This window comes from Natator depressus, chromosome 24 (genome assembly GCF_965152275.1).
Source record: "Natator depressus isolate rNatDep1 chromosome 24, rNatDep2.hap1, whole genome shotgun sequence".
Taxonomy (NCBI): Eukaryota; Metazoa; Chordata; order Testudines; family Cheloniidae; genus Natator; species Natator depressus.
In genome coordinates, this window is record NC_134257.1 from 3,301,733 (window position 1) to 3,428,316 (window position 126,584).

Consider the following 126,584-nt stretch of genomic DNA (forward strand, 5'->3'; position numbering starts at 1 on the left):
TCAATGAATTCCTGCTTCTGGTGTTTAGAGTGGCGAAGGTTTGTTACTGGTACCTGCAGCCAAAACAACATCTCCCGCAAAGAACAGAGACGGGACTGAGTGGGGAGCGGCGCCAGGAGCCTGAAGCAGGAAGGGCCGAGGGGAGTCGCGATCAGCCCGAACCACCAGGGACGGAGAAAGGATATTACGAAACACGTGAGTCTGAAACTAGAGAGATTGAACGAAGCCGCCGTCAGCCACGTGAGCCTGAACCGCGCGGGGATCAGGGGGGTCACTATGAAATACGTGAGCCTAAACCTAGAGAGAATGAAAGAAGCCGCCATCAACTAGGTGAACCTGAGCCACGAGGGGATGAAAGGAGGCGCTATGAAACACGTGAGCCTGAACCTAGGGAGGAAGAGAGACGCCACCCTCAGCCACGTGAGCCTGAGCCACGAGGGAATGAGAGGAGTCACCGTGAGCCATTTGAGCAGTCACGGGAACCTGAGCCACGAGGGGATGAGAGGGGCCGCTATGAAACATATGAGCCTGAAAAAAGAGAGGAAGAGAGACACCGCCGACAACCACGTGGGCCTGAACCACAACAGGATGAGAGGAGTTGCTACAGAATGCAAAGATCTGAACGTAGAGAGAATGAGAGAAGCCACCGTCGGTCACGTGAACCTGAACCACAAGGGGACGAGCGGAGCCACTATGAGAGACGTGACCTTGAAACAAGGGAGGTAGACAGGAGCCAACGTCACCCACATGAGCATGAACGACGAGAGGATGAGAGGAGCTCCCATCAGCCATATGAGCCTGAGCCACAAAGTCGTGAGAGGAGATGCCTTGAGCATGAACCACGACAGGATGAGAAAAGTCACTACTGGCCCGGAGAATCTGAACCACAAAGGGATGAGAGAAGTCGCTATGAAACATGTGAGCCAGAAGCTAGGCAGGAAGAGAGGAGCCGCCGTCAGCCACGTGAGCCTGAACCAAGAGAGGATGAGAGGAGACGCCGACAGCCACGTGAGCCCGAACCTAGAGAGGATGAGAGGAGCCGCCGTCAGCCACGTGAGCCTGAACCTAGAGAGGATGAGAGGAGCTGCCATCAGCCACGTGAGCCTCAACTAAGAGAGGATGAGGGAAGCTGCCTTCAGCCACGTGAGCCTGAACCTAGACAGGATGAGAGGAGCCGCTATCAGCCACGTGAGCCTCAACCTAGAGAGGAACAGTGGCGCTGCCGTCAGCCACGAGGGCCTGAACCAAGAGAGGATGAGAGGAACCGCCGACAGCCACATGAACCTCAACCGAGAGAGGAGGAGAGGAGCCGCCATCAGCTACATGAGCCTGAACTTAGAGAGGATGAGAGAAGCCGCCAACAGCCACGTGAGCCCGAACCAAGGGAGGAGGGGAGCCGCCATCAGAAATATGAGCCTGAACCTAGAGAGGAAGAGAGGAGCCGCCGTCGGCCACGTGAGCCTGAACCAAGAGAGGATGAAAGGAACCGCCGACAGCCACGTGAACCTCAACCGAGAGAGGAGGAGAGGAGCTGCCATCAGCTACGTGAGCCTAAACCAAGAGAGGATGAGAGGAACCGCCAACAGCCACGTGAGCCCGAACCAAGGGAGGAGAGGAGCCGCCATTGGCCACGTGAGCCTGAACCAAGAGAGGAACAGTGGAGCTGCCCTCACGCACGTGAGCCTGAAGCAAGAGAGGATGAGAGGAGATGCCGACAGCCACGTGAGCCCGAACCAAGGGAGGAGAGGAGCCGCTGTCGGCAATATGAGCCTGAACCTAGAAAGGAAGAGAGGAGACGCTGTCAGCCACGTGAGCCTGAACCAAGAGAAGATGAGAGGAACCGCCGACAGCCACGTGAACCTCAACTAGGAGAGGAGGAGCGGAGCCACCGTCAACCACATGAGCCTGAACCAAGAGAGGATGAGAGGAGCCGCCGACAGCCACGTGAGCCCGAGCCAAGGGAGGAGAGGAGCCGCCGTCAGCAATATGAGCCAGAACCCAGAGAGGATGAGGGGAGCCGCTGTCAGCCACGTGAGCCTGAACCAAGAGAGGATGAGAGGAACCGTCGACAGCCACGTGAACCTCAACCGAGAGAGGAGAAGAGGAGCCGCCATCAGCTACGTGAGCCTGAACTTAGAGAGGATGAAAGGAGCCACCGTCAGCAATATGAGCCTGAACCAAGAGAGGATGAGAGGAACCGCCGACAGCCACGTGAGCCCGAAACAAGGGAGGAGAAGAGCCGCCATCAGCAATATGAGCCAGAACCTAGAGAGGATGAGGGGAGCCGCTGTCAGCCACGTGAGCCTGAACCAAGAAAGGATGAGAGGAACCGCCGTCAGCCACGTGAACCTCAACTGAGACAGGAGGAGAGGAGCCGCCATCAGCTACGTGAGCCTGAACTTAGAGAGGATGAGAGGAGCCACCGTCAGCAATATGAGCCTGAACCAAGAGAGGATGAGAGGAACCGTCGACAGCCACGTGAGCCTGAACCGAGAGAAGATGAGAGGAACCGCCGACAGCCATGTGAACCTCAACTAGGAGAGGAGGAGAGGAGCCGCCATCAGCTACGTGAGCCTGAACTTAGAGAGGATGAGAGGAGCCGCCAACAGCCACGTGAGCCCGAACCAAGGGAGGAGGGGAGCCGCCATCAGCAATATGAGCCAGAACCTAGGGAGGATGAGGGGAGCCGCCGTCAGCCCCGTGAGCCTGAACCAAGAGAGGATGATAGGAACCGCCGACAGCCACGTGAACCTCTACCGAGAGAGGAGGAGAGGAGCCGCCGTCAACCACATGAGCCTGAACCAAGAGAGGATGAGAGGAGCCGCCGACAGCCACGTGAGCCCGAACCAAGGGAGGAGAGGAGCCGCCATCAGCAATATGAGCCAGAACCTAGAGAGGATGAGGGGAGCTGCTGTCAGCCACGTGAGCCTGAACCAAGAAAGGATGAGAGGAACCGCCGTCAGCCACGTGAACCTCAACTGAGACAGGAGGAAAGGAGCCGCCATCAGCTACGTGAGCCTGAACTTAGAGAGGATGAGAGGAGCCACCGTCAACAATATGAGCCTGAACCAAGAGAGGATGACAGGAGCTGCCGACAGCCACGTGAGCCCGAACCAAGGGAGGATGAGAGGAGCCGCCGACAGCCACGTGAGCTCGAACCAAGGGAGGAGGGGAGCCGCCGTCAGCAATATGAGCCAGAACCTAGAGAGGATGAGGGGAGCCGCTGTCAGCCACGTGAGCCTGAACCAAGAGAGGATGAGAGGAACCGTCGACAGCCACGTGAACCTCAACCGAGAGAGGAGGAGAGGAGCCGCCATCAGCTACGTGAGCCTGGACTTAGAGAGGATGAAAGGAGCCACCGTCAGCAATATGAGCCTGAACCAAGAGAGGATGAGAGGAACCGCCGACAGCCACGTGAGCCCGAACCAAGGGAGGAGAGGAGCCGCCATCAGCAATATGAGCCAGAACCTAGAGAGGATGAGGGGAGCCGCTGTCAGCCACGTGAGCCTGAACCAAGAAAGGATGAGAGGAACCACCGTCAGCCACGTGAACCTCAACTGAGAGAGGAGGAGAGGAGCCGCCATCAGCTACGTGAGCCTGAACTTAGAGAGGATGAGAGAAGCCGCCAACAGCCACGTAAGCCCGAACCAAGGGAGGAGGGGAGGCGCCATCAGCAATATGAGCCAGAACCTAGAGAGGATGAGGGGAGCCGCCGTCAGCCCCGTGAGCCTGAACCAAGAGAGGATGAGAGGAACCGTCGACAGCCACGTGAACCTCAACCAAGAGAGGAGGAGAGGAGCCGCCGTCAACCACATGAGCCTGAACCAAGAGAGGATGAGAGGAGCCGCCGACAGCCACGTGAGCGCGAACCAAGGGAGGAGGGGAGCCGCCGTCAGCAATACGAGCCAGAACCTAGAGAGGATGAGGGGAGCCGCTATCAGCCCCGTGAGCCTGAACCAAGAGAGGATGAGAGGAACCGTCGACAGCCACGTGAACCTCAACCAAGAGAGGAGGAGAGGAGCCGCCGTCAACCACATGAGCCTGAACCAAGAGAGGATGAGAGGAGCCGCCGACAGCCATGTGAGCGCGAACCAAGGGAGGAGGGGAGCCGCCGTCAGCAATACAAGCCAGAACCTAGAGAGGATGAGGGGAGCCGCTGTCAGCCACGTGAGCCTGAACCAAGAGAGGATGAGAGGAGCCGCCGACAGCCACGTGAGCCCGAACCAAGGGAGCAGGGGAGCCGCCGTCAGCAATATGAGCCAGAACCTAGAGAGGATGAGGGGAGCCGCCGTCAGCCCCGTGAGCCTGAACCAAGAGAGGATGAGAGGAACCGTCGACAGCCACGTGAACCTCAACCAAGAGAGGAGGAGAGGAGCCGCCGTCAACCACATGAGCCTGAACCAAGAGAGGATGAGAGGAGCCGCCGACAGCCATGTGAGCGCGAACCAAGGGAGGAGGGGAGCCGCCGTCAGCAATACAAGCCAGAACCTAGAGAGGATGAGGGGAGCCGCTGTCAGCCACGTGAGCCTGAACCAAGAGAGGATGAGAGGAGCCGCCGACAGCCACGTGAGCCCGAACCAAGGGAGGAGGGGAGCCGCCGTCAGCAATATGAGCCAGAACCTAGAGAGGATGAGGGGAGCCGCCGTCAGCCCCGTGAGCCTGAACCAAGAGAGGATGAGAGGAACCGTCGACAGCCACGTGAACCTCAACCAAGAGAGGAGGAGAGGAGCCGCCGTCAACCACATGAGCCTGAACCAAGAGAGGATGAGAGGAGCCGCCGACAGCCACGTGAGCGTGAACCAAGGGAGGAGGGGAGCCGCCGTCAGCAATACGAGCCAGAACCTAGAGAGGATGAGGGGAGCCGCCGTCAGCCCCGTGAGCCTGAACCAAGAGAGGATGAGAGGAGCCGCCGACAGCCACGTGAGCCCGAACCAAGGGAGGAGGGGAGCCGCCGTCAGCAATATGAGCCAGAACCCAGAGAGGATGAGGGGAGCCGCCGTCAGCCCCGTGAGCCTGAACCAAGAGAGGATGAGAGGAACCGTCGACAGCCACGTGAACCTCAACCAAGAGAGGAGGAGAGGAGCCGCCGTCAACCACATGAGCCTGAACCAAGAGAGGATGAGAGGAGCCGCCGACAGCCACGTGAGCGCGAACCAAGGGAGGAGGGGAGCCGCCGTCAGCAATACGAGCCAGAACCTAGAGAGGATGAGGGGAGCCGCTGTCAGCCACGTGAGCCTGAACCAAGAGAGGATGAGAGGAGCCGCCGACAGCCACGTGAGCCCGAACCAAGGGAGGAGGGGAGCCGCCGTCAGCAATATGAGCCAGAACCTAGAGAGGATGAGGGGAGCCGCCGACAGCCACGTGAGCCTGAACGAAGAGAGGAGGAGAGGAGCCGCCATCAACTACGTGAGCCTGAACGAAGAGAGGATGAGAGAAGCCGCCAACAGCCACGTGAGCCCGAACCAAGAGAGGATGAGAGGAGCCGCCGACAGCCACATGAGCCCAAACCAAGAGAGGATGAGAGGAGCCGCCGTCAGCCACAAGAGCCTGAATCCAGAGAAGATGAGGGAATCTGTTGTCACCCACGTAAGCCTGAACGTAGAGAGGATGAGGGAAGCCACCTTCAGCCACCTGAGCCTGAATCACGAGAGGATGAGAGGAGCCACCATCAGCCACGTGAGCCTGAACCTAGAGAGGATGAGAGGAGCCGCCGTCAGCCGCGTGAGCCTGAACGTAGAGAAGGTGAGAGGTGCAGTATTCAGCCACAGACACCTGAGCCACCACATGAGGAAGGGTATTTGCCTCCGTCTAGTGAGCCTGAAGCCCGGGAGGATCTGGGGACCCTGCATGAGCCGAATGATCCTGAATCAACCGATGATTACAGGAAATGCCCTGCAACACATGAGCCTCCACCCACTGGAGATGAGGGAAGCCAGCTTCTGCCCAGGGAGAGTGCACTGCCAGGGGATGAGGGCAGCCCCCAGAAGAGACGTGAATCTGAACCTAGGGAGGATGATGGCAGCCAGCCTCAGCTCTGTGAACCAGAACACAGGGAGGGTGATGGGGTCCTCAGGCACACACCAGAGTCTCAGCCGCTAGAAGAGGCGGGGAGCCAGGAACAGCCACATGACCTGGAACCACGAATGGAAGGGAACCGCCATCAGCTGCCACAAGGGGGAGAAGCGAGCCATGTCCAACGAGACACTGAACATCAACAGGGCAACGGGAGCCGCCACCAGCCAAGGGAGCCTCAAGAAGAGAGTGAGAGGAGCAGCCATCAGGCCAGGGAGCCTCTGCCACAGCTGGGAGAAGAGCCCCAAGAAGATGAATGGAGCCAGAGCCATCCTGAGCCTGCAATCGCAGAGGAGGAGCCGGGTAAGACAGATCCGGATGAAGCCAAGGCCTCACTGCCTTGCAATCCACTCTATGTCTATCTGCTGGAGCAGACGGTGGAGAAGCAGCTTTACCTAGCACCGCCGTGCCAGAAACGGCCATAGTGTGGAATATGTAGTGGTGCCCACTTTCTCCGGTGGAATGTGTGGGTTTCTGTCCATCTGCCTTTCCTGTGACGCTTCCAACACCTCGTCCCTAACCTCTTTCTTCTCGTCTTTTCAGGATTCCTTATAGGCTCAGGTGCATGTGAGCAAGTACTGGCACAGATGTGTCCAACACAAGGGGCTAGCGGGTGCTTTGCCCTTGGGTGAAGTCCCCGCTTGGTTTCACATGGGTCTTGGGCTTCACAGGCTAAGGAACAAAAGTGAGTGAGCTTGATGCCTCCATGACTAGAATAAAGAGTATTCCAGGCTCTATCTAGCCACCTTTCTAATGTATCTACTCTAGCCTATCTACCTAACACCGTCTCTAGGTGTCCATTATATGTATCTCTCTCTCAACAAACACACCCGTCATCTGTCTATCCACCCATCCATCCATCAGTTGCGCCTAAATCATATCTACCTCCCTATGTGGTCTAAGTGTTTATTGGATCTATTGGGTCTTTTTGTCTATCTGTCAGTGTGCTTATGCTGCTCTCATCGCTGTGGTCCTGTGTCTGACTATCCTGTTTGTTAACTGCTGTCATGCAACACAAAAACCTGTATGTATCTTTCCATCTAACTTGCTGGGTCCTGTAGGAGATTGGAGACCGTTTCGGTTGGGAAAATGCAGGTTGAAATGCAAGTCTTGGAAGACCACCATTCTGGAAGCATTGAGTGACAGCCCTGCACAAGCACTGGCTGAGCAAAATCCCAGCTTCGCTCTCCCACAAGCCTTGACGCAGATGAGTAGCATTGGGGTATCTAGAGGGGTCTCTTGTTCACACTGTTGTATTGCATGAAAAGTCACAATAAATGACAACTGAGTTCACTGGCTTTGTCTGTCAACCTTGTTTCTTGTTGCCCCAAAGGACAACACACAGTGGAAGGTTTTGTCACCACATCGAAGCTCACAAGTATCATTTAAGGCCAGCCCCCCTTTAATTTTTAATTAGCTCCCCCAGAGAACAGCCAATGACACAGCCCATGCACCGCCCCCGATGGAGTCTACTCTTTTATTAAGACTTGGGGTAAAACTTTCAAAGGCACCTAAGGGCTAAGGTGTGCAGGTACCGGAAGATGAACGATACTGACAGGTGCCTAGGGTAAGTTTCAAAAGCTCCTAACTCCCATTGAAATCAATGGGAATTAGGCACCTACGTGCTTTTGAAAATCCCAGTAGGTGCCTATCTGTATCTTCAGGCAGCCATGTTCCTTGGAAAACCTGGCCCTAAGTGACTTAGGAACCTAAGACCAATGAGACAAACTGGGCCACGTTTGTCAGCACAATGATACTGCAGCAGGAGCGGAAAGAGGGCATTGCAATTAGTGCATGTGGTGCAGGGGCCCTGTAGGGGGAAGCAGGCAGCTAATCCCCCCTCCCCCAGGTTTTCGGGGGGTGGGAGAACAGAGCAGCAGAGTGATGGGCCAGCCAGGTACCCCGTGGCGGGGTTCTCAAGCCCTTTGCCATCATGCCCCCACTTTTCACAAAGCAAAAGAGCTCAGCCCTGCCCCTCCTCCCCTGTGCTTGAGCTGACATTCATAGGGATTGGCTGTTTGTGATACATTCGAGTGTGAGATGGGGTACGGTTATACCAGCCGCACCTTGCAGTGAAACGAGGGAGCCGACTGCTGTGAACAAAGCTGAGCCAAATGGAAAGTGGGGCCGACCTGTGAGTCCCCCTTGAGCCCCTCCGCCCCCCATGAACAGGGGCTCAAGGGAGAAAAGGGAAAGGGTTGGGGTGATGGGGGCTCAAAGGGAGGAGGGACAGGCTGGGAGAACAAGACTCAAGGGGAAAACAAGATGAGGGGGATGGGCGGGGGGGGCAGGGCTCAAGGAAGGACTGGCTGGGAGGACAAAGGGTCAAGGAGAAGAAAGGCTGAGCGGTTCAGGGTATCAAGGGGGTGCCCCCATTCCCCAGCCTGCCCCTCCTTGAGCCCCTTCTCCTCCCACCCTGACACCTCCTTGAGCCCACACATGGCCTGGTATTGACACCTCGGGTTATAAAGGAAGAACAGGGGGCCACCTTGCTGCAGGACTAGAACTACCATCTCGGATGACTGCCGTATAAATGGCTAGGAGACTGCAGCCCCCAGCATCGGCTGGAATCTGAATCCTTCTGGGTGGCATCATTTAGGACACAAGCCAGGCGTTGTCTATCCTGGGCTGCTCTTTTCGTGTCCTCTAAGTTGTTAAGTCCCGTAAGTTTTCCCTCTCTAAGTGCTACTCCCCGGAGAGGCTACTTCGTGTTTCTGTAACTTAACTCTTGTATGAGGATAGGTTACTGGCCTGTCACTCAATCCCCAACCTGGAGAGCCATTGGACTGCTTGTCCTTTGGTCCCTACCCTTTGACCTGTCCGCCTTGGGTGGGCCTATGAGGAGTTAAAGCTCCCACCAGCATAGCTCGCAGGGTCATTGGAACACACAAACCTCCCCACCCCATCAAGGTGCAGTCCCTAGGACTCTTTTGGTGCCACTGCAATAAGTTTCTTGTGTTTCTTTGTGTGTGTGGGAACCCGGACGAAGTGGGTTCTAGCTCACGAAAGCTTATGCCCAAATAAATCTGTTCGTCTCTAGGGTGCCACCAGACTCCTTGCTGTTTTTGTGGATACAGACTAACACGGCTACCCCCCGATACTTGTGTGTGTGTGCGTGAACTTACGATGGAAATGATCCGTTCAGCCAGCAGATGGGGCTGTGACTTAACAACATGACGGAAGAGGAAAGGACGGATCACCATGCCCTGCCTTTGTGAGTTTGTCTGAAACTTGATCTAGGTTTTCAAGTCAGAACCTGCCCCCCCCCCTGCATTCAGGAAAAATCATGGTAGGAACAATGGATCTGGAATGATCACATCTCACACTTCAGGGTGTGACTTGGCTACCATACCTGGCACGTAGGACTCCTCGCTCACCCACCCATGTATCTCACAGGCACCCACCCACCAAGCTGGGAGGGTTTGCAAGTGCTTTGGAGGATAGGATTAAAATTCAAAATGATCTGGACAAACTGGAGAAATGGTCTGAAGTAAATAGGATGAAATTCAGTAAGGACAAATGCAAAGTACTCCACTTAGGAAGGAACAATCAGTTGCACACATACAAAATGGGAAATGACGGCCCAGGAAGGAGTACTGCGGAAAGGGATCTGGGGGTCATTGTGGATCACAAGCTAAATATGAGTCAACGGTGTAACGCTGCTGCAAAAAAAAGCAAACATCATTCTGGGATGTATTAGCAGGAGTGTTGTAAGCGAGACATGAGAAGTAATTCTTCCTCTCTACTCCGCACTGATTAGGCCTCAACTGGAGTATTGTCCATTTCTGGGCCCCACATTTCAGGAAAGATGTGGACAAATTGGAGAAAGTCCATAAAAGAGCAACAAAAATGATTAAAGTTCTAGAAAACATGACCTGTGAGGGAAGATTGAAAAAATTGGGTTTGTTTAGTCTGGACAAGAGAAGACTGAGAGGGGACGTAGTAACAGTTTTCAAGTAAATAAAAGGTTGTTACAAGAAGGAGGGAGAAAAATTGTTCTTCTTAACCTCTGAGGATAGGACAAGAAGCAATGGGCTTAAATTGCAGTAAGGATAGTTTAGGTTGGACATTAGGAAAAAGTTCCTAACTGTCAGGGTGGCGAAGCACTGGAATAAATTGCCTAGGGAGGCTGTGGAATCTCCATCATTGGAGATTTTTGAGAGAAGGATGGACAAACCCCTGCCAGGGATGGTTTAGATAATACTTAGTCCTGCCTTGAGTGCAGGGGACTGGACTGGATGACCGCTCGGGGTCCCTTCCAGTTCTATGATTCCTCTAAAGTATCTGGTCCTGCCAGAGGCAAGATACGGGACTTGGTGAAGCAGTGTTCTGATCCAGCAGGACAAACCTTGGGTTATCAGGTTCCTGCCTGATACTGACGTGCTGTGGGATGCACTAAGTGATGATGATGTTACATATATATGACTCTTGTGTATCTTGATGATAAACATATGTCCGCACAGCTGGCCTATCTGGAAACATCCTCATACACAGTACACTGACCAAACACAGAATCATTTGTAAAGCATCCCCTTGAAAATCTGTTTTTTCAGATAAGACAAGACCTGAATCTCTCCTGCCTTGGGATTTGGTGTTGTAGCAAAGAAAAAAGAAATGTCCAAACCCAGCTAGCTCTGGTTTTGCCTTTAGTTGGGACACAAAAAATTGAATTTTCAAAACTGCCTAAGTGAGTTGGGAGCCCAGGGACGAGTGGTTTTGAAAACCTCCCGCAAAGAACATGGCTTTCCACTCAGTTTTCATACACACTGACATTTTTCAGAGAATTTTTCAGGTTCCAGTTTTTTGGCAAAATTTGATGGACAAAAAAAAAGATTTTGGGGGAGAAATTTCCCCGCAAAATTTGATGAAAATGGAGATGAGGGGAATTTTCTCTCCAAAACTGATGAAACCAGACACTTCGGGAAAGGGAAAAAATTCCCCAATATTTGATGGAAACACCCCCTCCCCCACCCCACCCATGGAAATTTCCATTTAGTTAAAAAGCCATTTTGCATCACACACAAAAATTATGCAAAATTTTCATCCCACTCTGCTTTGGGCCGAGTTTTAGGGCCAGATTTTCCAGAGAAATATGCAGCTAACAGCTCTCATTGAGAACAATGGCAGACCCTCCCTTCCACCCACACACCCACCTTGTTCTCAATGAGTGCCAAATGCTTTTCAAAAGCTGGCTCCTTTGTTCTGCTGCCTAACTGGGATCTGGAAAACCTGGCTCTGAATACCTAGACGCTGCGTTTAAAGAAATCAAAACCTCCACGTTGACTTGCATCGTGGAGGAATGCAGACATACAAGCTGCCACACCGTGCAAAAGCTGCCTGGATGCAAATAAAATGTGTTTCTTATAAAGTGTCTGAATTTCTTGTTCTGACATTTACCGATCACAGGCCGGGGAAATCAGATCTAGCATTGCAACATTTTAACCAGTGACTTGGATAACAGCACTTACCATTTTCAGACAGAATTCCACTCGGGCTAGAATTGCTTAGCTGTCCGCAGTGATCTGAGTTTCTCTTGGGTTTGCTCAGTGAACCAGGAAACTAAACCCAAACAGGCTGGGGTAGTTCGCACTGCAGCCAAGTCAGTGGGCCAGATTCTCCTCTCATGTACACGAATGGACACTCCACTGGGCCAGATCCTCTGCTGACGTAACCCAGCATGGTTCCATTGAGCCAACTGACACCAGCAGAGAAGCTTGTAGCCCCGCTGACTTCAGGGGAATTACAGCTGATTGATGCGGGGATAAGAGAGTGGAGAATCAGGCCCAGTGTGTGTATCATGAGCAGAAATTCCCTGATCTGCCCTCTCCCAGCTTGGTTTGATACCAGCTGAGAAACACCAGGTGGGGCAGATTGATTGATTGCTCGGAAGCTACAGAGACGGACGCAGCTGCGGGTGGCCGTAGTTTGGGCAATCCCTGAAAAGCAGCGGCTGGAGCTGTTCCGATGGCACGGCCGGGGTACATTCTTGCAAGGACCCTTGAGCAAATGATACAGGAAACCTGTTTAAAGCTTCTGCAGGGCTAGAAGTGGAACTTGTTCGGGCAGAAATTCACCCTTGTGCAGAGAGACCAGGCCTCTCCTACGTCCTGCTGTGAGGGCGATAAATGGTGTATGGGCCTCGTGCTGGCTCCTCTGCACAGGGGTGAATTAATTTCCCCCTGAGTGAGATAAACAGGGAAAAGAGAAGCTGGAAGGTGAGACGCTGCCACGTGGAGTCAGCAAGACGAGCCAGCAGCTCCGTGCCAAGGACAGGGAGCGGCTGGAGAGCTGGCATGGGCAGACGCAGCTTGCGGAGCAGGTATAAATCCTCTAATCCAAGTCAGAGCATTTCTGGAAGCCAGCAAGGGAGAAGGCTGAGCACCACAGCACCAACATTGGTGACAACTCTGACCACACAGATTTAAAATAAACAACAGGAAATGCTTCTTCACACAACGCACAGTTGACCTGCAGAACTCCTTGCCAGAGGATGTCGAGACGGCTAAAAGTATAACTGAGTTCAAAAAAAGAACTAGATAAGTTCCTGGTGGACAGGTCCATCAATGGCTATTAGCCAAGATGGTCAGGGATGCAACCCCATGCTCTGAGTGTCCCTAAGCCTCTGACTGCCAGGGGATGGATCACTTGGTAATTGCCCTGTTCTGTTCATTCCCTTTGAATCACCTGGCACTAGCCACTGTTACTATCTGAATCTGGGATATATGGCCCATTGGTCTGACGCAGTATGGTTCTCATGCTCAGCTCTGCCCTCCACCCCGGCTAGAAATGGGGTCAGCAGGGCTCATACCATGGTGTAGCAGCTCAGGTAATGGATTAGAATTCAGGAGAGCTGGGCTGTAATCCCTGTTCTTCCACTGACCTGCCGTGTGACCTTGGGCCAAGTCACTTCCAGCTGTGTGCCTCAGTTTCCCCTCCCACCCTATATCTCTTTAGGCCGGAAGCTCTTTATGGCTCGGGCTGTCTGTGCAGTGCCCAGCCCAACGGGGGCCTGCTTTCAGCCGTGGCTTGTGGGTGCTACAGTGATAATAAATCCTACACGAGACCCACATCCTGACAGCAGTTACACCCAGGCCACCCCACTGAAGTCCACAAGTCCACCCCACTGAAGTCCACTGAAGTCCCCGGCACTTGGTTGTGCCAGGGTCCCAGGGTGTCTTCAGGCAGATACAGCTCCGTCTGCACTAGAGGACTTTCTTACCGCTCCCTGGCAGGCCTAGGTAGGCCTTAGCAAATATTATACTGCACTGAGTCATTCACTCTTCCGAGACTCAGGTGCAGCAGGTAAGTAGTGGAATGAACTGGGCCATGTGCACCACCGCCTTCTGCTGCTTAGAAGCACTATTGCTCGTCTGTGTGTCAGCAGCCTTACACTGCCTACAGCTGAGGGGGAGTCACCTGCAGGTAATATAGCAGAGGCCTGGGCTTTTGGAGCTGGAGGGTCTGGATTCTAGCCCTGCTGATGCCCTGAATTTCCAAGTGCCCTCAATGTGCAGCATGAAGACTAAGGCCCAGATCCACAGAGGTGTTTAGGCTCCCAACTCCCATTGCAATTAATGGGAGTTAGGAGACTAAATACCCTTTATGGATTGAAATGCATGGGAGTTGGGAGCCTACATACTTTTGTGGATTGAAATTCATGGGAGTTAGGAGCCTAAATACCATTGTGGATTGAAATGCATGGGAGTTAGGAGCTTACATACTTCTGTGGGTTGAAATTCAGGGGAGATAGGAGCCTAACTATTGTTATGGATTGAAATTCATGGCAGCTTGACGCCTAAACCCCTTTGAGGATCTGGGCCCAGGGGTTATGGGCTCGTTTACCGTATTGCCACACAGAGGCACCCACCCGTTCAGCAGCTTAGCAAAGGGCCCCCCACCGCGTCTCGGCGGCGGCGGCGAAGGGGAAACTCGGAGGAGAGAGAAAGGCAGGAGGGGAAGAGAGAGGAAAAGAAGTTGAAGGAGAGAAAGGAAGCGAAGGGAAACGGGGTGCGGGGGGATGCCGGGGCGGAGCCCGAAGGAAGGAGAGGAGAGCCCCAGCCCAAAGCACATGCCTGGGCGCCCCGCAGCCCGAGGGCAAGTCCGGACCCGCCGGCAGCCGGGCGCAGCCTCCGCCCAACCAGGCGAGAGGGGCCGGGCCAGCCGGGCTGCCGAGGGCGGTGGCCGGGGCTGGGCGCGGCTCAGAGGCTGCCCCAGAGTCTGCTCCTCGCAGCGCTCCGCCGTCCGCTCCCTCCGCTGCAGCCATGGTGAGTGGGGGGCCCGGGCTTGGGGGTTCGGCTCGGCTCTGACCCAGCACAGGGACTGCTGGGGAAAACCAGGGCGGCGTTTTCCGACCGGGCAGGGGAACCCCCCCTTTGGCACGGGGGGAGCAGCCCCCAGCGGAGTTATAAACTCTCCCTGGGAAGGGCCGGGGGTGGGGGGGACTCGGGAGAGGGCGGGGGGCAGGGCCGGGCCCCAGGGGAGCCAGGGACAGAAGCGCCCCTGGAGTTTTTAGCATGTCAGTTGCACACAGGACTGGCAATGGAGGGAGATGGGGGGTGCTGAGCTCAGCCCCCCCCCCAAAGGCCTGTATGGGGTGAAAGGGGAGAGGGTGGGGGCAGGGGGGCTGAGCTCAGCCCCCCCCTCCAAAGGCCTGTATGGGGTGAAAGGGGAGAGGGTGGGGGCAGGGGGGCTGAGCTCATTTCCCCCCCCCCCAAGGCCTGTACGGGGTGAAAGGGGAGAGGGTGAGGGGAGGGGTGCTGAGCTCAGTCCCCCCCCCAAAGGCCTGTATGGGGTGAAAGGGGAGAGGGTGGGGGCAGGGGTGCTGAGCTCAGCCCCCCCCCCAAAAGGCCTGTATGGGGTGAAAGGGAGAGGGTGGGGGCAGGGGGGCTGAGCTCATTTCCCCCCCCCCAAAGGCCTGTACGGGGTGAAAGGGGAGAGGGTGAGGGGAGGGGTGCTGAGCTCAGCGCCCCCCCCCCAAAGGCCTGTATGGGGTGAAAGGGGAAAGAGTGGGGGCAGGGGGGGATGAGCTCAGCGCCCCCCCCAGGCCTGTACGGGGTGAAAGGGGAGAGGGTGGGGGCAGGGGTGCTGAGCTCAGCCCCCCCCCCCCAAAAGGCCTGTATGGGGTGAAAGGGAGAGGGTGGGGGCAGGGGGGCTGAGCTCATTCTCCCCCCCCCCCCAAAGGCCTGTACGGGGTGAAAGGGGAGAGGGTGAGGGGAGGGGTGCTGAGCTCAGCGCCCCCCCCCCCAAAGGCCTGTATGGGGTGAAAGGGGAAAGAGTGGGGGCAGGGGGGGATGAGCTCAGCGCCCCCCCCCAAAGGCCTGTATGGGGTGAAAGGGGAGAGGGTGGGGGCAGGGAGGGATGAGCTGAGCGCCCCCCCCCAGGCCTGTACGGGGTGAAAGGGGAGAGGGTGGGGGCAGGGGTGCTGAGCTCAGCCCGCCACCCCCCCAAAGGCCTGTATGGGGTGAAAGGGGAGAGAGTGGGGGCAGGGGTGCTGAGAGCCATTGAACCAAACTGTAAAACCTGGATAGAATGGAAAACACTTCAAGCCAGAGGGTGCAGCACCCCTAGTCCAGCACCTCTGGGTGGGGCCCCAGCTAACAGGATGGGTCAGGGCTCCAGACTTCTCGTGGCAGGCCCGTTGTGAGGAGGAGCTGGAGCTGATCCGCGCCCACGCTATGATCTCACTCTCTTCCCCTCCTGCCTGCCTCCTCCCTCCCCATCCCCAGACTTTCTCTTCCCCTCCTCACCTCTCCTGCCCGTGTTTCTCGGCTGCTCCCACCCCCACAGCCCTGGGGGCCAGCCCCTGCCCTCCTGACCCAGCTCCCTGTGGCCCGCGGGCAGAGCTGGCCCCACACAGGAGGATATTACGCAGCCGGGTTTTGGGTTAAGGAAGCTGAGGCCTGCAGGGGCGGGACTCGTTTCCTATCCCACACAACCAAAGAAGGGTAAATGCAGCAGCAGGGAGGATAGGGCGAGTGATTCCCCAGGGGAGGCAGATCTCCCCAACCCGCCCAGGCTCCTCCCGCATAGCTCAGACACTGCTTAGCGCTTTCCTGTCCCTGAGTCACCCAGCTGCCTTTGATTGTCCCGGCCTCCCTGTCACTCCGGATCCCGGCTCTCCCCTTCCCTCCCTCGCCTTAGCACCCTGGCCTCTGGGGAAGAGCACAAACCCTGCGCCAGAAAGGCTGGAGGCAGAGCCGGCTCCTGCTCCCCAGCAGAGAGGGGCTGGCAGTGACTGAGTCCCGGGCGAGGCCAGAAGGGGGCAGGCGGCGCGGCTCCCTCCTTTGCCCGAGCACAGGGTCGGTGCTGGCGCAGCGTGGCCCCTTCCCGCAGCTGCAGCCTCCTCCGATGGGTGCCAGCCCTGCTCTGGAGGGACCCCAGCCAGGCTCACGAGGGGAGGGCAGGCTGCACGGCCCGGTCATTCCCTAGAGGCAGGAGGCGTCGTCTCCTCGGAGCCCCAGTCCCGTTTGCCCATCGCTGCCACCGTAACCAAAGTCCGACTGGAACTGGTGCCTTAGAGGAAAGCAGCCCCAGCTGCTATTCTCTGATGCCCCTGAGCCAACCAGCCGGCCCCTTGCCCGGGGCTGGATTGGAAGTGAGGCCCCCTGGATGTGAACCCCCATATCCCATTCCCCTTGCCCTCCTGAGCCAGCTATTCCTCCCTGAGCTAGGGCTGGAATAGAACCAGCGCCTCCTCCCTGGGAAAGGCCCTATATCCCATTCCCCAGCCCAGGCCCCTGCTCTGGGGCCAGGCTAGAATCAGCATCTCTTACAGAGGAAAGGCAGCACATACCATTCGCTGGTCCCCTGAACCAGCCGTCCTGCCCGCTGCCCTGGGAGGAGGTAGGAAGCAGTGCCCCCTTGAGGGGAGAGGCCCCATCACCCACTCACCATCTCCCCCCCCCCCCCCCCCCCGCAAGCCAGCCAGGCCTGCATTTCACCCTCTTCCTGTCCTGTCTCACATGTATCCTCTGTCCACGGTGTTTGGAGCAGGGAGGAGATCCCTGCAGGATCCCACCCTATTCCCATTTCTCTCTTCCCTCAGAATTTCTCCCATGACAAACAAGGGTGGGGGGGGGGGGAGAAAATGCATTTTTCTCTCCCCCACCCTCCCTGGGCTTGGTAGCCGAAGCCAATTAATATTAACGAGGGCGGTGGAAAAAACCAGACACTGCCTACCCTGAAGAATCTCTCTTGCACAACCTCCGCGCAGACACACCCAGCTCCTCCTGCCCTGCAAGGCAACACGGCAGTTCCCAGGAGGCAGCTGTACTGTGGCTTGGAGGAGCCTGGCTCGCTGGGCCTGTACCCAGACCCCACCCACGATTCACCCCCATCCCTGCGCTGGGCTCTTTCCGCCACGGCCGGGAGGCACTTGCAGCAGTTAGGCCCTGGACTGCGCTGGCAGCTGCATCTCCTCTGTGGTCTGTCTTGCCACATCCGTGCCTAGGAACGAGAGCCGGGGAAGGGGCCGCACCAGCCGGCCTGGGGAAATGATGCAGCTGTAGCCGATACAGTCTGAGCAGCAACACTCAGTTCTAACCTCAGACCCCACCCTCCCTCTGGGCCCAGGGAATAGAAGCCAGGAGTCCAGATTGCCTAACCCCTAGACCATCGTCCCTGCCCAGAGCTTGGGAAAGAAGCTCCTGCTTTAACCACTAGATCATGCTACCAGAAGCGGGATCAGAACTCCGGCACCCTGGCTCTGTCCTTGACTAACCCCTGGACTCCTCTCCCCTCCCTTTAAAGGCATTCACAGCAAGCGCCACGAGGGGTCTGTGCGGGGTGGGGCAACTAGCCGGTAGTGCCAGGAGTTTGCCGCTGGGAGAGTGTGTGTGTGTGTGTGTGGGGGGGGTGTCATCAGTGACGTGGTTTTGTCCCTGCAGTCGAAGATCCCCGTGCGCCCGACGGAAACGGAGCGTTGCATTGAGTCCCTGCTGGCTGTCTTCCAGCGCTACGCCGGGCACGAAGGCGACAACTGCATGCTCTCCAAGAAGGAGTTCCTCAGTTTCATGAACGTCGAGCTGGCTTCCTTCACAAAGGTGAACTGCACCCTCCTTCGGGACACCCAGCCCGGGCGGGGCGGGAGGATTCCAGCTACTGCCACTGTTAGAACCCAGCAGCTCTGCTGAGTCGCTGGCGGGGACCCGGGTGGGCGGGAAAAGTGCTTCCAACGGGCTTGGAAACCGGCTGTCCTTTGGTGCCTTCCCCAAGTGCAGCTTCCTTTCCCCTATTACAGTACACGTCTCCAGCTATCACTCGCCCAGGCAGAGCCCACAGGGGGGCGGAGGAAAGAGCTGTGGCCTTTGGAACTCACTGCCACCAGATCAGGATGCAAAATGCATCTCTGTCTAGGCTCAGCCTCCCTTTGGCAATTAACCTCCCTGGTACTGACCTGTGCAGGGAACCAGCATCGCTGGCTGCAGGGGGTTGTGGAGTTTGCCCCCTCTATTTTGTTGTACGATCTCGATCCACAATTCCATGAAGGGTGCTCAGATATGACCATATGGGTCTCGTAACTGCAAGTAGAGATACTGGTAAAAACCCTCCTTGGCCTTCCACAGAACCAGAAGGACCCAGGAGTCCTGGACCGGATGATGAAGAAGCTTGACTTGAATTGCGACGGGCAGCTGGACTTCCAGGAGTTCCTGAACCTTATTGGGGGCATCGCGCAGGCTTGCCACATTGCACTCTGTGTGCAGGCCCCCCCTGGCCACCACCAGACCAAGAAACTGTGACCCCGCCCAACCCACACCTACAGCCCAGCAAACATTCCCGATGCACCCTGTGCAAGACCAACGGTCAGCTGCAGACCTGCCCCCAGCCTGCGTGTCTGTGGGGGGCTCTCATTGCTTTTGTATCAATAAAAGAATGGTATAAAAATTCCTACTCAGTAATTCTTTTTAATCTCAAAAAGTTGGGGGGAGGTGGGGGAAGGGGGCATGATAGGGGACCAGCATAGCTCCAGTAGTTTGAGCACCAAACTGGGAGCCAGGACTCCTGGGTCTTATCCTTGCTGTGCCACTGCTCTTTGGGGTGTGATGTCTCCCCTCTGCCTCAGTTTCCCCACATGTAAAGCAGGGGGATAATGCTAATTATCCACTTTTTGTCAAGTGCTGTGAGTTCTATAGATGAATGAGCACCATAAAAATCCAAATTATGAGAATTCTTTTAGGGATTTTATGATCATTGCATCTGACTTCTTTAAACAAAGGAATACGCAGGTCTGGGGGGAGGGCAATTATGTAATTTTAAAGGGTGAGATAGATCAGTGCAAAATGCAGCAGCTACAGGGTCAGGAAACTAACATTTAGGGTTGCAAAGAGTTTGGGGACATAACTTGCCTACTCATAAGGGATAGTCCACAAACTCTTGAGATTGGACCAGTGAAGCGCCCCCTGGTGGTGCTGTAAATCAGATCAGCAACACTGAGACTTGGGCTCTCTCCAGCCCTGAGCTGGGAGAACAGCTGTTAACAGAGCAGGGACCCTAAAAGGGGAGAAAAGCTGAAAAGCGAGGGTGAGGGTCTGAACAATACGGGGCCTTCTCAGGTGCAGGAAATGCCTGTGATTAGAGAAAGAGGGGAGAGAGAAAGTCCCACAACAGCATGGAGATCCCCCCATAGCTGTAAAGTCACAAACTCGGGGCACCTTCCCCTACAGGAGTGAAGTGAATGGTACTGGGGTCATGTGTCCTCAAGCACATGGAAATGGGTTAGGGCATCAGCTGGGATTGTCCTGGGTGAGACCTGCCCCCCCACTGGTAGAAATGCTCCAGGCTTGACTCTGGAGCGACACTAGAAACCTTACACTTCCTGTTCAAACAGTCCTGAAGAGAGGTTACAACAGCTCAGAAGCTGGAAACTCAACCCGCTCCACTCGCGTGTGCTGGCCCATTTCACAGCTTGGTTTTGGGAACAAGGCCACGCTGACGTCATATGTTCTGAGGCCAGATGCGATCACTGTGATCGCCTAGTGTGTGACCCACAGGCCAGAGAACTTCCCCGCAAATAATCCGTAGGGCAGATCTTTTAGAAAAACATCCAACCCTGATTTAAAAATGGTCAGTAATAGCGACTCTGCCACGACCCTTGGTAAATTGTTCCACTGGTTAATTACTCACACTTAATAATTTACGCCTTTTTTCCAGTCTGAATTTGTCTTGCTTCCACTTCCAGCCACTGGATCATGTTAGACCTTTTCTCTCTAGACTGAAGAGCCCATTATTAAATATTTGCTCCCCCCGAGGGTACCTCTAGATTGTGACTCCTTCGCCGCCTCTTTGTTAAACTAAGTAGATTGAGCTCCTTGAGTCTATCACTGTAACTAGGACATGCCATACAGTGCTTTGCCCATCCTCTCTCAAGGGCACCAGTGGCTGGGGTAGGGAGCAGCTGCTGTCTCTGAAGAGATGTAAGTATTATTTAGCACCAGGCCATGGTTAGCAGCCTCTCAGGGCAGGTTGGGAAGAGGTCACAGATTATCATAACACTCCCTTTCTGGCCTTAAAGGGAGTTATTCCAAAATAGCTATTCCTGATACATTCTGGAACAAGAGCACCCACCCCTGGAGTTCATCAGGAATAATCAGCTTTGAATTCACCCTCCCTTATTCTGGATTAATTTTCCTGTATAGACACACCCAAAATCTATATTAAACACTAAATGGGAAAGGCACCATTCTGACCATGGGAGCTCCGGCACAGCACAGAGAACCTCACCCAGTGGGTCAAGCCCAGAACTTGTCTGACCTAGAACCTCAAGTTTTCCATGCCTCATTCCACACACATTAAATAAACCCTACTCGGCACTTAACAGATGCTTTCCCCTCTTGGCCTTCAAGCTGCAAGGCCGTATTCTCTACCCCATCCCTCCAGGTCATTAGACCCTGTTCAGGACAAACACCAGAAGCAACTAGGCAAGGGGCCATTTCTTGTGGGAAAAATCTTTCATATTTCCCAGTGAATCAGGAGTCCCGCTCCCTCTAAAGCAAAACCTCAATGCTTTATGAGCGTGACTGTCTCTTTAAAGCCTCAAGAGCAGCACTCCTAAAGAGAAGTGCAGTGCCACCTGCTTACATCACTCCACAAAGTGAGCTGGAACAACCAGCTCATTGTAGTCTCTATCGGAACAGCTGAACCTAGTGCAAGGGGGAGTCTGGTTGGTTAATTCACTTTATTAACGTGAAAAGGAGACAATGTTGAGAAAAGCTGCTAAGGACAAAAAAAAATCAACCAAAGCGCTGGGATTCCGAGCCACTTTCCCGCTCCACCAGGGAAGGCACACAAAGCCCATGAGCCGCCTTGGATCAGGACTCGACTGCCCGTAGGACAAACTCACCTCCAGTGACCCTGATTCTACACAGGGCCATGCTGAACTTGAACCAGGCTGCTTTTCCTGCTCTTGGGCAGAGGGAATGTTCTCTTCTGATGAGGGCGATGCTGCCTGCAGGTAACAGGGGGTGCATGCCACATGAACTGCACCTTGTGCCAGGATCCCATGTTATTACTTGTCATGCTCAGGGGAGGGGGCAGGACTTTCACCAGGGCTTCCCAACTGTGGCGTGGGAGGGAAGAGCAGATCTCACAAACAGCCCAGTTCACAGCACTAGTGCAAAGGATCCAGCGGTTCGATTAGGAGCTGGAATGAAGGAAGGGAGAAGCAGAAGCAAGATGAAGGTTTCAGGGTCACAGGACTGAAGGTCTAGCCAGAGGGAAGCCGGAAGTTCCTGTCTCTCCAGCCCGGGGCAGGACCTTAGCGGAACTGGAGTGGGCTGATTCGCAGCCCAATGACGTCTTTGCCGATCTCTGTCACCTGGAGAATAAAAGGGAAGCGGTTAATGGTTAAGAGCAACACAAGCTTGGGGTTCCTGGCACAGATAGCGTCTACCAGTACACACTGCAGGGATTGACTGCTGGGATGGACAGGGACAGCTTGAGAACCTCATCTCAACCACATACAGCTTTGTGACACCAAGCCTCCTCCTATAGCCCAGAATCCTAGTCCAAATGGCATCAACGGGACCAGGACCCAGCCCTATGTGCATTACAAAGAACTGCTGGCACAGTTCTCCTGGCCTGACCCCACACGATGGCTGCGTTAGAATAAGAAGCAGCGTTTTAAAATGAAGTCTTGAGCAGGAGGCTCAGTCTAGAGCGACCCGCAGGGCTCGAGGAAGGCCAGACCTAGTTGTGCTTTGATTTGTAGGACATGCTGCTGTCGCTGCTATTCTGAAAGGTGTCTCAATGAAAAGAAAGATGAACTGCCCAGCTGGGAGTTGAGGCAGGGGCATGCACACCCTGGGCTGCTCACGTCACTCCCCAGAGACAAACGGGTGCTCTCCCACCAGCAGCTCCAGGCGCTTGTGTTCACACACTCCTGTGGTGCCCCTAGACCAAGCTCAGCCCATCCTCAGTGTCTGTCCCTGATCTGAAGGAGCCACAGACTGCGAGTGGCAGGGATACACAGCAGGTCTTTGCCTCCTAATCAGGGGAGGCTCACACTTAGCTCAATGTAAGCCATGTGACCTGTTAGCGAGGGGATTTCACAGCAGCACCAGCCACCCGGCAGTCCTCATCCCCAAGGAGCTTCCCCAACTTTATACACACCGCACCACTCCAATGTGGAGGGGGCCGGCAGCATGGAGTATAAGTGGCAGGGGAAAGGGGGGATGGCGTGTTTGGGACAGACACCAGGGAAAACACCTACCTCTTAAAGTGCCAGGCAGTCATTACAACCCTTGCAGAGCAAACGGGAGCTGGGTGATAAAGGTCTCACCAAGCCCCCACTCAACTCAGATCCACCAGCCCTGGGAAGGATGAAGGGCTGAGTTGAACCTGCTAGGATTAGAACCTGGGGTTCCAGGGACTCTCGATATTTCAACCCTGAGGCCTGAACCACGCAGATGTTCCCTCCTGCTTATGAGCCACCCTCCTGCCCAGACTCAAGGGAAACATTTACAGGGAGCAATAGGCAGGGAGAATTTGTCAGGAGGAGCCAAGGACCAGAGGTGGGGGAGGAGGGGCTGCCACCACAAGCGGTGCCCTTACCATGGTGACTCGGCAGATCTGCCCCCGGAACTCAGGGCAGTAGCAGGCACCGCTGAGCGGGCACTTCTCCACCGGCTTGCCGCGGTAGATGGGCCGGTAGGAGGCGGCGCAGATGTCGAAGGGGTTGTGCATGTCGTAGTTGAGCTGGTAGGTGTCGGTGGGGTTCTTCTCGCAGGCGGACAGGATCTTGCGCGTCTAGGGAGGGAAGGGGAAGCATCAGCGGGGAATGGAGAGCCAGCTGCAGAGCACGCAGGGCAGGAGCTGTGGAGCACACCGTAGATGGAACGGCTCCAACCTGACCACATCTCTCTGCTTTACACACCCGGAAACCCCACACACCTTTGGGGCTGGAAAACATCCTTCCCTCCCAGCACAGCCTCCCTGCCTGAGACATACATTCCCCCCACCCCAGCGGAGACACCTGCCCCAGCCCCAAGCTCATCGCTTCCCACTCCATGGCCTCCCCTGCCCAGCCTGGTCCCATGGGGAGTGAAGGAACCTCAGCACACCAAGACCCAGTCCCCCCTCGCTGTGCCCTGCACGCTTACCTGCTGCGACACTTCGGGCTTGGGGCCCAGCTCCAGGAGCCGGCGAGCGAAGGTGGCAGCTGTCTTGAAGTTTTTGAGCTTAAAGAAGAGATTGAGGGCGGTGCGCAGCACAAGGATCATGTGGACGGGCTGCAGGTTGGAGTGGGTGAAGTAGGCTGCCATCTGCATTGGGGGAAGCCGAGGGGAGAGAACACCGTCAGGAGGGGGCTTTGAGGCAAAATGGAGTTGCATCGTGGGAGGCGACCCCGCCCTAGCACAATGCACTCTGGCTGCTAGAGGGAGCAGGACAAACCCGGCGGGGTGGAGCTGCAGAGGGACAGGCTGACCATCAGTGCTGTTTATGGTATGGGAGGTGGGTTAGTATAAGGCCTGCTTCACAGATGGGGAAACTGAGGCCCAGTGACTTGCCCAAGGCCACCCGGGGAATCTGCGAGAGGGACTGGGCATTGAATTCAGGATTCCCAGTCTCCTATCACCACTAGCCCATTCCCTCCCAGAGCCCGGAACAGAGCCTAGGAGTCCTGGCCACGATAACTGGAGTGCAGTGCAGCGTCTGTACCTCGCAGGTGCGTTTCTGCTGCTCCAGGGTCTCTTTGGGGAGCTTCTTCCTCTCGATCTCCATCGACAGCCCCACGATGTACTCTCGGCAGATGGCAATCAGCTGCTGGGCCTGTGAGGAGGAGGAGGAGAGAGAGAGTCAGGCACCATGTGCCCGCGGCTCCTGAGAAGGGGGGGAATGGGGGCCGGGAAGAGAGGTGCCCCCCACCTCAGCGATCTCCTGCTTGTTATCCACGACGAGCAGCGGCACGCTCAGCAGGATGGAGCGGAACTTCTCCACCGCCTCCTCGAACTTGCCAGCTGTGGTGAGCTGGTAGCAGACTTGCAGGCGCTGGATCAGGTCGTTGAGCTTCAGGCCGACGACAGGGAGGGCATTCTTCAACCCGGCGTCCTTCCTGGAGGTGTGGGAAGGGTGGGAGCTTCAGTGAGAAACTGAGAACCAGGAGGCCAGCCGGACCACGGGGGGGGGTGTGGGAGGACAAGGTTACCCTGATGGGCCATCTGCACTACAACCAGTCAGTGACACATTGGCCTGGCTGAACCAGGTCCACACTGCAGCTCCTCGACCATCACAGCTGTTTGGCAACCACGGAGGGGTCTCCAAGCCTCCCCTGCTGCCTGACTGGTGCATGCTGGGAAAATCTGGGTCGCTATCCCAAAATGCCTCAGCTACCCCTGCAGAGGACGTACTTCCAGATCTAGCTCAGCTGGAAGAAACCAGCAGCAGGTGGCAGGGGAGCACTAACCCCACCCTGTTTAAGCCCTAACAAGGGGAGCTGAGTGCTTCCCGTCGTCAGAAAACTGCCCCAGGATGGAATTCTCCCTAGAACTTGTGCTATCAACAGAGGGGCCGGTCCCACATCCACTCAAGATCCATTGATTAACACGGAGCCGTTTAAAACACGATTCAAAATTTGCTTGTTTACGTCAGGGGAACGGGAAGGCGACACCAGGCAGGGAGTGGGCGGGGCCTGTTTTGTGTTTGAACATGACTCGCCCTCTGGGGGCACTAACCTGCAGGTAACTAGAACCACCACCCCTCCAATAAGCAGCCTCCAGGGAAGAGTCAGGGGAAATGGTAAAGAGGCCTGAAGGGAGAGGCCGGATTCCACCCTACTGCTCACCAGTTGCGATGTGGGTATCCATACATGGCGGGGAGGCAGGGCAGTGCTTGGTAAGTGGTGCGGCCCCGGGCATAGGTCTGCAGGAAGAGTTGCTTGTAGGGGCCAAAATTAGTCACTCCCACCTGGTCGTGGAGGAGCTGAAGAGAAAGAAGGGAAGCACCACACTTATTGGCTGGTCGCAGCATAAGTGCAGCTCCAACCCTGCCCACAGGCTAGACTGGGATCTCATCCTGCCCAGACATTAGCCCCCAGCCTATTAGAACTTCTCCTTTGTACCTGGGGAACTTGAAGCACAGAGAGGAGAAGTGACTTATCCAAGCAGACATACTGAGTCTGCGACAGAGACTGAAAGAGAACCCAGGTGCCCTGAGCTTTAGCTGAGAAACTCTCCTCTTCCTTAGTGAGGTTAATTCAGTATTGCCAGGCAGCCACAGGAAGGCAGTGGGGTGGAGCTCCCGGAGCACTGTGGAGGGATTTGGCCCCATCTCCCCATTAACATCTCACCCCAAGAAGGGACCTCTAACGCTGTCCTTCAGACTGAACAGCATGGGGCATGAGACTACTGCATAATCTGCCTTGAGCACCCCTTATCAGCTGACACCCCTCTGCCCGACTACCCCTCGCTGGAAGGGGTCACAAACAGGAGGGGGAGAGGGGATCTCCAGGACTCTCCGGAGTAACTTACCCGCATGGCTGTCTCAAAGGAACCACCCAGGATGTGATCAACAGGCAGCTGGGAATTGTTACACCAGACCTATGGGAGAGGAGGAAACGCATTTCAAGAGGAGCTGCTGGGGGGTCATGCCTGCCCAATGCTACCCAGCACACTCACATCCCATTCAACAGCAGCAGCAGGGCTCCAGCCACTTCTCCCAACAAGGCACCACCAGTTCCTGACACTGATAATTAACCAGCGCAGGACGGTGAGCAGGAGGGACCAGACCAGGAAAGGCAGGTGCCCGAGAGAGAAGGTTTCAGAGGCAGGTCCTGTTACCTGAGCTGGGCTGGTGCCCTTGGTGGGTGGCACAAAGAATCCATCCTCAGCTCCTCCTGCCAGGCCAGCAGGGACATCCTAGGGAGCAAACGGGGCACTTATTAGCTAGTCAATGCTGTGCTGGTGACTGACAGCTCTGCAGCCTGGCACTGCACGGTGAAAGCTCACCCCTGGGCTGCCCTGCCAATGTGCTTCAGCCTTAACCTCAAGAATGACTCCTAACAGGAGAGAGGGGAGGAGAGAGTCACCTCCATGGCCCATTCTATCTTTGGCCTCAGCTGCAACTGCCAAGAAGGGGACAGCTGGGGCATGGGCTAGTCTGACACCCCTCCACGCATTTCATAGGCCAAACAGCCATCAGGACGCAATCACCAGAGCCCAGTGCCACCGAATCTTGGCTTTCACCTAAAACAGATGGATTTCTAGGGCGGGGGAGAGGGGGGCGGGAGGGGACCTCAGCCTGAACAAAGCGTGAAGCCATGGGGTGATGCTACAGGCAGCCTGATACAGTAGCTCAAGAGTGTGAGCTGCCCCATACATCACAATGGGGCATTGGGTTTCAGAGCCAATGACAACAACTGAGCCATTGACATTAACCCTTTCCCTGTTGATCACTTCAGCAGAAACATCCCACCCGGATCATGTTAGCACGGCCTCTAATTATTCTCCTTGCTTTCCCAGTGCCCATCCCTCTTTCTTAAGGGCCGCTACAACTTGGCTACTTAAGGCTCCCGACTCCTTCCAAGATCACCTCCTGATCCCACAGCTCCCTACCAGTTCAGGGGGAAGGTCCAAATCCTCTTCAACTTCCCATCCGCCTCCTTCCTCCTGTCCTTTACCAAAGGCTTCGTCTCCAAAGCCTTCCCCGGCATCCACAAAGCCATCTGCACGTTGCAACAGAACTAGAGTCAGAACGTGCGGAGAGGAGAGACACACCCACACACTCCCCTGCATTAAGGGCTGCTCATGTGTTCTCACCTTCATCCAGCTGCAGCTCAGCATCCTCTCCCCAGCCTTCAGTGCCAACCGTGTCAATATCAATATCAGCAGCCAACGCCCCTCCTTTGCCTAGGGAAAGGGACAGGATTCACTCATTCACCCCCCTTCAACAGGGTCAGATATTGGGAAGAACAGGCATTAGGCTGGCCATCACAGCCCAGCTCCTATTGTCACAGATCTGTGCCACGTTAAAGGCCAAAGTCATTTGAAGCATAGGTGAATTGCATCCAGGGGATTTCCTGGGAATGGTTTAAATGTCATCTTTAACGGGGTAACAGCCTGCACCAGAAACCCGTGAGAAGCTGGATGTTTAACAGCTGGGCTGCTGGAGTCACGAGAGGGAATTAAAGCATGTCTAGCCCAGCACAGAGTCGGTTCTGTTGTGATTAATTGGGCCTACAAATTTACCCTGATGATGAAAGTTAGTAAGACGTCACAATAACCTATCACAGCAAATGTTGATGGGAAATGGTGCAATAGCCAGACAGACAGACTGAAGAAGGCCAAACAAAAAAGGCATCCTGATAGAATTCCTGGACTGCGTTAAGATCACGCCTGATAAACAAGAACAGAGTGAGACCCGAAATTAATTAATCAAAATTGGTGCATCGGAAACGAGGCCTAAAGGGTGGACAAGATAATGAAGGAACGGGCTATTCCACCATTGCTCCCTTCTGGGGTCCTGACAAAAGAAGACTTTGGGAGGAAAGCTACTACCACAGTGCTGGCTGGCTGAAAGATGAGAGAAGGTGAAGGAGGGACCCGGATCTTCTCTGTGCTAATCCTGAGAGACATCTTGACCAGACCAGGCCAGAGAGCGAACCCAATGACACTGCCACCCTCTAAATCCCAAAGACCACCTGGGATGGGAAACTTTCTCTTCCCCTCCACGAATACATCCTTTTCCTACCTTCCCTACCTTATTTCTTCTCTTTTCCATCTCTCTCCTTTCTCCTTCTGTCTGATAAGAATCTGGCTTAGCTGGCCAAGACTGCATATTTTGCAGCACTGCTGTAAGCTTGTGACCAGAGAAGCCGCTAAAAGCAATGCCTAAACAGCCCCATGCTGATACAAGTTTGCTGGATCTCAGAGGGACTAATAAGACCACGTGCTATTCCTATGTCCTTCCAGCAGCGAGGCTGCAAGTCAATGTCAATACTAGCGATAAATGCTGCATTTTCTATCTTTGCTGTTCTTCTCTCCCCCCTCGGGTGTGTGTTTTTGTCTTGTCTTTTAGGAACCAGGATCAGACTTTAACAGCAGCAACAAGGACAACTTCTCTTTTCCCCAAAAGGACAGTTTATTACCATCTTTAACACCATCTCAGAGACTGTCAAACGGGGTTTCTTTCTAAAACCTCTCTCCAGCTAAGGGGAAAGGGAATAAGGAATGTTAGAATGAACCCTGTTCATTTCCAAGGCTTTAACTCATTTGCTTCTTTTCTGAATCTTTAATACAAAGTTAAAAGAATTTCTAATAACGTGCCTGCCACGGCACTAAGCAGGCTGAGGTCTGTATAGCAAACCCCAGACCTTGTTTAACCCCGTTTACTATTGGACAGTGACTGTGTCCTGTTCACACCTTTGACTATTTGGGCCCATTTTATCTACATTAATACAACAGTTCCCAAGTACGCAATGCTACCTTTGCTAGCAATTGTTCCTTCAAAGAATCCCTTGGAGACAGTGAGCAATGGCCAGTTAGTGTCCAGAGGCATGATGGCAGCAGGGGGCTGGAGCAGCTTTGCATTGGGGTCAATGTCTGGAATCTGAAAAGAGAGAAATCCATAACTACAGACCATGGAAAGAAAACCCTCGGCTTAGCCTCCCCTCCATGTAATGCAAGGTGCTGGTCTCAGCCCTGGCTGGAGAGGGGGCTATTCCTTCAGGGAGGGTGTCAACTAATGCCTCGACCCCATCAGCCCCAGTGCTAACTCCCACTGCTATCCTCTCCTCTTCCGGGTGGAGCCTGTGACCAAGCAGGAAGCAACAGATGATCAACTAACCGTTTCCTTTTCTGGGTCAAACGTCTCCTTCAGACTCTCGGCTTCTTCATCCAAGCCATGGGTTGCAGCGGTGAGATAGGCCAGGGACTCTGAAAAGGCACATAACACATATGGCAGATGGATCCATCATCTGTAGGGCCCTGCGTAAATCATCTTTTTTCCTTTTTTTTAGAAATGTCATGACAGTGTAAACGTAAAGTATTGAATTTCACGGAGTTTGCATGGAATGAATATTACAAGCAAGTTTAGTCAATTTCAAGAAAAACATCTTTAGAAGACCAGGGTTTGGGGGCATGGTCACAGATTCTGTGCCCTCTGTGAAATCATGATTCACACAAGACACTCAAAATGTGTCAGACACTCCATATACCATACACATGCACTGCTTGGAAGGACAGGGGACTTCCTGTACCAGGTCTCTAGGCCTTGCTGAGATGAAAGTAAGACTGGCAGCATATACAGGGGCCCATCAGCCCCCATAGGCAGCACAGGAGGGAGTTGTGGGATCAAGGAAGAAGGACGGACTGTTTTCTAGTGGTCAAAGCAGGCGATCAGGAGTCCCAGGACTATTGGTAGCTCCGTCACTAATTGTTGTGAGACTTTAGATAATGCACTTCCCGGCTCTGTGCCTTAGTTTCTCTGTCTGAAAAGTGAGGGTGATAATGCTGAGCTGCCTCCAGGGGGCACTGTGAGGGTTAACATTTGGAAAACACTTTGAAACACTTGGCTGAAAAGCAGATGGGGAAAGTGTGATCCAACGATCCCAAACGAACAGGTGAAGTGCATCCATACAGTGGGGTCACACCCAGCCACGATGCAGCAGCTAAACCTCTTCCTGGCCCCCCTTTAGCTGTGGTTCTGGACAATTAAGTGGGAGGCAAAGCAGAGATGCAGGAGTTGACATTTATTGGATCTTTCCCGCTGTCCTGCAACCCACAGGGCAGCAGCATAAGATGCTGCTGCTGCAATACTCACTCTGCCCGCAGTTCTTCAGGATCCTCACCCTCTCTGCTACATCTCCGAGGTACAGGGCATTCTGATAGTGGCCACTCATGTCTTTACGGATCTCAGCTAAACCAGAGGATGAGACAGAAACAGTCACCACTCCTCTGTAGTTCTCAGCCTCCTCTACAAGCTATCCCTGCTCCCCTCTCTCAGGTGTAACTTGGCTCCATTATTAATTATTATTCTTTATTTGTATTGCAACAACATCTAGGAACCCCCCCCTCATGAACCAGGATCCCACTGTGCTAGGCGCTGTACGAATACAACAAAACGACCGCCACTGCCTCGAGGGGCTAACGTTCTAACCCCCCTCCCGGGACTCACCTATTTTCATCATCTTGCGGAGCTTCTCCAGGTTGCCCGTGATGAGGTACAGGAAGGAGAGCCTGTCGAAGTTCTTGGTGCGCTGGTAGCACATCTCCACGATCTGATGGTTTCCCTGCAGCAAGGCCACCTCCCCCAGCTTCTCCCAACAATTCTTGTCATCCAGAGCCTTGGCTGCCTCTAGAGCGATCTAACAGAACGCAGCAGACATGGGCACAGATGGAAGGAGGGTCCAGCAGATGCTGGCCTGGGACTCTGGAGACCTGGGCTCAGCTCCCTGCTCCACCTAAGATGTTCTGTGTGACCTTGGGCAAGTCTCTCTGTGCCTCAGTTCCCATCTGTACAATAGGAATAACAGCACTGCCCTACCTCACAAAAGGTGTTATGAGGATACATTAAGGACAGACTCTGAGACTCTCAGATACCTGTGACAGCTTTTCCCTACAGCTCTGATCCAGCTGCATTATAAGGAAATAAAGCAGACACATCTCTGTCCTGGCCCACTCCCCACACGTGGACTTTACCATCACTCTCAACCACAGCTCCAAACAAGTTGCAATCTGATCTTGGTTCCTCTTCAGGAACTCCATATGGTCTGTGCCTCCAATCACATCCTCGTCTAGCTAAGTCCACTGCGGATCCACAGGCCCACCAAACTTTGTGCCCAAGAGTGGGGCCCTCCAGTTATGTCACATTAAATGGATTTCTAACACTCCTCTTTAGTATAGAGGTGCAGCTTGGGGAAATGACAGGGCCCATCATGCACTCCTCCAAGCAACCTTCTATTCAGATTAAGATGGGCCATGGCCCGCAGGGAGCTTTAGACCCTGGGGGCTGGCATCTAAGTGTTAATGATGAGGGCCAGCAGAGGCCTCAGGGTAGAATTTCAGAGGCTGTGCCTGGACCGCAGGACCTTTACTGCACCACCACAAGTTATCCAGAATGCAGATGAGCCTTTCCCCGAGACCACACCACACAACCTGCCATCTGCACCGGCAGCATTTGAGAGAGAGGTACCCATGCAGATACCCCCCTTCCCTGCCCCAATGCAGGCTGGCCTCTCACCTCGATATTGCCACACTCCAGTGCCAGGCTGAACCGGGTCTTCTCATCCTTTACGAAATGCAGCGCCACCTCGGGGTAGCCCTTCTTCTGCAGGTAGGCGATGATGGACTGGCCCACCAGCTTGGCGTTCCTCACCATGTGCAACACCTAGAAGGGAGGCAGCCAGGCAGAGGAATTGAGAATACCACATGGAAGGCATTATCCTATGGCACCAGGTCGTGGAAAGATGCCATGCCCTGGCCCCTCACCTCATCATACTTCCTATTGATCAGCGCCAGCTTGAACTTGAACTCCGTGGGGTCGATGGTGAGGACCCTGGGTCGGCATTCCCTGTCTAGACAGTACACGTTGTTCCCCTTCACGCGGGTGACATAGATAGGCAGGTCCAGAGTGCGGATGATTCCGTGATCCCTATACCAGGAGACAACATATTTGTACGTTACCCAGCATGACTCATTCTAACATCATGCGCCTCTCTGACCAGGTCCATTAGCTTGGGAGAAGCTACAGACTCACATACCTCTGTATATGGCCTTGCCACTAGCGTGGGTTATATAACAACAGCAAGCCCCAGTCTAGGGAACAGGCCACCACAAGGCCGGTGTCAACAAGAAAGAATCAAAAGGTGCAGCTGAGCACCCACAGGCCTCGCTGCAGGACTGCCTCACTCTACAGATCGCAGAACTGACTTTGAATCCGGTGTTGGGGAGAGGAAATACCGAGCAAATTCCTGTTCTGCTTGAAAAGCTATTTGGGCTCCTGCAAGCTAACGAAGTGGTGAGCTAGCCCTTATTTGATAGCTCCGACTGCTAGGGCGTGAGCGGATATGATCGAGGCAACTGACTTTTGCACGGTGGCTTCAATAAACTCCACCTCCATAAAAGCACAAGAGGGGAGACTGAGGAGAGATTTTTAGCAGCGGTTTTGAGAGAGGGAGAGCTGATGCAGCGGGAGGGAGAGGCTGTTCCCAACAGAAAGCTGTTGGTGCCCAAAGTGAGCAGAGCCAGGTTCCAGGAGCTTGTTCTCGATGGTGGGGTTTGCAGAGCAGGCTCTTGCATCCACCCTGGGGAGCTGCATGGAAGAACAGAGGGAGAGTCCCCCAGGGGTTGTTCCTGACAGCAGGAGGTGCAGAGGAGAAGGCTCGCATACCCAGAGTGAACAGAAATTGCCAAGGCTCAGAAACTCAGCAGCTGAGGTGCAGCCCAATCTCGAATCAAGCCCAGCCACATTTGCCGAGGGGGTAACGCCAAGGACAGGTCCTTCAGAGAGCGGATTCAAGACACTCCCCCTTGACTCCTGAGCCCTGCAGGCAGCAGACTCACCCTGTGGTGACAGCGTATTTGATGTGGTTGCTGGTGGTGTAGATGAAGACACCACTCTCATCCCAGGCACCGCTCTTGACACGGATATTCTCATGGATGTTACATAGGGACTCTAGCTTCCGGTTGCAGATCATGATGGCTGGAGAGGAGGAGGAGGAGGAGGAGGAAGTCCAGAAAACCGTAAGGGTTACAAAATTCCTGCTCATTGTGTCTGCCTCAGAGGGCCTGTCTAGACAGCAAATCACTGCACAGCAAAGCAGGGTGTGAATCTACCGCGCACCAGCTGGCTATGCCATAACCTCCCGCATGGGCACTGCTACAGCACACTAGGCCCCGGAGTGCAGCTTGGTGTACTAAAGAGCACATAGCTGAGACAGGCAGAGCTGCTGAGAACCCTAAATGGGCCTAAGTAGGAAAAAGGTACTTTACCATGCTTAGCCAGCAGAGCCACATGGGACATGTCAGCTGACCAGATGACATACTTCACCTTGGAGATCTTAACGGAAGCCTGGGTTCTGTAGGGGGGAGACAGGATTACCGTAAGGGCCTCTTACAGGGAGACTGTCACCATATTCCTCGCCAACTAAAAGAGCTATGTTATCTCTATTGACTCCCACTCCCAAGAACTCTGGGGCTTGATTGTCAGATACCCTAAGGCCCCTTTACACCATTCTGGCACTGTAAAGTGGCATTAAAGTGAGCCTAAATGAAATTTACACTGCCAGACTAGTGTGAAGGGGCCATAGAGTATCGGAGAATTGGGTCCTCTGGAGTTTATCCTAGCCAGGAGAAGGCCTCCGAAAGCAACACAGGCTGAGATATGTAAAGTGACAACTTACTTTAAGTCCAAAATTCAGGTTTTATTTTCAGAGGCAGATTTTACAGAACAAGGAAAGAGTTTCCCATGAAACTTTTGTTTCAGTACAACTTGACGCAAGCCATCTCGCGGTGCTAGAAACCCAGAGGCACCAGTCTTGGGACAGTGTACGAGAACCAGGAAGTGAAACGAACCAAGCTAGTTTTAAAGCACAACACTGAGTGAAATGCAAAGTAAATCTATTTGTAAATGCTTCAGTATTATTAATCTGGGATTCTAAAGTCACTGGTAGCATGCAAGGATGTTTAAAAGGCATAGTTTGTATATCAGCAGGGTCCTTTAAAAACTGAACCAGACGCAGCAGCACTGACAAATATACTGTAGTGATCAATCCTGCACTGGATTAGGGATTTGGCCAGATGCAGGGCCTCGTTCTCTATTATCCTCTACCTCGCATGATCAGTGCAAAGCGCTACCACATTCTGAGGTGGCAACATTTCACACTCACGGTGAACTAGTGTAAATGATGTCACAAGGTGCAAGGCAACAGAGAGTCAGGGACCTGACCTACACCACTGAGTCTTTCCCTTTGCCAGTCTCTATGATTTTGTAGTTGTAGTGATGGACGGGGAGACATGCCCATTTTCTCCTGTGAAAGGTGACAATGCCTGCAGAACAAATTGCACCATTGCTACGTTTATACTTTGCTCCTCATAACAGCTGTTAGCTGTGATTTGGATCAATCTGACACAGCTTGCAGCTGACACTAGGTTTTGGAGCGTATTAATAGCCATGGCCTGTCCCCAAAAGGCACACACTGGCAGGAACAACATGAAATCTCTCCCAGCAGGTGGGACCTTACCGTTTCTGTTGCACATCAAAGAGGGTGATCGAGTCTGCATCCCTCAGTAACAGGTTCCCAGTGCCAGCGTAGAAAATCTCATCACAGTTCGGGACCTGCACTTTCTTGGTAATCTCATTCTTCAGGTTCTTGATTAGGATCTGTCGTGCAGGGAGGGGGAAAAAATCGAGAGAGAGTTAGATAGGAAGAACCAAAAGATTTCCCTGCCAGAATGAAAATCAAGTCTAAACACCAAATTTCTCTCTTCACTGTATTAAAAGAGAATATTTGGGGAAGAGTTGTCTAGCACTTGCAGAAGAAGTCTGGAAGAGGGCCAGAGGAGATTTCTCTTCCCCTAGTAGAAGCCAGGAGGGTCTGGAGTGGGAGCAGGGGGGAAAACATGGAGATCCTTCTTCGTTACAACAGCAAAGTGGTTTGTTTGTTGAATGGGGAAAGGAAGTATTCAAATGTATCGACACTTAGTATCTAGAGGCCCAATGAAAAAAGGAGCCCACAAACCATGATCAATGGTCCATATGCTGGTAGGGATCCTACCCAACCTCCACTTTGACAGGGTGGAGGGGAGCTGTTTTTTCTGTTTTCATGGTGCCATACCAGGGGGAGGGAGAAAACATCACACCCTCCATATCTCTTTGGCAAGTGAAGTTCAACCTTCTGGTAAGATTTCCAAGCACTGTCCGTGAGAGGGTGTATGGGTAGAGAAGATACAGTGGAGAAAAAGTAGAGAGCTCTGTGTAGGGAAAGAAACAGAAATAAAGGGTTGGAGGAAGAGAGGAAGCAGTAGACAGTGAAGAGGCCAATCCAAGGAAAGAAATCAGAGAATGAAGCCAGGAAGGAAGGAAGAACAAAACTAAGAGATGTAGCAAGCTTTCAATGTCTACTCACCAAAAGTAGCTTGATGATACAACTAAACACAACAGAAACTAAATAGTATACAACTATTTTATTTAAATTGCAAGAGGTGTGCATGACAGCGTAAGTATTTTTCACCGTGGCTAGCTGGTGTTGGTGAACATTAAAAAAAAAGAAAGGACAAAAACTATTTTCATTAATTTAAATTTCATTTCTATATTAAGCTTCCTTTTTTACCTAACTTCAGAGCCAGATCTTCCTGACAGCGCCCCACCAATACATTTGAACCGACAACAATTTGATTAGCCGTTTCTGTCTCTCCCACTCCATGCGCACACACTTTCAAATGACAAAACACAGTTGAACAGACCCTGATGAGCGTGGCCCTTACCGAATGCATGCGATCCAGGACTGCAAAGCGGTTGCGAGCTACCCACACAGCTGTCAGCCCAGAGGAACGCTTCCCTTCCGGGGCTGGGAAGAGCAAAACACAGGCAGCGAATAAAACCTCTGGCAGGCTCGTACGGCAACACATTAGTCAGTCTTGTTTGATTCCATCTTGGCTGAGTTGGATCAGCTGCTTCCTACTAACTCAAATTTAACCTGAGGCTATACACAAGATTCATTTCCTCCCCCACCACCCTTTCAGATCTCAGCATGGCTAGCGCCAGCCCTTCTCTCTAGCCAAGGGCCAAGATAAGTGGGTGCCTTCACAGCCAACACCACTGCCTGGCGGAGAAGCAGGTCATCCTGGGTGACAGCGCATTCGATCAAACTAACGAGCAGAGCCTCACTGGCCAAACAAACTGAGAGCAGCGAGGGTCCCGGCTTCAATGTAAGCCCCCCTGCCGAGGTTACCCGGCATAACAAGCTGGAGGAGAATGAATGCACTTTCCCTAGCGTGCAGCTGCTCCCTCGGTTTTAAAATGTTAATATGAACACAGTGCTGCGCGTATCACACGGGAATGGAGAGAACTGTACCACTGGACCCGTTGCAGATGTAGCGAAGGCTTCCGCAGCAGTAATACAGGTGGTGTGTGCTAAGGGGTGGGGGAATAGATAAGCCCGGGAGAGACCTGCTGCAGTTACAGTAAAACAAAGTGATTGTCCTACTCTTGGGCTCCCAGACTCTTTCCTCGTCACCACCCCACTACTCATGACAGTTGTGCGTTAAGGGAGATGCGCTAAGGATATCGGAGATTCAGACAGTCACAAGAGTCAATGAGACCTTAGCGATCATGCTTGTGACAGATCAGTGCCCCAATGAGGGGAAAAGGGGATCAAGTCTCATGTACCCCACACTGTCAGTCCTTGTAGTTAAAAACACAAGGCTGGAGACCTGGATACTATGTCCAGCTCAGACAGGGTCTTTTCTGTGTGAACGATGGTCATATGGCTTTCCCTGAGTTTACACATCTTTAAAGCCAGATTATTACTGGCCTCTCTGATTGGTTCACGTCTGAGGAACTTCCCCCATTAATGTTCATCATATAGAGATACTCAGATAGAAGGTGCTTGAAACATTCCTGTTACCCTACATATTTTCTTTACGATAGAAGGTTGTGTAATGATCTCCTCTGTGGCTGTTCATTTTCTTCCTTGGCCCAAAAGTCCAGATTTATTGACTTGGCTTTTCTCTGGATTTTGGGTGCCCAATTGGAGACACCTTTAAAAGGGCTTCGTTTTCAGAAAGCACTGAGTATTTGCCCTCTGAAAAATTAAGCTCTTTAAAGGGGTCTCAACATCACATGCCCAAACCCACTAGTCAATTTTGAAACTTTCAACCGAAATATGTGAAGTACAATCTGTACTGTTCAATATAGTTAGCATATATTAAGGGACTAAAAAAGGCCCCTCTTTGCTTCCCATCTCTGAGATATACCAGCTGACTTTCGTGCCAGAGACAGTTCTCTCCATTAGACCTGCATAAACCAGTAAAGTTACTAATGAGTGAGCTGGATTCTAGTCTGCCTCATACATCACCCCCAACATTGCCAGCTAAGTACTCATCCTAGAATCTTTACTGCCATGACGACAGAGGCAGGAAGAATCCAGCTGGAGGTTCAGATCCCAAGTGGAAGAAAAAAAATGAATTATGTTTTGACTTGTAAATTGAGCAAATCTGATCTGGAATTTGCAGAGAGAGAATATGAATACTGGGCCCCAGCAGTGTCACTTTTACAGCCGCTTTTCAGACTATAAACCCACTTTGAATACAACGTATCTGGGTGAAATCCATCTCCACTGACGAGGCAGGGAAGCTGCCTGCTGTGTCGAAAGAGAAAATGGAAATGTCCTAATAATTGAATTATAAAATATATATTTGCAGCTGTAAAGTTTGGGATGAACATGAATTTTTCAAGTCAATGTACCACGTGATATAGTAAGCAGGAAGGCCTGCCAAATGACGCACACTACACGAGCTACAGGAAATGTAGGGAGAGAGTGCAACAAAGACTTGGAGAACAGAAGCTTTTTTACAATGGGATAGAGAAGGTGGGGGCAGGACTGAAGAAAGGGAGACTAACAAAGAAAAATGCAACACATTAAACGCCTACCATCAGGGTTCTGGGAGTCTGCGTCCTTTGGGATGGTGTACAGGTCATAGGTGCTGTTCTCTAGGTTACTGGCTCTCTATAGAGGGAAAAGGAAATATACACACACACACACATATATATATACACACACACACACAGCGCGCATGCACCTTCTACTCATTCTTCCATCTACAGAGAGAATTTAGTTGCAAAGAATAGTGGGAAAAAGCCATTTCCCTTGAATGTTGTCCAGGATACCAAGGGGATTGGCACCCTTTTGTGTTTATAGGAGACGGTGAGGAGATCCTTAGCTGGAAAACTCCACACAAACCAGTCTCCAGTCTCCGGCCCAGGTTCCCAGTGATGGGACTGTTCTGTAAGATGGAGGCTAACTAGTGTTAGTTCTAACAAACCCTGAAGACATCATTCACACCCCCGCCAGTCCAGCTTCCCTTTCGGGGCTGGCTTACCGTGCAGAGCAGGACAGCATTCTCAGCTGGGTTGTACGACATGTTGAACACTGGGAACTTGGAACCACTGAAGAAGAGACAAAAAGATAAGAGAAAGCGAACAATGGTTCACGCCCCTGTGGGATGGTGCTTGGTTTGTTGCTGATGTCCCAGACTGCATCTTCCTGGGATAGCACAGATGTCTGAAGGGCCCAAGACAAGTCAATTCCTGCCCATTTCCCAGCCCCCCAACACTCATGGCACAGTTCTCAGTCATTGGCCTCTGCTGACAACAGAGACAATTAGCATTAATGGTGACAGTGATTTACGTGAAGGACACCTCACCCCACAAGGAACTGGACTGAGATCCATCACTCTCGTCACAGAGGTCACCGAATGGCCATTACCAATTTTGGAACAGCCTAGAAGTTCGAGGCTCTATAGCCTGTTATCTACTCCCCAAGCCCAGTATCAAAGGTTACGTTTGCATTTGACTGAACAATCAATTTGAAATCAACCTGAGGGGAAGGAGGAAGACAGCGCAGCTTGCGTATCTGCAATGGATTAACCGGGAGCTCAGGGCAGCGGCGTTTATCTGAGCGCCAGAACTGCCCCGGCACCCGGGCCCCCTCACCTTCTCAGCTGCATGACAGCAACGTCTTTGGAGCTGTTGAAGTCGAGTTGGCGCAGGAAACGGTCCTTCACGTAATACAGCATGTTGCCATGCACCGCATAGGCAGGCCGCTCACGCTCCAGCTTGAACACGATCATGCCGCCATCGTGGCCTGGGAAAGGAAAGACAGGAATCACCGCCGGCCATCACAATTCAAGCCAGATGGGGCAGGGGCTAGCTGTCCCTATTTGAAGAGATGGTTGGCCCCATCTTCCTTCCTTTACATTAACCAGTCAAGCCAGGCCCCTGGCCTCCTCCCTGGGGACTATTCAGCACAGGGCACGCCTCCATAATAGGATCCCAGATACAGGGGTTTAGGTGACTCCATCTCCTGTGGCTATAAGGGTCGGGGCATGGTAAGACTGGTGGATTTTATTTGTATTACAGTAGTCCCTAGAGGGCTCAGTAAGGGATCAGGGCCCCATTGTTCTAAGGGCTAATCACATTCACAGAGTAAGAGACAAGCTCCACCCCAAGGAGCTTATAACCTTGATTTCTGCCTAGAATCATATCCCCAGTTACATCCATTCAGAATGTCACTGCAAAGATCATTTCCCCATCCCCTTGCTTTGACCACGTCACCCCTCTCTCCACAGCCCTCTACTGGCTCCCCCTTCTCTACTGGGAACATAAGCTACATGACTTTGCTTTTGAGGCCCTTCATGGCTTATCCCCAATCCGACTACCTTCTCTCATATGCTATTGAAATGTTGACTCCTGCCTCCGATCAGCTCATGCTGCCCACCTCCATCACCCATTTGTCAAGTTTTCAAACAAGAACCTTTGTGCTCTCTCGCGTGCCTGCCCTTGTCCTTGAGAGGAGCTTGCTGTAAACACATGCAAAACTCCCTCATGACACACCTTCACATCCCTCCTTAAAACTCTCCTTTACCTGACACCTATAAAAAACGTTGGTTAGTCCGCTGGTTTTTGAGACCACTGCCTGTCAAGCCAACCAATATTATTTCCATGTACTCCACCATCTGTCTGTACCCACTTGTCGTCTCCTGTCTTACACTGTAAGCTCTCTGGGGCAGGGACTATCTTTGCTCTGTGCACACCACCTAGCACCCTGGGGTCCTGCTCCATGACTGGGACACCTAGACACTATGGCCGTGGTTCTCAACCTATTTACCATTGTGGGCCGCATAGGCAGCTCTCTCTGTGTTGTGTGAGCTGGATCCACACACTATTTATGCTACCTATGTAGCCCTGAGAATGTCACGTGGGCTGCAGCTGTGTGCTGATTGGGCCACAGGTTGAGAACCACTGCACTATGGGAATATCAATCAGAAGCATTTTAGCCCCTCCTGTACTTTTTCTCTAGGGTAAACCAGACCATATAAAAGAGCATCTAACCCACGAACAGGGCTCTGATATGGGCCAACGGACCCCATAACCCCTTCCCCTCATCACAACCTGCCAGAACCTGGAAGGATTACTTTTACCTGCAGCAAAGAGATTGAGGTTGGGGTGAGCAGCCAACACCCAAAAGCGATCGTGATCTCGGCGGAAGGTCTGGACGCCCGTGCTGGGTGGGGGAACAAGAAGCAAAATGAAGCAGAAGCCTTGCAGTAAATACCAGTTTGCAAAAGAAGACTTGGAGCCTAAAGGTCCAGAATGTACGTGGCACTCCCTGGGGGAGCGTGACCCTAGGCAGCCCTGTATTCACACCCTACACACTACAGCAGTAATAGTATCTGAAACCTAATAACATGCTGGTCACTAGTATCATTGCAAAATGCATGTGTTAACAGTACATGTGAAGTTATGAATTCCTTCTGGATGATATTACTAGAATATGTTTAAGACCAAGAGGCTAGCCTAGGGAAAAGCGGTAAACCAGTCTGTCCTGGACAAAGGAATATGGGTTTACCTCACTTTACATATTAGCATTAAACAAAGCCATGGAGCTAAACCAGCCGTGCTTATCCTGATCCTGAACTTGAGAGACAAAGAATTAACATTGCTCCTGAATCCCAGAGAGACACAGGGGACAATCCCCAGGATGCCTTCCTGATTTGCAAGACAAAGACATCCCTTGGGGGTAAAGTAACAGAAAAAAAAACTCCATCTTTAGCCTCCACCCTAAGAGACAAACAAACCAAGCGATTGGATCTCTGTGATGGGTCCTGGTCAGGTCGGCCCGTAAAAAGCTGAAAAGACAACTGGAGGTGAGAGAAACCATCTTGTACAAAGACCGTATCTTGCTACGCTAAAGTTTTGGTCTTTTCGATGAATGTTTTCACTTTTACTTGCTTGTAAGTATCTCTGCCTTTATCCCTTTCACTTGGCATCACTTAATCAGTGTTCTTCTGTTAATGAACTTGTTTTATTTTCACTATAAGCCAACTCAGTGCAGTGTTTGAAGGGAAAGGTGTATTTCATCCAGTTCAAGTAATAAGCTGTAACGTACTCACTCTTTAACAGAGCAGCAAACTTAAAATCTTCTGTGATTATTAGTGATAGGCGCCGTGAATTGCAGAGAAACATCTCTGAAGAGCTCGGAGGCTGGAATTCACTGATTGTTATCGGCTAGGCAAGGTTTGGGCCAGGAGAGCCTTGAGTTTGCTGGTGAGGAAGACAGACTTGTGTGGCAGGGACCTGACACAGTCTAATCTCTAGCAAAGCTCCCTGTCTGCCTCAGCAAGAGGGAACAATGGCGCTCAGCTCTGGGTGTCCCCAGCAGTGTTACAGGGAGGCAGTAGTGTCCAGTAGTTAGAACAGGGGACTGAGTGTTGGGACTTCTGAGTTCTCCACCTTGCTCAGGAAGGAAGGATGTTCTAGGAATTATTCTGGGGAGTGGGGAATCAGGACTCACAGGTACCATTCTCACCTCTACCACTGACTCATAGACACAGCAGACATGGGGCCTGATTCTCATTTACACTAAAGCCTCTTCAGACTGTCAGAGCAGAGTCAAGGTATCAGGGTAAACGAGCAGAGTCAAGGACTGACTTTTGTCCAAGTGATCATCAAGATTCACTGACCACAGATGTAGCACCCCAATAAGTCCACTCCAGTATTAGAGGTACTTCTGCTTCCAACAGCATTCCCTATTTTAAACACAGGGAATATTGCTTCATTGGTAACAGCTCTAAAACCAGAATTAACTTTTTAAGTGTGCCCATTGTACATATAAACCACTGCTTTGGCCTACTCAGTAGCTCTCTCAAGAGAGTGATACTCATCCAAATATAAAACCAATAAATATATTGCATACATTCAAATCATTTCCATCAGAGAGGTCACTAAACAAGCTGGCTCCTCTCACGACTGTTTCCAATCATTTACAAACCTAGTTTTCCTCCTTATACTTAATAGCTGTCTCACAGGGAAAAGGTGGGTTCATGCGTGTTTGAGACGATCTTTGCAAACACAGCAACTGATGTTTAAAGACTGCATTTGGTTTTGGGGTTTTTGGGGGGTTTTCCTATAAAATGAGGACATTTAACAGAAATAACAGGCCCGTGAGAAGCCTAGCCAGTGGCAGAGCACTCACCGTTTAGACATATCCCAGACACGGATGCTCTTATCTTCTGAATTGCTGAGGATCAGCTCCTGCCGTGGGTGAAAGACAGCACAGGAGACATTGTTGTAGTGTCCACGGCAGGTGTCAACCTCCCAGGCCTTTGATTCTAACCAGGAGTGGAAGAAAATGAGACAGGGTCACATTTAAAAGCTCTTGCTGTTCCTGAGCTATGAGCAGTGATATCAAATGTTCCATATCCTTCTCTGACTTATGCCTTTTCTCCAGCCCAATCTTTCTACTGTAGCTTCTGACCTGTACTGCAACTGAAGAAGCACAACTAACTGATACATAAACTAAAACACCCAAAAGTTGCTAAACTTTAGTTACATCTGAATCTCTCGGATAAGGAAGATCAGCTGAGGCAACTCTAATGACAGTCCCCAAATTTGAGCATGCAGGCGCTTCGTTCTTGAAGAAGGACCTTTGGCAACGGAATGAAATTGCTTCGTTGGTCGCTCAGCCTGAGTTTGACAGACCTCAGGGCACAAAGCTAGGCTCATCTCTTTACTCTAGCCTTTGCTTGAGGGTAGATGAGCTACAAGGGAAGCCTTATAAGGGTTGGCTGGAGAGTTGGGCTTTCCCCAGGTTGTTCCTCCAGTGCAATCTTTGGGCCTGGGGGCAGAGGATTTATACTTCAATGTTGCCTGTTTCAAGCACTTTCCAAGTGTACACATTCACACACAGGTTCACGTCACAGGCACGTTTATAAATAAACCTGGCTCCCACCCCACTCTCCCCAGCCTGTTCCCTCTCTTCTCTCCCGAAGAGGTTCCTTTGGGGGCTGCTTCTTACCATTCATCCTCCAGATCTTCACCTGCCGATCATCAGCACCAGACACGATGAGAGGCATTGTGGGGTGGAAGGCAGCCCAGTTCACCCCACGATCGTGTCCCTGTGGGATGGGAGAAAGGGGTCTCACACCAAGCCTGGGGCTCCATGGGGTCAGCACACAGAGATGGAGAAGCCAGAAAAATTGCTCCAGCAAATAGGATACAACCTGCAGACTTCAGAATGACTCGTGAGGGTCTGCAGCTAGCTCCTGTTTTCATTCTGGTGGACTGAACTTCATGGATGTGCCATGATGCTCATACTAGATGCTCACAGACCAAGGTTGCCCCTGTACTAATAAACTCTGTAGATAGACTTCCCCACTCATGCCGGTAATGGTGGAAGCGGAAGATAGGACTCAGGTGGCTTTACAAGTGTGTACCTTGAGGGGTAGTGAGATGACAAAGAGGAAGTGACGCACAAGCTCCAAGCACACCACCACTCCTCTTATCGCTTCCCCCAGTGGGGCTGCAACTGTGATCAATTACGGCAACATCTGCTAGGACAAATGTGGCCCAGTAGCAACAATGGAATCTCATTATCCCATCTTCACACAACTTGACTGGCTTTCCATTCTGTTCCGAATTGCTCTCCTTGGTAAAAACCCACAGTGGATCTGATAACATTGCCATTTGTACCGCAGAAGAGTCTGGGTCCCCAGTCATGGATCACCATTGACTCTACCTTTTAGGTTTTAAGTTCTTTAGAATAAGGCATTCCTTATCCCCAAAGGAACACGAATTCATAGAGCCGTATCAAGTCTCTTAGCTTCCTTCTCCCTTTGTTTCTCAAACCTGTTTTAGGATCATTTGTACCACAGGGGCTATCTTAAATAGAGCTGAATGAGCTATGCTACACACACACACACACACACACACTACCTCAAGAACATGTTTCACCACCGCATCTGTCGTCCCGAACAAATCCACTCCAGTAATTCCCCTGACATCTGACTCCACAGCTCCAGGAGACAGATTCTTCTTCCTTAGGCCTTCAAGAGGGAAGGAGAAGCAGGAGTGGAGGAAGCAAACACAAGGTTACCAGACAGTGTACTAACTCACAGACATGTAAGTCAGCGCCCTCCTGTGCTGTTCACAGGTGGAGAGAAGAAGGAATTTTGAAAAAGAGGAGAAGTGTGAGAAATATCAAGGATTCCCTTCCTCTTTCCCCAAAAGCACAAGCTCAGACAAGGTGCACAAAGATCAAACTTGGCAATAAAATGCTCCCAACAAGCAGCCATTTCTCAGCTCCCTGGGATTGATAAGCAAAGCTGCTGCATTGGAGGGACACTGTCACGCAGATTCCTTTCTCTCTCTCTCTATTTAATTCCCAGTTTGAGCTTGCACCTTTAGGGGGCTTTCATCTATGCCAGTTTGATAGGTGCTCTCGCTGTCAGCTTTTGCTTGTTGACTTGGGCCATTTGTGTGGACATCTGAGTCAGTTGCAACTGATATACGGCCTCTTGAGTAGTCTTTAAGGTGACCAGGGATCTGAAAATTCTCCAAGGCACCAGGAATTGGGGAGAAATACAGCTCATCTGGAGGACACAGGTAAAGAGGAATCGCTTGATTTTTTTAGGAAGTGGTGACAACCCACAACTCTAACAAGTCTTCAGTGGTATCTCCAAATGTCAGGCCAGAATTCTTTGGCAACTTCTCCGATTGTTGTTACTGAACACACTCCAGTAAATTCAGTCCCAACATTCGATCAGCCCCACCTTAAAATGGTTACAATGTGATGAGGGAATAGCCCCTAGATTCTAGATAGCTTTAAAATAGTCCACCACGACATGCTAAACCCAGGCTGACAGAACTTTCAACTTGTTGCGGGTTGCAGGTAGGATACTGTCTGGGAAGGGGCTATGCTGTGGAATTTGTTTCTGCCAGAGACCAGGCTGAGACACTTTAAGGGTATGACTCAAAGTGGAACTCTTCTGGTAAGTTTTCGTTGAAGAACCAAACAGACATGGCCCCAGCAGTGCACTCTAGGAAACAGAGTGGAATTTAGACTGATTCCTGCGGGTTGGGAATGGGGTGTATAACTTTCTTCCAGTTCCTTAAGGGAACCAGTGTATTTCTAAATCTCTGCAGTGACAATTATAGGGACTGGCACCTTAGAAACAACCACCAGTATATATAAAACTCACAGTACTTTGTGTTGTGCAGTGGTATAACCTTTCCTTCCAGGGGCACAGTGACCATCACAGGGAACATTACCACTTTCCATTTATACAGTATGCCAAACAAAACGGAACAACATTAACTGCTCCCTCACCAGAAACTGAAATACCTGCACCAGGGAGAAATTGGATTGTGCATTGCCAAATGAAAGCCTAAGCTTAGGAGAAAAAAGGCTTGAGACTTTTAAACAAAGGAGTTACAAACAAAACTTTATACCAGATTTTTAAACAAAAAATACTTGAATGTGGGACCCAGACTTGAAACTTGACTAGGAACAAAGTGAAACTGACTGAGTTGGCAGGGTCATTGGCCAAGGTGGGTGAAGAGCAAGAGAGGATCAGACAACATTGGGTTTGACAAGTTTTTTTTTTTTTAATTCTCACTTTTGATCTTCTCAGGTGTTAGTAACACAGGGGAGATTTAAGACAAGGGGATCTTAACAGTGCCCCTTTGACAAGATCTGTAAGATTTGTCTAACGAGAGTGGCCTGTTAAACAGTGAATCACGAGTAGGTATGAACATTACACATATTGAATCTCAGATGCACACACAGAGGGTCCAAATGACAACGGGGAGCCAGACCCATAGAAGGGGGGTGATAGACGCATAATTCAGAGAAACCGTGGAAAGTGGAAACAGAGGAAATTTCAAAGAACAGATACTTGAGCCTTCGACAGGCCAGTGGAATGGACTGAAACGACAGGTGAAAAATTTCTGGGTTGACTGCACAAATCCAGAGGGAAGGCAGGACACTTGCAGAATGTACCAGCTTCCTATGCGGCTCTGGGGAGGGGGCGAAGGAGAGAAGAGGGGCTGGGAGCAGCGTGATAGATATTAGACGTTCTGAGGATAGCTGTTACGAAAGAGCGTGGGAAAGGAGCCTGCACTCAGCATGCCCAAGAGCATTCAAATAAAAGAGCAGATGTTAAGAGGGGTCACTGACAGTTCAGGAAAGATCTAGTGAAAAGGACCGGATCCTGACTACAACCTGACAGCTTGTGGGAGAAGGGGGAAGGAAAAGGAAGTTCCTGCAGCATCAGGAGGTTTCTAGGATCACTTTTCCAGAATGCAATGGCCAGAGCCACAGAGAGGCATTGTAGCCAACTGGAAGCTCAGACAATGGACCATGTTAGCTGCAAGGGCCCGGGGCATCTAGGCAGCGATCTCCTCCACTCTCCCAATCAAGGCTGCACATCAAGGGGCTGTCACCTACCCAAGGGAGAAACCAAGGAAAGGTTCTTGGGTTTTGACCAACCTCTTCATTCTGGTCTCATGAGCCTTCCTCCCCTTATAATCCATCAGCACTCACAGCATTAGCTCTGTGGTTGAGATAGTGCAGTACTGGAGGTGATGGGACAGTGTCTGTCAGCTGTCACTACACACTCACTAGGGGGGGCCTTGCAGTAATGTAGTCTGACCCACAGTGCCCCCTTCTGGGACTCTTAGCGTCACCTCTGATGTTCCCAGCCCCCAACAACCTGTGTTCCAGATCTCCTCAATAGCAGGATGCTGGATTACCAGCCAAACCCCTCAGGCTGACTCTCCCTGTTTGGAAACTAATCACCCAGCTCTACTGAACAAAGCCCTGAAAGCACAAGAAGATTCCAGGAAAGCAACAGACATTAGCTCTTGAGATGGGAAAGAGGTTAAGGGAAGCTGTTTTATTTTACAGGACAAAAAAAAAAAATAAAAGCATCTTCCCATGCATGTTAATGAGAAGAATCTTCCATCAGGGTTAATAGTAACAGGGAGGCAGAACAGACAGGAGGTTATTTTGTAATAACGTTAGTGTCACAAGCAAGAGACTTCACTCCACAGTACATGGCAATGGCATTATGTCATGTCACAGCTTTTCATGCATTTTGATACAGCAACTAGAAGCCAGCTCACGCTGGCTACACTGACACTCGCTCTCAGGAGACCAGCAGAACAAGGACCCCTCAATTTTTAACTTGTGAATCTGTGTTGGAGAAAGATGCTAAATTGACAGCCATGGAGACAGAAGGCCTCTATCTACAGAATAAATACATCATGGGTAACAAGAAGCAATGCATCCCCCACACTGCCCTGGAGTGAGAGAGTTCAGTCTCCTTGGCCCACACATTCCTTGGCCTCTTTGCTGAGACTGCTAAGAAGGGTGAAAACTGTGCGATGATTAGGTCTCTGGACAATTTGCCACTAGGAGAGGAAACAAGACCCACCAATTCATTTCACTTAAATCAAACTACTAACATCCCTAATCCCTAGAGATGCTGAGAATCCATAACTCCCACCAAAGTCAACTGGGGCTGCAGGTACTCAGCACCACTCAGGATTGGTTTTTAGGTCACTTTCAATCCAGGCTGGACCCTTAATTTGCAAGGTGAACGTGCATCTCCACAACTGACAGCAGCCTGAATGCAACCAAGGCTGTTCCCAACAGACCTTTTGTGCTAGAGCCAAGCTACCAAGACCAGAACTCAGATTTGGGGTGACCTTGCAAAAATCCCACCCACCCTCGTTTGTTCTCCCACTAGCATTTTAGCCAGGTGATGATTAAATGTAGTGGCAACTAAATCAATAATTCAGCATCTATAGCAGAGTCTCTAAAACCCCCTCATCACAGATCAGCTGGAAAAAACTGTACCCTCTCCAAATCCATTTGGCTATAGGAACTCTGCTGAGAGCGTGTGTGGGTTGAATGCAGCAGTGAGGTTACAGGGAGAATGGATGTTAAGCTCCCCATGCTGGCAATAGAGAGGAGGGACAGGTTTTAAATATTCAGAGAGCCTGTCCCCAGCTCCTATTGTTGACACAGCTGGTCAAGTCTGAGCGTGTACTACAAACAGAGCAACTCACCCAGGCAAAACTGCAATGGTGGAAGTGGCAGATGGGGTAAAGGGCCACAACTCAAGTTCGAGAACACCTTCCAATGCAGTAATACTGCTGGTGCTGTTCCTGGGCCAGACCCTCCCTTCCCTCCTTTCGTCACTTATCTGTATCTCTAGCATTCGCTTCAACTTCTGTATGTAGCGTAGCCTTTCCTTAGGGGGCCTTAAAGTGTTTTACCAACAGCCCTTAATTAACCCTCCCAATACACCCTGCAGAACAGATATAACTGTATGTGCAGACCACGGTGAGTCAGCAGTGGAGCCAGGGATAGTAACCAGGAGTCTTGACTTCCAGTTCCCTACTCTTGCCTCTAGGCCACACTCCATCTTTGTGAAAGGGATATCGATGGAGTAGCAGCCACTGTACTTAATGATCTCTTCTTCCATTTGCTGTTTAACAATAGCTGGAGCAGCAAAAAATCAGCTCTGCTCCTTAGTCAACACAGAAGCCATTTCAGGGCTGTCCGAGAGAGAACAATTCATCTCCGGGACATTGCTGACTCTGTGAACAATGTTTCCCAAGGGATGAAGGTGTCCCATAGAACCCAAAACTGAGCCTGCCGCTTCTCTTTCCTGATGACAAAGGCAAAGCTGACCTAGTGACAGTGGTGTGTTCCTTCCTCAGTAGCAGTACTCCTCTCCCGCACAGCCTAGAGAATCCGAACAGGACGTCCAAGGGACACTGCGGGGTGTAAATCACCATCAGTGGACACAGCTGTTATGCTCGGATGGCTTTTCTCTGTGGGTGGCTCAGACCCAACAGCTGCCTTTTTTCCTCCCCCGAGCTGAACTGGCTAGTTCTTTCCCCACTTGGCTTTCAACGATTGCAGTTTTGAAATGGGCCTTGTTGCTGGATACCCCCTCGACTTGGGCAGCTCACCAGAAATATCCCAAACGCGCACAGTCTGATCCAAGCTGGCAGACACCACCAGGTCCTCAGAGGGATGGAACTGGGAGCACATCACATAGTGGTTGTGTCCTGTCAGCACGCTGCAAGAAAGAGGACAGAAGACACCATTTCAATCAAGGAGGCAGCAATGCACAATCTGATCTGTACCAACATTTCAAAGCTGAATCTCGTAGGGAAGTTGGGGAGGTTGGTAAGGAGCAAAGCCATGAGAGGAGAATATTGGGGAGTATGGAGAAGGAAGGCAACTCAGCAGGGCAGAGAGGGAGGAATAAATAGGAAACATCACTTTGTAGGGGAGCATACAAGGGATAATATATATTGATATCTATAGCTATCCACATGAATAACTATCAACACCGATACACAGTTACTAAAAAACCAGGGAAATTCCCACACTAAATCTTTTGAAGATAGTTTAGTTTGCCAGATTGCACAACCCACCAAACTGAACCAACAAAAGGAAGAAAACGAGCAGAGAAGCCATTTCAAAGACCCTCCAAAACCCTCCTAAAATTCTTCTTGTCAAACTCATCCCTTCCACTGCACACAGCCCACATACCTCTGACACAAAACCAGGTACAATGCAATTTATGAAAGCCACACCAACCCTACATTAATTCTTGGAACACATAAGCAGTAAGCACAACCAAAGTTCAAAGTCCTCCTTCAATATGGAGGAGGAGTCTGTTAAGAGAAATTCTTGAGTGGAGTTTTCATGGGATACTGAAGGACTTAACTGTTTATCTCAGATTTTGCATGCGTGGCTCCACACTCTAGCACATTTAACCCTAAAATAACTTTTGTTTACTTGGGAATGCTACTTAAAAATAGCCCAGCTCCTGAAATGAAGCCGATAAAGAGGGAACAGAGAAACTTAAGCTTTTTAAAAACAGCACTTTAACCACCATTTGCTGGAGATTACCTAGAGCTCTCTCTAAGGAAGGAATGGAGAAAAACTCTATTGCTAGGGTTATTTCATAATTGGAAACTACAGAGGAGGACATAACCCTGCACTGGCAAGAAGAATGAACTAGATGGGACTTCAGAAGTTATTTCTACCTCATTTCTAGAGCCGGTTTAATAAAAAAGAATAATTTTTTTTCTAAAATTGTTGGAAAAAGAATTTTTAAATTTTTCTTTGACATTTTAACAACATGTTTTATTGAAAGACACAGAGTTCAGAATATTTTAACCCTCTGTTCATGTCTAAGGTTCAAGAAAACTCATGTTTCCCTAGTTATTATTTCTATAGCACCAGTAGTTTTACCAAACACAGGTTCTGGACTGCCAGTTCCAAACCCGGATTGTCTGATCATCAGAAGCACTCAGGATCCAGGGGTATTCCTAAAAAAACATTTAATAATTAATATCTGAAACAACAGTCTCAACCCTCATGTTTCCCTCCAAATGGTTTGCACACAGCCAGAGATAACCATAGGATTTCTAGTTCATTGGGTCAGATGTCCCAGGCAAGAATTACAGCTCTACTGTAGAATCATTTCCCACATAAGAAAAAAGAGGGTACAGAAAGCGATGGTATATTTGGTCCTACGTAGCGCACTCGATACAGCACTGATTATTTCTGCAAGTGTCCTGCAGGGCTCTGCCACACCTTGCTTTGCACACATACAGAGCTTCAGCATAGATGGGCAACAGAGGGGATTACCAGGGAAAAGATCGTAACCCATCACTCACAGAGAAGAAGGTTGATGGACTAAACCGCCTTCAAAGGCTGTTTTCCTGAGGGTGTCAAGATGTGTACTAGCATCTTCCTCACCAGAGGACTGATGTGTGCTTGTGCATGTTGTTGCTGCTCCTCCACTGAAAAACTTATTCTAATTGTTCTGGGTAAGTATCACTTATACTATTTCAGACAGCAAGAGCGAGAAGTTAGCCAGCACAAAGAACGAGACGCATAACCCCATCTGTGCTCCAAATGCCAATGGAGGGAGAAAAAAAGCTTCCAGTGAGCTCTGCAATTGGAGGTACCAACTGTCTCCATGAATGATTTCATATTATAAGATCTTTGGGGAAGAAATCAGGCGTTCCTAGGTTTGTATAGCACCCAGCCCATTTTGTGCACTGTTTGTCTGCAGGAAAGAGTCCTACTTAGGGAAGCCACAGAGATTCCTATAAAGCAATGCGGTGAGGTGCATATCAGTGAAGTTTCACAGCGGGGAGACTCACATGGTGGAAGAAGGTGGTGCGAATGTAATCCAGGTGCCCGAGCAGCGTGAAGAGACAGCGGCGCAGCTTGTAATTCCAGACCTGAATGAGACAGAAGGCCAGTAAGAGAGAGCTGCCAAACTCTGCCCAGCTCTCTTCTGCCATCTCATTTAGCACATGAGGTTTTTACTCATCCCCAAGCTGGTCTCTCCCATTTATATTACAGTTCTGGGTGAGGCCAGCCATAGATCTCATCAGAAATTGTCAGGCTGCATTTAATTACTCCTACAGCCCTCAGAAAGAGCAAAATCCTGAATTCTACATTTCCCTTGTTCATCTCTATCCACTCACTGTTTCTGCACCCACCACAAAAAACTAAACACACACACATTCCTTACACATCTGTGTCAAATTCCCCATCTTCCTTTGCCCACCAACGTTTTTTGGGGGGATGCAAGGTGGAAGGAAGAGTTGATCTACCTTTATTTTGTAGTCATCACCTCCAGAGACAAACAGTGGCTGCTGTTTGTGGAAATCAATACCTCGGACTGGTCCTGCAGGGGGAAGAGGCAGGTGAAACACAGGGAGACAGCTAATAGCTGTATATGAAGCCAAACTGACAGCCAGAACAGGCCGTTCCATTCACAGCAGAACAATTCTATCATGTTATACTCCATTTTAATCTGATAAATTGTCTCAACGTGACACTCGGAGGTTAAATACAACTTTCTGAGACAACATTCCCCCCAGGCCAATGCACAAAAAGTTCTCTTCTGTGAGGTTATATAGCTACGGCACCATAACATCTGACACCTCTTTTACAATAATTAAGTTATTATCGTAACAGCTCTGTGAAGTATTTTCCCTATTTTACAGCTGGAAAAGCATGTTCAAGAAGTAAGCGGTTTGCCCATGATCACACATGGAGTCTGTGGCACAGTTAGGACCTGAAGCCAGACCTCTTGCGGTTCAATCCAGTGCTTCAGCCAAAACTCCATCCTTCCTCCTCTCAAGGACACGCCATTTTCTGCAACGAGCCCTCTGCTTTCGACTCTTTCAGACTCCAAACTTACTCACCATCATGCTCATCAAATTTGTCAATAAGGGTGCACATCCGGTAATCCCACAGCTGGATCACTCCATTGTGCAAACTCGTTAGGATCCAGGGCCGCTTCGGGTGAAAGCTGAGCCCTAAAGAGAGAGACGCAGAGAAGCACAGTGGTCAAGTTTTCAGTTAAATTCAATCTCTGAAGACACAGAGGAAGTGAAAGAGGTCAGCATTTTCCAAAAAGAAGGGCTTTTTAAGGTGCCAGAAGTTGGATACCCAAAACTACTAGCACCTTAAAGACTAACAGATTTATTTGGGCATACGCTTTCGCGGGAAAACAAAAAACAAACCCGCTTCTTCAGTTGCGGCTGAAGTCTTTTAAGGCGCCACCGGACTCCTCGTTGTTTTTGTGGATACAGACTAACACGGCTGCCCCTCTGATACTTGGCACCAGGCAAGGCACAAAACTACTGGCCGCTTTCAGAAACCTTAGCCCCAGTCCTCCAAGGGCAATGCACGCGGCTTTCCACTCATACGCAATTCACGGCTTTTTTTTTTAAAAAAACAAAACGGTTTGGTAAGTGTCTAAGCCTGTATTAATAAACTGACAGCGGCATAGCATCTTTTGTATTTGACCATCAGCTGCGGGGGGGGGGGGGGTGTGCAATTAACACTTTTTGACAACAGACGACAATAGGAGCATCTCTAGCAAGCCAGAAGAATAACCCAGGCCAGCATTTAGAGGAGGGCTCTTCCCAACCCAAAATGGGGGGGGAGGGGGGCAATTATTTACTTGGGGGGGTCCCAGTGTCTACAGCCCCATAACCCCGGGTTAGACACTGGGGGGGGAGGGGAGGTGCCAAGGGGAGACTGGGGCACAGGGCGGGAGGGCAGGTGAAGGGTTTGGGGGGTGGGGAGGGCAGAGCACGGGGCAGGAAAGGAAATGGGGGCAGGGGGGGGGCAGATAGGGGGAGGGGCGGTGAACGCGGATCGAGGGGGAGGGGCTGGAGGGCCTCGGTACCTTTCACCCGGGCCGACTTGGTCTCGAACTTAGTCAGCATCGCGCCCCCCGGCTCCGGCTCCGGCTCCGGCTCCGGCTCCGACCCCGACCCGCCGCCCGGACTCGCCCCTCAGCCCCGAGCCTCCACGTCGGCCCCGGAACCGCCCCGCAGCCGCCGCTTCCGCTTCCGCCCGGGAACCATAGAGCGGGAGGCCGCCGCGGGCCAGAGAGGCGCTCCCCCCCCCCCCGCGCGCACGCGCAGAGGGCCCTGGCCCGGCCCGGTCCACCCCGAGCAGGAAGCGGAAGCCGCGGAGAAGATGGCGGCCGCGGCCGGCTGGAGAACGGGAGCCGCGGAGCGAGGGGGCCGGGGGGCGGAGACCCTGTTCCGTGGGCTCCTCTTCTGCGTGCTGGGCTGCGGTGAGACTCGCTCCCCCTGGGGGGCGGCGGGGCCCCTCCCGCGGGGGCTGGGGGGCGGCGCTGGGGCCCCTTCTCCTGGGGGGCGGCTGGACGGTGGGGCCCCTGCCCCTGGGGGGTGGCAGGCGGGGCGGTGGGGTCCCTGCCCGGGAGCTGTGGGGCGGGGGGGGCCCCTTCTCCTGGGGGGTGGCTGGACAGCGGGGTCCCTCCCTGAAAGCTGGGGGGGCGGGGTCCCTTCTCATGGGGGGCGGCTGGATGGTGGGGCCCCTCCCCCTGGGGGGTGGCAGGTGGGGCCCCTCCCCCGGGGGCTAGGTGGGGGCGGGGCCCCTCCCCCTGGGGGGTGGCAGGTGGGGCCCCTCCCCCGGGGGCTAGGTGGGGGCGGGGCCCCTCCCCCTGGGGGGCGGGGCCCCTCCCCCGGGGGCTAGGTGGGGGGCGGCGGCAGGCGGGCAGAGGAGTGGGGGGTTGATACAGCCCTTGCAGGGGATGGTGGCGTCTCTGTCGAGGCGTGAGACGCTCAAGCCCGGAGTCGGGTCTGTCCAGGGCTGGCCTGATGGGGAGCCGGGGGGGTGCAGATAGCGTCTGTAGAAGGACTGCGGCTAAACAAGTTTCTCTCTTGATGGGGGAAGGTAAAGTCAGCAGCAGGCTGGTGATGCTCCTGTCCTGGCGGGCTGGGAATGTGTTGCTGCACAGCTTAGTTGCGCTGGCATTTCTTCCCACTGGTTGAGAGCTCCCCGAGGCCTGGCGCTAAAAGGTGCGGGGTGGGCACCCTGTGTGCGGTGACGGGCATTACTGAGCTGTCTGCCGGTTTGCTGCTACGACGATGCTGAACCCGCACTAGTGTTTTGTGGCTGGCTTTTTGTTTGGGTAAAACGAACAGCGACTGTGGGAGCTTCTATCCCATATCATCCTTCCTTCCACACGCTGCCTTCTGCCTCACTGCATTCGCTTAGTGTGCACATTAAAGTCGATCAATTTTATTTTGAGATGCTAGATTCCAGTGTTGTGGAAATAATCCTAATTTACATATCATTTAATTGGGGAGACGTTGGGGGTTTTTTTAATAGCGTGTTTCGTATTAAATTTCACTCTGAAATATGGCAGTAAATAGAAAATAACGAAATAGGGTATCTTATGCTTATGTGTGGCATTATTACCAAATCTCTAATGTTTGTGCAATTTGCAAAGACAATACACCATTTATGTATCCGCTAAAAGTGATGCTGATCATCAGTTCTGTCACTTACCCAGAATTAGGAATACCCAGATAAAAGATTGAGTAAATAGCAAAGCCACAGAGATGTGTTGAGATGCTTACTGGATAGAGTACTGGACTGGGATTCTATTCCCGGGTCTGCCCTTGCCTGCAGGTGGCCTGGAGCAGGTCACTTTGCCCCTCTCACCTCAGTTTCCCCATTAGGAAAATGGGGATAATGATACTGACCTTTGGAAAGTGCTATGTAAGAGCTAAGGATTGTTGTTGCTATAATAAAAATCACAGTCCGTACTTAGCGCTTAGTATCTTCGAAAATATTATGCAAACATTGTTCATCACAGCCCCCTTGTCAGAAAAGTTACTATTACACATGTTTTTCAGACAGGGAGACCGAGGCACACAGAAGTGATGTGGCCTTGCATGAGGTCTCTTATTGAGTGTGTGTCAGAGCTGGGATTAGAACCCACACGTTCCTGATCCTGTGTATGGACCACGAAGATCAATCTACCCTCATTTTAACGTTTGGGTCAGAGATGATTGTCGGACCACAGAACGGAGAATTGACTTCTTTATTCTGCTGCGTTTCTAAATTGGTTCATGTTGCATATAGCATCTTTCATTCAAACTTTACAGAGCTCCACCCACAGCTGAAAAGCAGCATCTTCACGTTAGGTATGTGCTAGGTTTTTAAACAGCACGTATCAACACTATGCCTCCGTGGGAGTGATAGGAAATGAAGAATACTTCAGTTAAAACTGCAAGGGAATTTACAGGGAAGTGAATTATTCAGTTGGTATTTAGCAGAGAGTCTAGGAATTACTTTAGTCAGGTGCCTTTAATTTTCACCCAGAAGGCAACAAGACCTAGATGAAATTGAATTTGTTCCTGTTAGAGAACCCAGTGTGACCTCTTATTTATCCTGAATTTTGTTTCTTTTTCTTCAGGATTCTGTTGGGGCAATTCTATAGAGAGGAAAATCTATATCCCCTTAAACAAGACTGCCCCGTGTGTTCGTCTTTTGAATGCCACTCATCAAATAGGCTGTCAGTGTAAGTGTTGTGAATGCTTATTTTACTTTAAATTGAAGAGACAATCCCCTCTCTTTCACTAACTGAGAGAACACGCATCATTTTTGTGGCTTCTTCCTGAACTACTTTTAGTTTGTCAATGTCTTTCTGGTAATGTAGTGCCAAAAAATGAAAGCTGTATATTCCAGGTGTGATCGCACTAGAGCAGAGGTGGGCAAACTATGGCACGCGGGCCACATCTGGCCCGTGGGACTGTCCTGCCCAGCCCTTGAGCTCACGGCCAGGGAGGCTAGTCTGCGGCCCCTCCCCTGCTGTCCCCCAACCCCCGCAGCCTCACCTCGCCACGCTGCTAGCGCTCTGGCCCGCCGCTCCTGCCAGGCAGCATGGCTGCGGGGCTGCAAGCTCCTGCCACTCTGAGCATCATGGTAAGGGGGCAGGGAGTGGGGGGATTGGATAAGGGGCAGGGCCTCTCGGGGGGCGGTTGGATGGGGTGGAGGTTATGGGGGGGCGATCAGGGGACGGGGTAGGGAGGCGTTGGATAGGTGTGGAAGTCCCGGGGGTGGGGGGCTGTCAGGGGGTGTGGATAGGGGACAGGGACTAGGGGGTGTTGGATAGAGAGTGGGGTCCTGGGGGGCATTTAGGGGCGAGGATACCCCGGGAGGGGGTGGTCAGGGGACAAGGAGCAGGGGGGGTTGGATGGGTTGGAGGTTCTGAGGTGGTGGGAAGTAGGAAGGGGCAGATAGGGGGCGGGGGCCAGGCTGTTTGGGGAGACACAGCCTTCTCTACCCGGCCCTCCATCCAGTTTTGCAGCCGCGATGTGGCCCTTGGGCCAAAAAGTTTGCCCACCCCCTGCACTAGAGCCATATGAGATGCACTATCACTTCACTGCTCCCTGGTATTCCCAACCCCACGCACTTCAGAAATCCTGAGGTTGCCTTAAAATCATGAAATTAAGGCTTGCAATAAAATGGTGAGAGTGGGCAACACTGCCCAAAATTGCTTTGATCTTTCTTGGTGCCAAGTCCTATCGCATTCATATGTAATTAGCTTAATATCCATGAGAGGATAGTAGGAGATTTCCTCTTCTTTAAATAGTTAGATTTCACCAGGGCTCAAAAGTTTCCTTAATATCCTCCCAAAACCAAGGAGCCGTTTGCACTGACCTGTCCCTCTATAATGTAGGCCTCTCATTGTGAAATGTCTTTGTATTGTTTTCTGTAATGTCGTTTTTGTGTCAGTTTCCTTGACTTTTCTACAGTTACTGATAAACCACAGCATGTTTAGTTACTTCGGTAAGGCGACATGCCTAACATGCGGCTGGCCAGTCACGTGTCTTTGGTTCCAGGGTGCATGTAATCAGTTAAGCATCCTCCCTTTCACGTGCTTTCCTCTGTCTAGAGTATTGTTTTAAAACTCTCCATGGGCTGTGGTTTTAGTTTGTTTTTAATTTTGTTGGTTTGTTGTACTACTGAGGTTTGTAGGTTGTTGGGATGACAGAGAAGGAGCTAATAAAATTCCTTCGCTGCTAAAGATGCTGTGCAGAAAGGGTTTCCTGTGAGTCAGCATTTTGTTGATTTGTAGTTGGGTCTCATTGTGTGTCCTCAGAGTGAACCGCGTTCCAACATGGACCCTGTCAGCAGCAGTTAAAGGCCAGAACAACTGCACATGGCCTTCTACTCTAGCGTAGCAGGTGCTCCAACTTTCTCCTATAACGATGTGAGCCACCTCTTAATACAGATTGTTTTACGGGCACCTCCCTTCCCAATCCCATAATACTCCTGTGACAACTACAGCAATTGCTGGCCAGGAAATGTGATCACCTCTGTGTATCTTTAGCTGTCTCTGATGCAATAAGTGCTTTTGGAAAATGTTAAGCACGCTGTTTTCTTTTGCTTCTCATTTGATTCCTGCCCCGATCTGTCCTGCTCCGCTCTCCCCCTGCATATGGCTTCTCTGCTGCTGGACCCCTCCTGTCTCACTGCACATGCTTCCCTTCTCCCTGTGCTTCTCCAGATGTACTCTCAGCTGATATGTTCCCTTCTTTCCTTCTCTTCTGGACATTCCCCACTTGCTGGTGGCTGGCATCTCCTGTTTCCTCCTTGTACTTCCATCTCTGTGCCTCATTTCCCCTGTATACAGTAAGGTTCATACTCAACATCCTCCCTCTTCCCCCAAGAGGCAGGTGATGTTTAATTCATTGATATACCTAAAGTACTTCAAAATCTTTAGATAAAATCTGCTTTAAAAAGGCAAATGATTATTATGATTATCTCTTAAACAACTCTTTCAGCCTGATTCATCTAAAAGACAGCTGTGTTTTTTAGTTGTTGGTCATCTCTTAGCTGAACTGTACAAGTCAGTCGCTCCTTCCCTCTAATCCCATATGTTGGTCTTTCTTTCACTGAAGTGCCCAGAAAGTGTACAGCTGTGAGGGAAATGGATTTTGGTGAACCATAGAGCATTCTGTCTTTCTCTCTGCAGCTTCCATGAATGGAGACACAGGAGTAATCCATGTGGTGGAGAAGGACCAGGACCTGAAATGGGTGCTTACTGATGGACCTCATCCCCCGTACATGGTACTGCTAGAGGGGGTGCTTTTCACCAGGTAAGGAGCTACGGTTAATCGCCTCTTCTCTGCCGCGGCAACGTGAGCCCAAATTGCAAACACAGGGGCCCTAAATTCAGTGGCCACATTTGCCATTTGGGCACTCGGGACAAGCTCCTGTGTGTGTTTGAGCAGCCAAATCTGGAATTCTGAATTCACTTGAGATGGGTGCTTGGGAATTGGTTCCGAAAGGCTTGTTTTTTTGGCAGTGCTGTACCTCTGAAGCACCCTTTGTAGGCTGCAGAACACCAGTGAAAACCAGACCCTTGTGCCTACTTTTAGAAAAGTAAATTGGAAAACTAGATTGAGTGTTCTTCATGTATACTGGTACCTGTACCTGTCAGTGTCTCAACAGACGGCTTAGTAGCTGGAGCACGATTCCTGGGTTCTCTCCTGGCTCTGCTAATGACTGTGTCTGTTTCCCCATCTATAAAATGCAAATAACTATTTCACAGGGGTGTGGTACAGCTTATGGAATGGTTTTTGGTTTGTGATACTTTTACTGCTGCTTGGCCTAAACCAGTGGTTCTCAAACTGTGAGTTGGGACCCCAAAGTGGGTCGTGACCCCTTTTTAATGGGGTCACCAGGGCTGTCATTAGACTTGCTGGAGTCCGGGGTTGAAGTCAAAACCCAGGCCCCACTGCCCAGGGCCAAAGCTGAAGCCTGAGGGCATCAGCCCTGGGTAGCGAAGCTCAGGTTACAGGCCCCCCTCCTGGGGCTGAAGCCCTTGGAGTGGTGGGGCTCAGGTTTCGGTCCCCCCTCCTGGGGTCGAGTAGTAATTTTTTTTCATCAGAAGGGGGTCTCAGTGCAATAAAGTTTGAGAACCCCTGGCCTAAATCTTTCCCTGTGGTAAGATTGCCAGGGAATCTGGGGGGCTGTTTCATCCATATTCTCTCTTTGTTCCAGGGAGCTGATGCTGCAGCTGAAGGGATCTTCACGAGTTTCTGGGCTGGCTGTGGCCATCTCCAAACCCAGCCCTGCACAAGGATTCTCCCCTGGCTTAAAATGCCCAAATGATGGGTTTGGTAAGGAAACATTAAGCCCTTAGTTTGGCTCAGGAGGGGGTGATCAGAGTAGGAAGTGTTTTGCAAAAGACTGACAACCTGGAGCTTTACGCTTGCTCTGGGATTGTGTGTGAATTATTGCTTTACAATTTAGGCTCATTAACATTCTGTAGGTGTAACCAGTTTGTGCTGGAATCTTGTCAGATTTCACAAGGGTTGGCTTGGGGTCAGTATGCAAATGGGAGACCTTCAAAGGAACACCTGAGGTGCTCTAGAAAGTGATAAGAAAAGGAGTACTTGTGGCACCTTAGAGACTAACCAATTTATTTGAGCATGAGCTTTCGTGAGCTACAGCTCACTTCATCGGATGCATACTGTGGAAGCTGCAGAAGACATTATATAGACACAGAGACCATGAAACAATACCTCCTCCCACCCCACTCTCCTGCTGGTAATAGCTTATCTAAAGTGATCATCAAAACCTAGATTTGTGCTGGAAATGGCCCAACCTGATGATCACTTTAGATAAGCTAAATCTAGATCACGGCTGTTACTCTGAAACCTAGAAAGTGATGTTAGTGATTCACTAAGGGTTTTCTTCCTTGTGTCATGCAGACTGACCTGGTCTCTCTGCAAGTTCCTCTTTCAGATGAGGGATAAAACTCATTCTGACCACCTGTGGTCATTAAAAGGTCTTGTGGCTCTCTTTGTAGTACTGCACTTTTAATCCCAGTGTCCTGGCCAAATTCCAGCCCTCTTAATTCCATTCTACCTCCCTATGTTCCCCTTGCAGGCTCATTTGGGTATTCATTTCAATGGGTATTCACTGTCTGCCCTAACACACCGCTGTGTGCTGCTAACCCACTGCTGTGTTCCACCTCAGAGGTGGCTGCACGTTGGTGGTGGGTGAAGTGATGCTATACTATGTATAGATTGCACAGCACTTTGCGATGCCTTGCAGTGAAAGGTGCTGTAGAAACACACAAGGTGAGTTTGGTCTGTTGGCATTTGTCATACCATCACCTTCATGCTGTTCGCACAGCACGTAGGTGTTACAATGACTGGCGCTTTATAAATGCTTCGAGGTGCTTCCAGCACATGATGGAGCGCAGAAAATGGCGTGAGTGTCTTTCTTTCAAAGTACAATATTTCTCTGTATGCATCTCCCACTCTCTCAGCATGTGATAAATGCTCATTCTGTGCTTCTGCCAACCTCTTGGCACGCGATGGCTTTGCATGTGCCTATCTCTCATTCTCTTCACGTGGCAGTGCTCTGTCTCTTCTGTTTTCCCCGCATGTGGCAACTGAATCCATCTCTCTGTTCGTTTTGCGGCTGGTTTCTTAGCCTGTGGTGGTGGTCTCTCTGTTCCTGCTGCAGTTTGCTCAGCGGGCCCTGCCTTTCCAACTCTTTGCGCTGTTCCCTCAATGATTTGACCCGCCTGTTTCTCCATGCCCGCAGGTGTCTATTCCAATAATTACGGCCCTCAGTATGCTCATTGCAACTGGACTATGTGGAATCCTCTCGGGAATGGGCTTGCTTATGAGGATTTCAATTTCCCCATCTTTCTACTTGAAGATGCCAACGAGACTCAAGTTATTAAGCAGGTACTATACCTTAACACAGGGGTGGGCAAACTTTTTGGCCCGAGGGCCACATCTGGGTATGAAAATTGTATGGCGGGCCCTGAATGCTCTCCAAATTGGGGGTTGGGGTGCGGGAGGGGGTGAGGGCTCTGAGGTTGGTCTGGGGATGAGGGGTTGGGGGTGCAGGAGGGTGCTCTGGACTGGGACCAAGGGGCTCAGAGGGCAGGAGGGGGATCAGGGCTAGGGGTGCAGACTCCGGGCGGTGATTACCTCAAGCAGCTCCTGGAAGCAACGACATGTCCCCACTCTGGCTCCTGTGCAGCCAGGCAGCTCTGTGCACTGCCCTGTCCGCAGGCGCGGCCCCAGCAGCTCCCATTGGCCGGGCTGTAGGGGCAGTGTATGGGGCAGGGGCTGCGTAGGAGCCAGAGGGGGGATGTGCTACTGCTTCCGGGAGTCGCACAGAGCCACAGGAGCCACGGCACGTGCGGAGTGGGGCAAGCCCTGGACCCCACTCCTTAGTGGGAGCTCAAGGGCCGGATTAATACGTCTGAAGGGCTGGATGTGGCCCCCGGGCCGTAGTTTGCCCACCACTACCTTAACACCTGCAGAGGGGAGTCTAGCTGTGCCACTTCGGTAGGGAAATAGTTTCTTCCACACTAACTTATGCTCATTTGAGCTGCCAGCTTCCCAAATTAGTAAAATTTTGCAGGTGGGTTCGGGGAAACAGGCCGTTTGTATGTAAGGTTAAAATTTGGAACCAGTTAAGAGTCTTCATCTGATAGGGGAGTCTTGGTTTAAAATCTATTCTGTGCTTGTGTACCCATCTGTAAAGGGGAGAGTAGGGGTCTGATACTTACCCAACTGTGTAAAGTGCTTTGAGATCTTCAAGTAAAAGATGCTGTGTAAGGGGAAAGTATTACATGGAAAGACTTATTTCTCTGATTTTATTATTTATATTATGGTAGTGCGCCCTACCTGAGACCAGGGCCCCATTGTGCTAGGCATTGTACATACAGTAAGTGGCAGTCCCTGCCCCAAGGAGCTTACAATCTAAATAGACAAGATAGACAAAGGGTGGGAGGGGAAGCAGGCACAGGTAGGGGAAGTGAAATGATTTGCCCAAGGTCTCACAGCTAGTCAGTTACAGAACGGGGACTAAAACCCAGGTCTCCTGAGTCCCAGTCCTGTGTCCTATCCGCTAGACCACTCTGCTGTATAAGAGTGAGGTATTTATTTATATTTCTGCCTCAGTGCTACCAAGACCATAACCTCCCGCAAAATGGCTCTGTCCCGGAGTACCCTTTGTGTGCGATGCAGCTTTTCGCCCACATGCATGCTGTGACCAACACGGTTACCTGCATGAGACGCAGCTCCCTCCAGACCGCCTTCAGTCTCAACCCAGGTGAGTGCACTCCTAGCAGGATGGGGTGGGGACTGGTGGTGGGAATTCAAGTGGGACATGGTGTGTGCATTAGAAAGAGGAAACTCAACCCATAGCTTTATACAATACAGCCCAGAACCACTCTGATCTTTAACGTCCGAGGAGTGGTCTGTGGTCACAACAGGTTCTGTAAGGAAGGCAGCATCCAAGCCAAAGTACTGCCTGCTGGGACCTGTAGTCACCACAGACCATGCCTCTGTGCTAAAGGGGACTGTTGCTGCAGTCTGAGTCTTTATTTAGAGGACATGTGGTCCTAGCAAATAGCCCGTTTGGCCCTTGGTTGAGGAAAGTGGTTCTGTTGAATTAAGGTCTCTCGAATTCCTTCTTGGCTATGGGTTTGGAGTGATGGCATTAGCCTCCATCCCAGTGCATAGCCCAAGAATCTGCCAGACTATTGAGACTTAAATATGCAAAACACAAGAACAATGTGCAGTTAATTTCCTTAATCAAATGCTTTTGTGACACCAGTTTCCTCCCTGTAATGTAAATAGTTTTCAGTTAAAGCAATGAGACACCCTGGGGTCCCGAAGTTCATAGTCTACAGCACAGGACATCCATGAGAAAGGGAGATAAGGGATGAGAAGGGACCTAGTGCCTGCTAAGTATATTACTTGGATTGACTTGTTTGGGGATGGTGGGGTGAATAGACAAAATGGTAGAGGAGCAGTGAACACACAGGGTGACATTGGGGTCAAAATGAAATCCATGGGAATTTTGTCATTGATTTCAGTGGGGTCAGGATTTCACCACTGATCACTAGAAAGGGGCCTGGTAGTGTTGGATCAGTTGGTGAGCTATGATCCTCCCAAACTGGCCAAAGAATAGCTTCAGTTCCTTGTTCTTTCTGCTGTCAGAGTTCCTGCTCTTAAACCATATTGTTTCTGCTCCCTAGAAGAAGTCTGCGACGCTCTGTCTGATTATAATGTGTGGAGCACGCTGAAACCCATCAATACCTCCAGCAAAATAGACCCTATGGATGAAGTCATCATCGTTGCTACTCGAGTAGGTGGTGATGCCTAATTTTTCTGGGCTGGGGTGCAAGGGAAGGTTTTCTAGGGGATTTGTGCCTTTATGGACTGCCCATCTTATATGCATTGAGTCTTCCTTCCTGTAATCCAGATCTACTGCCTTAAATCTTGCTGACTAGCTGTGGTTGGTATCATTCTGCAGGTAGGAGCCATTATTCAGGTGCCAGCGGTGTCTACTGGTTAATGTAGGGGCTGAGAACATTGGAACTCCTGGGTTTTATTTCTGGATCTGCCTCTGACTTGCTGCATGATTCTGGGCAAGCTACTCCTCTGTTTTCCTCTCATAAAATGATGATAAATGTACCTACCTCACACAGATATTGTGAAGGCTGAATTGTTTCCAAAATGCTTTGAGATACAAGGGTCTAGTGTACTCCAGGCCTTCTTACTCATCGATTCATAGAGTCTAAGGCCAGAAGGAACCACCAGATCATCTACTCTGGCCTCCTGTATAAGACAGGCCATTAAATTTCACCCATTTCTCCTGGCTTGAGGCCAATACCTTGCTTGGCTAAAGAATATCTTCCAAAAAGGCATCCAGTCTGGATTTGAAGATGAAAAACCCACCACTTCCCTTGGTAGTTTGTTCCAGTGGTTAATCACCCTTGCTGTTAAAAATCTGAGCCTTATTTCTAATTGTAATTTGTCTGGCTTTAGCATCCAGCTGTTGGTTCTTGTTCTGCCTTTTGCTGCTAGATTAAAGAGCTCTTTAGTACCCAGGATTTTCTCCCCATGAAGGCATTTATACACTCGAATCTAATCATCATCAAGTTATACTGTAATGTCCAAAAAACCAATCAACTCTCTATTCTTTAAAGAATGGATATTGTTCTATGGATCTTCATAACTGAATGATGGGGGAGGCCAGATTAGTGAATACCTGGCACTCCTATGATGGTTTTCTTCCATTGATCTCAAAGCACTTTACTAAGATAGGATGAGTACGATTAGCCCATTTTGACAGGTGTTGTGGGGAGGGGGGCTGAGTCATATAGGTGATAGGTCCAGGGTTTTGCAGTGAGTCAGTGACAGAGCTGGGAATAGAACCTAGGTCTCCTCGTTCCCAGTCTGCTGCCTTATCCGCTGGACTGCCCTGCAGTTGGTGAATACCCTGTTTTTCCACCCCTGCAGATGAGAGTAGAACTCGCTGGGTCATCAGGTTTAATGATGACCCAGTCTAGCCTATAGTGAACATCAGGTGAACCATTAATAGCACATCACAGTTGGCATGTGCTGCTTAGAAGAGATCCAGGCCTGGAATACACGTATGTGCTGCGGGCTAGGAGTGAGATGCATTGGCACAGCTGCGCATGAGGCTCCAGGACTGGTAGAGCTATGGGAGCATGTTAAGATTCTCTGGCAGAGCAAGTTGCTTTTGTGCTTCAAGGGTGGATTCCGTTTGCGGGTGAAGGTTCTGGCTGTGTCTTATCGAGTTCTTCAGTCTACCAGTCACCCTGTATTAGTTTCTGTCTGTGTACATGAGTTCCTCATTCCTCCCACTTGTGCTCACAGATTGACAGCCACTCGTTCTTCTGGAATGTAGCCCCAGGGGCAGAGAGTGCTGTCGCCTCCTTCGTGACCCACTTGGCGGCTGCTGAAGCCCTCCATAAAGTGCCAGGTGTTCAGACGCTACCAAGGAACATCATGTTCACCTTCTTCCAAGGGGTAAGATCTTCATCCCCTCCTCGCTTGTCTTGGGCAAGCAGTCCGCTCCCCATCCACTCTGCCCTTTCAATAGCAGCTCCACAGATGCTGGTAGACCTCTATGCATCTGCACCTGCCTTGTGCCAAGCCAAGAGATCCCTCCTCCAACACCAAGCCCTATCCCGCAAAGGGGAGAGGTTCAGAGAATATGGAGTTCCTTCTGAGGGAACTGCACAAAAGCTACTAACGAATGGGGCCTGCACTTTCTAGGGGCATCCCCTCTAAACTGTTGCAATTAGTTGAGGGAGCAAAAGAGAGTCTCTCTCTTCATCCTGGTGCAATAGTTTCTTTGCAAACCTAGAGCCTGGGTGCCTTGGTTCTTCATATTCATATTCCCTTAAGCCGATGCAACCTCTCCCCGAGGCACTTGTAGCCTATCCTGACATGGTGATGGACCCAATGAATGAATGGGTCTCTTGTATCCCTAATTTCTCACCCGCACCTTCCAGGCTTCTTTAGACCTGTACCCTGCCATCAGGATAAGTTACAACTTTGCCAGTGTAAATCTTCAAATGAAACCAGGTGAGACCAGATTAAAAATATATGTGCTGTCTGCAGTGCAGTGCGAGCACGCAGCAGTGGCTCTGGCAGCTGTGTTAAGCCAGGGTTAACTCTTGGGGGCAGGAAGGAGAGTAATGGTTAGCAGCTGATGTTCCCCTCCAGGCATGTGCAGCGATGGATGGCCTCCTTTGGGTAGCTCTGTGAAGCTAGCGCCCACGGTCCTGTGGAGTGGCCACGTGACACCCCCAGCTTGGGAATCTATAGTCAGTCCTTCCCTAAGAGTTGTGCTTGGAGCGGTGGATTGGACAGTCTCTGTGTACCATGTAGAGGAGGTGGGGAGAGTTGTCAGGTTCCACTGTACAGGAGCTTTGGGAAGGGGTTGTCTAATGGCGGCCTGATTTCTGCCTGCCGTTCCCTGGGGAGATGGTAGGAATGCCCTTACCTATAGACACCCCCAGGATACCTTCTGCCTCTCAAAATGGGTGCTCATCTCTGTCTTGCACACTCCCCTTATGAGATGGCAGGATCCCCTGATTTCCTGTTGCAGCCCCCTCCCCATCCCAGAGGGGTGGAAAGAAGTTGGAATGCCCTACCCTGATTTGTGCCCACGCTCTAGTATTCAGAGTCTCACGGGAGATGGTATGATCCAGTAGTTGGGGTTAATAACTAGTGTTAACATTGTGATTCAGAGGAGCAAAACAGTGGAAAATAAGGACATCTAACTCACTGGTTTTTCCCTAGCCATTGCAGGCCTGTCGGATCCATACGGGAGGTGGCATTTAGATACTACAATGATGTGCAGAGGCTGTTGGGGCTTTGCGCCCATGCATCTCCCATTAACTGTAATGGACCATGAGGCACGTGGGGCCAGAGTTAGGGCTTCTCGACACATAGCATTCCCCCTGGTTTTGGAATAAGAGCACCTGTGTGTGGAGTGAATCCAGGCTAGATCATCAGCAGTAACTCCATGGGTAGAGAAGCCTTTTCAAAGGCTTTTAGGCACCAAAAGGTGCAGAAAGGAGACTGGTAGGATTTGCATAAGTGGCTAAGCTGGTTAGGCACCCAGCTCCCATGGCTCTCTGTGGGCTCAAGGCACCTATCTGCATCTTGAGGTGCCTAAATACCCTTGTCAGTCTGGCCCATAGAGCCTGTTCACGCATGTGACAGAGAGGCGGAGTTTGTGCTGCTTTCTGCCGCTGCTGGATCAGTGTCCTTCAGTCCTCACATAGAAACAGAGATGCGGGGTGGAGATTTCCTTGGGTTTGGTGGAATTCATTAGCCGCTCTGGATGTTGTTATAGGCCCATTCCTGCCATCAGGGCCTGTATCCCTGACTCATAAGGAGACAACAAAGAGCCTTTTAATTTGGAGGAGGAGAGGTTGGAATGCCCCAGTCTTCACCAAATGGCAGAATTTTCAGAAACACACAAGGGGAGGAGTTAATTCCAGATTCTGTCTTCTTCTCCACGTCCTCCTCTCCAACACTGGTTAGGATTGAGCTCATTAACCATCCAAATGCCTATGGTTCATGCATGAACTTGTTCCGTCACAGGAGACCTTTGATTACATTGGCAGCTCGCGAATGGTATATGACATGGAAAATGACAAGTTTCCCATCCGGCTGGACAACATTCATTCCTTCCTGGAGCTGAGTCAGGTGCGAGACAAGTTTTCTGCCTGTCTCTTGGTGACAGTTCAGCTGGGCTTTTCCCAGCCAGCCCTTGCCCTTGTTCCTCCCCTTTGGTCTCTTTGTGACTACCCATGTGGTGGTCGCCCTAGCTCCCATAGTCTGTCTTGTCTCTCTGGGGGAGTTTTTGGTGATTTCCCTCTGCACCAAGCTCTAAATAAGGCAAGCATTGTAAAATCCAGATGGGTCAGCAGTGTGAGTTGACAAGCGGCTTGTTCCCTTGCAGGTGGCTTTACGGAACTCCTCTGTTCTTTGGGTGCACACAGACCCCATCTCTCAGAGGAATGAATCTGTTCAAACACAGGTAATGAAACTCTCCCTTCTGCACAGAGGACAGTCTGAGTCCCTGTGCTCGCTCTGTGTTTCCAGCTGCACGGAGATGCCTACACAAGCAATGGAAAGGAAAAGCCGCTTACACACTGCAGGGGAAAAATCCCCAGAGCACAGCTCCATCAGAACAGAGAGGCTTCTCTGCAGTTGCATCTTTCCACTGACACCGGGCCCCATTGCTGGGCAAAGGGCCAGATCCTCGCCCCACTGTGGTTTGAAGAGGGCATGGCACTGGCATAGGCATGTCTGACTCCTTCCATTGATTTTGCTGACCCCCCGATGACCTGTTGGTAGCGTCAGAGGTGGTGGGAGGGAGGCGGGAGGTCTCTTAGTTCTGAGTCGCTCTCCATAGCCTCTTTAGTGTCCTAGATATTTAACAGCAGCTTTCATCCCAGAGGAGCCCACTGGGCCTTTTTAACTTCTCTGACCCCTGATATGCAACCATCTCTGGGATGGAATGAAATGAGCAGCACAGCATAGCTCATGGCATAGTGAAACATTCTATATTCAGCTGATACCATGAGGGAATTTAAGGAAACAGAATGAAATTTCACAATATGGTAAAATCATAGGGCCACTGCCTTGACTAGCAGAAAGTGCTGTGAGATCTTGAACAATCACGAGAGGTCAGGACCTTGCTCCGTCTTTCTACTTAGACTGCACCTCATGGACTGCTGTGCTCCCCAGCATCATTGACTCAGCAAGAAGAATCCTCTGCTGAATTACTGCTGCTTCTGCAGCACTTGGGTTCGTGACGGTCTCCCCTCGAAGTACTACCCTGCTTAGGATGAGATCTGACATGATCCCAGCCCAAAGCGGTTCAGCTCCAGGCCATTCGCGTTAGCTGTGACCAAACACTGAGCGTAGAGCATTCCTAACTCCTCTCTCACCCTTTTCAGGTGAAAACCCTGGTGGAAGCTCTGATCAACAGCAGCATGAGTGCCAATGTGACTCTACAGGAGGTCAGGCAGTCTCAGCCTCTCCCGCCTTCTTCCTTCCAGCGCTTTCTGAAGGCCAGGGGCATCCCTGGGGTGGTCCTGGCTGATCATCGCACTTCCTTCCAGAACAGGTATGGGGAGCAATGCTATCTCCGTTGTGTCTGTGAGGGGGTGTGTGGAGAGCAGGTGGTTTCACATGGGATGTGATTGTCTTCCTGTCTGGTGTTTAAACTCTAATAGCAAAATAAAATCTCAGTGTTGCTTAACAGCCCTGCAGACTGAAGGCTGCTAGCCACGGAAGCTTCCCCCACATCACACCACCCATGTGCCAAAACCTGGACCAGGTATGAGGAGGAAGTTCAGGCTCCTTTGCTCTTTAGCCTCTGTGCTGAAACTGATAAGAAGGGGGTCGTTGTGTTGAGGACACCTGTTTGCTAGGAACTGGACTCAGTGTCTTCCTCTCCCTTCCTCACAACTCATGTCAAAGTGGCCCCAAACAGCTGAGACTTCGGATCCCAAGACCGTGCTGAATTTGACATGGTGAGCTAGAGGAGGGGCAATTTGAGACACAGATTAGAGCAGAAATTCTCCAGGGTCTAGAAACCCAGAGAATTGTAGACGACGTGGTTTGACTTTCAGAACCCTTGAGCACCAGGTCTCATGATGGTAGCCAAAGTGACTTACCCAGAATGGCAGAGCCAGGATTCCTAGCCCCAGTCCAGTGGCTGCAGCCTGGCATGCTGCTTTGTAACGTAAGGATTCCCGGGATGCATTGCATTTTCTAATAGAAACCCAAACACCTGACTCCCTCTGCAGTCCATGGTAAAGAAACTCAGGTGTGTCCACTCTGACCGCAGCCAGCATCTGCCCCCATGAGGCTGGAGCCTCCTGTCTCCAACCGTGTGTGGGGTTGGGGGCACTATCAAAGCTTAGCAAACACGCATGCAAAACCGTTTCCAGGGAGGTGCCCCGCTCGGAAGGCTACATAGACTCCATTTCCAGTGGTAGCCAGCAGAGGGCAGCTCAGCCTCCCAGAACATCCCACCTTGGGGGTGCACTGCCTACCATACAAGCAGTGTGGTGGATGGAGGACAGAGGGGAGTGGGGGGAGCAACCATGTGCCATGTAATTGAACAGGCCCAACATAATTATCCTGACAAGCGAAAAAAATCCAGTTTTGTACAGAAAACGTTCCCCGCAGCTGGCTGGGAGCCAGAGGTGAGCAAATGGCAGCTGAGCGTGTCTGAGCCTCATCTGCTCTTCCAGAAGCTGCTGTTCTTTTTAATATATCTTTCTATTTGTGGTGGCAGGGGCCCCAGGCAGTGGAAGAGGCTCTTCCATTTACCCCACCTGACCCCCTCGTGGCATGTTCCATGAGCATCCTCTCCCGGGGGGCATTGGAGAGTGGAGGGATAGGAGTGGGGAGGGAATTGCTTGTGACTCGTACCCAGCCCGTCATTCCAGGTTGCCTCTCTCCCCTCATGCCTACCCCTTTCTCTGATCTGTCACGCCGTCTCTGCAGACAGCCAGGGGAAGCAGCCACCTTCCAAACTCCGGAGCAGCACAGCTCTGGGAGCGCTGGAGAATTTTGGAGAGATGGGTAGTGCATCTCGTCCTTCCAACTCTTCTTCACTCTTGGGAAATTGCTTTCAGTGTTCCCATCCAACCTGGAAGCACAGACCATTGTGCTGGGCTTTTCGCCCAGTCCTCGATTCAGCTGTGCACTGCTGCTGCAGATGTCTTGATGCTAGACTGTCACAAAGTTAACTTGGAATCTCTCGGACCTTTCAGTGCAGGGAAGTCAATAGGTCCGGTTGGAGAAAGGAACTAGGAATCAGCACTTCTGGGTTCTGTTCCCACTTTCACCGCTAACTTGTGGCCTCGTGTATAGTTTCCCTGCTCTGTGCCTCAGTTTCTCCATCCACATAACGGATGGGGTAACGCCTACCCAACTGAGGTTTAATCACTGCTCGTCAGTTGTGTTGAGATCCTCAGATGGGAAAAGTGGTGCAAGGCCCAAAGATAATTATAAAGCCTCATTAAATGGTTTAAGGAGTGCGTGGGAGGCCAGCGCTCTAGCAAAGCTGCGACTCCATTCCCTGGGGACCCCTCCCAATGTCTGCTTCAGGCATGGATCGAATTGAATTCCATGCCCTGTGATTTCTTTCCGCCCCCTTCCCCAATCCTGTTTCCCTTCCTCTTTCAGATATTACCAGAGCATGTATGACACAGCAGAGAACATCCTGATGAAATATCCTGAGGGGCTTAGCCCTGAGGAAACCCTGGACTATGTCACTGACACAGCTAAGGTTTCTGCAAAACACTGTCTCTGTCCATTGCTCGCAGGGGGGTGGAGACTTGGGGGTGGCTGGGATCTGGGTGATGGGTTCTCTGCCCATTGCTGGGGTGCTTTCTACTGGGCTGGTGGCATTAGGCACTTAGATATGAATGTGCTATAAATGCTTTGATGGATGTATGGGGACTGGCTGGCTCTCCTTCCCTGTTTTACTGGGCCTGCCTGTCTTGATTAACACAGAGCCCTCTTTCCTTGCAGTCCCTGGCAGAAGTAGCCACAGTGGTCGCCCGTGCTCTCTACCAGCTTGCGGGGGGAACCGGCAACACCTCTGCTATTCAGGCAGATCCAAGAACGGTACGAGCAGATGGGAGCCAGTCCCTGGCATCCATGCTGATCTCTCACGTATTTCCCTTCTGTCTCTGTTTATGTGTGTTTACACGGCATGCTGGCCTGTCTGTCTCCCTATGTGCCTGCCTCCCTCTCCCTTTCTCCACCGTAGCTGAATGACTAGCACTTTACCCTTCTCTAGTGCCTCCCATCAGATCCCGGTGTCTTACACAAGCCCCCAGCAAAACAGAACAATATTTATCCTTGTTATGCAGAGTTGGGGGTGGAATGGCGGGAACTGATGCACAGATGGGTCATGCAAGCAGTTGGTGGCAAAGCTGGGGATGAAACCCAGAACTCTCAACTCCCAGCCCTTCACTTTAGGTACTAGATCATCCGCCCTCCCAGAACTGCAAATGGAACCCGGGTATCCTGGCCCCCAGCCTTGTGCTTCTGCCATTAGATCACATTCCCACAACTGAGAATGGAACACAGAAGTCCTGGCTCCCAGCCCTGTGCTTTTAGCCGCTATATCATAGAAATGAAGGACTGGAAGGGACCTTGACAGGTCATCTTGTCCAGTCCCCTGTGCTGAGGCAGGACTAAGTATTATCTAGACCAGTGCTACTCAAAGTGGTGGTCCGGTCCGCGAGCCATCGGCTGCCGGTCTGCGCACACATTGGGAAAAAAAATTGCCGGTCCCCCCACATCAGATAGCTCGAGAAGCACTGCTCTAGACCATCCCTGACAAGTGTTTGTCTAACCTGTTCTTAAAATACCCCAGTGACAGAGATTCCACAACCTTCCTAGGTGATTTTGTTCCAATGCTTAACTACCCTGACAGTTAAGAAGTTTTCCTAATGTCGAAGCTAAATCTACCTTGCTGCAATTTAAGCTCATTGCTTCTTGTCCTGTCCTCAGTGGTTAAGGAGAACAATTTGTTGCTCTCCTTTTTATAACAACTTTTTATATACTTGAACACTGTTATGTCCCCCCTCAGTCTTCTCTTCTCCCAACTAAACAAACCCAGTGTTTTCAGCCTTTCCTCATAGGTGATGTTTTCTAGCCCTTTTATCATTTTTGTTGTTTTCCTCTGGACTTTCTCTAATTTGTCCACATCTTTTCCAAATCGTGGTGCCCAGAATGGGACAAAGTACTCCAGCTGAAGCCTTATGCTGGTGTACTTCCTGATTTGTCTTGTAAAGTTGAATGTGGATGAACCCATTTCCATCTCACTTTCAGGTCTCCAGAATGCTCTATGGGTTTCTGATTAAAACTAACAACTCCTGGTTCCAGTCCATCATTAAACAGGACCTGAAAGGACTCTTGGGTAAGCATGGTCTGGGGAAGAATTCAGAGCCAGCTTAAACCTTGATATGTCACCTGGGAACTTTCTAAAGTTCTGTGGTAACCTCTTTGGCATCTGGCTTTCTCCCTGCCAATCCTGTTTTCTTTGACTCTCCCAGGTGATGAACTTCCCCAGCACTACATTGCAGTTACCACACTGGTGAACACCACCCAGCTAGTGCAGTATGTTCTGGCCAATCTCACGGGCACGGTTGTCAATTTCACCAAGGAGGAGTGCCTGAACCCTGAAAAAACACCCAACCCGGAGAAGGAAGTAAGTTGCCATCTGAGTAGAATGAGGGTGGGGGATAGGAACAGAAACGCTGGGCTAGTGAACTCCAGTGACGTCCCTGCGATGAATTGGTCTCACTTTCGCCTCTCTGAAGAAAGTTGGATGGAAAAATTTCCTTCTGTCCTGAACAAGACATGGGAGAGATGAGGAAAGTCCTCCTCCATCATAGAGACATCCCAGCTGCATCCTAGTGCCCGAGGCAGGAGAAGCTTCAGAGGGAGTGCTCCTTTAAAGTGAGTACAGCTGGGATGGCAGCATGGGTCACAGATGCATCAGTCTGAGGGCGCTTTGAATGTCCAATATACTGCCTGTGAATTATGCCATTATGCCATGGAATTGAGTCTGATGTCAACACAGGCATTGACAGTGCAAGCATCCACCACCAGTGGGCCTCTACCCAGTCCTGGTGTCAGGGTCTTTCGTTCTTTGGCCAGTCAGTCTCTCTAGCTTCTACAGAGACTCATAAAACTGAGACCTTGGCCACTCCCGGGCATCAAAGATCTCATGATGCCTTCGACAAGAGATGGGGCGTTAGCCCTGAGGTCCTGGATAAACTCTAGCTTGTGAATTACGTTCTGCCAGCATAAATTCCCCTGCAGTTTCAGCTGGACACAGGACTGTCACTCCCAGTCCTCAGCTGTTGTACACTGTTGTGTATAGTTAAACAGAACCCACACTCCACCTCAGAGAGAGCCACTTTTCAGCAGTGGGTGAAGCGAACCTCATACAGTCAGTACAATCAGTAAAGCCTATTATGATCCCAGAGAGCAAGTGAGGTTCCAGGAAAAAGGTTCCTGATGGTTTTTTGCTAGTGCCCTGTTGGGTCTCACTCCCTGGCGTTCTCTTTGCAGATGTACGTTTATACGTGGGTGCAGGGTTCCAGGGACGCAAACTCAACGTCGCGAGTTCCCTTCTGTGTCCAGTCAACTGTCCATCTAACCAAGGCTGCCTCTCCTGCCTTCGAGCTGAAGCAGTGGGGATCCACAGAATACTCCACATGGACAGAGAGCCGCTGGAAGGATATCCGCGCCCGCATATTTCTCGTAGCCAGCAAGGAGCTAGAGGTGAGTTGGTGTCTCTCCAAACACTCGAAGATGATGTTGAGTATAGATTTTAATGTCTCCTGGCAAGCTTTGAAACACATGCTGTGACCAGGTTTTATGACACCTTGTGCTATCCTCCTATCAGATCTCAACAGCTAAGCAGGGTTGGGCTTGGTCAACTCTTAGGAGACCCTCTACAGAAATCCAGGGTGTCGCAGAAAGTGGCATCAGCGATGCAATAGATGCTTTTCCCCAAAGTCATTTCTGAACCAACAGCCTAATATGGTGAAAGGGGTTCTGACCATTTTTGGTGACTAAAGAACTTGGGACACTTTGCAAGACTGAAGGCTTTAACTGTAGTCTTCTGGTGAAATTCCAGCAAGGATAATTCCATTCAGTTCCCCAACGTAGTTTAACTAGAGGCCATGTTAGTCTTCAGTTTCTCCCCTAAACAGCTGCATAATGATGCTTCATGCTCTTAAACTGCTCTGAGCTCCCTCCCAACTTAAAATGAAGGTGCATCCTGTATATTGTGTGTTGGATTATGCATGTAAAATGCTTTGGGATGCTCTGGGCTAACAGGGCCCTGTATAAATTTAAGAATATTCTGTACATTAACCATTTGTCTTGCCAAAACATGTATAATCAGAGCTCTGATTGCTCAGTGATTTTGCCTGTGTGGAATTGTGCTGCATGAGCTCTTCTTCCTTTTAAAAACAAAAATTCTAGCCCTTATGGTGAAGGAAAGCCTTCCAGACATGACGCAAGTGTGAATGAAGTGCCGTCTCTTGGATCTGTAGATAGCCGGGGCGGGGGGAAGGGGAAGCTGAAACATCCTAGTGGGATGTTAACTTTGAATCCTGATAGTTACAATTTAAATGTCACCATTAACTCCACCTTAATTACATGTAATCATATAATTAAAGGCTGTATCATGCGTGTGCAAAAAGAGGGAAAAGCCAGAATTCAACCTGTCTTTCGAGTGCTTGATTTTGCAACCCTAATGTGTTTGGTGTATTTCTGAAATGGAATTTATTTTGATTTTGCCCAGTACGAAAGCCAGCCATGGCTCAGGTGCCTTTATAAGAAAATCCAGGGATCAAATACAAATCAATACATTATCCGATGTTTCATTTAAAAGCAGAGAATCAGTCAACAAAATTCTTTCAGCAACCTTCCAGTGGCTACATTGACGTTTAGCTACCAGCCAAATAAGGGTTAATTTTGAGATGGCTTTTGAACTGTGGGCCTACTTTGGAGCTCTCTGGTAGGCTGTTAGTGATGTCATACCCCTGTCTCTAAACCCTGTGAATGTACAGACCTGACTCTCATCGTCATGTGTGTTACAGCAATAAGTCACCCAGGGGCTGGGCATGCATGTCGGGGCAGTTGCTGGGCTTCTTGGGTTGTTACTCAGCAGGTGGTTACTCAGTCTGTGTTTGCAAAAAGAAAAGGAGTACTTGTGGCACCTTAGAGACTAACCAATTTATTTGAGCATAAGCTTTCGTGAGCTGTACGAAGTGAAGCTGTAGCTCACGAAAGCTTATGCTCAAATAAATTGGTTAGTCTCTAAGGTGCCACAAGTCCTCCTTTTCTTTTTGCGACTACAGACTAACACGGCTGTTACTCTGAAACCTGTCAGTCTGTGTTGTGCCTCTTAACTCCACCCCAGGCAAGTGTAACTCCCTGCTTGCCATGTCTCAACCCTTAAATATCCAGCACAAGAAATGCAAAGCTAGCGAGGGAGCTAGCTAGCAACACAGGAGCTAACGAGCTGGGTTCTCAGTTACACGAAGGCTCCTTTATGACCCTGTGACAGTATAAAGGTGCCTTGGTTTAAATGAGAACCAGGCGCAGTGACTCTGGCTTTGCCACTGGTAGGTCTTTGTATAAGAAGAGCAGCCCATTATAGGACCTTAGGAATGGATAATAAGCTCTGCAAGGGCAAAGGATTGATGCCCAGTTGTATGTATTTATCCGTTGAAATAAAGAACTAATAAATTGACCAGTTAATTTCTCTGCTTTCTTAAAAAGGCATCAAAAAAGAAAGGAGATAAGTGTATAAATAACGAATAGTAAAGATAAGGTGGACAGGGAGCTTCTGCTTTTCCTGTCTGATGGTACAAGAATAAGGGGACATTCAATGAAATGAAAATACACCAGATTCAGAATCAATAAAAGGAATTTTTTTCCCCCACACAACACTTAGCCTGTGTAACTCTCTGCCACTGGATGTAGTTGAGGCCAAGGTTCAAAGCGGGATTGGACATGTCTGAGGATAAAATAGTGAATCAAATACACATTTTGGAAGAGCTATTAAACCTCATGCTCTGAGCTTAAACCAATCTCTAACAATTAGGAATTAGAAGAAAAGCTAATGTGGGGAGCAGTTTATCCCACGTCTACCTAATGCAAGGTCTGTTCTCCCTTTCTCTGAAGCATAATGCTGGCCACTGTCAGAGTCAGGGTACAAAAGGCTGGGTGGAACATGGGATCTGGTCCAGTCTGGCAATTCCTTTGTTCCTCTGGTTTTAGATTCTAAACTCCTTGGGCAGAGACCCACTCTTTAGCAGCTAGAACAGGGGAGTCTGGATCCTTGATTTGAGGCCCCTAGGAGTCACCACAATACAATACTGAGTCTCTGCTGAGATGCTTCCGCATCCAGGAGCCTTTACAAAGTGAGTCCGTCATTCTGTATTTGTAACCACACCATTACATGTTTCCTTTCTTGTCCCCACCTAGATAATCACACTGGTCGTGGGCATCGCCATTCTGATCCTCTCTCTCCTCGCAACCTACTTCATCAACGCCAAAGCGCACGTGCTTTTCAGTAGCCCTGGGGATGCTGGGGCCGTGGCTTATTGAGTGCTTCCCGTGGGTTCAGAAACCCCAGCACTTGGATTACAACTGTTCTGACTAAAACTGGTTGGCTGACACTGGAATGTCCCTGCCTTGATAGGGACACAGGTGGATCGCTCAATGATTTCCAAGGGTGAGCCCAAGAAACTGAGCCCAGAAGCAGAAGAAACTCCCCCAAAAAACTGTGTTGACCAAGTCCTAAAGAGATCATGTTGCTTTAAAGTTTTCAAGGGCCTTGAATCTTTGACCTCCCTTTTGGGCAACTCTGAAGAGGGTCAGTACTGGATGCTACCAGCATCCAACTACCATGGATGTGTTTCCAGAATGTGGGTGGGTGTGGAGCGCATGAAGGGAAGGCCTCTCTGGGACATACATGGATGGCAGATTTCTTTGCTCTCTCGGAGCCCTGGTTGTACCTCTTTTATCTGGATTAGCTGAAGAATTGTCTGACAGCTGCTGTGAATCTATGTAAATTACAGTGCGGACAAGGGAAGGTGTGTTGAACAAATAATTAGATGTCAGATCTCCCTTTTTAATAGTGCAATATTTGGGAGGCGGTAGGGTTGTACATATATAAATAGCTTGGCTTAATTAAAAAAAAAATCACTACTTACAAACTAATCCTTTGCTCCCACTGCCTTTCTCCACTGCTGCTTCTTATAGGACCAAGGAACTCTGGGGAATGTAGTCCATTGGATGTTGCCATGTCTGTTGCTCGTGGGAGAAATGGAACTTGTCGGATATTTACTTTCCTCACAACAAAGCTTTTCTCTCCTTTTATAATAGGCCGAAGGACGAGAGAGCTATGTCCGGAGATTGGGCTGGGAGTTGTTACCCTTGTCTCTTTAGAATGTCAGGCTTTCGGGGGCTGGGATTGTCTGCTACTCTGTTTATATGGCGCCTAGCACAATGGGTCCCCAATCTTGATTAGCCCCTAGGCACTATCACAAAATAAACATAACGAGCACTGACCTCAGCAGCTTGCAGGATTGAGCATTTGATAGCAACTAAGGCTGATTGGGGTAGGAGAACCAGCCATTCCAATGGCCCTAGATTAACTTTTTGTATCAAAAATCCCTCTCATCCTTCAACATCCTTGATTTAAGAACAAGACAATGATGCTGATATCCCAAACGAACAGCTCAGATTTGTGGAAAGGAACAAATGAAAGAAAATGGAGCTAGTCAGCTCCAACCCAAACATCATCTTCACCCTTCTTAAGGAAAGGAGTACTTGTGGCACCTTAGAGACTAACCAATTTATTTGAGCGTAAGCTTTCGTGAGCTACAGCTCACTTCAACGGATGCATACTGTGGAAAGTATAGAAGATCTTTTTATACGCACAAAGCATGAAAAAATGGGTGTTTACCACCACAAAAGGTTTTCTCTCCCCCCACCCCACTCTCCTGCTGGTAATAGCTTATCTAAAGTGATCACTATTACCAGCAGGAGAGTGGGGTGGGGGGAGAGAAAACCTTTTGTGGTGGTAAACACCCATTTTTTATGCTTTGTGCGTATAAAAAGATCTTCTATACTTTCCACAGTATGCATCCGATGAAGTGAGCTGTAGCTCACGAAAGCTTACGCTCAAATAAATTGGTTAGTCTCTAAGGTGCCACAAGTACTCCTTTTCTTTTTGCGAATACAGACTAACACGGCTGTTACTCTGAAACCCTTCTTAAGGGTTAGCTATTCCATCTGTTCTCCAGTGGAGTCTTGAAGTGATGCGTGGTGTGGATTTCCACTGCTTCCCTTAGGGAAACTGTTCCACTCACTAATACGTTTTGCTGTCAGGACATCGTTCCTGAGACTCCAAGACGGACTGTTCCTTTGCTCCCTTTCTTCTTGTTCCTAGTAATGCTGGAGAAAAGCTTCGCGTCTCGGCTTAGGCTGAAAACCTACCCTTGCATTGTAAGCGATTTTGACACCCTTCACCTACCAAACTTCTAACCCACCCCAACTCTGTCAAAACTAAACCAATCTGCCTGGAATTGCCCTCGATAGAATATGTCTGCAAATCAAGCTGTTTAGGTAATGGGGAACTCAAAGATATGAGCTCACAAAGAGTTCCCTAAAGGAGGGAGTTGGGTTGTTCAATACTTGCTCTCCTCTATAAAATGCTGTAAGATTTATGGATGAATTGTTCTACTTAAGGCCAGAATGGAATTATTGTTCTATTTAATCAAAAATCATGTTGCCGCTATCAAGGCTTCAGACATATTTTTAAGTTTTTTTTCTTCTTCTACACGCAGATTTAATGCTCGTGCTGTTTTCAGAAGGTTGCTTCACTGATTTTTTTTCTCCCTCCCCCACTCAGTATTTATTCCTCTATGAAGAGAGAAATAAACCTTCTCCCCGTTCTCCTCTCCAAGCTTTTTGTTCTGAAGCCGATCGCTGGCGAGGCTAACAAACAGCTGCCTCTGTTGTCTGTGCCTACGCCACTCCATAGATGGCCAATAGGTCTCCCTGTGGACAGTGCAATAAGCAACCCTCCTATCACGGGCTGACAAAGGGAAAGGAGAAGCAAGGGGCCAGGCTGGAAAGCAGAGCAGCAAAGACAAATTTTCCACGCTGCTGCCAATGCTGGAAAACACCAAAAGTCACTTGACTGACAGCCCAAAATTTGTTCTGGGTTTGGGATGTTTTAGTCTCTCAGAAATCCTGGTTGCCAGCAGCCTCGCCTAATCAAAAGGGTGAAAGCAAGGAAATAGCCCTCTGCATGTTTCCCTGTCCTTCTGTAGTCAGCGAGTGACTCGGTTCACCCCTGTGCCCCTCTTTTTTTTAAGAGAAACAGGACTGAGAAGTCAGGACTTCTGGGAGGGGAGTGAGATCTAATGGGTGACAGGACATGAGGCAGCAGCCCCTGGTTTCTGTTCCCTGAGTGAATCACTTCCCCTGGGCCTCAGTTTCATGATCTGCAAGCCGGGAGAGGATATTGTCCTGGTGCATAGGAGCATGGTGAGACTTGATTCATTTCCATTTATAAACTGCTTTTGAGATCCTGGCAGGGACTGTACTAAAGAAGGCAAAGTATTTGTGATTAAAACGTAGCTAGCACTGGTGAAAGGTGCTAGCTTGCTAGCTGTGACCAGTGCAATCTTATATCTACCCAGGATCAACACGGGGCAAACCCTCGTCACTCACAGTCATGGTGTGGAAGGGGGGTGAAATTGTTTCCACGGCTTATCCAGTCCTTTGGCCTCACCTCTGACCTGAAAACCCAGGGCTCCATGCTAGTTGTGGGTTTTGGGATACAAAGACTCATCTTACTGGGAGCAGATTGGCTACCCAATGGCTGTCAGCTGTTACGCGCTCAGTGCGGCTTCATGGCCGTGACCTAGCACGGGAACAGCTCATTCTCCTATTCCCAAGCCGTTCCTTCCCTGCATTCATTTAGATTTCAAATGTCTCCAGAGGAGGCCGAGTCCTCACTTTGAAACTACCCAGCTCAGTCCCGTTTCATTCCCCTGGCTGATCTGCTAGCTGCTTTTATAAATCACAGTAGCTGCTCTGTTGTCAGGGCTGCATCTTGGTCGGGGCTCTGGCTTCTGTTGCCAGCTTCTACTGCCCATCCTGCTTTAGCTGAAGCAGTCCTCAGCTGCAGGGATGGAAAAGTTTATAACTCCCCTGATACACTTTCTCTATCATTCCGGCGATTATACACATTAATTAGAGCATTCCTAATGCTAATAAGCAGTGGTGAATAAATGCCTTCCTGGTACCTGACTGCCATGCTTATTCTGTACATGGATGTAGAAAATAATTTGAGTTTTTTGCCATTGACTTTGATTCCCTCTTAGCCTTTGCAATAAACATAAAAGCATTGAAGTTAGAGGTGATTCATTTGTGGTGAGAGGTAAAAATCTTCCAGTGCCTCATGCTGGAGAAAATAATGTAGAAATCCAGAAGAAAAACTAGTCAGCACTTCTGTTTCTCATGCACTTCTATAGAGTCTTTCATTTAGGGATGTCCCAGAGCCTGGATGATACTACCACCTACTTCTTATCAGCAGTAGACTTCAAAGCTTTACAAAGGAGATAAGCATCAGGGGTGCAAAGGATGGTTTAGTGGATTGGGATGCTGGAGACCCAGTTTCAGTTGGCGGCTCTGCTACTGACTTTGTGTCTGACTCTGGGGAAAGTGTTGGCAGGATAAAGTCCATTAATGAATGAGATGATTGGATTCTACAATAATGAGGGCCATATGAGTGGCTAGAAATATGAATGACTATGGATTGTTTAATATGTTTAGTGTGGTAGCACAGTCCCTGATGTGCCGGATGTTGTGGGTGTATGCACACTGCAAAGGCAGTCCCCCCTGCCCCCCCCCAAAAAAAAGGAGTTTACGATCAAAATACATGGTGAAAGGCATCAGGTGTGTGCAGCACTGTCCCAAATTTTCAGTTGGGGAAACTGAGGCACAGAGCAATGACATGACTTGCCTAGGTCCACCAGTGGCAGAGCTGGGACTAGAACCCAGGAGTCCTGAATCCCAGTCCTGTGCTTTAACTGTGGGACCACACCACTTCCTACTGTTCCCTGCCCCTGTTTCGTGTCAGTCTTTTCAGGACATGGTCCAGCTTCTGTTTCTGCTTGATCTTATGCTACAGCCGGCTGCGTTCACTTTAGCTGGCACCACAGATCCAGCCTTGCCTTCTCTTCAGGAAGATGAGGCGTGCTGGAGAATTCCCTTGTTCCAAGCCAGTTTGCTTTGATAATTAGGAAAGGTGGCAAGGGAAATTATGCAAAGCACATAGAAAGTAAATAACTTCTCTGCAGCAGGCTCTGTGGCAATGTCTCGCCTCCTCTGAAGCGGCTGAGTGTTCTGTCTGGTCACAGTTTAGTCCCCAGCTGTGACTTGCCTAGCTGAGTGAGGCACAAAGTGGAGCTTTGACTATGTTGTCTGTGTGGGGGCTCAGTCCATCTAGGGTTGGGCCAGGAATGCTCAGCTGTCCCTAAGAACATCTCCGTATCCGGTACTTATACAGATCCCATCACTGGAGTGTCTGTGCATTTCACAATTTTTAATGTATTTATCCTCACAACCTCCTGGGAGGCAGGGCAGGGCTTTTACCCCCATTGTACAACTGGGGAAATTGAAGCACAGAGAGAGAGAGAGATCAAGTGACTTGCCCAAGGTTGCACAGAGTCTGTGGCAGAGGATGGAATTGAACTGAGGTCTCCTGAACCCCAAGCTTTCACCCTAACCACTGGCCCATGCTTCCTCTCAAGAACAGGAGCAGAGGAAGTGCCAGACTGGACCCACGGGTCTGAGCCACTTAGTCCAGGATCCTGTTTCTGATAGTGGCCAGTGCCAGCTGCTTCAGAAGAAGGTGCAAGAACCCCACAGTGATGAGATAACCTGCCCCTAGGCAATGATCCGGCCTGACCCTGTTACTGCCCAGTAGTTAGAGAGTTGGTTCACACCCAGAATCTTGAGGGTTTCTCTGCTTCCCACAAATAGCAAAATAAAGCCTGTTTTAACTCTGTGTGTTCTTGCAATCAATACTAAGGTTCGGTCCTCTTTTTAAGTCTCCTGAAGCTCTTGGTTTGCTTGGTGTCCTGAGGCACTGAGTGCCACAGGTTAACTTTCCCCTGGGTGCAAAAGTATTTCCTTTGATCATTTTAAAACTTACAGCTTTCAGAGTGGGTAACATAAAAACCTTTGGATTTTACATCACACTCCAGTGCAAATACGCCTATATGATATGCAAAGGTGGCAAAAGGAAGGGAGAGGGGGGAATGCCAGGCTCTGGATTTGATTTCGAGCCACCCTTCCCGCCCTTCGCTGGGGCAATAGAAATGATGCAACTTACGGCAAGTGTTGCTGAGATGCTGTTTAAAATAAACAGGTTCCTGACGCCGGAGAGCGTTGGGGCAGCTGCTCCCTGGGGTGGGGGGTTGTCTGTGCACAGTGCTGCTGTTTGCTGAGCAATGTGCCTCTTCGGGGGAGCGGGAGGGGGAGGGCCGCCCTGCTACTTCATGCCCAGTTCTTTAGATGCTGGCCTGAGGGCCCAGGAGAGGGGATAGGCAGAGCTGGGGGAGGGCAGGCTCCCAGCCTCTGCCCCACCCCGGAGGAAAGGGTGGGCAGGTCAAGCTGCATTGCCCCTGCTGAGAACTTGGTTGAAGGGGTGGGGTGTGAGGTGCATTCCCCTCCCTGCCATCTACTAGTAGCTCGATTGTTCCTTCCATGCATGGGCCCCCCCGTGTCCAGTACCCCCCCCATATGATGAGTGGGTGGGTCTCAGGGCGGAGCCTACAGTGTAGTGTAGCCATGTCAGTCCCAGGACATTAGAGAGAGGAGTTTGGGGAGGTCACGTCTTTTATTGGACCAACTTCTGGTGGGGAGAGAGACAAGCTTTCGAGCCCCACATGGCTCTTCTGCAGGCTGGCAAAGGTACTCCCAAGTTTCAGAGTAACAGCCGTGTTAGTCTGTATTCGCAAAAAGAAAAGGAGGACTTTGTGGCACCTTAGAGACTAACCAATTTATTTGTTTAGCATAAATAGTTAGCACGTATTGTAAGGGACTGTCAGCGCAGAGTGGCCCGTTGACACCTCTGCAATCATTGGACAAGAAGAGGGGGTTAGTGGGTTACAGATTGTTGTAATAAGCCATAAATCCAGTGTCTCTGTCCAGTCCACGATTTTCAGTGTCTACCAGAGTTATGAATTTAAGCTCCCAGGTTTCCTTTGAGGATGAGGCCCGAGAGGTCAGACACAGAGTGATCGCGTGTGAAGCGTGTTTTTGTCTTGTATCGTTTTCCTGTGAGAGTTCATTCACGAGCGGGGTGATTTGTCTGTCTGGTGTCAGCCACATAGTGGTTATCGGGGCATTTAGAGCACCGGCTGAGGTACCCCACGTGTTCCGATAGGCATGTGTCGGACCGTGGATCTTGAAAGGTGTGTGGATCGCTGCAGCAGTGGGGATATGCCTGCAGGTTTTGCCTCTCTTGTTCTAGCAGGGTCCGGTGCTGCTTGGGTTGGTCTGGGGAGAGCTTGCTTCTGATGATGAGCTTGGCGGGTTTGAAGGCCAGAAGAGGGGCTGATTTCAGGATGGGGCTCCCCATTGAGTATGGGTTGTGATTGTTTGATGATACCCCGTATGGTATGGGCTATCTCTTCTGGGACAAGCATAGCATAGACTGTAGACCGAGCTCTCCTCGTGCCCAGAAAGGGCAGTAACTCAGTGGCTGCCCCCTCCAGCTACCGTATACCCCTCTCACCGGCTGTAAAGCACCATCGCTTGGCCAAGTTCACCACTGGCGGTGCTGGGGATAGAACCCAGGCGTCCTGAATCCCCATCCTCTGTGCTTAGCTACTTGCCCACACATCCTTCTGCTGTGCTGCCCCAGGGCAAGTTCCCCCCCACTCCTATTGTGCCCCTCTACCCCTGCCTTCTCCTGAACCCTCCTCCACAGGAACAAGAGGGAGTTCAGGTTGCATCACCTTTGGCAAGAGCTGGGTTAAAGGGAAAACTTGACAGACATCCCACCCAAAGGCTGCCCTAGGACCTCCCAGGAGCCCCAATTCCTCTCACTCCCCTGCATGCCCTCCCTACTTCGAGGGTGCCCTCTGCTTGGGTGACCCCAGCTGCCTGCTGCAAAGAAGGGGTGACTCTCCAGAGGCCACTCCTCCTCCCCCGCCCTCCATAGCCACTGTGTTGGGGTCACACAAGCAGTCCCGGTTTGCGATCCTTGGGCTGGGGGGCCCGGGAGAAAGGCAGCTAAGGGGACAGCTGGCCATTGCAGGCCCTTCCGTGGAGCATTGTCGGCCTCTAGCCGCGTCCGACGCCCCAGGAGGAAACCCCGGCTCTGCCAGGCTCCCCTACCCTTTCCACCCCCACCCTCCCCCCGCCTACCCCCCCCACACGTGTTCATTTCCTTTTCCCTTCTGACTCTGCGAGGGGCTTCTGCACAAAAAGATGCCACTGACTGTCTCGACCTCTGACCTCAGCTACATCCCTGGAGGCAGAGGAGTGGGGCTGAGCCCGGAGAGGAGGGTTTGCAGCTGCCCTGGTGCCCGGGGCGGGGGAGAGAGAGACAATCAAGAGAAGAGAGGAATCAAATAGGAAATGTGCATCTTCCTAGCTGCCCGGGCCTCCCAGCCCCTAGAACTTCTGGCTCCGGGAATATGAAGAGGCGGGGAAGTTAATGAATGCCCAGAACAAAGCCAGGCCTGTTTTGGCTGCTCTGATAAGGAAGCACTTTAGGAAGATGGGGACAGGGGGAGAATCAAAATTGGTGCCTCTAAGTTATTAGCTTATTAAATTTTAAAAGCAGCTAAAATGAAGACAAGGCTGAGCTGTGGAATTTGGAGCTGGATGTCCAAGGCGCCCCGCTCTAAGGGCAGGAGCGGGGAAAGTGGGCAGCAAAGATGAGCAATGCCGGGGCCTGGGGCAGTGGTTAGAGCTACTCATAATTATGTGAAAGGCTCGAGGATATATCAGTGCAAGGCTGTTGCCTGCATCTCTCTAAGGAACGTCCCTAGCCCCTATTACCCATAGCACCCATCTCTTTAATGGAGTTAGCATCCCAGCAAGGCAGGGCACTGCTACCAGCCCTGCTTTGCAGGTGGGAAAACTGAGGCGCAGAAACTAGTTCGATGCCTTTCAGGAGGTGGGTGTATATGATTTGCCCAGAGTCCCACAGGAAGTCTGTGGCAGAGCAAGGAATTAAACCTAGCTCCAGTCAGGGGGTCTAACCACCAAGCCATCCGTCCTCTGGTAGTGGACCAGACAAGAACTAACCCACGGCCATCTCTGAATGCCCCTAGGTCTTTTCCCAACTCTGGGAGAGACACATAGTCGGTGTGAGCTTCACTGAAACCAGCTGAGGATCTGGGTCCTCTGATTTTGTAAAAACGAGAGACGTAAAAACAGCAGAAATCTTTCCAAGTCCCCAGCTTTGTTCAGAGCATCTTCCCTGGTTAACACAGCCTCCTCTGGGGTGGAACACTGCAGCTGTTCAGCACAATGACTTTATTATGGAGCAATTGTACCATAGCAGCAGGGCTGAACACATTTGATTTCCCCCAGCCCAGGCCATGAGCTTAGCAAGTGACGACAAGAACATCATCCATTTACCAGCACTTCACAGGCATGAAATGACTTCACGGGCTGGCCGTCCCACTAATTATTCTCACAGCCCTTTGACAGAGGACTGAAAAATTTGCTAGCATGAAAAACGGGTGACATATTTTACCAGCTACCAGGGTATTATGCAAGCCAGGGCTGGAGCCTGGTGCATGCTAGACCATTGCCTCATGACAGGACTTGGCAATATTCCCCCCAGGTGTTCACATTTCTCCTGCTCAGTGTCCCACATGCACCCTGCCAACAGCATGCATTGCGCCCAAGCTTCCTCCCTTTCGTATGGATCTGCAGGGATGCTGCTGCCTTTAATTTTAATGCTGGAATCCAATGTGTGCATTTGGCAAACAGCATTTGCAGGTAGCCTGCGTTGGATCCCCTACAGATGGGCTTGGGACTGTCACGCATCCCCAGGCTTCCTTCTGATGAGGAAGGCTGGTCTGATGGTTAAAGCATTGGTTTGGGGATCGGCGTGCAACTCTGAGCTCTGCTACTGATGTCCTGTGTGACCCTGGGCAAGTCACTTAGGAACCTAAATACTTTGAGAATCTGGGCCTTAGTCTCCCTAAGTCTTGATTCCCTCTCTGTTCTGTAGGGATAATAATCCTGCCTTTGTCTATGTAGATGGTGCACGGACTGTCCCCCACTGTGTATGTGCAGCACCCTGCACAACGGAGCCCTTAGCTGCAGCCATACTATGGATAATAAGTGCTAGTGATGGGTAGAGAACTGCTCAGATACAGTAAATAAACCTGGAACAGGGAGGTGCGCAGAAATCAAGAGAAAAGAAACAGCTAGAAAAAATACAAACCTGACCCGGTTTGCTCTTTACTTTTACTGTGTTGATCAGAAGTTTGCACATCCCTTGTGCCTTTCATATGAGGCGCTTCAAGCACTTCACAGACATGGACTGACTGAATTTCACAGCCACCTGCCTTGCCCCACCCGCATGTGATGCTCAGATACTATGGTGACAAGGAAACTAGACTGATAGAGATAGGTAAGTGTTGTCATCCCCTTTTTACAGCTGAGGGAAACTGAGGCACGGAGAGCCTAACTGGCCAGTCCAAGTCATTCAATGAGTCCCTAATAGAGCTGGACGCAGAACCCAGGACTCCCAGGTCCCCTGTTCCAACCACTAGACCCCATTCATTCCTGGCACTCTTGGCCCAAATTTTAAAGATATTTCTGTTCGCTGTGCTCAGTGTCATGACACCTAGCTGATCTCATTTTCAGAACAGATCTAGCCATTTAGGAGTCTAATCCCAACAACCGTCAATAGGATTTGAACTGCAAAGTGCCTAAATCCCTTTTGAAAATGACATTTAGGCTCCTAAATCAGTTAGGCTTTGCGACGCTGAGCACAGTGTCACCTAAATACCTTTAGAAATCTGAGCCCTACTCCCATGCTCTGATCCTCTGTGGTATCCATCAAGTAGCAAGTGAGATCGAACTGAGCGAGGTGAAGCAGTGGAGCTAAAGGGTGAATATCACAGGATTCAAAGTACATTGGCTGGCACCCAGCCTGCATCTAACTCCCACCATGTGTTTGAAATCCGGCTCTGAAGATTACAAATAGGAACCAAGGTCCCTGCTCCGTCTACCCCAGCATCCTATCTCTGACCGTGGCCAGAACCAGCTGCTTCGCAGGAAGATGCCAGAACCCCACAAATGGCCCCAACATCCAAACCAAACCCTACCTCTGACCTGCCTCTTCTCCCCCAAATCTTGGAGTGTATGAAAATGAAGGGACCAGTTTTCCAGCACCCTCATTCCTTCTGTCATCGGCCACAGCCATGCAAAGTGGGTGCAAAATGTGACAAAATCCAGATCATTGTGGTGTATGTCGCTTTGCGCACTCTCTCTGTCCCCATACACAGCTGTCTGTCTGTCTGTCCTCATACACTCCCTTTTATCTGTTGCCCTACACCCCTTTCTGTCTATTTCTCCCCATACACACCAGTCTATCCCCATACACTTCTTTCTGTCTATTCCAATACTCACCCTTCTATCTATTTCTCCCGTACTGTTTTCATTCAGTGTAAAGGAGCAGGCAGGTCAGGTTTGCTCTGGTCCCTCATGTATGTAGACTCTCTATTCCTCAGGACTCTATTAATGATGGAATATTTTCCCCAACCGGGTTTAGGAAGAAGGGAGACATTGATACTTCCTGACATTTACTATTTCAAATTGGATCCCTCCCACCCCACCTCCATGGGCGTACCGCCTGCAGCCCGATTCTCCATTGCCCTCTGCCTCATGCTATCATTCACGCCTGCACGAAGTGGGTACAAGGCGCTGCCCGGTCCCAACGGTGGCATTTCACACTCCCTGCGCACTGATGTTAATGAGGAGGTGAGGTGCAGGGCAGCGGAGAGGCCTAGGCTGTGTAGCCCTAGGCACAGAGGCCTAGCTGTGTAGAGGAAGGATGCTGCGTATGGCACAGGGCTCTGTGCCACGCAGGTGATCTCTCCCCATCCCTGCCAACAGAGCTTTAAACAGTGAGGTTGCTGGGGCTAATCAAGATAGACTTGCAAACTAAATAGCAGAGCCACATCCAGAACAGCAGAAAGGGAGAAGCAGATGGGCAAAGCGAGGCAGGGAGCTGCTGCTAAATGGATTGATGGAGAGGCCTCTAAGAGAGACTGATTGGAGAGGGACCCGCTGGAGGAAGGGGCCGGGGCAGCCACGCTGCGATGGGGGCTGGGGCGCGAGGACATGGTGAGGAGGGAAAAAGGCCCGCAGATAACAGATGCATGGACACAAAGACTGGAATGGGAGAGAGGGACAGATGGACAGGCAATAGCGAGAGTCAAGAGAAGAGAGGGATCTGAACGTAATTAGATTGGATCCGATTATGACAGACTCGATTAGAGCGATATTATGATCAGGAGCTTCTGTCGCTATTTGGCTTTTTTTGGGGGGGGAACAAAGCCAGGGAGCACGTGGGGAAGGGGACAAGTGGGGACAAGGGGAGCCGGGGCGGATGAAAGGAGACTTCTCCTTGGGAAAGCTGTCAGCGGTGGCAGTGACAGATTGTCTGGTTATCGAGTACCGGGGCCGTCTGTCACCGGCCGCTAACAAAACCTGCACTCCATAAAAGCCAGGGAGACAAAGGCGAGGAGGGGAGAGGGGTGACGGGAGCCGAGACCTTCTGTCACCAGCCAGACGAGCGTGCCCAGGGCATGGAGAGAGCCGTGCAGAGCAGGGACCTTCTGTCAGGAGCTGGGCGTGCACGCATGTAAACACCCCTGAACCTGCACACACGCACCCCCTGAACCTATGTGCACGCACATACCCCTCCACACAAATATTAGTGTGTCATACACACACACGCATGCGATTGCACAACGCCCCAAAACCACTGGTGCACAAACACATGCATCTGCAAACACAGAGACCAACACATCTGGAGACACTATCACACACACTCTCATAAGCACACACAGAGGTTAACACACACACACACACATGCAGGATTTAGGGCCAGGCAAAGAGAAAGAGGCTCTCACACCTAGGCCCTTGGGCTTTTACCACCCAGAGACACCCCACAGACTAGATTTGAGGGTGAAAGGGAGAAGGAGACAGCAGCCGTTAGACTCTGGGCACTAGTGAGTGAGAGGCCGGGCTGGATTCTGATCAGCGGTGCCGGTGTAAGCCCACTGAGGTCAGGTCACTCCGAGAGCAGAATCAGGGAGAGGCAGATGGTAGGATGAAGAAGGTGATGGGGGAGAGCTGCTTGGAAGGGGCAGAGCAAACCCACCCCTGCTGTAACTGCATGGATCTCGGAGCAGTGTCATGGACGTGAATCCAGCCCCAAATTGGGTGTGAATTCACAGGCAGGCCTGTTGCTTTCCCCACTGCCTGCAGCCTGGGAGGTTGGTAGCTTCAGGGCCTGATTCTCTCTCCCCCTAGGAGCTAAGGTGGGGGCCAGCAGCCCTCGTGCTCCAAGGCGCAGGCTGATCACCGCAGCATTGCTAGCAAGGTCTGTGCAGCCCCTTGCTCCAGCCATAACCGCCGTCCCAGTTGCACTAAGCACTCTGGGATAGGTGCTCCAGGACTACCACCATGCACCGGCGCCTGGCAGGCACCTGAGAAGGGGGGGTGTCAGAGTCACCAGGCAGGAACGACTCGCCTGGTGTAAGGAAATGTGAGAGCCAAGCGCCGCATCCCTGCCATGCGGTCCTCACTGGGCTAACCAGGTACCATTGCCCCCTCCTCATCCAGTGCCCACGGTGCTACAAGACAAGGGGCCTTAAGGGGGCCCTCACCCCTACATGGGCAGGAGCTAACTTGCCTGCACCATAAACACTTGCAAACAAAAGCGAGGGCCCCCAGAGAGGAAGGGTGGGCTACTGTTTAAAGCACCAGAGCAGGACTTAACAGCTCTGACACTGGGGGACCTTGGGCAAGTCACTGCATTGCTCTACGCCTCAGTTTCCCCTTGTGTAAAATGGGGATAATAATTCTGCCTATCCCCCACTGCCTGTCTATCTTTCTTGCCTGTATAGAGTGTGAGCCCTTTTGTGGCAGGGACTGTCTCTTACTCTGTCTCTGTGCAGCACCCAGCCCAACAGGGTCCCTGATCTCTGTTGACGCCTCTAGGCAATGATTTAGGTTTCCAGCGTCGCAGCGTAAAAAGCTCCGAAAGTCAGGCTTGCATCCGCTCCAGCACCTGAAGGGTTAAAGCCGTCTGCTCTCCCTGACAAGCACGAGCCAGTTTGGGTCCCCAGTGGGTTTGTACAATATGTCACCTCATCTCCTGCCAAATGCTGCCTCTTTCCTACCTCCCTGTGCCCCCCGCACACACACAGCCCCAGGGGTGGCCAGGGTAGCACTCTCAGCTTGTGGTACCAGAGTTGACCTCAGCGGCTCCATCTTTGCAGCTGATCCCCGGCCCCCATGTCCGCCAGTTGAGGTGGGCAGTTCTCCGAGGGTCCCGGAGGGTTTCGCCCTCTTGGAAACGTTGCCAGGGAGGCAAATGCAGCGTTAGGAGCAGGGGGCCCTGTAGATCTTCAGCCACCCGGAGCCCAAGCCCAGCCTCGTCTGAGATTCAGTAAGAGGGTTGGGCACCTTCTCTTCCCTTTCCCGGTTGTTCTTCATTTTGAATCTGGCGTGAGCACACGTTGCACGGGGGAGCCTAAACTGTTCCTCACGAGCTGGACGCAGCGCAGCTGTTCCGTACAATCCCAGCAATGTCGGGCAGGAAGGGCCCTCGAGAGGTCATCCGCCTAAAGGCAGGCCCCAGTCCAGAGTCTGTCCTACCTGTTCTTAAAAACCTCCAGTGCCGGGGAGCCCACGGCCTCCCTTGGGAGCTGACTCCAGTCCTTACCCATCCTAGAAACAAGCCCCAAGCTTCTACTTCAGACACCTAACGCCTTCCCTGTGCCCCTGTCTAGCCTCATTCCCCCTGTCAGAGCTAGGGCCTGATCCTGTGGAAACCCCTTCCTCGCAGGCTGGTGGGTTTGTAGCACTCAGCCCTGACACTCTAAGCCAAGTTCCTCTTGAACCAAGGACTTTATCTAGAGGCTATCCTAAGCTTGGGAAACGATGGCTCATTGTATGAGAGTAGCGCCTACCGGCCCTACCCCCATTGTGCCAGACACGGCGCAGCCTGTCTGCACCCTGAAGCGCTTACAATCTAAAGGCAAACGTAGGAAGGGATCTTATCCCCATTCGACCGACGGGGGGATAAGAGCAAGTGGCTTGCTCACGGTCACACAGGGAGTCAGTCTGGGGCAGAGCTGAGGCCCCACACAGCTCTCCGGAGTCCCAGGCCACTGCTTAAACCCCGTCATGGAGCTTCTCCCCAGCTCCAAAATACACGTGGCCACACCCCATCTCTCGCAAGGAGCTTTATTTTCGTAAAGAAGCAAGTCAACAAACAGCAACACAATCTTTTAACCCAGTCCTAACGTTCTGGTTTCATCTCCGGGTCCTGAAGGGCATCTGGCCGCTTCCCAGTTCTGACCAGTTCTCTAGGCTATGGCCTTGGGCAGCTGGCCGCTTGCTCCAGGGGAACCCACCACTGGGGCTTCCCACCTCACACCCCGCAGGAACAGCCTGTCCCCATCAATTCCCCCTCCCTGGCCACTAGCAGCCTATAGGCCAAAGTGTAGCCCAGCCCCTTTAAGTGGCTGAATTGGATTCACCGGTTCTGCTCCAGACGGGATGGGCCTGGTTCTACTCACAGGGGCCTACTGCCCCGTGACAAATCCCAGCACCAAACTCATCCAGCTCACTGGTACCAGAGCCATGGCACTGAACGAGCCGGCAGCCCATGGGAGCGGTGATCTGGCACTGCCCTGGGGCAGAGTGGTGTAGAAACAGGCGTGGAAGGCTCCAATTCTGATCGGGGAATTGTCAGTGAACGTCGATTTCGCCCCGCGCGCCCGAACCGGCGGAAAAATATTTCCATCAATAATGGTTGAGATTTACAGTGAGGCAAAGTAAGCAAAAGGCTGCCTGAGAACTTAGGAGGGTCTCCCCTGCGGCTGCTGGCTTTGTATCTTTTGAGGTGCGACGTTGAGATGCGACGTTGCATGGGTGGCAACGCAGTGCAGTGTGGGTAGGTAGCCCAGAGTGCCTTGCTCTGGGCGGTGAGAATTCGGGGCGGGCCACTGGGTCTCGGCTACACAGGACATTTGTCTAAGGCCTGGAGGAAGCAGTCACCAAAGAGAACACAAAGTAGAGAGACCCTGACACTGACCTGGGGCTATCAGGAAGCCGAGAACAGAGCAGGCGTGAGAGCCCAGGCTAGCTGCCTGCGTCCCCTCCTCCCAGGGCCCGGGCAAGATGCCCAGAGACCATCCCACCATCAGCTGCAGAGATGGGTAGGGCCCGGCTGGCATCCTGGCAGGGAGAGAGGCGCTGGCCCCTAGGGGTGGAAGAGAGACACAAACAGGAGGGGCAAGGAGTGCAGAGAGAGAAATAAATAAATATGTATGTGGCCCATCAGTCACCTCATGGGGAGAGGGGAGTGTGGGCAGCAGCAGGCAGAGAGTGTGTGTGGGTGTGATGGGCATGTGGTGCGGGTGTGGGTCATGAGAAGAGTGTTTGTGTGTGTGTGTGATGGACCTGCGGGGGTGATGACAGGGCTTAATTTGTAAGAAAAGAGGTGCTGGGCTCAAACAATTTTTTTACATTCATAACAGATGCAGCAATCCCAGAGGTGCCAGGGCTATGAACTGCCGAGCCTAGAGGTGCCGGACTCAGCTCTGGCAAGCCCTGGCACAACTTAAGCACTGGGTGTGTCATGCGTGTAGTGCGTGGTGGTGTTGAGCGTCTGTGATATTTACATGTGTCTGTGATGTTTATGGGTGTGATGTTTGTGTGTATGTGATGGTTACGGGGGGGGGGTGATGCATTTGTGTAAGCGCATGAGTGTGTGAAAGAGAGAGAGCTGGGCATGGGGTGTGTGTGTGTGTGATTTGCACACATGTATCTATGTGAGGGTTAATTTCAAGGTGCATGCTGCTGTTGCCACGAGCTCATTAGGCAGATATTGTTTTTTAATCAGTGCCATAGCAATGGTGATGCAAGCTCCTCGCCACCACCTGATCCCTCCCCCGCCCTCCCCTCCTCTCCCTGCAAACTCTGAGACCATCTGCTAAGACGGGGCCCCGGACTGGAGCTTGCCCAGGTGTGTGTGCCCATCACCTGGGCACCTCCTGACACCGCAGCAAGGAGAAACCAGCCCCTGGGGTGCACTGAGTGGGGACTGGAAAGGAGGGCAGGGGGTAGAAAGGAAACCCCAGACACTAATGGGGGAGAAGGGGGAATAAGAGATGGGACTGGGAAAGGAGGGATGTTCCCAGGCAGCAAACTGGGGAGCTGTAAGATAGATAGATAGATGGATGATGGGTGTGTATGGGGCTAGACAGATAGATAGATTAGATAGATGATATGGAGCTCGCTAGGTAGATAGTCCAGGGAAGGGAGTTTGTGGAGAGATTATTGGTATTGAGAGCAAAGTAGGAAGGATTTAAAATGAGATTTTAAAGGGGGGATCTGAAAGAGGAGGGGACGGGCCGCTTGGCAGGGAGGACGCGGCTTAATCTAACCACCCAAAAGATTCTAGTGTGTTGTTAAAGTCACATGCTTGTGAACATGTCGTATGGATATTTGTATGTTAGGAACAGCTGGCTGGCTGGCTGGCTGGCTTTCTTATCCCATCAAACTTTTAAAATCTATACACGTGCTTTAAAATCAATCCTCCACTGATGCTAATGGGAGCCTTCCTGGGTCCCTTGAGTTGTGTGTGAGGCATATCAACATCCTGTGCTTGCCTGCCTTACACACCCACACACCCACGCACATACAAGCATGTACACCCACGCCCAAAAAAACACAACGTACAAACTCACATGCGCACACACCAACTCAGGCACGCACACACAAGCATATGCACAAACACACACGCGTAAACGTACACGCACACATATGCACAAAGGCCCGCTCAGTGCTTCACACCGACTGTCGGAGTGAATCCTCAGGCCAGGTTCTGCAGGGTGGCCAGTCTCTGTGAACGCAGCATTAGCCGTTCAGTTTCTGTTCCAAGCACTGTCCCCTCTGTCCCACCCCCATGCAGAGGAGAGGTCTCTGTTTGTTTCTCTCTCCCACTCCCCCTGTCACACTCCCCCCACCCCAGTCTCTCTATTTCTCCTTTATGAAATATGCATGGTGAACAGATGTCTCCTTCTCCCTCCCCACCCCACTACCTCCTTCTCCCCTGCAGGACCACATCCAACCCCACCTCCCCTCCCAGGGGGGCTTTAACTTCCCTCCCAGCCAATGGGATCCCCTCTGCTTCTTTTAATATTTATAAGGGGGAGCACTGGAGTGGCCAATAGGAAGCCTGGGGTGGGAGGCAGCATGCTAGCTTGGGTGTGTGTATATATAGTGTATGGGCCGCATGCTTCAAGGTATGTCCATATAAATGTGTAGCAGCCCGTTTGCTCCTCCGCATGTCTGGGCCCCGATGACAGGATCACTCCCCTCCCCGGGCCCATCCATCAGTGCAGGAGTCTGAGCGCGCAGAGGGGAAACTTTCTTCCCCGTCAATGAACGAACGAGCCAACCAGATCCTCAGGGCTGGGATTATTCGGGCTTCGTCCTGCAAGCAGAGAAAAGCCAGAGGAACTTCAGAGATTGAGGATGTCGTCCGGTTAGGGGTAAGGCAATTGCTTGGGACGGGGTGAGGTGGCCATTAGAGATACACTGATAGATTGCGATCAGATTCATTGCTGAGGTACCAGGTGGTGACATACTATGGTGATAGATAGATAGATAGATAGATAGATAGATAGATAGATAGATAGATAGATAGATAGATAGATAGGTGGGTGTATGGGGGATAGATAGATCGTTCCATATAAATTTAGAAGGACAGTATTCAAGACAGAGAATTTCCCCACCCACCCTCTGTTAGCCCTTTGATATAACCTTTGGCACACACACACTCACTTAACTTTGGAGAAGTCGAGGTGGTTTTTTGGGTGTTGTGAGGGCTCTACAAAAGAAACCTTAGATCCAAACACCCCAGACTCCTAGGCTGGTGGGGGGGAGGGGGTCCTGAGTCCAGATACACAGCTTTGGCTGTCCAGGGTCGTGGTGCCTGTCACAAGCAGTCACGTGCTGCATTTGGTGACACCGCACTCGGAGGCAGGGAAAGGGCCACGCAGGGAGATTCTGGAAAGGGGAAAAAAGGTCTTTGGCTCAGAATTTTGTTTTAGATTTTAATGGTCATTGAATGTGACAGCTGGATCCTGCCCCGCTTCTCCGGGCGAGGGGTTCTCAACCCAGGCTTTTGCAGCAGCTAAATCGACCGGAACACTCAGTTTGCGTTTATTGCAGAGAGAAGTGAAAATCTCCCAAGAGGGAAAGTCACCGGCATAAAGCATCAGGGGCTTGCAGGATGGAGTAGCTCAGACAAGCAGGCAGTAGGGAAAGGAAGCTGTTTAGGCCCAATTCTGCAACCTGTACTCATGCGAGCAATCCTGGGAGTCCCGTGAGTCAGGACTTGATTAAGGCTCCTGCGTTGAGCCCCAGGGGTATAAATCATTGTCCCTGCCTGGCGTTCACATCCAGAGGCCTGTCTTGCTAGTCATCTCACTATAATAACAAAGGGCCAGACCCTTGGCTGGTGTAATTGGGCGTAATTCCACTGACTTGGATGGCGCTATGGCAATTTACACTCACTCAGAACCTGGCCCGGTCAACTTGATTCCATCTAGCGGGTTCCATGCAGAGGGCTGGCAAGTGAGGACAGGGCCAGCTCTCCTGGAAATGTGGCTGGTGATTATTCTGGGGTGGGGTCAGGGAGGTGGAGGTGGCGTACCCTGCTCCCACCCCAGATCCTATTGGCCACTCCTTTTTCATTAATCACCTCCAAGGGGTCTGGGGCTGGGGCTGGGTGTTTAAAGCAATTGTGCCTGCGTCAGGGACACCGTCAAAAAATTAAATTGTGGAAGGGGAGGGAGGTGTGTCAGCGTATGGAACGTTGTATGTGGTCATATTATATCCTGCAACGTCGGGGGGGGTAGAACAGTGGAGCATCTAGACCTATGGACAGTCTGGGGAGGGGGCAAAAGCCCCGCTTGCCCCACAGCAAATGAACCCCCTGGTCCATATTTGTGTCCTCACCCATTCACCCCTGTGCAGGAGCAACAGAGCCAGGCTTCACTGCAGCCTCACTTCATCATCGCCGTGCACCTTGCGCAGTCACTCACACCAGCTCAGAGCGAGCGCTGGGCCCCCCTGCTTTGCACAGGGTGCGAGGCACAGGGAGACAGACAATCCCGCCCGGTGTCTTCAGCACAGTGATGCTCGTGTCAAACTGGCCTAAGCGAGCGGTGGGGCAGTCCCAGGGCATCAAAGTCCACGGTCCCAGGGAGCGCGGGGCATGGTTAGAAAGGGACGTAGGTTTGACAGACAAGTGTTACGGGCGCCAATCCAGCGTGAGTCCACCAAAGCCAGGCAGCTGCTCTCAGGGGCTGCAGAGACCTGGCTGCAAGGAACGCAGCCCTTGCCCGAGGCAGAAGAGTGAAGCGCCAGCTCCCTCTAAGCACAGTACTGCTCTCCAGGGATGTAAGCACAGCCGTCCAGGGGAGCCCTACCTGCTCCTGTGGCTTGGTGATGCTGCAGCTCTCCATGGACAGCAATTGTGAGCCAGGATTGTGAACTCTTTGGGGCAGGGGCCATGTCTCGCTCCATGTGTGCCCAAGCGCTCGGGAAGGAAAAGCAGCTCCCGGCTGCCCCCGCTGCACACAGCCCTTCCCTAGCTATTACTCACTCTCCCAACACACTGCTCCCAAGGCCAAGCGGGAAGGGAGGGGGCCTAGTCTCCCCTCTCGGGCTTAGAAGTGGGAGATCGTGGATCCTAGTTCTGTGGGAACATCCTTGAGAAAACAGGAATGGGAGAGCAGCGGAGAGAGAGAGAATGGGGGGTAGGGAAATGGAAGAGAAAACAGAATGGATACTCACTTAACTTTGGAGAAGTCAAATTGAGAGGTGTTTTTGGGTGTTGAATTAGACAGGCACAGCGCACACGGGTGACGGGACAGACACACACAGAATTTAAACACATGCCGACACGCTCGGCTGGATTGGGGCCTTCTTGATTGACACCTGAACTGAAGCTTCTGGACCTTGCCATAAGGAGGGTAAGTCACGAGTGGGTTGCACAGTTTGTAGCTCATTGCACAACCCAGGGGCTCCCTGCTTCTCTCCGTCCCGACCCCACAAGCTCTCTGGGTGTCCTTCTCCCGGCCCCCTCTATTCTAGAGAGTCCCAGCAACTCTCCCCGATCTCCCACCATTGCAGGGGTTCTGTGTGCTCCCTATTTCCCCTTCCTCCCAGACCAGGGTCCCCCAACTCCTCCCCCATCACACACACTTCAGGGTGCAAAGCTCAGAGCTTTGAGGGAGAAGGGGGCATTGGATCCAGCTACAAGCAGTGCCCGAAAAGCAGTTCCACCCGAAAATGGTTCCATCTTTGCTCCCCGAACCCTCGACCTTCGCTGGAATAACTTTTAATTTGTTTTTAATTAAAATGTGCAGGATGAATGAAATAATTTGCTTTCTGGATTTTTATTTTATTTGGTACAAGATTTCTAGGTAACATATTTGACAGGTGTTCCCCAGATTGCAATGTAAGTGTGTGTGTCTCTGTGTGCGTCTCTGTGTATATTTGTGTGAGTTCGGCTCTGTATATGTATTTCTCTCTCTGTGTGTGCACACGTGTGTGGGCGAATTACTGTGTGTGTATATGTGTGTGGTTTTGTGTATATGAATTTGTGTGTGTGTTGTGTGCACATGCCTGTTTGGATGAATTATTGCATCTGTGTTTTTCATGTGCGTGATGCTGTGTGTGTGTGTATGTGAGCGTGTAGGTGAATTACTGTGTACATATGTTGTGGGTTTTGTGTGGGTTAATTTCTCTGTGTGTGATTTTCGGAGTGTATTTTTGTGTGTACAAATTTCTGTGTATATACCTATGAGTTTCCCTGTGTGTGTTTGCAAATGTCTTTCTCCGGGTGCATTTCTACTCATTCATGAGGCTGTGTCTGTACATGTCAGTCTTTTAAAGACTCAGAATATTTCTTTCATTTCATTGCCTCTGTTTATCCATTCTGTTTATTCACCCATTCGTTTCAGTTTCTTATAATCATATGGCTTGTTAGAATTCGAAAGCATCTTGCCATGTGCAAAAGATGTTATACAAGAATAATATTTTATACACATCTATCTAACTATCCCCAGACACCCCCTCTATCTATCTATCTATCTATCTATCTATCTATCTATCTATCTATCCCCAGACACCCCCTCTATCTATCTATCTATCTATCTATCTATCTATCTATCTATCTATCTATCTATCTATCTATCTATCTATCCCCAGACACCCCCTCTATCTATCTATCTATCTATCTATCTATCTATCTATCTATCTATCTCCATACACCCCCTCTATCTATTTATCTATCCCCAGACACCCCCTCTATCTATCTATCTATCTATCCCCAGACACCCCTCTATCTATCTATCTATCTATCTATCTATCTCCATACACCCTCTCTATCTATCTATCTATCTATCTATCTATCTATCTATCTATCTCCATACACCCCCTCTATCTATCTATCTATCTATCTATCTATCTATCTATCTATCTATCTATCCCCAGACACCCCCTCTATCTATCTATCTATCTATCTATCTATCCATCTATCCCCAGACACCCCCTCTATCTATCTATCTATCTATCTATCTATCTATCTATCCCCAGACACCCCCTCTATCTATCTATCTATCTATCTATCTATCTCCATACACCCCCTCTATCTATCTATCTATCTATCTATCTATCCCCAGACACACCCTCTATCTATCTATCTATCCCCAGACACCCCCTCTATCTATCTATCTATCTATCTGTCTATCCAGTGTACAGTTTCTGCCAGCAGTGACAGCTCTCTCTAGCTCTTTCTTTCTAACCCCTCTTCACTCCACTCACTCCAAACTTTGTTTCCCTTTCCCCTCTGGCTCTGCCCCTTGCCCGGTTCTGTCCCAGCCTGGTTGGGAGGGGGTGGGTCAGGCCCGGCCTGCCCTTTCCCCAGACCCCCACAGTCCCTGCTTTGGAAGCATCTGCGTGCGACCTGGGCTCTGCAGAGCACGGCTGTGAAGGCAGCGGAGGGAGGGGAGACGGAGAGCCAGTGTTCCTGGCCTGCATGCGGAGTCCCGGGGGGAGCAGGGAGCCAACTTCCATTTGGACACGTCAAGCAAAGCAGCTGTGTTGGGTTCCATATGTCTGGGGTGCCAGAATCCATGACATACGGGCTCATTTAATATACAATAAGCCCCCCCCTACCCCCGCAGTCTGTCTTTTCCCCGCTCGCTCCAATCCACCACCTGTCATCTCTCCAGAGAGCCAGGAGAAACGGCTTCCATCTAGTCCCACAGCCTCTCCACAGGCTCCCCCTCTGGGCCTTTCCCTGCAGCCACGGGCTGCTGCAGCCCCTGAGTCCCTGCCCCCCGCCCACATTGCTGGCAGCCATTGCTGGGTCGAGCTGTGTCCGTTTTCTGCACTGGGAAAGGATGCTTTGCTGGCTTGTGACTGGAACTGTTTGCTGGTCCTGAAGGGACAGAAGAATTAAACTTACTTTCTTTCTTGCTTGCTTTCTTGCTTTCTTTCTCTTTGTGAAGTGGGAGCAGAAAGTTAGTGAGAACTCCTTTGTTTCTGTTTTCTAGAGCACTTTGGAAGCATTTGCAGAGACTAACATCTGAAGAAGGAAAACCACGTTGCACAGCGTGCCGAAGACAGGCCCTGCAATCGACTCGCGCACATAGAGGAGAGATTTATTTATTTAATTTATATATTTATTGGAAATTTATTTAAATTATTTATTTGGAAGATTGTTGGTCGTGTGTCTAATTCCCTGGAGAGAGGAATCAGCTTTGAAATTTCCTTGAAAGGTTTTTTTTTTTTAATGATGATCATGTGAACCAGAGAACAAAATATTAGAAGCAGAGCAATTTTATTTTGGAAATCTATCTATCTATCTATCTATCTATCTATCTATCTATCTATCTATCTATCTATCTATCTATCTCCAGACATCCCCTCTATCTATCTCTCTATCTATCTCTCTATCTAACTCCAGACATCCCCTCTATCTATCTATCTATCTATCTATCTATCTATCTATCTATCTATCTATCTCCAGACATCCCCTCTATCTATCTCTCTATCTAACTCCAGACATCCCCTCTATCTATCTATCTATCTATCTGTCCATCTCCAGACACCCCCTCTATCTATCTATCCTGATACACACCCATCCGTCTATCTATCCATCCACCCTTTGAAAAGATGATGCTCAATTCAGACCAGACGGAAATCGACGTGCCCCCGTCTCACTCAGAGACAGAGTCAGTCTTTAGCGACTGTGGTGGGGGCGGTGGCCGCGGGGCCGGAGTGGAGGAGGCCGGCGGCATTGGCTTGTGTGCCCAGTCCCGGCTAGCTGAGCCGGGCGAGGCTCTGAAAAAGGACCTGCAGCACCTGAGCCGAGAGGAGCGGCGGCGGCGGCGGCGTGCCACGGCTAAGTATCGGACAGCCCACGCCACGCGGGAGCGCATCCGCGTCGAGGCTTTCAACATGGCCTTCGCTGAGCTGCGCAAGCTGCTGCCCACCCTGCCCCCTGACAAGAAGCTCTCCAAGATCGAGATCCTCAGGCTGGCCATCTGCTACATCTCCTACCTGAACCACGTGCTGGACGTTTGAGCCACTGAGCCCACATCCGTCTGTCCGTCTGTCTGCTACATCTCCGACCTGAACCACGTGCTGGACGTCTGAGCCACTGAGCCCACATCCGTCTGTCCGTCTGTCTGCTACATCTCCTACCTGAACCACGTGCTGGACGTCTGAGCCACTGAGCCCACATCCGTCTGTCCGTCTGTCTGCTACATCTCTGACCTGAACCACGTGCTGGACGTCTGAGCCACCGAGCCCACATCTGTCTGTCCGTCTGTCTGCTACATCTCCGACCTGAACCACGTGCTGGACGTCTGAGCCGCCAAGCCCCCGTCCCTCTGTCCGTCTGTCTGCTACATCTCCGACCTGACCCACGTGCTGGACATCTGAGCTGCCGAGCCCCCGTCCCTCTGTCCGTCTGTCTGCAACATCTCCGACCTGAACCACGTGCTGGACGTCTGAGCCACTGAGCCCACATCCGTCTGTCCGTCTGTCTGCTACATCTCCTACCTGAACCACGTGCTGGACGTCTGAGCCACTGAGCCCACATCCGTCTGTCCGTCTGTCTGCTACATCTCTGACCTGAACCACGTGCTGGACGTCTGAGCCACCGAGCCCACATCCGTCTGTCCGTCTGTCTGCTACATCTCCGACCTGAACCACGTGCTGGACGTCTGAGCCGCCAAGCCCCCGTCCCTCTGTCCGTCTGTCTGCTACATCTCCGACCTGACCCACGTGCTGGACATCTGAGCTGCCGAGCCCCCGTCCCTCTGTCCGTCTGTCTGCAACATCTCCGACCTGACCCACGTGCTGGACATCTGAGCCGCCAAGCCCCCGTCCCTCTGTCCGTCTGTCTGCTACATCTCCGACCTGACCCACGTGCTGGACATCTGAGCTGCCGAGCCCCCGTCCCTCTGTCCGTCTGTCTGCTACATCTCCAACCTGAACCACGTGCTGGACGTCTGAGCCACTGAGCCCACATCCGTCTGTCCGTCTGTCTGCTACATCTCCTACCTGAACCATGTGCTGGACGTCTGAGCCACCGAGCCCACATCCGTCTGTCCGTCTGTCTGCTACATCTCCGACCTGAACCACGTGCTGGACGTCTGAGCCGCCAAGCCCCCGTCCCTCTGTCCGTCTGTCTGCTACATCTCCGACCTGACCCACGTGCTGGACATCTGAGCTGCCGAGCCCCCGTCCCTCTGTCCGTCTGTCTGCAATATCTCCGACCTGACCCACGTGCTGGACATCTGAGCCACCGAGCCCACATCCGTCTGTCCGTCTGTCTGCTACATCTCCTACCTGAACCATGTGCTGGACGTCTGAGCCACCGAGCCCACGTCCATCTGTCCATCTGTCTGCTACATCTCCGACCTGAACCACGTGCTGGACATCCGAGCCACTGAACACACGTCCGTCTGTCCGTCTGTCTGCTACACCGTCGACCCGAACCACATGCTGGACATCTGAGCCACCAAGCTCACGTCCATCTGCTATATCTCCTACCTGAAACCACGTGCTGGATGTCTGAGCCACTGAGCCCACGTCCATCTGTCTGCTACATCTCCTACCTGAACCACGTGCTGGACATCTGAGCCACCGAGCCCCCGTCTCTCTGTCCGTCTGTCTGCTACATCTCCGACCTGAACCACATGCTAGCCGTCTGAGCCACAGAGCCCACGTCCATCTGTCTGCTGCATCTCCTACCTGAACCCCTTGCTGGATGTCTGAGCCAATGATTGTCCATCTGTCTGTCCGAATTTCTCTCCATATCCTGCCAGACGTGTGAGCCACCAAGCCCATCTCTGTCTGTCTGTCCATGCATTTACCATATATCCTACCTGACTACTTGCTGAAGTCTGAGTCACCGAGCCTACGTGTCTGTCAGTGTTTCTGCTACATCTCCCATTGGTCATCTGAGCCACCAAGCCTACATCCATCTATCTGTCTAGCTGCTACTTGAATCACATCCGGGACATCTTGAGCCTCCGAGCCCATATCTGTCCACCCCTCCCTCCATCTGTCTGCTCCATCTCTTACTGGAACCCCGAGCTGGACATCCAAGCCACAGCAGCACCAACAGCCCTGGGATCTAGCCCATGTGTCTCTCTGCTCTTTCTTCTACCTGAGGCATGGCCTGGATTGGTGAAGTGCCAATAGCAGGAACATTTCAGGCCTTTTTTCTGTTGGCTGCGTTTCTCCTAGCTGGCACCATACACTGGGCTCCCAAAAGGCCCTGTCTCGAGGGGCTGCCACGCCATCTGAGCTGACGCCCCCAGCACCCCCCAGATCTAGGCAGACAAGGAAGGGAGCTTGACCCCCTGTGAGCTCTGGCATTCCTTGCACAGCCGCAGGACTCCCGGCTTTTCCTGCCCTGAAAAGAAATACCAAAAATGGAAGGCATAAACCTTGTCCTCTGTCTTGACCCCATCCCTTCTCCAACTACCACAAAGACCGGATCTCAATCTCCCAATACAGTTCCCACTTCAGCATCCCAAAGGTCAGAGTTTGCTCCCGTTGCAGTTAATAGGCTCCAATCTCCATCGTCCTGCTGTTGTTTATACTGGTGCAAAGTGAGTGTGAACGGTGCCCATCCTGACTCAGGAGTGTTTTGCACCTGCTTTGCACGGGTATAAGTGACTGGACAAGGTGGACAACAGGCAGTCAAGCCCAGGGAGTGTTTGATGGCAGCAGGCTCTGATCCCTAAGGCTGTTTCATGTTTCCCAAAATAGATGCCCCTAGTAAGAGGGGTCAAACTGGGGGAATGTGGTGACTCTCTACTCAAGCTCCAGATACAATTCCAAACTACACCAACAATCTCAGACGACTGGATTTGTCTGCTGTAATGATCAGTGCACAGTGAATAAGTAAGGCTGACCTCTACATTGCCATCATTAGCCTCAAGAGTGAACATCCTGTTGCAATGAATGGGAGTAGTTAATTCACACCTCTCTTAGGGCTTCAGGCCTCGACTCTCGTTTGTCATGCACCTTGTGTTGTCATTAACCCCCAGTCGAAGCAGGTGTCAGGCCTCGCCTCCACTGGGATTCCAGTCACCGGTTTTAACCCCTTAGTGGGACACAATTTACCCCAACAGAGCACAGTTTTCACCAGTGCAGTTTATCCAGGGCCACCCTGGTGTAAATTATGATCTGCAATGGGTTTGCACTGGGGCAGCTCCACCTTAGAGGGATCTGTGCTCCCTGTTTGCACTGGTGCAAATGACAGCCACGGGGCTAAATGAATGGGAACTGGGTGACCAAACCCCACAGGCAGCTGTGACGAGCTCAACCCAAGCCGTTGACCTGTGGGGCTGCTTGTTTTCTCATGCTCCCTGTTGTAAATCAGGAGCAGAGAAGCAGGCGCTGTCGCCCCAAGTGAAGGCATCCGCAGACAGTGGGGGATTCCAGCCCCCCACTGAATCTGTTGCACAGAGCAGGATCTCTCTCTAGTCCCCTCCTGGGAGTCCTGGCCCCCGCCCTGGGGGTCAGGCAGTGCCTTGCACTTCCCTAGGACCCAACCCCAGCCGCCCAGCTCAGCAAATCCGTCCCCCCTTTCCAATGGCAAAGCCAAGCCTTGGTTATTGTCGGAGAAAGAGAATCTGATTGGTAGACGTTAGAAGCAAAGAGAAATGGTGTTTGACCAACCCGATCGCTGCATGAGCGAACTGTAAACAAAACCCGGGGCCTGCCGCCAATCAAAAAGGGCTGGCGCTGACGAGTAAACAAGCATGAACTTTATGGGTCTGAGCCTGAAAAAATCCACCGAGCTATTGGCTTCAGTGGGATCATTCCTGTGGCTACGGGTCTACAGGGTCAGAACATCTATTTATCGTCAATCGCCATACACATCTATCTGTCTCCATACACACCCATCTATCTATCGATCTGTCTATCTATCTATCTCCATACTCCTCCATCTAATCTATCTGTCTGTCTATCCTCAGACACACCCATCTCTATCCATCTATCACAATACATATCTTTTTACCTACATATCCACCCTCCCGCTCTGTGTCTATCTGTCTATGATCTTATGTCTATCTGTCTCTCTAGGCATTTCACCACAGCCACTATAGCTGAACCTTTCCAGTTCCATTTGAGGGTTCAGATGAAATTCAGTGGACAAAACTGATGAAAAGAGGGTTTTTTTCCCAACACGCTGTTCTAATCAGGTCTTTTGGGCTCTGTTCCCAGCTCTGCCGCTGATTCACTGGGGTGAGCCACTTCCCTCCTCTCTGCCTCAGTTTCCCGCTCTGTATAAACAGGGAGAATGCTACCTACCTCGGCCTCACGCAGACTCGTCAGCGAACGTCCACCACGTGCTTTGAGATCCCTGGATGGCAGGGCATTATGAACAGTGAAGACAGGGACGGATTTCCCATCCACACGCAGTTCAGCAGGGGAAGCGGATGGACGGGGAGAGCGGGGCCGACCCGCCGCCTCCTTCACTCATCAGTCACGTCTCTGTGCCACAAGGCTATTTATTGAATTAATTTATTGATAAATGTTGCTATTTATTTGTGGGGTTGTGCACTTTTAAAAAAAAAAAGAAGCGAAAAGCAACTGTGGAGGGGAAAAAAATCCCTTGTAAATAACATGCCCTTGTGTGTGTGTGTGTGTCTTGGCTGTTTAGAATGTGTGACGATTTATTATTTATTATTACCTAAGAAAGTCGGAGAGATGGGGAATGGAATTAAACTGTGCCACAGAAAAAGAGAGATCTCGGCTTTGGAAAAAAGACTCTTCCCTCTTTCTTTCTTTCTTTCTTTCTTTCTTTCTTTCTTAGTATCGCCGTCTTCTCTTTCCTTTTGCAGCTGGGTCATTTTGCGAGCGGTAATGGCCGGTTGTGGCTACGCCTGTTAAGACTGGCAGGTAATCGAATCTCATGCTCCGACACATGAAATGATCACAGCAGGGGGCATGGATTTTCCTCCTGCTACACACAACTGGCAGAGGGCGCTGATCCAACGTGGCAAGACGCCGGCTCACACAGGGTCCAGGTGCATCATGAGTCGAGATGGGCCCACACCTTGAACCTGGATCGGAACTGGAGGGCTCACAGAGGGTTTCTGGGGTTCTGTTGCAGGCCTATTTCTACCATAATTATGGGAATTTTGTCTCCCTCTGAAGCATCACCTGTTTATGGTACTTCTCTGCCCCTCCCCCCATCACTGTAGCATCTGGGCATTGTACAGATGGGGAAACTGAGGCACCGAGAAAGAAGCTAAGTGATTGGCCCAGGGTTACACAGGGAGTTCGCAGCAGAGCCGGGAACTGGAGCCAGGTCTCCGAAGACCAAGGCTAGCATCCTAACAACTGGACCAGCCTTCCTCTGTCCTGTGTTGAGTCCCATGGGTGGGTGTGCTGCTGGACCGGTGGTCTGATTGGGTGCAGCAAACCTATGTTCCTATATGACAAAATCACCTCCCCCAAAGTGGGAGACAAAGGGGAGGGGAGGGTGTATCAGCACCAGGCCCTGAAGCACCGGTGGGAGCGGGCTAGACGGGTCATGGGGCCAGCCCATTCTCACCCTCTGCCCCACATGCTCTTCCTTCCCCACGGTTCAGAAGGCTGGGACAGCTCAGGAGCGTCAGGGAGACTCTGAACTGGGAGTGGGGAGGGCAGGGCAGGGACAGACGCACACAAAAAACCCGGCACCCCCGTCTCCCTCCACTTCTGACTCCCACCCCTGTCCGGCACTGCAGCCGCTCTAAAATCTCCCGGGGGCCTTTGAACCCGAACAACCCCAGTGAGCTCAAGGCTTTAAAAGAATTAGTTGAAACAGACACAAGGAAAGGCCCAACCAGTGGGACAGGGAAGGGGGAACCCGCCCCTCCAGAGGAGTGAGATGAGGCATGTAGTGGCCCCTCCACGACCCCTTATATCCCCAACACCGCCCCCAGCCCCGGTGCTTCCCCTTGGAGGCTCCACACTGCACACTCAGAGCAGGGACCAGCTACTTTGGGAAGCAGGAGACAGAAGAGGAAGAGGAAGGGCATGTGGAGCAAAGGGACTGAGAGCCCTGTGGATCAGTCCCTCCGTACCCCAGAGCTGCTCAGCAGCAAAGAAAGATCCCCTCCCAGTCTGGGTCACCGTGACAGCTGCAGGAATGGAAGCAACGGGGGAGGGGGAATCTGAGCCAAAGTGATCCCCCAAATCACATGCAACTGCCCCATAAAACCCTCCAGACTCGGGGATACAACTTTCCCTGACTCAGAGGGTGCTGTCCCCTCTGTCCCCTAAGTGATTATCATGAAAATGCCTTTTTGCTCCCCTTGTATTACCCAGAGTCCATTGTCTCTGCCTCAAGAGCCAGGAAATCTTCCTGCAGTGCAGATTCCATCCCCCGGTTGTGATTGTCTTCACTTGTTAACTAGATGGCTTTGTTTACCTTATATATAAATGTACTTCCATTGTCCTCTGCCTGTAATCAAGGCGGTCAAGCAAGTAAATACACGTTCCTTTGTCTAGGTCAGGCTGGGCTTATGCACTGCCTCAGATACACCCTTAAGAACCCATCTGCAGCAGACATCTATATCTCTTGGTACACAACCCGCACACACGTCATGCAGTGGTTTTTGGGACCAGCGCGTCACCAGTTTGCATATGACACCTTACATGACACTTTTTAGGTACCTGTTATGGCAGCAGTGTGTTGGGGGTGATGAGCGTGTCAGGCCTGAGAGGCGTTACAATGGGGTGGGCCTCTGCCAGCTAGTACCGAGGGGCTTCAGGGTCACAAACGCCCACCTCCGTCCCTCTGGGCCCCTCTGGTGAAAGCAGGGAAGAGAGCATGCTGCTCCTCGCCCTTCGTCCCTGTCCTCTGACGGACGGGTCCCCGTGGGACAAGTTGCAGCTGTTCGTTGACCTGCTCCAAATTTCTTTACGTAATCGATTGGCCTCGGCTCCGCGGGATACATTAAAGGGGAAATAAAAAGCTTGGTGGGGGGAGGGAAACACAGAGAGACGGTGACGGCTCTGTCCTGGCAAGACCTCCCCTATACCTCCATAAGCCTGCGATTGCCCAAGGGTTACAGCCAGGTCCCCGGGGCAGAGATTGGACACAGGCCAAGCTTGGCCATGCATTAATGAAGGGAAAGGGAAAAAAAGGCAGCTAGCAGATCTGGGTTGTGTGCAGACTCTCAGCGTCTGTCTCCCAGCTCAGGGGCACAGCTTTTGGTTAGGGGGGCTTGTGCTAGCATGCGAAAAATAACCAGGGGGGCTGTGGCAGCACCAGCGGAGGGTCAGGGAGGCAGGGGGTAAGGTGGGCTTGAACTCAGTGACTACCCCAAGCCTCTGGCAGTGCCGCAGTGTCCACAGAGCTCTTCTCAGTGCACTCATGCGAGCCCTGCTGCCGCCAGCCTGAGCGCCCGGGCTCAGAGGCTCAGTGCCCGCGGCAGGGGAGACGTACCCTCAGGGCAAGTGCGGCCATATCCCTCGTCAGCATCAGCTCCAGCCCACGCAGGGGTCTATGGTTAGAGTATCAGGCTTGGCATCAGGACTCCTGGGTTCCGTTCCTGGTTTGGGGGGGAGGAGAGTGAGGCCCAATAGTTAGAGCAGGGGGGCTTGGCATCAGGACTCCTGGGTTCTGTTCCTGGTTTGGGGGGGAGGAGAGTGAGGTCTAATAGTTAGAGCAGGGGGCTTGGCATCAGGACTCCTGGGTTCCGTTCCTGGTTTGGGGGGGAGGAGAGTGAGGCCTAATAGTTAGAGCAGGGGGCTTGGCATCAGGACTCCTGGGTTCCGTTCCTGGTTTGGGGGGGAGGAGAGTGAGGCCTAATAGTTAGAGCAGGGGGCTTGGCATCAGGACTCCTGGGTTCCGTTCCTGGTTTGGGGGGGACGAGAGTGAGGTCTAATAGTTAGAGCAGGGGGCTTGGCTTCAGGACTCCTGGGTTCCGTTCCTGGTTTGGGGCAGGGGGACTGGGGACTAATGGTTAGAGCAGGGGGCTTGGAATCAGGACTCCTGGGTTCTGTCATCAGGTCTGGGAGGGGAGTGGGGTCTAATGGGAGTTTTATTCCTACTCTGACTCCACGGGACCTGGGGCGCGTCACTTCCCCTTTCTGGGCCTGTGTTCCAAAGCTGGCTCCGACTCCAGACCTCCTTCATCCTGGCACAGACTCAAGCTAGGTTCTCCGATCTGCCTCCAGCCTTTCCCTGGGAGCCTGCCCCGGACGTAAACTCTGTCTCTCCGTCCCAAGGCCTCTCAATTAACTGGGGCCAGGGGCGGTGGATGCTGTCTCCTCCTGGGCTGCGCAGGAGAGAACAGGCCCTTTCCCGGGGCAGCCCGACGTGAGAACCGACAGATTAATCACGTTACAAAAGTGCGAACATTCTGTCGCTATTTCCCAACCGGCTGCGGTGCCCTTTGTTACCCGCCCTGCCAGGCAAGTCCCTGACATATGGTCCGCATTGTGCAGCACACAATGGAAACACTTCATGCTAATTTAGACCCTGGCTCTGGCCTTGATGTCTCCTCCCACAGACTGGGGCAATGGCCCTCACTTAAGTGTTCGTTTGCCAATGCGAAAAAAAAGACAATTTTGCTTCTTGTTCACTTTTCAGAAAGTTTTGAAAGTATTAGAAAGTTTTGCACTGGCCTCAAATCAATTTCTCTTGCTCGACTACCGTAAGGGGGGGGGGGGGGTCCTGTCCATCTCTCTGTCACCACAAGAGGATTGTCTGTCTGTCTGTCTGTCTAATATCAGGCGGGGATTATCTATCTATCTACATACACCCCCTCTATCTATCTATCTATCCCCAGACACCCCCTCTATCTATCTATCTATCTATCTATCTATCTATCCCCAGACACCTGCTCTATCTATCTATCTATCTATCTATCCCCAGACACCCCCTCTATCTATCTCTCTATCTCTCTATCTATCTATCTATCCCTATACACCCCATCTATCTATCTAATATCATAAGGGGCTATCTGTCTGTCTGATCTTTAAAATGGTTATCTACATATGTATCTATCTGACCTGTAAGGTTATTATCTATCTGTTATAACCTGTCTGGTTTTTATCTATGTGTCCATCCACAGTCTCTCTCCTTCCTCCCCGCTCTAGTATGTCAGTCTAGCACAGGGGTAGCCAATTACTTTTTGTCAAGGTCAAAATTTCTTGGTCACAGTATAGTCAAGATCCAGAGAAAATAATAATAATGGTAATAATTAATAAGTAAATAAAAAGATTTTGGGGTCCAGCCACTCAAAAGCACAGTCCACCTATTGACTGGGTAGCATCTCTCCTCCCACCGACAGTGTCTCTGTGTGTGTACTCGAAGGTTGTCTCTAGCACCCGTCACTGTGGTACCTAAGAATTGCCTGATGCCAGCTCATTTCATAGTATATAAAGCACACCGGACAAATTCAACTCCTTCCAAAAGTCAGCTCCCCTCTTGGTTTTCCACCATCCAAAAGGCAGGTCAATTCTGGCCTCTCCACTATTCAGACATGGGATGAAAATCTGCTGGTAATTCTGTCCATAAACTGGGATTGCCCTGTGCTGTTATTATCCAAATTACAATAGCACCCCAAGGCCTCTGCGGAGATCAGGTCCCCATTGTACTAGGTGCTATACCTACACATAGTGAGAAACAGTCCCTGCCCCAAAGAGACAAGGAGGACCAGGGCTGGGAGGCGGAAATGACTTATGCAAAAATCATCCTGTAGGTCACTGGCAAAACCCAGAGCTCCTGACACCGAGTCCCCTGCAGTACCCATTAGCTCACACCGTTTGCACACCGCAGTGTGGATCCTCGGGGCAGAATCTTTAACAGGGGTCCTCTGGGCTGTATCCTACAATGCTGGAGAGATGGGAGATGTTGCCGCCTTTTCAGATCACACGCAGGATTTTCCCCGCAGTCCACACTCTCTTGTCCTATGGCTTGTGGATCCGTGAGAGCATGGCTGGACTTGCATATATATAGAGGAGGGGAGGGTGCTTCTGGGCGTGTGGATGTCTGCAGGAGGGTGTGTACATACACATATTTCTGTGTCTAGCTGAGGACTGGCTGGAAAGCCAGAATTCCGCTTCATGAAAACCATTGAGGGTTTGATATTTGTTTTCATGTTGGTCCAGACCAGAGCGGAGAGCGGAGACCTCTTGGCATTTTCTGGGGAAAAGCATGAAAGCAAGAGCCCCCCAGGGCAGCTGGCAGCGCTGTGAGTCGTGCCATCAGCCGGGATGTGGAAACACAGGCTCAAGTCTCTGCTCCAAGCCGGGACTCAAACCTGGGTCTCCCCCAGGCGAGTGCTTGAACCGCGGGGCTACGGAGTCTCTCATTCTTTCGCTGACCCACTGAATATTTCATTATTTACATGAAGGGGAGCAGCTCTGGCACAGGGGGACTAGCCTTTTAGGGAGCGATGGGCCCGGCCCCACCTGTGACCCACTTAGCTCACCTCCCCAGGTGGAGACAATGAGCAAAGTCCCAGGGCAGGCTGGACACCTGGCTAAAATCAGGCCTCTGGGGTGAAGATAAAGCAGGGGCCTGTGGAGAGCAAAGGAAGATGTGTTGGGAGTTGCTGCTGGACAGGGAGTGGGCAGAGGCTCAACGGAGCTGGAAGGGTGTGAGAGCTGCCCTATACAGAGAGACTCCCCCAGGCGCAGGGCTGGGGGTGCAGCTGTCAGCTAGGAGGAAGTTCTGGGGTTTCTTAGTGAGCTTGGTTAATAAACCCAGCATCCAAGAAGGGCTGTAACACAACCCGTGAAAGCCTATGGTGAAGTTACTGGCAAGCCCAAGAAAGGGAAACTGAGGCAACAGCAGACCAGGTAGGTGGTGGTAGGACAACCTCCAACAGGAGAGTCCTAGTAGCCGGAGCAGGGACTGGAACCTGATGATGTCCCAGGAGCATGCCCTGATCACCAGGCTCTTGACTAGTCGACGTTGAACAGGAGTGGGGGAGGGGAGAGGGCTCTCTCGCTCTCATTTTGACCAGAAATTCCATCCTGGACCTAAGGAAACGAGAGACCAAACGGACACTTTTCTGTGTTTGCAAAGTCTCGGGTTTGACAAAGCAGCATTCCCGGCTGGCAATTTGCCGGACAAATTCCTGCCCAGCCCTCGTCCATAAGCATTCTGAAGTGTGTGTGTGTGTGTCTGTGTGTGTGTCTGTGTGTGCGCACGCTTGAAGGTCTATCGTGCATCCATGCACGTGTCCCCACACGTATGTGTTTGCAACAGCGTGCGCATCTGTGTGTTGACTTGCTGGTTGGCACATCACAGCCTGAGACGAGGGGACAGCCTCGTACTTTCTCCCCCTCCATATCCCTCCGCCGCACCTAGAAGAGGCCCTGGCTCCCCGTGCTGGGGCTCAGAACACCAGGCGTGTGAATGTGCAGCCTCCCCAGGAGAAGCCGGGTGCATGCCCAGGATTGTTTGCTCCCAGCCAGTTGCAGTGCCGTCGGGATCCGGGCCCCCCCACCCCAGCTGAGAATGAAAGGTGCAAATCGACCAGGTTCCCACCCAGCACAGACAGGACCAGGGAGAGGGAATGGGAGCTCAGAGAGGAACCCCGTCTCCTCCACCCTCCCGCACTGGGCTCTGGGTGCAGTGGGCTGTGCCCTGGGGATGGAGGTTTGGCATTTTGTGTGCCGCTTCCAAGGACATCCACTTTATGATCTCCCCAGCGCTTATCGCCTGACATGGGCCATGGGCTGCTGCATGGCAACAGTCGGGGGGGGTCTTACTAAGCATCCAGGACCATGCTCTTCACCCTGAAGCTCTGCCTCAGTTTCCCTGCAACCAGGGACTCTGTCCAGGATCTGGGGCCAGCACGGAGCAGATTTGTCTTTGTGCTGAATCAGGAGAGCCAGGGTGGGCAGCAAAAGTGCCTCTTCCCATCTTGGTGGTGGGAGGGGAGCACGATCAGTGTCTTCCTCGGTATAGTCCCCTCGCCCGCTGCCACACCCCGCTGTCTCCCTCCCGCCCCCAGCCCAGGAGGAGCTGGGCCAAGATTGGGCTCCCTTGTGACAAGGATTGTGCACGTTGGTTAATGCAGCTGGGTAACGAGGGAGGGCTGAGCCGGGCCCCTCCTGCCGAGAGCCGGCTGAGAGTTTTGTAGTGAAAAGTGAGTTTTATGCAAAATGACTTTTTCTCTCCAAAGAAGAGTTCTGCAGAAAAATGCAAGTTTGCCCACCAAATTTGCAGAGGGGTTTTGGGGTGCATTTTTTTTATACTAAAACCCAGAAAACAAGAACATTTATGTACCTTATTTTTTTATTTTCAGAAACAGAACGGGGTTTTGCTATAAGCCAGTTGTTTTTTGTTTTGTTTTTTACTAGAAACAGATGGTTTCTTTATATGAAAAAAAAAAAAGACTTTTTTGAAGAAAATACTTTTTCAGGGGAAATTCTGGTGAAAACCAAATGCCTTCATCGAGCGGCTTTGTCTGCGCATCTCCCTGCCTCTGTCCCTGCGGAGGAGCGGGAAGGATTAGCTGGAGATGGCAACTCACACACACACACACACACACACGCTGGAATTACACACACGCACTGATCCTGTGCTGACACACGCCCCTGCACACCCCATTGAGGCCAATGGGGCGTCAATTTGAGCAGGATCTGACCTTACCTCATCTATTTGTTTTTTGGGGGAGGAAGGGGACCCCTCCTCCAGTCTAGCCCAAAGCACATTCCCCGCCCCCGCCCCCCATCTTCCCTGTTTCTGACAGCCCTGGCTTGAGTCTCAGCAGCCCCTGCTGCATCCCTATGGACCTCTGCTGTGACTCTCCAGTGTCCTTGGTTAGCAGGTGTGGCTAGTACTCCCTGGGGGGCCGACTCTCTGCTCTGAGTCTGCAGTGCCCTCTGCTGGGCTCGCAGACCAGACACCGTCTCTCTCGTTCTCTGTTCAGCGCCAGGCCTTTCGGTGACTCTAACAACACGAAAAAGAACAGGAGGACTTGTGGCACCTTAGAGACTAACCAATTTATTTGAGCATGAGCTTTCGTGAGCTACAGCTCACTTCATCGGATGCATGCAGTGGAAAATACAGTGGGGAGATTCTATATACACATAGAGAACATGAAACAATGGCTGTGACCATACACACTGTAACGAGAGTGAGCACTTACGGTGAGCTATGGTGAGCTATTACCAGCAGGAGAGCGGGGGGGGGGGGAACCGTTTGTAGTGATAATCAAGGTGGGCCATTTCCAGCAGTTGACAAGAAGGTCTGAGGAACAGTGGGGGGGGGGGGGGGCAGGGGGAATAAACATGGGGAAATAGTTTTACTTTGTGTAATGACCCGTCCACTCCCAGTCTCTATTCAAGCCTAAGTTAATGGTATCCAGTTTGCAAATTAATTCCAATTCAGCAGTCTCTGGTTGGAGTCTGGTTTTGAAGTTTTTTTGTTGAAGAATTGCAACTTTTAGGTCTGTAATCGAATGACCAGAGAGATTGAAGGGTTCTCCGACTGGTTTATGAATGTTATAATTCTTGACGTCTGATTTGTGTCCATTTATTCTTTTACGTAGAGACTGTCCAGTTTGCCCAATGTACATGGCAGAGGGGCATTGCTGGCACATGATGGCATCTATCACATTGGTAGATGTGCAGGTGCACGAGCCTCTGATAGTGTGGCTGATGTTGTTAGGCCCTGTGATGGTGTCCCCTGAATAGATATGTGGGCACAGTTGGCAACGGGCTTTGTTGCAAGGATAGGTTCCTGGGTTAGTGGTTCTGTTGTGTGGTGTGTGGTTGCTGGTGAGTATTTGCTTCAGGTTGGGGGGCTGTCTGTAAGCAAGGACTGGCCTGTCTCCCAAGATTTGTGAGAGTGATGGGTCGTCCTTCAGGATAGGTTGTAGATCCTTGATGGTGCGTTGGAGAGGTTTTAGTTGGGGGCTGAAGGTGACGGCTAGTGGCGTTCTGTTATTTTCTTTGTTGGGCCTGTCCTGTAGTAGGTGACTTCTGGGTACTCTTCTGGCCCTGTCAATCTGTTTCCTCACTTCCGCAGGTGGGTATTGTAGTTGTAAGAATGCTTGATAGAGATCTTGTAGGTGTTTGTCTCTGTCTGAGGGGTTGGAGCAAATGCGGTTGTATCGCAGAGCTTGGCTGTAGACAATGGATCGTGTGGTATGGTCTGGGTGAAAGCTGGAGGCATGTAGGTAGGAATAGTGGTCAGTAGGTTTCCGGTATAGGGTGGTGTTTATGTGACCATCGCTTATTAGCACTGTAGTGTCCAGGAAGTGGATCTCTTGTGTGGACTGGACCAGGCTGAGGTTGATGGTGGGATGGAAATTGTTGCAATCATGGTGGAATTCCTCAAGGGCTTCTTTTCCATGGGTCCAGATGATGAAGATGTCATCAATATAGCGCAAGTAGAGTAGGGGCGTTAGGGGACGAGAGCTGAGGAAGCGTTGTTCTAAGTCAGCCATAAAAACGTTGGCATACTGTGGGGCCATGCGGGTACCCATGGCAGTGCCGCTGATTTGAAGGTCTACATTGTCCCCAAATGTGAAATAGTTGTGGGTGAGGACAAAGTCACAAAGTTCAGCCACCAGGTTAGCCGTGACATTATCGGGGATAGTGTTCCTGACCACTTGTGGTCCACCTGTGTGTGGAATGTTGGTGTAGAGGGCTTCTACATCCATAGTGGCCAGGATGGTGTTATCAGGAAGATCACCAATGGATTGTAGTTTCTCAGGAAGTCAGTGGTGTCCCGAAGGTAGCTGGGAGTGTTGGTAGCGTAGGGCCTGAGGAGGGAGTCTACATAGCTAGACAGTCCTGCTGTCAGGGTACCAATGCCTGAGATGATGGGGCATCCAGGATTTCCAGGTTTATGGATCTTGGGTAGCAGATAGAATACCCCTGGTCGGGATTCCAGGGGCGTGTCTGTGCGGATTTGTTCTTGTGCTTTTTCAGGGAGTTTCTTGAGCAAATGCTGTAGTTTCTTTTGGTAACCCTCAGTGGGATCAGAGGGTAATGGCTTGTAGAAAGTGGTGTTGGAGAGCTGCCGAGCAGCCTCTTGTTCATATTCCGACCTATTCATGATGACGACAGCACCTCCTTTGTTAGCCTTTTTGATTATGATGTCGGAGTGGTTTCTGAGGCTGTGGACGGCACTGTGTTCTGCACGGCTGAGGTTATGGGGCAAGTGATGCTGCTTTTCCACAATTTCAGCCCGTGCACGTCGGCGGAAGCACTCTATGTAGAAGTCCAGTCTGCTGCCTCGACCTTCAGAAGGAGTCCACCCAGAATCCTTCTTTTTGTAGTCTTGGTAGGAAGCTCTCTGTGGGTTAGTATATTGTTCAGAGGTGTGTTGGAAATATTCCTTGAGTCGGAGACGTCGAAAATAGGATTCTAGGTCACCGCAGAACTGTATCCTGTTCATGGGGGTGGAGGGGCAGAAGGAGAGTCCCCGAGATAGGACAGATAGGACACCGTTCACCATCTCTCTCAGCCCTCGAGGTCAAAGCATTTTCCGAGGGTCGCTCAGCCTACCGTCATTTTGACAGCTGCACAGAGACTTGCCCAGGATCACACAGCAGGGCAGCGGCAGAGCCGGGGAAAGAACCCAGGAGTCCCGAGCCCCCTGGCCTTGCCCCACTGATGACTTATATAGCACTGCACTAGGTGCTGTACAAATATAGAGATGGGCTCTGCCTCAAGGAACTTACAACAAGATTACAACCAACAGATGGTTAGGAGTCAACATGGGGAGCACAAGGTAAAAAGGACCCCCGAGACATACCGCTTCAGGGAGGATAATTAACCATTGGATCAGCTCCCCAAGGGATGTGATAGAGACTCTACATTGAGCCTAAATGTCGTGACCCCATCCCATCTAAGCCGGAGCTTAGTCCAAGCATCTCTTTTCATGGCACCCCTTCTGTCCACCATGCATGTGAGGTCACGGGGGCAGAGGGCACGGTCTGCAAAATAACCCCCCAATCCCTCTTTCTTTACAAATGCCGCACAGCTAAGCGGGGTGATCAGGACCCCCGGAAACCTGCCCCCTGCCCCAAGTGGAGACCCCTGGTCTAAATAGCAATACGTTAGTTCAGCCACGAGCTACGGGGCTCTATAGTGTCACGCGCACAGTAGGGAAGAATTAATCCTCCATAGCAGGAACCCTCGGGATCAGACTAGAGGATCCATAGCTTGGAGATCGAAGCACATGGGACTTAGTTCTTCTCTGCTGAAGGTGCCCGATGCCCTGGGCTGGGCAGGAAAGAGTTTCCCAGACCATGAAAAAGGTTTGAGATTTCAGAATTTTTCCCCATCCCAAATTGGGACAGAAAAAGTCAAATCTTCAGATTTCCGCAAACTGACAAACCAAAAATTGTTCCCGTCTGGGCAATTGAAACGTCTCATTTGGATCATTTCAAAACGTCTCATTTCAGTGTTGACTTCTTTTTTTTTTTTTTAAGTCTAAATTTACTAAAATTTCAAAACAAAAAGTCATTTTGACTCAAAAAGCCAAAGCTTTTCGTTCCCCAAATGACCAACCGGGACCTTTCAACAATTTCTAAACTTTTTTCCCCAAAAAACTTCCAGGCAGGAGATTCATCAAAACAGACCCTGTTTTGCAGTTTGGTGTGGCTGAATTGACATTTTGGGGGGGGCCAAAAAACAGTTTGTCAAAAAATTCTATTCCCGATCCCTTTGAATTTCAGTGCTGGGTGCGGGGAGTTCATAGTTCAATTCCTGGCTCCGACCCTCTGTTTCCAATTCCAGTCGGAGCCTGACTGCCCTTTGGCCACCGAAAGCTCCTTCAGGGATCCACCAATTTAAATTATGATTATTTCTAGCATGGCAGAGCCCAGAGCCCTCAGTACAGATCAGGGCCCCTTTGCACTGGGTGCTGCACAGACACAGGATAAGACACGGTCCCTGCGCCAGGGAGCTTACTCTCTAAATAGACGAAGGGGCTTCCATGATCCCATGGCTGGGAAGAGAAGCAAAGGGACGTTAAGTGATTCCCAGGGGGAGTCTGTCACAGAGCTAGGAACTGAATCCAGATCTCCTGCATCCTTCCGCTATCAGGAGCCTTCTGGGAAACCGGGCAGCCGTGCTAACGGGCTGCTCCCACCGAGACAGGCTGAAGTGGCAGATTCTGGCCAGCCTGGATAAACTAGGGACTATTTAGAAAAGCTGGACGTGCACAAGTCCATGGGGCCGGACGAGTTACATCCGAGAGTGCTGAAGGAATTGGCGGCTGTGATTGCAGAGCCCTTGGCCATTATCTTTGAAAACTCGTGGCGAACGGGGGAAGTCCCGGATGACTGGAAAAAGGCTAATGTAGTGCCAATCTTTAAAAAAGGGAAGAAGGAGGATCCTGGGAACTACAGGCCGGTCAGCCTCACCTCAGTCCCTGGAAAAATCATGGAGCAGGTCCTCAAAGAATCAATCCTGAAGCACTTACATGAGAGGAAAGTGATCAGGAACAGTCAGCATGGATTCACCAAGGGAAGGTCATGCCTGACTAATCTAATCGCCTTTTATGATGAGATTACTGGTTCTGTGGATGAAGGGAAAGCAGTGGATGTATTGTTTCTTGACTTTAGCAAAGCTTTTGACACGGTCTCCCACAGTATTCTTGTCAGCAAGTTAAAGAAGTATGGGCTGGATGAATGCACTATAAGGTGGGTAGAAAGCTGGCTAGATTGTCGGGCTCAACGGGTAGTGATCAATGGCTCCATGTCTAGTTGGCAGCCGGTGTCAAGTGGAGTGCCCCAGGGGTCGGTCCTGGGGCCGGTTTTGTTCAATATCTTCATAAATGATCTGGAGGATGGTGTGGATTGCACTCTCAGCAAATTTGCAGATGATACTAAACTGGGAGGAGTGGTAGATACGCTGGAGGGGAGGGATAGGATACAGAAGGACCTAGACAAATTGGAGGATTGGGCCAAAAGAAATCTGATGAGGTTCAATAAGGATAAGTGCAGGGTCCTGCACTTAGGATGGAAGAATCCAATGCACCGCTACAGACTAGGGACCGAATGGCTAGGCAGCAGTTCTGCGGAAAAGGACCTAGGGGTGACAGTGGACGAGAAGCTGGATATGAGTCAACAGTGTGCCCTTGTTGCCAAGAAGGCCAATGGCATTTTGGGATGTATAAGTAGGGGCATAGCCAGCAGATCGAGGGATGTGATCGTTCCCCTCTATTCGACACTGGTGAGGCCTCATCTGGAGTACTGTGTCCAGTTTTGGGCCCCACACTACAAGAAGGATGTGGATAAATTGGAGAGAGTCCAGCGAAGGGCAACAAAAATGATTAGGGGTCTAGAGCACATGACTTATGAAGAGAGGCTGAGGGAGCTGGGATTGTTTAGTCTGCAGAAGAGAAGAATGAGGGGGGATTTGTTAGCTGCTTTCAACTACCTGAAAGGGGGTTCCAAAGAGGATGGCTCTAGACTGTTCTCAATGGTAGCAGATGACAGAACGAGGAGTAATGGTCTCAAGTTGCAATGGGGGAGGTTTAGATTGGATATTAGGAAAAACTTTTTCACTAAGAGGGTGGTGAAACACTGGAATGCGTTACCTAGGGAGGTGGTAGAATCTCCTTCCTTAGAGGTTTTTAAGGTCAGGCTTGACAAAGCCCTGGCTGGGATGATTTAACTGGGAATTGGTCCTGCTTCGAGCAGGGGGTTGGACTAGATGACCTTCTGGGGTCCCTTCCAACCCTGATATTCTATGATTCTATGATTCTATGAACTCCCACGCCGGTGCATCTGCCCTCATAGCAATTCTCCTTCTCGGCCACCAGGGGGAACCGGTCGCCAGCACTATGGCTCTGCAAAGCTGGGCAGGGCTTGGCCATTGCTGCTGTTTCTAACCTGAGCTGCAACCCTGGGACTGAGCTCGCTCTTCTGAGAGGGATTCCCACCCCGCTGGCCCCACTGATCCCTGCTGCCCTGGGGGGAGCCGGCAGGAGAGTTCGATGGGGCCGGGGGTGGATGGGCCAGGCTGGCGGCTGGAATCCAGTCTCCATCCGCAAAACCAGGGCAGCAGCCCAGGCCTCTGACCGTGCTCCCACCTGGCCCTGGAGAGACGCCCCCCCCATTAGTAACTCAGACCCTCAAAGTTCCTTAGGCCCCTAATTTCCATGGGCCTAAATACCTGTGAGGATCTGGGCCTAGCCAAGACTTGCCCCCTCTCTGCTCAGACGCAGGAGCCGGGCTGGGAGCCACCAGCTGTTTCATGTGGCAAAGGCCACCACGTCTCTTTTGGGAAGCAGTATGGCCTAGTGGGTAGACCGAGGGCTCAGGCGATCTAGGTTCTAGTCCCAGCCTGCTGAATCACCTGGGACAAGGCACGTCACTGCTTCGCGCCTCAGTTTCCCCATCTGTAAAATGGGGATAATGACACCCAAGCTCCTCGGCAAAGCGCGCTGAGCTGTATGGGTGGAAAGAACTACCGAAGAGCCAGGGCTTGTTAGCCACTTGGGCTGAATTCAAGGTGGTGATGTGAGATGACCACTCACTGGAGCCGGTAGAAACTGATTGACGGAAAGTATCGTAGAACCTCAGAAGTATGAACTGACCAGGCAACCACACCCCTCATTTGGAACCGGAAGGACGCAATCGGGCAGCAGCAGAGACAAAAAGAAAGCAAATACCGTACAGTGCTGTGGTGAACTACTTTTTTAAAAAAGGGAGAGTTAAAAAAAAAAAAAACAAGGTGAGGAAACGGTTTCTGTGCTTGTTTCATTTAAATTAAGGTGATTAAAAGGAGCACTTTATTTCTGCACAGGAAAGTTTCAAAGCTGTATTCAGTCACTGTTCGGTTGTAAACGTTTGGAAAAAAACCCACCAGACCGTTTTGTTCGGAACATTTCAGAGTTCGGAACATTTCAGAGTTCGGAACAGCCTCCGCTCTAAGGTGTCCGTAACTCTGAGGCTCTGCTGCAGCATTAGGAGTCCACCGTCTTTTTAAAAAGGGCCTTTGCTCAAAATCAAACATTTTCTCCCCCCAAACTGTCAATTTTTGGATGTCGTTTCTCCATAGTGTTTTTCAGCATGTATCCCTGAGACGTTTGTAAGTTTCACGTTTTCCTCCCCCCGCCCCAAGTCATTTTTGAAAATCATCGTGGGTTTTTTTTAATGACTGATTGGAGAAGAGAGAGGAGCTGTGAATGGAGGAAAGATTTGCAGCTCTGCGAGGGGCGTGGGGTTGGAACAGGGAGTGGGGGGATTCCTGGGTTCTGCTCCCAGCTCTGGGAAGTTGTGAGGTCTAGTGGTTTAGAGCAGGATTCATGGGCTCCAGCCTTGGCTGTTTGAGGGAAGGGTTCGGTCAGGGGACTGTGAGCAGGATCCTGGGTTCTTTCCCCTACTCTGCAGCAAGTTCCCTGTGTGACCTCTCGTCCCCGCTCTGTGCCTCGGTTTCCCTGGATGTATAGAGGAGATGAAGCGGTAGGGGGAAGGAGAAAAGCTGGAGACGTCGGGGTCAACACACCAGTTTGAGGGGAAACTAGCGGGGCGGCCCCGACAGCACCCAGCCCAAGGGCCCAGGAACAAGCGAAGGCAGGAGCTCATCCTTGGCGCTCCGTCCCTGGGAGATGGAGGAACAGGACATATAAGCCTCCCCGTGTCCCTGCACAGCTGCCTGCTCCTTGCCCCTGCTCGGGAGAAGGGGCTGAGCCCATGCCCTGGGGATGGAGTTGGGCCCAGCTGCCCGCAGGAGCACTCCCCGACCCTGGGGGGTCCGTGCTGCTGGGAGACGTGGGGGGATCTGTCTAAAATCACGGGGCGGAACAACGAGCCCTTCCCAGATGGCGGAGCCGCTGCTGCGGATCCCAGCTGGCTGGAAGTTCTCCTGACAGGCCCATTAATCACCTCTGCCTCCCGAGCGAGCGGATGGGACAGGGCAGCTGGTTGTGGGAAGCCACGTCCGGCTCCCCAGACAATCTCCAAAGGGCTGTTGGGTAGCAAGGGCCCGATCCTCCGAGGCGCTATGCCCACCCAACACACTGAGCTTTCTTGTGACTCTGCTCCCAGCTCGCTGTCTCTCTGTGCCTCAGTTTCCCCCTGGCTGGGGATAGTGATCCTGCCTTGTCTGTTACACTGTGCGCTCTTTGTATCAAGGACTGTCTGAAACAAATGACACAGAGCAATGGATATGGATGGGGTTGGACAGGAGGCACCTGGGGAGGAGGGGGGAAGCCTGTGGCATCTCCTCATTTGTCCTGCAAGCCCAGCCCCATCCGCCCGGACTCTGTGCCCAGGCTGAGAAGCCCCCGCCCCGTGCTCCATTTATAAGGGGGGCTGGGCTGCTGACACAATCCGCCCCTTCCACCCACTCCCCATCTGGCCGTCCCTTCTGTCTGCCTCGCCCTCCCCTGCCCCCACCCTTCCTGAGCTTCCTCCTCCCTCCCCCCTTCTTTTCTCCCCCTTCTCACGCCTTCCCCTTCCCCATCCCTCCCCTCCACATCTCCTCCTCCTCCCCTTTAAGAGAAACCAATCCATTTAAATCCCACCAATGGCGTGAGGCCGAGCCAGGCTCACTTGGGGATTGGTCGGTGGGGGTGGGGGAAGACGAGCTCCGCCCCCCCTCGGGCCTGTCCCATTGAATAAAAGTGGCCTGGAAGGTGGAGGTTGTAGCTTGTGATTGAGGCTGATGGATGGATGGGGTGAGGGGCTGGACAGGGGCTTTGTGCTGCCCGGTCTCCCCACTGATCCTCCAAGCGGGATCAGGGGGTTCTTCTAGGCAGCCCCCTCCCTGGGACCCAATGCTGCTGGTCCCCTGCTCTGAACCGCCTGGCTGCTGGGGGGGGGCAGCTGCAGGGAACAAAGCGAGCCACCTCCGGGCCCTGTGTGCAGGACTGAGGGGGGGGGGGGGAAAGGGCGGGACAATTGTACCCAGGCTCCGAGCCCAGGGCCCCCAAACCGTCGGTAACGTTTGTGTAACTAAAGTGAAATGTGAGGGGGTGGGGCCCCACGAACGTGATGTACCAGGGTCCCAAATGTCTTTCGACGGGCTGACAAATGCGTCCTAGTGTGGCAAGGTGGGCAGCAACCAGTATGCCGGGGATGGGGAAGCTGGCCCCACGGTCTGGGCTGGAGCGGTGGCTGGTACAGGGCAGGGACATGTGGCCAGAGCAGGATGATTGAATGGGCTTTTCCCACGGCTGATTCCTATGATCTCCCCGCCCCCACCTCCTTTAATATCCAGCTGGGGAGAGAGAGATGGGAGGAGTAGGGGGACCTCTGTAGGGTATATGAGAGAACACCCAGGCACCGTGTGTATCCACCTATCCAGAGCCTAGCACGCCACTGCGTCTGTGGGCCTATCAGTCACCTAAACACCCCTATCTAGCCCTCTAACCCATACCCCCACCTTCCCTATGACGGTCCCCTGCCTAGCTAGGGCCTGTAATTTTGCCAGCTTTCTCCCTATGCCTATAGACATATACACATGTATATTACATATATCTTCTGTCCACCCAGATGCTGGCATTATCTATCTATCTATCTATCCATCCCCATACACCCCCTCTATCTATCTATCTATCTTACACTCCCCTCTGTTCATCTTTGTTACCTACACATCTGTCTGTCTCAGTCCTGCCTCAATCTATTAACTCCATGTCTAAAGTGCATTAGCAGGGCCCATAACGGCAGCAGGTGAGCAAGGATAGAAAAGCTGAGGGCAACACCCGGCCGGGAGAGACTGGAACTGGAGTGTCTGGGAGCTCCCCCCCCAGCCCACACTACTACCCTGCTCCCACAGCACCCCCTGCTGGGAGAGGCTGGAACTGGAGTATCTGGGAGCTCCCCCCCCCCCCACAGCTTGGGCTCCTGCCTTGCTCCCACAGCGACCCCTGCTGGAAGAGACCAGGACTGGTGTCGCTCCCCTCCACAGCCAATGCTCACCTCCTGCGCATCACAGCGCCCCCTGCAGGGAGAGGGTAGGGTCTGGGTCTGGCGTAATTATCAGCTCCCCTCAAGCTATGTACCGATGTCCTTCCGCATCCCATTGGGGCGGAGGCTGGTGCCTACCATCAGCCCGGAGAATTTATTCCAAAATTCCCTTGCACTGTTGCCGTGGTTTTTTTCAAGACTAAAATAAAAGTTTCCTTGAGATGCAACCTAATTCCCCCCAGCTGTCCTCTCAAGTAAATAACTGTAAGGGACAGCCACCATCTAAGATTTTGTTATGAGTTTATAGACAGTGAATGTGTCTCCCCGTCTCCCCCCCCCCCGGCCATTCTAGATCTCCTGTGCCACCTCCTTGGAGCGCTCATTTCTCCAACCTTTCATCATTTCTGCTAATCTCCTTAGGACTCGCTGCAATTTGTCAGTTCGGGTGCCCGCGGGGAGTGGTGAGGGAGGAGAGCGTATGTATGGTTCAGGGGATAAGTAACAGGAACTTGGAGCTTCTAGCAATGGCTTTACATTCAGCCGAGTACGGATCACAATCGGTTGTCATCCGATGGCCTGTGCGGTTTGAGGTGGTGGGGTCTCAGACTAAGCATAATTTTTGTCTCTATAAAAATAATGGAACATGTGTGAAGGGGGGGGAATCTTCCGAATGTAACAACCCCACACATCGCCTTTTGGCTGGGCGTGAACATGGGAGCCTCAGTAACAACAACAACAAAAGCATAAAAAGGTGATGGGGCCTAGTAGTTAGGGCGCGGCTCAGGAGAGCTGGGTTTTCTTCCTGGCACTGCCATTGGCTGACTGGAGACCTTGGGCAAGTCACTTCACCTCCCTCAGTGCCTCAGTTTCCCCACTTGTAAAGTGGAGAGAACGCTACGGCCCTCCTTTGTACAGTGCTGTGAGAGCTACCGATGATATGCGCTAAATGTTATCAATGGCCACCACTGCTGGAGCTTTTGCCCAGTCATTTATATTGGTGTGACGTGGCTGTGGAAGGCGACCCCTCTGACACGGGGGTGTTTGTGCCCACTTGGCACTCGCTGCGGGCAGTGCAGCCTGCACAAGAGCGGCCATGAGGAAGGCGTGAGAAAGAGAACAAGCGTAATCCCTCCGGCTTTCCTGTGCAGTTACCCAGTGGAGGGTGTCGGGAGGAAGCGGGTGTAACATAACTGACTGGTTTATTATTGCGGTAAGTAGCACAGTGGCTCCAAGAGACCCCCACTGAGACCGGGGGGCCTGTCTGGCCAGACGCCATCGGTCAGAAATTCAGATTTTCGGTTAAAAAATTGGTTTGTTTTAGAGAACTGTAAAATGTTCAGCTTTCATGTTTACAATACCCCCCCCCCAAAAAAAAAAACAACCAACCAACCAGCCACACCTTTCTGTGGGCAGTTCCAATGAAAATGAAAAAAAAAAACCCTAAAAAAAACCCCATTGAGAACAATGGAGAATCCCCACATTGAGAACAAGGGCCATTGCCCCCCACTGAGAACTATGGAGAATCCCCTGATGGAGAACAATGGCCACTGCCCCCCCATTGAGAACTATGGAGAATCCCCCATTTTCCATCCCAGTGCCATGCCAGTGGCCATTTGCCCCCCATTGAGAACTAGGGGAGTTGCAGGATGCTAAGCACCGTGTGTAAATCTGGCCCTTAGGTCAGCATGGGATTCACAGCTGCCCTGGTTTTCTGCCTGCTCATTTACACCAGCGCACAGCGGCCCTGGAATGCAACCCCTCTGATCTGGGGGCGTCTACCCCCACTTTGGCCCTCACTCCCTGCTGCAAAGGATGACCCAAAGTTCGGGGACGGGTGCACCCGAGCCCAGACTAACGGAACTAGTTGCTTGGGCCAAGGCTGCTCCCTGGGGGGGGGGGGGGGGAAGGGTTTGCAGGATTGGCCTTGACCCTGCCAAACCGAAATGAATGGTCCAGCTGAAGCCCCTGATGAATCCAGCGAGCCCCGAATCTGCAAACTAGCCC

At 51.4% G+C, this 126,584-nt stretch overlaps 4 protein-coding genes across 6 annotated transcripts; 3 read left to right on the forward strand and 1 right to left on the reverse strand.

The window, feature by feature from the left end:
• Positions 1-14,196: 14,196 nt before the first annotated feature.
• S100A11 (S100 calcium binding protein A11) lies at positions 14,197-18,957 on the forward strand. Its single transcript, XM_074938450.1, has 3 exons — positions 14,197-14,336; positions 17,958-18,113; positions 18,636-18,957. The coding sequence occupies exons 1-3, from the start codon at positions 14,334-14,336 to the stop codon at positions 18,807-18,809; spliced, it is 333 nt and encodes a 110-aa protein (XP_074794551.1). The 5' UTR covers positions 14,197-14,333; the 3' UTR covers positions 18,810-18,957.
• A 2,277-nt stretch (positions 18,958-21,234) lies between these two features.
• On the reverse strand, positions 21,235-53,946 carry COPA (COPI coat complex subunit alpha). Its single transcript, XM_074938909.1, has 33 exons — positions 53,808-53,946; positions 52,816-52,929; positions 52,219-52,292; positions 51,760-51,840; positions 50,840-50,916; positions 49,543-49,652; positions 44,494-44,603; positions 43,577-43,676; positions 42,755-42,890; positions 40,701-40,783; positions 39,214-39,364; positions 38,601-38,667; positions 38,152-38,227; positions 35,985-36,067; positions 34,742-34,881; positions 33,492-33,577; positions 33,063-33,201; positions 31,989-32,151; positions 31,741-31,887; positions 30,676-30,865; positions 30,322-30,417; positions 29,347-29,435; positions 28,986-29,109; positions 27,321-27,410; positions 27,117-27,226; positions 26,343-26,420; positions 26,034-26,102; positions 25,349-25,485; positions 24,433-24,619; positions 24,226-24,336; positions 23,667-23,828; positions 23,119-23,313; positions 21,235-21,883 (listed from the first exon to the last, which is right to left on the reverse strand). Exons 1-33 carry the CDS (start codon positions 53,845-53,847, stop codon positions 21,824-21,826), a joined length of 3,675 nt encoding a protein of 1,224 aa, XP_074795010.1. The 5' UTR covers positions 53,848-53,946; the 3' UTR covers positions 21,235-21,823.
• A 119-nt stretch (positions 53,947-54,065) lies between these two features.
• NCSTN (nicastrin) lies at positions 54,066-100,879 on the forward strand. Of its 3 annotated transcripts, XR_012636239.1 has the most exons (18): positions 54,066-54,203; positions 56,358-56,462; positions 58,923-59,046; positions 59,954-60,072; positions 61,511-61,656; positions 62,887-63,037; positions 63,969-64,078; positions 65,617-65,769; positions 67,861-67,965; positions 68,222-68,299; positions 69,225-69,394; positions 71,470-71,572; positions 71,818-71,913; positions 73,129-73,216; positions 73,353-73,507; positions 74,377-74,589; positions 98,048-98,177; positions 100,767-100,879. XR_012636239.1 is itself a non-coding variant. In XM_074939100.1 (17 exons), exons 1-17 carry the CDS (start codon positions 54,104-54,106, stop codon positions 77,431-77,433), a joined length of 2,139 nt encoding a protein of 712 aa, XP_074795201.1. In that variant the 5' UTR covers positions 54,066-54,103; the 3' UTR covers positions 77,434-78,681. The 3 variants fall into 3 exon arrangements, 2 of the variants coding, with proteins under 2 accessions (XP_074795201.1, XP_074795202.1); XM_074939100.1 differs by lacking the exons at positions 98,048-98,177; positions 100,767-100,879 and adding an exon at positions 77,311-78,681; XM_074939101.1 differs by lacking the exons at positions 98,048-98,177; positions 100,767-100,879 and adding an exon at positions 77,311-78,681 and having other exon boundaries at positions 63,972-64,078.
• A 158-nt stretch (positions 100,880-101,037) lies between these two features.
• NHLH1 (nescient helix-loop-helix 1) lies at positions 101,038-106,483 on the forward strand. The gene has a single exon (XM_074939102.1). It carries the CDS (start codon positions 101,389-101,391, stop codon positions 101,797-101,799), a length of 411 nt encoding a protein of 136 aa, XP_074795203.1. The 5' UTR covers positions 101,038-101,388; the 3' UTR covers positions 101,800-106,483.
• The last annotated feature ends 20,101 nt before the right edge of the window (positions 106,484-126,584 follow it).

Coding starts and splice junctions, on each gene's coding strand:
- S100A11 (XM_074938450.1), top strand. Junction 18,114..18,635: donor AGCTGGCTTCCTTCACAAAG/GTGAACTGCACC, acceptor GGCCTTCCACAG/AACCAGAAGGACCCAGGAGT.
- COPA (XM_074938909.1), bottom strand. CDS start 53,847: ATGCTGACTAAGTTCGAGACCAAGTCGGCCCGGGTGAAAG. Junction 38,668..39,213: donor GCTGTCATGCAGCTGAGAAG/GTGAGGGGGCCC, acceptor TCTCTTCTTCAG/TGGTTCCAAGTTCCCAGTGT. Junction 29,436..30,321: donor CCTGAAGAACTGCGGGCAGA/GTGAGTATTGCA, acceptor GTGCCTTTTCAG/AGTCCCTGGCCTATCTCACC.
- NCSTN (XM_074939100.1), top strand. CDS start 54,104: ATGGCGGCCGCGGCCGGCTGGAGAACGGGAGCCGCGGAGCGAGGGGGC. Junction 63,038..63,968: donor CGCCTTCAGTCTCAACCCAG/GTGAGTGCACTC, acceptor TCTGCTCCCTAG/AAGAAGTCTGCGACGCTCTG. Junction 67,966..68,221: donor CCTTCCTGGAGCTGAGTCAG/GTGCGAGACAAG, acceptor GTTCCCTTGCAG/GTGGCTTTACGGAACTCCTC.
- NHLH1 (XM_074939102.1), top strand. CDS start 101,389: ATGATGCTCAATTCAGACCAGACGGAAATCGACGTGCCCCCGTCTCAC.